Source organism: Fistularia commersonii, chromosome 25, assembly GCF_037954325.1.
Source record: "Fistularia commersonii isolate RoL2024-O1a breed Wild chromosome 25, RoL_Fcom_v1.0, whole genome shotgun sequence".
Classification (NCBI taxonomy): domain Eukaryota; kingdom Metazoa; phylum Chordata; class Actinopteri; order Syngnathiformes; family Fistulariidae; genus Fistularia; species Fistularia commersonii.
This window is the reverse complement of record NC_141308.1, coordinates 9,896,823-10,004,745: the sequence shown is the minus strand read 5'-3', so window position 1 is coordinate 10,004,745 and position 107,923 is coordinate 9,896,823. Positions and strand designations below refer to the sequence as shown.

Sequence of the window (107,923 nt, the reverse complement as noted above, 5' to 3'; positions counted from 1 at the left end):
ATTTGCAAATCACGCAGGATAATTACTTCACCAATAATAGGGTTTTAACTGCGCTGGGAAAACACAACACAACAGTTTTTTTCTTTTTTTTTGGGGGGGGAGTTGTTTTTTCCTCTCTCAAAAACCACATGAAAAGGATTCCGTTATTAGTATGTTAAGCACCGTTGATCAAGAAAGCCTCTTTGAATCCCAGCGAGAAAAATAGATCCAGCTGAAAAATGCGAAAAAGAAACCCGGGGGGACTACCGAGTCACCGGTCGGTCTGCCGAACACTAAAAATACGCAGCGCGCACCCTCTTTCGCTTTTGATTATAGCCGAGGATATCTCTGAGAAAATCTTGCGCCACGGACGACTAAATGGAGCGGGTCAGGAGAGGTTCACGAACATTTTTGTAGTCGTTCGCTCAGCGACAATTGAAGAGCGCCGCATTTGGAAGCGCAGGAAATATTACGCCACTCGCGCTTCATTGTCGGGCCGAAACACAGCGGAGTGAAATCGTGTGAGAAATGAGGACGTATGTGCAATAAATCAAAAGAAGCACGCGGCCTGTGGGGTGCAACCTTAGGGTCGGTGAAGACGGGGAGGCAACAAGGCTGCCGTTTCGTTAGCGTTTCACCCCTGCGATTATAAGAAAAGACAGGATGGAGGCTACGTCAGGCTAATGCTAACACCTGCGCGCCATTCTGCTCTCAAGGACGCCCGAATTGGGCGCGGATTTGTGTCGGGAGAATCTAAGCTCCGGGGTTTCTGCCAGAAAACCTCTCTGGCAGACAGCCCTTCTCCTCCAAAGAAACCTCTAGGAAATCAGGAGATAAAGTATAAACAGTGACAAAGTCCTCTGGCAAACCGACCAGAAGCGGATGAATCGTGTCAAGAGCGTCTCAGCCATGAGGCTCTGGCTCGAATCTTGCACAAGGCTTTTAAATACAACTTTAGCCCATGTAGAATTTGCGTAACAAAACTCCTTGCTTAAGTTTAGAAAAACATTGCGGCATGAGTTAGAGCGGAGCTTTTCACAAGGTTTACCGTGCATTATTTTCCCGGTTTTTAATTCGACCCTGGCAGACAACCAAATATGCAATGATCTTCCTCGTGTGGTCCTTCTTCAGCTGGCTTTCGTTCGTCATATTCGCTGACACAATAATAGCGTGTAGGTTCGCTGAAATTTTATACATTTCCACCATTAAGTCGTGATGCTGAAGCCGAATCCTGGCCATCGCTGGACGAGAGACGGGATTCAACCCGGACCGATCGCCCTGCAATCACCGGGGCCGCTCACACCCTCTCGTTCATTTATACGGCAATTTAGAAGCTTCAGTTAACGTATCTCACGTTTTCGGTTTGGTCTGGTTGGTTTTGTCCGCACCACGGACAAAACCAACGCAAGCTCACTGCAATCCGATGTCAACTTTGCATTTTTTGACGTAGATGCAACACCTTTTTGGCCACTCCACAACTCTCTTCCACAACAGAGCAGCCTGACAAGCACTATGACCGTACCAAAACAGCATTTAGTTAAAAAAGAATGGTCAGGAAAACAAAGGGCTGAGGCTGTGGTTGCGGTGACCTGCAACTTAAAAGGTCTTCTTTGGTTGTCGGATGCAGAATCGTCGAAGTGCATCGGACTCGGGACAATTTTTCTCATTAAGCAAATTTAAATTTGATTTAGTATTCATTATATAGCATATTTAAACAGTGGTATAAACACAGGTTGTAATGTCGCAGTTGTCAGCTACTCCGAATGAAATAGCCGTATAATTTGTTTTGCAGTTTTGCTGTTCACTATCAATTCATTTAGTGTAATCATTACAGCACAAACTCCAGATGATGTTACCATCTGCCCGACGAGGACGGCCGCGTGCACAACACCAGGAGATGGAGGCACATTGTTCGGATTTCTTAAATTCTAAGGAGAAGCCAACGTTAAGGAATCTGTCCTTGAGAGTCACTAGGATCCATCATTCTGCAACCACGGGATTTTTTCACTTCTCCACCCAAGCGAGAAGAAGTACATGTTGGCAAAACCTCTTCCTGCAGCTCAAAAGTCATGGATTTGGTTATATTTTTTTTTTAACTGACTGAAAGACCAAAGTTAATTTTATTCTTAAGGACAACAACAGCATGACTAAAATCCCCCTGAAACAGTAGGACACACGCTCTAGGGTGTGGTCTTCCGCACAATTAAAATGCTGGAAACAGCAATAATAACCGTAGTCATAACAAAATCTTGCTCCAGTGGAACACCCCATCGTGAGGTCACCCTAACAAAACTCGTTTCGCAGCTTATCAAAACTAATCGAGTCTAATCTGCTTCTGAATACCGCGCCTGATCCACGGTGAAATCAATCAGCTTAGGATATCATGTGAGCGAGCCGGCTGCAAAACCCCGCTCGTGATGCACCGGCGCGCGCACATACACACCCCAGTGATTTTTACAAACATTGGTACAACCGCTCTCAAAAGGAAAATCATATTTCTCATAAGCAGCCTCATATGTGACCGTAATTTGCCATTCTGGCATAGCTGGTATGTGGAGTCTATATTATTCCAGGGGGCCATTGGGGAGAGGGGTTACAGCCTGGAATGTACACTATTTCCCCACAGGAAGCCGAGCATGGAAGTCTACCATCGCTCCACGCCCAGATCTCTCCATCGCAAGCTAACTTGGCTGGCCGCTGAATTAAAGCACAAAAGCCCCAAGACACTGTCGGTCAGTAAAGGTGTAAACAACAAGGGTAACATCACAACACGCTCTTCTTGATCTTTTATTAAAAGATGTTTTGTCTTCCTCGTATAGTTTTATTGTACAAAATTTCACATGGAATTACAAAAATACTGAAAGGCAATTTTTTTTTTTTTTTTTTTCCCCCCCAATACTGAAGCTATCCGCTTCGAGAGCTTAGGTCTTCAAAAAGTACATATTCACAAGTTGTCAACTTTACTGGGTGACGTTCGCTCAGCTGTGCTTCTTTGAGCAGCAACATTTACACAGGTCTCGACGCAAAGTCGTAGTGGGCGTTTCATCAAAAAGACACACATACACAAATATATACTGTATAATACACTGCTGTACAAAATGTGGTAGCTTACATAACTTTCCGACGCTGTGTGTAACAATGAAAAACTAGTTGCTCTATAAGTGACATATCTTTTTTTTTTTCTTTTTTATTTACTTAAAATGACTGGGTCATATGAGAAAAAACCTGGATATTCAAAGGTCCTTTGATATCGATATATATGTCACGATATCTGTTTAGGTATGAAAAAAATACGGGCTTGGCATTCACATCAATGTAAATGCTCTGTTTCTCAGGCATTTCAAACATTGAATGATCTTTTTAAAAACACAAATTCTAGTTGTGGATAATAACTCTGGTATTAAAAATTGAAATACACAAAAAGGGTACTCAGTAAGGCAAGTAAGCCCAATTGAAATAATGCTCAGTGGTTTTAAATATTCATTATAACATCATTAATAACCAGAACGCCACGCAGCAATGTTTGTGTCATGATCACCTTCACAATCCAATGTAAATAGTTTTGTTTTCCTCCTATGATATGTTGTTTGTTGTTGCCAAACAATCACCGCACAAGTTCTTGTGAGAGTTTGCTGGAGTCAGATTTAAAATGCGCCATAAATTCTATTTTTAACACCACTTTTGTTACACTGTGCTTTGGTACTGAAAAGCTACGGCGACAGGAACATCGACCGCTCAGGAGAATCCCTGTCTTGCTGAAATGTATATAAAAGCCTGTGTGAAACGCAGTATATCACAGGATTTCTCGGTGATGTGAATCATCACTGGGATTAGTAACAGTAAAGTACATTTATTGCATATGATGCTTGTTTTCCACAGTGTTCCATCTTGAGTTACGTGTGTCTGTTGGAACAGGTGTCCCTCCTCTGGCTGGAGCGAGAGGCACACATGTAGGCTATAAACACCGAAAAATATATAGACAAGACATTAACTGGCGCGCTCACAGTGAAGTATGCACACACACACACACACACTGGGGAACACACCCATCATGCACACACTCTGCACTAACACTTGTGAGCGCCTGTCTGGTACATATAACAGACAGTCGTTTCATTAAATGGCTCAGTGGGGGCTCGTCCCAGCCAGCAGAAGGAGGCCCACATCCAACTCATATGCCCTCATTTTTCTTTCCCCCTACTGTAACTCACGTGCACCTTCTAAGGAGCACGACGGTATGGACATTGTTAAAGGCTTACAAAGCTTTACAAAAGCTTCACTTCAGGTCATTCAAGTGGTGATGAACAGTACTGGGCTTAGCTAAAATAGTGCTGTAAAAAAAAAAAAAAAATAAAAAAATCACAGAATACAACAAAATACACGAGTTTGACATAAACCTACAAAAAACATCCTTCCAGATATTGAGGAATTTGTTGTTTTTTGTCTTTTTGTTCATTTTTTTTTTTTTGTATCAGTCACACAGTGAATGAGTGGCAGGAATTTTGCTCCCAGGCTGGATGCAGCTGCCATTTGTCAGTGTATGATGTCAGACTTTTCGCCTTAACAACAGGGCAGCCTTCAAGGTAGATCTCTCAGAGGAAAGAAAATGATCCCCGGAAATAAGGAGAATGATTTATCCTCTCTCTTCTTCTTCTTCTTCTTCTTCTGGAATGTCCAGTGAGAACCAAAGAGAAAGCTGGAAATTGCAAATTTCTTTTGGGAACGCAACAGAAGCGTTTCCCGTAGCCCCGTCCTTGTCCGATGAGATGTTTAAAAAGCCGTGTTTGTCTGAGTCATCCTGTTTGTCTGAGTTTATCTGATCCAGTCTTAGCCAGTGACTGAAGTAGTAATTTTAGATGGCACAGGTCAGGGTTGTGTGCAGTCCAGTTTGCAAATCCTCTCTATGCCATGATCAGGTGATTGCTCCTCTCTCGGATGTCCGCTGGAGGAACAAGTTCCTTTTTAACCGGGGTTTGCGATAAGGTGGAACGTCTGCATCTCGGCTTGAACAAGTCTGATACAAAGAAGACCTGTAGAGGAGAGAGAATAAATTCAGACCCGAGTTGGAAATTGTCAACTAAGCAACAAATAGTATTCGATTCATAAGACAATTATTGGTATATTTTGCTGAAAGCATTATGTACACTGACAGAGATCTTCAAATCGAGACGGTTGAAGCTATCTGCTCTGCTATAAGTTGGAGATATATACACTGTATCAGTCTTATGATTCTATCAATGCAACATTAGATGAAAACACTCACTGGATTAGAAAATCTGAAAAAAATGGCTACAAATACACAAAAAGATCCTAAATGGTATCCTCAGTAAATTCAAAAACAAAATACTTTGAGGTTCATTCATGTCTATAATTAAAACACAAATATAGCATCAATATCTGATCATACAGCATTAGGCAGAGAAGTATTCCAGACAAGACTTAAAGGTTGAAATTATTTTCCCGGTCTAGACATTATTCAAGTCTCATATTTTCTCCTTCCCATTTTGACTGTGAAGAATCTCTGCATGTATTAAGGAACAGGTCAGGTTACTTGCACACTCTTTTCTATTGTAACCTGGTGAATGTCCAAGAATTCGTGCAATGGAAACACACTACGATGTCTGATTTTCTCAGTCGCGCACTTCTGAAATCTGCTTTTCATTTTAAATAGAAAAAAAAAAAGAAATATCAATCATTCCCACTTGAGCACTGTGACAGAACATAATGACAAATAAAGGGTAGCTATTAATCATGTTTAATATCGCCACCTTAAGAGCTGTTAGGGGTCATTTGAATTCGTAATACTGAGTGTACTTACTATGCAATAGGCCACCAGGGCTCCCTGAATAAAACCTGCCAGGACATCAGTGGGGTGATGCTTGTGATCGGAGACGCGGGACAAGCCGGTGTAGAAAGACATCATGATGAGGGTGAACTGGGTCAAGGGGCGAAGCAGACGGGCTCCGTGCCAAGTAAAACGAGACTGCAGGTAGAACTGTGCGAAATATCGGAAGGTTGCTATAGTGAGTAATAATTCGGGACAGTATGTGCATTCATTAAAAAAAAAAAAGAAAAAAGAAAATAAAGTAGCTTACCACCAGGTATAGCATGGTGTACATGGAGAAGGAAGCATGTCCAGAGAAAAAGGACTTTCTGAATGAAAGAGGACAATTGTACCACAGGTTAGTGCATGGATGGGAAATTATTTTGGCTGGCGGGCCACATTTTTTTTTATAATTTTTATGCACGGCCAACTAGGTAGCATGTAAATTGAACAAAATGAAAATTTGAAATTTTTTGGCATTTTATTTCAATATTAAAATCATTGATGATCATGTGAATGTACCAAAATTATTTTGTATGTAATCATCCACACAAAATTAAACAAAAGGAAAAAATAAGGAGTGTCTAAATTCAATATTGATTGAAGATACTCCTTAAAATATTCAAAGAAAATAGTTTGGTGGGCCGAATAAAAAAGCAAAACGGGCCAGATGTGGCCCGCGGGCCGCAAAATGCCCAGGTCTGGGTCAGAATAAACGGACATTGACACTCATCTTTAGCACAAATGAACAAATATTACATTTTTACAGCAACATGAATTGAAGCTAAAATCAAGCGAGAGTTCATATTTTTGAAAACTTTGAATGCTCTCGGAACTGGAATGTGAGAACCAGAACATTCAAAAGCTCCGTTTGAGACATTGAGTCTTCAGTGATGAATGAACCGTTGGTTTATTAAAAATTCGACACCTCCAGAGATACTTGAACTGACAAAGAAATGGGCTCCGCTATTTTTCTTACCTTGCCTCCTGAACTTTGCTCTCTGGCCCCTGACACTGGTAGTCGGTGATGTAGCCCAAGGAGCAGTTGATAGTGGTGAAGTCCGGTTTGCAAACATCGAGGAAATGGGGGCGCATGCGCCCCACAGACACTTTGGCAATGTCAGTGAAGGATTGACTGATTGCACAGCCAAAGACGAACACGCCCACTTGCTTGTAGAAGGCTGAAATGTAAGGATTCCCCACAAAAGACTTGGATCCTTCATTTAGGAAGTAGATCCTGTAGCTCTCGCCAATGATGATCTGAAGGGACAGGATGAGTGAAAATGTTAGCAACGTGTGCGACACAGTCCCAACGTCCACCCTTTAACCTAAACACAGCGTTGTCATTCTTTCATAGAAGGCATGTGAGGACAACTTCGAAATCTAGTTATCTTGAGCCCGAGCGCTACTAACATCAGCCAATTTTATTAGCTGACTTTAACAGATAAAGTGCTATCGAGGTGTAAGCTGGGCAAAAACTTTCAAGATCAATTTGCCGATATATTAACAATCAGGTAATCCGGCATTATTGATTTTCCTAAGAGTGTCCCGACAACATTTAGAGACTACCAACATATTAATGAAGGCAGACATGACGGAATGGCTAGAAAAACACTAAAAGAGACATTTTGCATGAGCTACTGAATTTGACATTGTAAATATATTTTGATAACACTTACTAAAGATAAAAATACTATCAGCTGATGTGTCGATAATAACATTTTGTACAAATAAATAACTGTTGATTTACAAAAGAAGACGATGTGAGTACTGAAATGCTCACTCTAACTTTAGTAAAGTATGGAAAGTATGCTAATAATCTCAACATCCATATCCCTGTTTGACAGCATGAAATGCCTATTAACCTTTTATATTTTCCGTTCTGACATTAGCTTTCAACACATCGTTAAGATGTTGTAAACTGAATGTCCCTTGGTCATTTCCTGACGCAAAACTGAAGCACTCTGTGTTTCAAGATGTTCACAACGTGTTTCAAGTTCTTTTGAAGGCTTATTTGAAGTGTGCCGGGTATAAACAAAACAGTGAAGGTGGACACGTGGAACCGCGGGCTGTGGAGGACTCAGAGGCTCGCAGTGGAGCATAATAGTGATATATGTCTGAAATAACATTTTTCAGGGTCAAGATGTTATTGTGAAAACTAAAAGAAGTGGCAGTGATTTCAGCTGAAGTGGTTTTAAAAGGGCTACTTTATGGTTGTATGTGTTTACCTGAGCCGTTCTACATCTGGGAGAAAACACTGGGGCGACGTGGGAGGTGAAGCAAACTGTCTGACATGTATAGTTTTCTGTAAGTGTGTAAATAAACCGCAGTCTAAAACCGACGATGGACGTGTTACGCGCACTTCAAGGGAGGCGGATGGCTCTAACTCACACCAGCTGTTCGGACTCAGAAATGCTCTCCCAGCCCCCTCGTCTAGCGCTATCTTCCAGCAGCTCAATAATGACAGTGTAGACTTCGAGGGGGAGGTTGTTGGGAAAAGAATTGATGGAGGGCTGACCGAGAGGAACGAGCGAGAGAGCGATAAGGAGTAAAACTGACAAGAAACTCATGGAGAGGAATAGAAAGGAAAGGTGAGAGTAGAAATGAAGAGTGGAGTGGGAGAAGGGAAGCTGCGGTGAGGAGGAGGGGAGGCTCTGCTGGTTTTAATCAGCAGAAATGCTGAGCTAGGCAACGTATCTGATTTTCGTGGCCAGACTCCACCAGGCGTACGTCGGGGGCACGTTTGTTTTTCACCGTGCCGGCTGTCTCCCTGAACCGGCTCCGATTTCACTCGGGATGTCTGGCTGTTTTCATGTTAGTATCTCGGTTTCATCAGACATTCTTGCGAGGGGTGCAGATATAAGTCTCATTCTGGGAAACACTCTCTGCTGAGGGATAGCCCGAAAGGAGATTTAACAAGCTGATAAAGTGGGTTGTTTCCACCATCCAGACCTTTAGAGCCCGCTCGATACGGCCCAGCTGCTTTCATGGGAAAGAGGGACGGAAGAAAACACATCTGGTTCGCCTCGTGTGAAAGATTTAACGCTGTAAATGAATAAATGAATCGGCATAATCGGATGTGTAGCTGTTACTCAAAAACCTCAAAGATAATCACCGGGTCAAGATGCTGTCTTGTGGCTTATGTCAATGGTCTCATACTTCTGAAGCGACAGCTCTGTGTTTTTCTTTCTTCTCTAAAACATCTGCATAAATTATAAAGGATGTGGCCTCTTGTGGCCTCTTCTCTATGCAGTGGGAAATGAAGCAACAAATGACTGAGTGTTGGTGTGTTCTGGTTCACAGAACACAAAGCTTGGCCAGAGTATACTTGGTGAGAGATGGATTGTAAAGTCACGATTTCGCCAGGGGAAAATAAGATGTCTGGCAAAGTCTTCTTGTTTTGGGTATTCACCACAATTCCACCCCACGAATTGCAGTATTTAACTGAACAACCATTGCGTCAACCATAATTACACAGGCCCAGAACTCGCTCTCACCATGAAAACCCCTATGGCCTCAGTCCTGTATAGTAGTCTGCTCTCACCACTGGCTCTTCCTGCAGCCTACTACAGTGTGTGTTTGCCAGGTGACAACAGCCCACACGGTCTCGGTGCTAAAATTCCAAATGATTTATCCCAGAAAAATGACAAACGTGCCAGCTGGGGGCACTAATCTGCTTTTGGTGATTTTAAAACTGACCTTTAAGTGGGCGCTAAGGTGCAGGGATGAAAATTGTTGAATCTGAATTAACAAGACTATTAATTCAAATGAGACAATCGCCACACTGGTGATTTGGACTTTTTTCTGCTTATTTGACTGCCTATTCACTATATTATTTGTTGTTATGATACTCTTAAAACTTTTTTTTTCGTCTAACCTTATACTCTGTGTCCTCTTCTGCAACTCTTGGGCAAATGGGGGATGATTGGGAGTTATAAATAAGTTTAGACGTTCAACAAGCACATTAATGAGATAGCTTGAAGCAGGTAGAGAACTATCAATGTGCTCGTTGAGACATATCTTGAGACAAGGAAAAGACGAGACGTATCAAAAATGATTTTGGATTCCTGTTGTATAGACTCAAGTTTGGATGGACAAATTCAAATTCTAAATGGCCTCCTTTTTAATGATGTTGCAGCTTTTGCGTTCACTGCTAGAGAACTGCAAGTGCTTTCAGTGTAACTTAAGGAGACGTGAATCTCGCTCCCGACACGTAAGATCAGCTGTACTAGAAGGTCAACCACACAAAAGTCCTGCAGGCCTCCCCCTTGATGGCTTGAGTTCAAAGAATATAGTGAGCTATCAGGCCGAAGTTGGGATTATTTCTTTGGATAGCCATGAAAAGAAATAAAGGATGAAATCCCGCTCTTCATTGCAGGTATCTGAGAAAGAATCAATGACGTGAAAGGCGGTGATCTCAGATGTAATTGTGGAAGTCAATGCCTCTGACAAGACTGGATGTTGTATTAAGCTGTAACATCTGGTGAGTGGGGAAAAAAGAAGATTTTAATTAAAAAAAGAGGGCAAAGGGTGATAACTGCTGTGTAGATTACCAGTGTTTTCTCCCAGGTGACAGAGCAAGCAACTAAACACCGTACTTGTTCAAGTGCCTTAATCGACCGAGTCATCTCAGGCCCTTAAGAGAAAACCTTAAAGCCATGTTGTTGACGGGATGTTATCTTGAATATGCTGGAGCCAAACACAAGGGCTGATTACACAGGTAGATAATATCAGTTTACACAACACCGAGGAGCCTGTCAGATAAAGTCTTCTGATGGAATCTGTACCTATCTTTCCCTCCAGTCAATCCACTTGGAATATAAGTGGTCAGTCTTGGAAGAGAAATCTGTGCATTTTATTTATTGTTAAAAGGGTCTCACTGCATACAAATGACTTTCTCGGAAATAGGCTAGAATGCAGCAGGTGGAGGTGGGTGCTGCTAGTAGCGGTGAAGGCTGCTGAAAGAAACGGCCGTGGTGACATTAGTGAGTGAGGTGACTTACAGACAGGATGGTGATAAGAATGCCAGCAGCGCTAAGCACACCATCGCTAATGGTGTCTCCATTTTTGGCTGGATACTTGATGGACTCATCGTCGCAGTAAAACCCTCTACGGTAAGGCTGAACAGCGCTGGTCTCAATGACCAAGAAAGGCAGGCCAGCTAGTGAGAAGAGGCAGTGAGTGTTACAGAGAAGGAAAGGGGGTGGGGGTGGGTGAGGGAGAGAGATGAAGGCGTGGGGTTAATGATATGCACATTACGGAGGTCACGGGTACAAGCGAGAGCCAACAAGGAAACATCTGGGACTGACTCAGTTCATTTTGTGGCCGTCAGCTGAGGACAATTATGAATTAGTGTGGCTCTCGAGCACGTCTTAGGCATACTAACAGACTAAACCTGTTGTTTTTCACGTCAGCCTATTAATTTCTAATCGTGTATGCTTTAACATGTTGCATGCCATTTTCCAAGCCTTTTGAGTGCATGTTCAGACTGTTTTTCTTGTTTTCAAGCAAACATTACTTTCCAGGGAGTGTTTCGTGTCATTTGGAGGATAAAATGGTAAATGAACAGACTACAGCGTCCTAAAAGCTGGCTTTGTTCATGTTTCACAGGGCTAAGCAGCTAGTTATTCACAAATCGTATTTGAAGAATCATAAATTTGAACTTGAGAAAGTATTTTGGTTACCTCTGGCTTCAAGATATTTTGGCACTTTCTTTGATTTTTTTTTTGGGGGGGGGGGTTATTGGTCATTGAACACTTTTGTTGATTCCTTTTTATTTTAATAATGTTGCTAGCAATATCAGTCTAATTTTCAATAATATTTGAAGACTAAGCAAATTCGAATTTTCATCTGACCAAGCTTTTAGCCTTACAAAGAGTTAAGACAGAGAAGGCTTATATTTAAGAGCCTTCAAGGTCAGGAAGTCTTTGGTATTTTATTTGATATATTGCTTAGCCCATCTGGTATGGAAATTAGATAAATGGTGAGCAATGGCTGCCTACCGGGTTGGAAATCAGTCTGAACGCTTTTGATGTTGTGCTTTGGAAAATGGTTGGCAATGTTGTATATTATACATAATTTACAGTTAATGAGGTGCATCATGTGAAGGCATTGAGCATAATTCCTTCTTTTTTTTTTTTTTTTTTTTTTGCAAGATGAACCAACTTTAAGATGTACTGAGTGTCCCAGTGCTTGCTTTGCTGTTTTCTTGCTGCACCACAACAGAACTTACTGAGACCACGGGCACAGTGACTCCCACTGCTGTGAGCACAGTGGTGGACACTGTGCTGCTCTTATAGGGAAGGCTGATGCTGTTGTCATTGCAGAAGAATCCTCTCTGGTAAGGCGGGAATGGTGATTTGTGCAAAAAAACCGCAACAAGAAACACTGGATGGTTGGACAGACAGCACATTGGACAGCAGACATCAGTAACAAACCAAAACAATCGTGAAAAAAAAATGGTAAAACAGTCGTACAAAACAGATAAAAGTCTCCTGACAGATATGTCTTTGAGTTATGGATCACATGGTTTTTTATAAACTGACATTTATGCTTCCCAAAAAGAAAATGAGGAAAACCAATAAAGTAAGTTGAAATAAATGCCAAAAAATCAAAAGATGTGTTTTCTTTGTGCTTCTCATCTGTACAGCTATCTCAAACAAGCTGAGCTAAAAGGGTTGAATGTGTCATGTTCTTCAGCAAAACTATTGCTTCTAAGTGACAGGGAAAAAAACCTCGACAATATCAGAGTCTTCCTCGCTGTGCCGCAGAGGCTTTCAACTGCACTTAAAAAGGCCCACTACGATGCCTGGGGGGTGTCTGCGTCTGAACAGTTTAGTGTCTTTTGCCATTTTAAGTGGCAAAAAGATCTTATTTATCTAGTGACAACAAACACAGAGTGGGTGTTAACGCAAATGCAAGCCAAAAAGAACAGCTCATTTTCCCCTTTTACCAAATGGAGGACTTTGAAATTGGAGTGAGGACTTTGTGCCCAAGAGAGGCCTCAAATAGCCGACAGACAGAATTTGGCAAACACTTTCAAAATCACTTCAAAGCAGTATTTAACTGATGCTAAGGCTTTCAAGTCACTCTTTGAATAATTCAGCTATCTGTCGATACGTAGAATAACAAAAATCAGCGGGCTCTCGCTCACACGCTCCCTTCCTCTCTGTCTGAGACGGCGGGGTGCAGAGGTCAGCGCGGAGAGCTGTTGACGGCAGCCGGGTGAGGAGGGGGCATGATTTCTCCAACCAAATGTCAACACACGCTTCAGTTTCTGAGCCCCAAACTTCCACACACAGCTGACTGGCCTTTGAAGGTCCAGCTGGGTTGAGCTCAGGTTACAGCGGGAGCTCTGCTGCATGATGGGAACTTCAGAATGTTGGCCTCCCCTCCATGCTCAGCAAGACTCACATTATTAATGTTTTTGTTCTCCTTCTTCACACAAATATCGGGGTGGAGCTACGATCGGCGCCGAAGCAGGTCTGGTGGGTTTTCAAGTTCTGTGACTGTGAAAATATACAGTATTTAAACTGCACTAAATCATGAACATCTGAATGCTCAGTTTGCTTTGCCTGGCCATGAACGCAACCGCACAGACATTACCAGACAGGGGTCTTATGGGCTGCCCAGACTATCGATAGAAATCACTTGGAATAAAAAAAGGGGGGGGGGGGGGGGGAGTGATGGATGCTTTTAACCCCGGCGTCCTGACCCCTGTAACCACGTTAAAAGGCCCAATACAAACCGCAAATCCAGAGATGGAACGGCAGAGTTTGAGAGAGTGAGACAGGGAGGTGGCAAACAACTTGATGGAATAAAGTGTAGCTGTCCAAAGCCTTTAAGGAAGCTGCGTAGGGTCAAGTGCTTCAAACATGACCGCAGTGAGACACTGTCAGGTCCAGTTTTCCAGACGTTCATCTGGGTTTTTTTTTTTCTCCCCTATGTTGGCTGCCTTCACTTAGTCCTCAAACCCGTTCCATCCGTCTAAACAGTGCAGCATCAGCATTGACTCTAAAGCAGCTTGGGATTTTCCCCTCCTGCCTTCTTCCCTTCCTGCTCTTAACAGCGTGCAGGGGTGAGTGAGAGGGGGAGAGTGTCCTCATCCAGCCAACAGCAACAACACCAGTCAGTGAGCATGGGTATGTCTTTTACATTAGCTCAACACCAATCTCAAGACCAAACAGAAACAAACCAAATATTTGAAGGATCTCAGTTGCTCATGTCAACATCAGGTGTCTTCTGGTCAAATTTGCCCCGTAGCTTAACAATCACCCGGGGACCCAAAGTGAGCTGAGCAAATATGATGCCGACTTCAGACGCCGTACCTCATCGAGATCAGTCGGAAAATTCACAATTAAGAGCTAGTGTCTGATGCGGTTCTTTTGGGCCTGTTCCATGCCCCCACAGTTAGTGGAAACTACTAGAATACACGAATAACCACCCTTGAGCTGGATTAAATCCACGCCATATTTTGTAGGTATTTGCCAAAACACCAAGTATAACTATTAAAATAAACAGACGCACATTTTTCCACTTGCAGGGATCTCTCACTGTCTGGCGAAAGAAATGTACACATGTCTGAGGGAGTTGTGGTATATACACAGATGCAGTTGTTTTTACTCACACAACTTGCTCCCTGTCTGTCTTGTACCCTGCAAAACATAGCACCACCGGGGAAGGTCTGCTTTATTTGCATCGAATCATTTTTGACTATATACACTTCTCTGGACTTTGTTTCTCCACCCAGGATGTATATGCCTTAAGAGAGAAAACTATGACGTCAACAGAGTATAAAACAGTTTTTGACAGTGATCATCATGTTTTCCATCGCCAGTCCAAAACAGAAATAGCAGAAATACAGAGGTAACCTGCTGACCTGGGTTGAGCTTTGTGAGAAAAAGAAATTTTGAGTCAAGAAACATTTCACCAGCATTTAAACAAGAAATAAGACCTAGAATGTCTGAGAATTGTTCCAATATCTAAATATTGATTTTGCTGTCACTGCACACTAATTCACATTTAAAGACATTTCTAAATTTTGTGTTGATTTATAGCCCTAGACTCTGTTCTATAATGTCTTGCCGATGTTTCTAAGATGACAAGTTGCTCATGTATTTCTTGTAGCTGAAGAAAGTAGCTGAATTTGAATGTTCAAAACAGAAATATGGTCAAATATATACACTTCCAAGAAAATGGTTCTTGTTTGAATACAGAGAGTAAAATTCAGTGGGGCAATTTCAGATATAACTAGAGAAAATGAACAGTTAGTCAATTTCGTAAAAATAGATATTACCCAGAAGTACTGCAGACTATTCATTTGCCAGCAAGTTTATACACCCCCATATGTCCTGTATATATAGAGGCAAAATCTAGCTACTTTTGAAGGTACAACTAAGAAAAAACAAAACAAAAAACAATCAGTAAGAATCTTCACATTTTAAAAAGCAAAAAGTATAATCTTTTTAAATGTCATCACAAATAACTGTAGATACATAAATATAGTTGCTAAATCATTTCAGTCAACTTGATGAGATCAAATGATGGCTGTCTAACTGGATAGTGTGTGGTTCACATGAAGGCAAAGTTAAACAGAATTAAAAAAAAAAGCAAAACAAAAAAAAAGTCAATACTATTAAGTCGCAATTACCACCACATTATCTATCATTTGTTTAAACCAACATTTTACGTCAAAAAAGAAACAAAAATTCCTTTATTTATCCCGGTTTCACAAACGTGGACAATCTAGTAGACCAATTAAGCACCCTTAACCTTTTGTGAGACACGTGCAGAACCACACAGACACATTTTACGATGAGTAACTGGAAAACATGAAAGGTTCAGCATACTATAAACTTTACCCCATCACATCACCTTAAAAGGTGCTCAAGCACAAAACTAAATAACAGCCTTCCCCTTTTTATCAGTGTTTACTGTCAGGATTCAGCTGTTATGTGCTGAAATCCTCCTCAGTTATCAGTACTGACGGCACGCAGGGACCAACAGTGACTGGAGATGCTCCACGTGCATGAAAGAGCAGCAGAGATATCCCTTTGGGTGCAGTGATACTAGAGCTGCAATCAGAGTGTGAGAATGGACGGCTGGTGATTACTGGTCCTAACCTTCCATTTCCTTCTTGCGGTTGCTCCCTTTAAACCACATCTCTCACCAGACAAAACACTGTTGGTTTGTTGACAAGCTTCTCTGTGGGAAGGTACACATAACATAGTGCAAATCATGAGGGGATTTACCTCCCTCACAGACAAAAAAAAAAATAGACTACACCCAAACACCGCCTCTCAATATCAGACTGTTTATAGTGTAGATCTTTCAAGGGATTGTTTTACCAACAGCTGAGCAGCTGGTGTCCCTGGTGCAATTGCAAGTTCTACTTCAGCTTCAGAACAGCCTGAATGGACATCTCACAGAACATAATTAACAGAATAAAAAATGCAGCTACAATCTGATGGTTTTAAAAAACAACAAAACTATATCAGCTGCACAAGCAAAAATCATTTCAAAATAAAATAAATATGTAAAATCAAAGATTATCTTGCCAATAGCAAGAAACTCCCAAGAGATCAGCATTCGATTTTAAGGAAAAATCTTTCACATTTATGGTGTGCAATAACATATTTGAAATATCATAATGTCAGATGAAATGAGAGGAATTTAAAATATGAGCTGTGTGCCCAACATAAGATATTTTCCTTTAGAGAATGAGAGTATGAATACAAAAAAAAAAGAATGAAATAAATCTAAATGTTTGGCCCTGAACCTACAACTGTTGAACATACACAAAAACAGAGATGCAGGTCTGACCTTTTCACCACTTGCCTTAATTATCCCACACCCACAAAGGTGTATACATATATATTACACCAGATGTTGGGATCAAAAGAAATTCCTTCTGCAGAGGAATTTGAGACATTCTGGAAAATATAACAAGGACTAAAAGCGGAGGTGCTGTTCAGGTGTGAGTGACCAAAGATATATATTCCCCTGGACCAGTATATTAAGTGGTTTCCCTTCTGCCAGCACATTTTTTGGCAGGAGGAAAAGATGTTCCACCAGCTACATTATTTAAAAGGTGGCTGGATGTAAGTCAAAAGTTTGAAACATCATTCACATACATATATACATATGAGTTAACAATAATGGAATATGACAAAATACCATTAGAAAACAAGCAGTGATAAATAATTACAAGATTAAATAGCTCACCTATCATGTAAACTTTTGATTGGTTTTGGCCAAATTTTCAGTTCAAATCTGAGTATTTTCTGGTTTCTTTGCTCATCTATGACAGTAAGTTTGAAAATATTTGGGTCAGGGATTTGAAGACATCACCTTGGGCTTTTTAGGACAAACTGAGGGACATATTCTAACATGTTCTGACACCATACAGACCAAATATTACATTTAAAAAGACAAAATACAAGAAATGTGAAACTTGCAGACTCAAACATGAACAGAGTACGTATTTACTATGCCCAACACACTCATATTAGCTATAGCTAATAGCTTAAATAATATAGCTTTAACGTAGCTAGCCTATGTTGAAGATATTGTCGCTATTGTTTTCATAACAAAGAAGAGCTGCTATTGAAATATACATACAAATATAGATGTATATATTTCTTCCATTTAAAGACATTTACTTGCGCTAGAATCTTTTTTAATAGGTAACATTAGATGGGTCGACTGTTAAAACAAAAAGTTTCAACGGTTGCTTTAAAGTTTTCGACAGGCGGTTTGAATGACGGTTTAAAAAAAAAATCTTACTTGTAAAATATTATGAACTGAAAATTGAAAAAAGAATACATGGCAAGGTGATGTAAATATGAATTATGTGACAGACAAAACACACCTGTAGATACGACTCCAAAGGAGTTATGGGCAATAAATTAAAAATCAATTGAATTGAACAGGTATCACAGGTAACCGGTGGTGAGCAATGTCAATTACAGAGAAACAGTCGTTGGCAGTCATGGGAATCTGTGAACGTTTCTTCGCAAGCATTGTTATTAAATCAGTTGTTAAATGAAAATGACAGAAAGCGGATTCTTACCTAAAAACAAGCAGAAAAGATCCACTCCCACCAGTAACTTCCGCCGGCTGTGGTCTTTACAGTTGTTGTTGTTCATTGAACTCCCGCCGTTCCTGGTCTCGGCTGCCATGGTCTTCTCATATATCAGACAGCGTTGCATTTAAAAACCCGTGTCGCGTTTCAAAAAATGAAAAAAATAAAATAAAATAAAAATACAAAAACTGGGGAGAAAAAGTTCAAAAACAAAACTTTGTTCAATATTCTCGTTTTATCCCCCCTACTTTCCGTTAGGGGTTTCTTTAAAAAAAAAAAAGTCCTGAGGAGGAGTAGTCATGCAAGTCCGTAGTACTTAAAACTTTTTTTTTGCTTTTTAAGAAACTGTGCAAAGTCACAAGTTCACGTCCCTTCTGACAATCACGGCTCGCTTTCTTCTGGTTTCTAATCATCTTTCGCTCCTTTTCTCTGGGGTAGAGAGGGAGAGGGAGTCCCGGCACAGGGCGCCTCCTCCGGCTCCTCCTCTTTCAATTAATACCATATGCTTGTGGCTCTCCGCTCCCCGACTCATTTTCTCCGCGGTGTTGAAGGATGCAACACAGAAGAGTAGGTTACATGAGCAGCGTGCCGGATAGCTCAAGACAGCAAATCAAGTCTGCTATATTTTTTTTTCCCGATGAGGAAAAGTGAGAACACACACACACACACCACCACCACATTTCATTTATGGCAATAATCTCAACTTGCAAACTTGTCATAGTAGAGCGTCTCCAAAAAAGGGGGGTTGTGACGCCACAAAAGGGGGCCGCTCACAGCAGGGGGGGGGGGATTTGTATAGCTTGAGACTTTTTGTGTGTATGGGGGGAGGTGATGCTACATGAGGGGATGCAGGGAAGGTGTGATACCTTGAAAAGGGAGTTTGAGGGGCGCAAGATGTCACGGGTAGGGGTTTTGTAGTTTAGTTCTTCAACGGTTCTTTTCATTCACTCATAGGTGTTGCTGCTGTAAGCATTGTCCTACGCTGCTAGTTGCCACTTTACTTCATTTCCCTTTTTTCCAAATATTTATCTTACTGCTTGTACATTATCAACTACCTCTACTGCATTATCCACTTTCTGATGTGTGTGGATTGAAAATTTCCCCACTGTGGGATGACTAAAGGAATAATGTGTTCTATATAAACCCAGTCAATCTGTCTCCCCATGTCAGAGGATAAATCCTGCTATGAAGTCACATGGAGAATACTGCCTCGTGAATGCCAACCGCCGAGATGGGGTGATGCAAAATGGGAGGGAAATTTGCATCTAATGTGATGCAAATTACAAATGCTGTGTGCGTGGGGGTGGACCGTATTGCGTGATTTTGACCTTTCCCAGCCATCCTGTGGAAAATGTTTAATTTAATAGAAATCAAATATGAATTCCAGATATGCAAAGTGAGAGGGGCATTCCAAATAAAAAGGATGTGGAATAGTTATTAGATATGGAGCCAATTTTACGTTAATCGAGTGCTTGAGAATTACAATGCAAAACTATTGAGAAAAAAAATGACTGTCAAAACATACATCAATGACAAATATTTATTGAGCACAGAAATTAAACAAAGCCTTGAACTAAACATCATAAACACATCCTGACATGTTGAACTTAATGTGTATTGCTCTGATTGTAAAAACTGCAATGATATAATTTGTGTCTCCTTTCATTTTTATACTCAACAAAACAGGTGATCCAAACATTATCTACAACCACACACCCATAAGCTTGACAAAAAGTGATTAGATGATGCTTGAATGAAGTGCTCTGTGTTTTTACTTTTTAACGATAGCTAATCTTAGTCTACCACCTCTTCGATTGAAGAGGTGGAGAGTACAATTTGAAGTTTCTTGCAAACACTTTAGCCAAAGTTGTATTCAGAAACTATCAGCATAAAGTGGCGGGGGAGCAAGAAGTTCCAGCTCTGTGAAGTCAACTTCTTGTTCACTGTTATGAAAAACAATGAGACACCGGTGAGCCCTTTTGATGAGTCACGCGCGAGAATGCATAAGGATTTTTGAAGTACTACTAAGGCTTCAGTCACAGACACCCAAAGAACAGGAAAGATGGACTGATAAGCTTTACTTGCTGATGAAAAGGTAACCAAGGCCACTTACGGATACGGAGGCTCGTCCACAGTGTCCAAGAAGTCTGGATAAACACAAGCAGATGCAAATATCACAAACATTGTGTCTCTAGATAAACGCTCTCCATATCCATAACCCCAACAACGGGCCCTGAATGTCCAAATAAATCATTTCTAGGAGGCTGCTTCCGGTGTTGAGGTTATCAGTGGAGTCATGTGAAACTTACTTGGATGTTCAGCACTTTGCACCAGACATGGAGAAAAAAAAAAAAAAAAACAAGAATTTGAGAACATTTTCTCATTCATCACAGATATGAATTTAACAACATTTCTTCACCACAAGAAAATGCCAAAATGTTTATAGAAGCATAAAGTAAGTGAATCTTTACTTAGTAGGCGTTGCCCCGTCATTATCTGGGACTTCATCAAATTCCTCTCTGTCGTGAAGGAAGACAGCTAGTTTATGCAGAGCATCATGTCTGGTCCTGCAGGGTGAATAGAGTCAAAGTTTGGAAAGGTCTGCGGGGTATGAGGAGCATTTGCACACAGAAAATCATTTAATCTACAATCAAGCACCTATGAAATAAAAACAACCACTTCGAACTGAATTACTACAGATAGGGGGTTGACACTGACCATTTAATTGTCCATGGTTGCACAATATCAATTTAAAAAATGTCAAATGTGCCTTCCCAGAAAACAAAATGGCAACAGGATACTGATGTTTAACCCTTTGAATCAATTTTTGAAAACACTTGCGTAAAACTATCATTTCACAGTAGCTCATATCTAAAGCAGTTTTTAGAGTATTAAGTCTCAGCCTTGGCTGAGACTGAGATTTTAAAAAGACTGTGAATCTTACATTTAGAGATTTCGAAAAGATTTGGAAAAGACTAACGGTAAACTAGATTCTTTTATCATTTTTTTCCCCACGATGCAATGTTTTCAGTGGGTATTTGCAGAGCTTCTACTATTTCAGTCCCGGCGCTTTTCCTTCTCCACTCATGATAGGTTGGAGAGTTGATATTGTACGAGCTGGGTTGTTCTGCCCACAGCTCCACCATATGCTTCCTGTACGGTCCACACACGTCCTTCACTGTTCTCGTTCATCCATACCACAAAGAAATACCATCACGGCCGCCAATACTGCTCTGGCGATTGTTTGTCTATAGCGTTCCTTTTTCCAGTTTTTGTTGCAGCTCATCTATTGGTTGTTGATTGTGTTTTGTCACTGACTTGCGATAATATCAAACATATTGATATTGATATTGATATTGTTTTAAGCCTAAGATTGGGAAAAAAACTGAGGTACGACTGCTTTAAGATTGTAGGATTTCTAGCTAACACTTAGCGATCAAGAAGACGAGAGCGCACTACAACTCCAGTAAGGCTCTTAGGATTTCCTTTCAACTTTCAGTTTTAAGGTTGCAACAGTGAAAATTGTAAGGTGTGAGCCCAGTATAGACTTTTGAACTAAGAGATTTACCTTTTAGAATCACGACCTGACTCCCTGCTCACCAAAATGCAAACATACTGCAAGGTGAGTAAAATGTCCCACATAGATGCAATCAATCTTTATGGGGTGTGTCAAACAACTTCAAGCAGGAAAAAATATGTCACGTCACGCTATCTGTTTTGGCAGCGGCACATTCGAGACTCACTGTGCGTGCAGTTCCTCCAGGTTGGCATCGCTCAGAGTGTGCTGGGCGCCGGCGGGGCCACGCGCTGTAAGCGCCAACATGCCAGGACCAGAGGTTGGATGGGGTGGGTTATGTAAGGACAAAAAGACAAGAGGACAGGAGGAGTGGGGAAATTACATAAGTGCACATCAAAAGCAAGTTCAAGTCTGTTATAAGTCAGTGCATAACAAAGCTCACATTTCCTCTTAAACCAGAGGGCTGTTCTCACTTTCAAAACAACCAGATACAGATTGTACTCACATGTTACAGGCACTGGGGCAGTTTGCTGGGGTAGGCTACCATTCAGAATGAAGGAAAACAATGAAAAAAAAAACAAATAAAATACAAAACAGTTTCATTGCTTATTGGTATATTATATTATAAGAAACTTGGGGCCGCAGAATTTATAATTCTCACTGGCTTTCATAGAAGGGTGAGAGTGTCTCATCGTCGCAGGCCCACTCCTCACTGTCGTCTGTGACTGCGGAGAAGCAGATTAGCTTGATGAAGCTGTGTGCAAGATGATGATAGAGTTTTGGCAGGATAGCAACAAAAGCCCCTTAGCTGACATGAAATTCCTCAACAATCAATAAAACAACAGTTGGCTGTCACAAACGCAAATGACACCTGCTCTGGATTAGTGAAGTTATTTAGGTCATACATAGCATGGCAACACTGGGTAGCTTTCCAGACTTCCACCGACTGTTTAACGTCACTCCCCAAGCCAATATATTCTAACCTTTGTCATTTATATATTTATAGTACAGCTATGATATGATACCGTGGCTGAGATAGGAATAGCTATATCACTAAGACTAGGCCCTGAAGATAAAAATAAATCACTATATTCAGACAGCAGATAAAGAAAAAAAAACAGTATTTTCTTTTATCTGTATAATTTATGAAAGGAATTATCAGAATTTTAGCTGATTTTATATGGGATTTTTTTTTTGCTTTTCATAAGGTATTAATTGTAAATTTCAAAAGGAGGCAATCCCACATTATTCATAGCACTTTCAATCGTAAAAGTAAATCTGAATCGGAAATACTTCACTGATCCTGTAGGAAATTAAGTGGCCTTAATCACAATTTCAAATGAAAAAACACAGATTATCATTTCACAGATGGATCTCGCTATATATTAGATTTTTGAGCCAAAAGTACAAGAAAACCCTCAAAATGTTATCAATTACTATCCTTGAGACACTTACAACTGCTTGTTAATACAGGATGGCTCGAGGATCTGAAAAACGAAGACAAGAGTTGACAGAAATCCTTGCCTAATTAACAGCTGTAAAAGAGAGTGAAGTCCACCTTTTAAAGATCCCCCCCAAAAGGAGGTACTTCGCACCTGCTTCCAATACTGATGGTGTCCCCCTCCATGTTGCACCCACGTCCAGCAGCTTGGGCCTTCTTCCCGAGTTCCAGCATCTCTTTAATATTGAGCTCCACATTCATCACCGAAATATAACCATCTGAAAAAGTAGAGTAGTTGTTGAAAAGACAAAGAATCATAGCATTCTGAAAACGGGGAGTGGACATTTCAATTTCTAAAATCAACTCAGTTTCAGCATAATATTTCTAAGCTTATAAAAGGCTTAAGAGTGGCATGTTGAAACGTACACTTGTGGTTGGCATCTCGGGCCAGCCATTTTCCTTTGGGGCAGTTGGTGGTGCGAATGATGCTGACAGTTTCCCCGCTTTTTACTGGGAGGTCATTCTTGCGGACTTTGCTGGTGACCATCACTTTGGCATGGTACAGGGGCTCTTCCTCACCGGTAATCTACAGTCACATTTCAGACTTGTTAGCCTTGAGGAGTAGTAACAATGCTTCATCTCAACGGGGGATGGCAATGTTCTATTATTCTACCCACATGACTCAAATCCCATCAGTGAGTGTTTCTGAAGTGCATTGTTTTCTCAAAACTTATTGAAACTTTGATAACTGCAGTCATGTCTTTGACTTTTGGCCTTCTACCTTGGATAAAGATGAAATCTGTCCATTCTAAATATACTTAATATTTGTGTTGCCAGCTTCCAAAAGCAAATTACAGGTCAGGACTGGGCAGATTTTATTAAAACCTCAAAAAGCAATTCAAAGTTTTACAGTACAGATATATAGACATGGATCAAACAAAAGTTGTAAAACAAGTCAAATAATAGTCAAGATTTTAGTCTATATAACTGCAACAAACACATCAAAACACTAAGAATAATACCTGAATACGGGTTTAGAAATCACCTGGAAAACTGTCAAAAATCATCAAGACAAGATATATGTATAAATAAAAAGTCAGCAAGTTATTAGCTTGAACCTTTGAATTTAGGTCCCCTATAATACTCTGCAAGTGGCCTTCTAGCACAATGTATCTGACATTCTAATTCAGATGGGAGCTGATTAGGATATATGTGTATATTTTAAAAAATGACAATTAAAATGATATAGTATAAATGCTTTTTCAGAAAATTGCCTCCACTCTGAGGTAGCCTAAACACCTGCCACTTGATTTGTGGCCTGCCAGGTTGTTAATATTATTTTGAAATTGACCGCATTCTGCTTTGTCCAGCTTCATAGTTTGTTCAGACTGGTTTTGGAGGCAAACCTTGACGCTGCTTTCCAAAAACCTTTGCACTGGTAATTGTTACGGATTGCAAAATGATGGCGTCTGACAGAGTGGGATAAAACTGTTTTTAAATGACCATCAATGTTGTAATATTTATCACAATGTTTGAAGTGTTGAGTCAGTATTCATTGTATTTTCCAATTACACGATCAAAGCTGTCATTAAACAAACACACAAACCAATCCATGTCAGAATAAAACTCAGTTGTAATTACAGGCAAAAATTAGACAAGTTAAGCTCCTGTAGACAGATCAAATGATCATCTAATTAAAGTGTGCTTCACTTACTTTGAACTTCTTTTTCATTTCATTTTCTTTCTTTTCTCTTTCCTTTTGCTCTTTTTTCTCCTTCTCCAGTCGATGCTTCTCCCTCTTCCTCTGTTCTTTATAATCAGCGGTGTTGGGGCTTTGGCGTTCCTTACTGAAAAATAAATTTGAGTGCTGAGTGGCGAAAGAGGCTTGTTGTTTATAAAGGTTACATAGTACAACCAAAATATAAACAGAAGCATGTACTGGGGGAAAAATGAATGAGGCAACAAAGGCAAAAAATTTTGTCCTGATGTGCAAAGTCTGTATATGTGTAATTTTTTTTTGAAAATGTGAATAAAACAGATGTCTATCAAACCTGTGGAAATGGTTATGGATCAGGTAAGTATGTTCTCCTGATATACTGCCCCTGTTTGATTACCGTGGACAGAAAAAAAAACAACCAAAAAACAAAAATCAATTGCTGCCTTCCATCTGGTAAAAATCAATGTCGATGGTGAAACGCTGCACATACCATGGATTCCGTGGCCAAATGTTAAGACAGGCCTCCTCCTTCTTAACATAAACAAAAATTTACTTTTGTAATTCACCACAGATGCACAGGAAAAAAAAATCACACAACTTGCACAACCTCTGCACAAAATGTTTCTCTGACTGTTAATGACGACTCCAAAAATGATCATATATTCAGTAGGATTAAAAACTCAAGTTACCACAGGGAGCTTGTCAGCATATGGATCTGCAACGAAAATTATTAGCAAATGAGTTAAATGAGGAGTTTCATTGCTGCAAGACATTTTATTTGGGGGCAAAAAAAAGAATACTCACTCTTCAGTCCAGCTTTATGTTTACGCAGGTTATGGCTCAAGATGAATCCGTTTAGGTTTTCCACGTCCTCGTACACATTATCGCACTCATAGTAGCTGTTCTTTGGTTGTACACTGGGAGGGATGGAATAATCGAAATTTGTCACATTCCTAGAAGAGATGGAAACATCAAAATTTGTCACAGCACACTGATGTGAACATTGTGCGAGTGGCTTTTTAACGAAACTTACCTCTGATGTGGCTGGAGCTCCTCATTAACAGCTGCGTGGAAACTATGCTCTGTTTCTTCTGGGACTGACTTGTACTCTGCAGCTGACACTTCCATTTCATCAGGGTGAGAGCAGGGATCTATGCTCACATCCTCTCCCTCCCTCCATTCCTCTGCAACAGCAGTCTCGGATACATTTATTGGTTCAGGGAAGCTGGCTGGATCAAGAGGTATTATGTTTTGATTGCCAAGGTTCACATCATGGAAGACAGAGCTGACAATGTGCTCTGCAGGCTCACTAAAGTCATGTTGGGGGTCTCCTGATTTAGATACTCCAAAATCATTCGTTGGAAGCACAGAGCTGACAAATCCTAAAGCCTCGGTTTCTAGCGCAGCAATATCAACAGCTTCAATCTCTGCTGTTTCAATCTCTGAGATTTCAAAGTCTGGAAACTCTGGGGCGTCCAGCAGCGCGTTAGAAATAGATGGTGGTTCGGCTTCTGGCTCTTCTATTGGTTGCTGGCTCAGACTTGGCATCTCCACTGCACATAAAAACTAAAATCAGTATTGAGGAGATACTCAAAATCATCACAAATAAAAGTAATACATGCTCAGATAAGACAAGCACTGTTGAGAAAAATAAGTCTGATAACATTAAGAGTGTGGGGTGTCAATATGAACTGCAGCACATCTATCCAAAAAGGGGGGAAAAAAAAAGACATGCATTGAAAAAACTAAAAAATGTATCATGAATAAAATCTGACTCCAACAGTAAATGCAATAGTGTCATAATGTCTGTAAGCTTCATGGATCTGAAAAATAAAGGGGCATAAAAATTATAAAATTCAATACTTTTGAGAAAAATTATCTTTAAGTGTATATCACAAGAATTCAAAATTGATTAAAATGTACCTAATCAGTAGTGAGTTTTTTTTTCACTATTGAATTGAACTGGGTAGACACTTTAACTGTCTGTTTAAGGATTAAAGGGGGAATGTCATTATTAACAGAAAATGAAAAAGGGAAATATACACGCAAACATACCCTTAACGATATGTGGGTGGTATCGGCTGAGATCTACTGATGGTGGTCTGGGGGGCTTTACTGGCGGCAGCCCAAGTGAACGCAAGTCGGATAGAGGCTTCTTTGGAGGAGCAACATGGGAATATCGTGCAGTGGCCTTCACAAAGGGAGATTCGGCTTTACCCCAGCTACAGGGAGTTTCCAGCAAAGTCTCTAAGGGAGCATAGTTTGCAAATAAATAAGCGATCACAACCGGTCTTTTATGCAACCAAACAATTAGCAGCTCAAGGTTGTTGCTGTGAACAGATGAATATATATATATATATATATATATATATATATATATATATGCATATGACTTACTGCGTGAGGGGTTGTTGGCTTTGAAGAACGGCCGAGCAGATATACAGGCCAGGTGTGGAAGACCGATAGGTGAGGGTACACGAGGGCCAGACGCAACACTGCCCATGCTCTTTGGTGGTGATGGGAACATCCTCTCCCTTGATGTGTGGTCAGGAGAAGGCACGCTCTTAGGTTTCGTGGAAAGCAATACCTGTCGTCTGGAGAATTTCCTCTTGGCCCTCTCCAAGGTGCTAATAATTCTGTTGTCAGGATCAAAATTTGCCTCTGTTGACGGAGGGGTGATTGACACATCCGGGCTGGAGAGGTTTGACAGGTCGCCTTGGAAAGAACACTCATCTTCGGTTGTGTTTCTTTCCCCAGATGGCAGCTCACCAGGGGCACTTGAAGGCCTGGCAGTCAAATCAGTATATGTGGTCTCTTCAACACTTTCTGTACACACCTTTGATGGTTTTGATGACTTGAAAGGGAGCAGCAGACCCTTCTTTTTTATTTTATTTTGCTGCAGGAATTCCTTCACTGCGTCTGATTCCTGTTTGTGCTCCGTTTTGGCTGGTGAATCATTGCTCTGCTCCTTTACGGGCAGGACGGGAAGCACCAGAGGCATGTGTCGGTCTCTCAGAGACTGTTTTGTTGTGCCGTCTCCATTAGTAAACTGGGAGGAGGGGAAGTTTATCTGAGGTTGTGGTGGAAAAGAATTTGGTCGCTTTCCCCCAGAAGCCCGCAGTCCTTCTCTGAAGATGACTCTGGGGACTACAGCTGTCTTGTTTTCAGGAGTAGCACTGATACTGCTCAGCACTGAGCTGCAGCGGCCTCCAGGAGGAGGAAGGTGTTTGGGTTTTTCGGCAACAGCTGGTCGATTGCTTTTTGACTGAGCCAGGAGGGCCTCCTCCTGAAACTTGGCTCTCAGAGCTTTGAAGTTGATTTGACTATCCTACAGAAAGCAATACATAAAACATCTACAGTTTACATGAAAAGCATTGTTTTCACTTCAGGAGGGGCAATACCAGAAAAAGGTAAGATGTGAGCAATGTATCTGTTCACAATAATTATCATAACACATGCTACTTGTCTTATTTTCCCCTTTTTAACTAACCTTTTTAGTAACAAGGCCAAGAAATGATTGTTTGGCCTCAATCCCAATGGAGGAGTAGAATGGTGTCCTTACTAATAATAGTAATAGTGATCAGGATGGTCCAACAACGGTCTGAAATCACTATTATTTTACCTCAAGAGAAGGAAAAAAGTGTTGTGTTTTTTTTTTTAAAACTCTAGTTAATGCACTTTAAACCAAAAGGCAAGGCAGAGTGCCACATGGACAAATTCAATAAAATCAAATTCCGCACATGAATCGAAACTTTTCTAGCCATCGCATGAAAGGCCATTTTTTTTCTGAAAAATTTCGGCGAGCTGTACAATTATACCAATAAATAAATACATCAAACATTTCAAAGCTGCGTAGGTGGGGGTGAGCTACCGTATTTAAGCCCCGGGCATGGTATTGGAGTTAACATTCAGCTCTCCCGTTAAAACATTTAAAACCAAAGTTATCCCCCAGATTGTTACCTCTTCCATTGTAGATATTTTTGTTCATCACTGTCTGAAAGTCGTCGGAGATTTAGCGTGTTTAGAAATGTCAGGTCCACCTGCACACACCCTCCCACTGACCGCTTATGCTAACAATGCTAATCGTGAGTCGGTGACGCCATTAACAACAATTTCAAAGTTCCGCAATCACGTTCGAGCGTGCTGCGCGTGGCACGATACGCGCGTGCGACGGCCATATTGGCGCTATATGGTCATGAAACAAAAATAAAAATAAAAATAAAAATAAAAATAAAAATAAAAATAAATCTAGTCATAGTGTTATACTTTTTGAAGATAGGGCTGAAACTGGTTGCATCCTTCAATATTGGGCCTCTATTCATTTCCCTATGTAATCTTCAGTTACTTGGAAAAAAAAGATATACCTCTCAAATCTCTTAACGTGACTTAAAGAACGACCAGGGAAGGTTTCAGGGCTTTTGTGAAACAGCGCAACAACATTAAAAGATGATGGGATTCATAATTTTCTCCGTGATAATGTGTTTACTGTGACGTGTGAAGTATGTCATGATAGTGGCCATATTGCATCAGTGTTGTTTTGCTTGTTATATAATAATTATTGCTTTATCTTATTTCTGTTCTGCTGCCTTAACAACAACAACTTTTACTAATACTACTACTGGTGAAAGACAACAACAATAACTCATCTATTTCTGATAGTTTGCATGGGTGACAGAGAAATTCCTATTGTTGTGTTTGTATAACGAAATTTGTACATTTGTGGGGTTGATGGTCAGACGCAGGTGTATAAATCATTAAAAAAAAATCAAACAAACAATCAAAAAAAGTTTCCCATCTTTTGTAAGAGTTTGTGTTTACATTTGATCAATGATTTACTGTGGTCGGTCAGTGGTGTGTTGCCAGATTTCCCTGTAGGATCATAGCAGCTGTTTTGGGATGAGGCATTTTAATGTCCTGAAGTAGTTTGTCATTGTCAGTATGGGAATGTCAGTCCATTTACTGCTGGGTTTATACACACTGCAACTGTTTATCAATTTTAGTACAAATGTGAATGTATCCAAGGGACCATGGACAGCAGCTGATAAGAGGTGAGTTTTTTTTTCCAGCTTTGCATTCACTTTATATCCATGATTTAATGTATCCTGAACACCAGAGGTATTGGATGTGGAGTTGAAATGGTAATATGTTTTTTTTATGGGGCCAGTGTGGCTGCTGTCAGGAGGGCTAGAGCTATAAACAGACCGATACCTGTCAACTGCAGACTGGGGAGCTGGTCATCTTGGACACCGTGTAACTCCTGCACAGACAAAAAAGTGAGGCTGTCGTTTGTTTTCGAATCAATGGCACAAAGCAGTCATTTAAAGACCTTGACTGAATATATAAGCGACGTGTCTGGAGCTAAATGCTGATGTGTTACAAACCTATCGGGCATTAATAAATTCAAAATTAAAACCTGGGTCATTCAGTCAGGGAGCTCACGTCAAAAGAGATCATTGATCGCATGCAGTCAATACGTTATAGACAGGATGATCAGTAGGTCCAAAGAGAACAATGATACTCTTTTGTCAGCTGACTCTGACTCCAATAAGGTCAAAGACAGTGTGCCTTGCTTTCACATGTTAATGAATTTAAACTAACTCTGAAATGCAAAATTAATCATATCTGACAAGCCTTAGGTTGCACAGCCATTTATGTGGACATGTTGTATGTTACTGTATGGGTGAGCACAATGATTGTTTTGATACGTAAATACAGATGATTTCCTAAACAAAGGTTTATTGAAACAGTGGTGGACTTAGACTGATAAAAGGCAAGGGATGAAAAAAAAAGGTCTCTGTTGTACGTAGCGGGGAATGAAAGTGGCATTGAATGAAATTTCATTTTGATTGTCAAAACCGTACAAGGATTCCTAAAGAGAGGGTTTGGACCTGCGCTTAAAAACACCAATAAATGAATCGTAGCTATTGGAACACAGAATAAAAACTCAGACGTTACTAAAAACAGCACATTGTTTACATTCTTTTGTGTTTTTGTAGAAAATGCCACAAGTTAAGACAGCAGAAAGAAATGATCTTAAATCAAAATTCATGGAATTTTTGTAGAAGTCAACTGCAAAAAATTGCTATGAGTTTTCAAGATCTAACTGTAAGGCAGAAAAAAAATAATTTAGAAGTAATTTGGAAAGCAGAAGTAAAGCATTTCATAATAGCTTAAAATTATCATTAAATCAGGAAGAAATTACTCAATGTTGGTAAAGGATGGTGGGATCTCCACTATACTGGAGTTGGGGATTGAGTCTTAGAATCATGTTGCTAAAGAAGGCTTTATTGCATTTGTCTAATGCAAGTGCAACCAAGATGCACAATTATGTTTGATATACCGTTCTGCTTTTTCCCAAAGAGGACACAGTTACTGTTTAGTTTTAAAAATGGCTACCGTATTCTGGTTTGCATTTCTCTCAGTTCCGTTTCCGATATCTGGAGACTCCGTCGCAGTTTGGTGGAACTGAGTGTCTAGAGACGCAGTGGGACACGCTTGCATGTCCGACAGCAACCAGCCAGTGTCTGGTGCCAGATTACTGTGGTGACAGCTTCACTTGCAGAGAAACAGGCATGTTGTGCGTGATGACAAGTTTGCATATCAAGCTACAGCACATCGAAACTGTTTGAGTGACAGCGAGCATCTCTCTGTTCACCCAGGACGCTGCATTAGCCATTTCCTAAGATGCAACGGAGAGTTAGACTGTGAAGACTTTTCTGACGAAGAGGATTGTGAAACCTTTAACCTGAGAGAAGACAAATGTGCCACCATCATGACGATTCCCGGTGCTGAGCGTGGCACTCAGGGGTACATTTCAATCTTCTTGCCCTTATTTGTTTCACACGTGCTGCATATTGTTAAAAAAAAAAAAGCAGCGAACAATATTCAACCTTTATTGTGATTTTCTGTTTAATGTTACTCTGTATTTATCTTTAAAATATCACTAATCTAATAGAGATTGTTCGAATGGAAGTATTCGAATAGAGGTGCATTTTCTGTTGATTTACTGCAGTATTAAAAGTGTGTGTTTTAGTTACTTCTTGAATGTCAGTACCTTGGTTTGGTTTATCAAAGGCCATAATTAATTGAAGAAAAATAAAAACTAACTATCGAATGTATTTCTTTCAGCTACAATGCCCTGACAGGAGAGTTTGTCGATCGTGTGCTGGACCCAAAGTATTTTGGAGGAAAATGTGATTATGTTTATAATGGGGAATGGAGAAAATTTATTTATGACTCATTTTGTGAGAACTTGCAATACAATGAGGATGAGAAAAACTACAGGAAACCTTACAACTACCATGCCTACAGATTTGTGGTACGGTCGCATTATAATTTATTTAATTGCACAGGTTATTGAACGGATGGAAGTGAAACATTAAAATGCAAGGTTTAACCCGTTACAGGCTGAGGCGGCAACAAAAGGCTCTCAGGAATATTACACCGACATTGCGTCCCTGCTGAAGGCACGGAAAACTATGCATTCTACCAATGGCGGCGTTTCGGTTGGAATCTATTATGTGCAAGTGGGACTTAGTGCAGGTGTGGAGTCGCAACTTTTGAAGAATTTAACACGGCACAAAAGCCAGGTATGAACATTTTACCAAACACTTTTTAAATGCAATACACTTTGCAGGTCAACTTGAGGCAGAATTGACAAAATTCTAGTTGGAGGCATAATCTGTGGTTTAACCGCCAAATACATGATGCTTAGATATTCCTCTCTTATCACGTTTCCTTTTTTTTGTAGGAGCTTGGGTTTGTTAGACTTTGGTCAAAAGTGAATACAGCACATTTCAAGATGAGAAGCAATAAACTAATGCTTCATGAAGATTTCTACATGACATTGATGGAGCTCCCAGAGCAGTATGACTTTGGGATGTACTCCCGCTTCCTCAACACGTTTGGCACCCACTTTGTGACGGAGGGAACTATGGGAGGAACACTGGAATACGTGGTGGTTGTCAACAAAACCTCCATGGCATCGTCAAGTAATCTTAGCATTCCATAAATGCATAAAATGAATCTTTTTAAGAATTTTATTATATTCTGTGCCCCCTCTTTCACAGACCTTGAAGGTAAACAAGTTGGTAGATGTCTTGGTGCATCACTTGGTTTCAGCTTCCCAATCAACGGCTATGGACAAGGAGAGCTCAGCGTGGGTGGGGCATTATGTAAAGACAAAGCCCCACTCACTGAAGGTGAGAGACGGTAGAAGATAGTTTATGAGTACCAAACCCCACCCCCTCATACTGGGTCAAAACAAAAAAAGATGAATAAAGAGCACTGACAGCATGATGGTGATACTTACATTGATTGATGTATTCACTCACTTTGCCATTGAGTTCATTTTCATTTCTTTTGATACAGAGCGACGTTCTGCTTCAGCTGTCATTGAGGACATTCTTACTATAGTCAGGGGGGGAAATACAGACACCAGCAGTGGGATATTGGCCATCCGGGACCCCGATACTTATCGGAGATGGGGAAAAACCCTTCAGTACAACCCAGATCTTGTCGAATATGAGGTAATCTACTGGACGCAAATGCAGTTTCATATTACCTTAAACAGCAGATGTTGGGGCTTTACTGAAATATCAACTTTCTGGGAGTTTCTGTTTGCTACAGTCCTTGCAATTAAGTGACGGTATAGATGGCTTGGAGTTCAGGTACAACTTGCAAAACTCAGCAAGGATAATATCTTACAATTATCTTACATCTTACAGCGGTGTTTCGGATCAATTTGGCCAAATAGAAAATGTGTTGACTTTTAATGAACAGAGCTCACAGCTCATTCCTTTCATTGTGCGAGGCTAGCAGTATCTAGTAATCTTACCCGTATCCGATAACTCTATTTTTGGGAATCATGGTAAACAGGCAGATTCCCAGAAGTGTTTGTTTCCCCTTCAAATTGAAATCTCACTCACTTGATGAAGATAATCTATTTAACTCTGTCCCCATGACTCAGATCAAGCCAATCTATGAGCTCGTCCGCCTCAGCACGGCCGCCGACCATGTGGGCGCCAGATTGGCCAACCTTCGGAGGGGCTGGGAAGAATACATGACGCAGTTCCACCCTTGCCGCTGCGCTCCCTGCAGGCACAATGGCATCCCTGTCCTCACTGCAACCTCCTGTAGCTGCATCTGCCGGTCAGGATACCAGGGGCACGCCTGCGAAGAGACTGCTAGAGCAGGTGAACAATATGCTGGGCTTAAAAGATTGTTTTTTGTGAAATATGCAGCTTTCTTCCGTGAAAAAAATGTAAGCAAACTCACAAGTCTCTGTTGAACATACGATGTAAAGTCAGTTTTAAAAGTCAAAAAGGCCAATGTTTGCTCCCAGACACAATTTTCTGTTATGAATCACATGATATTTCCCAGAAAAAGAATAATATGGATTTACAAAGCCCTGCCGACCACCACTTTCGTATTCCTGGTTAGCCATACACACCCCACAGCACTGCTATTTGCTCAGATTCTATCCCACTCTTATTCCAGTTGATATACCGTAGCTTTTATTAGCGAGCTTTAGATACGCCGTGAGTTGTTTTTACAACCCTATATCAAAATCGGTATGTATCATCAATCCGCCCTTTCACACTAAGCTAAGGTGATGCTAAGCTAAGCGAATTGACAGATATTTAACAATCCTTTTAAAAGTGACTGCTCTACTTAATCAGTAATAATTAAGTTGCTTTATTTGCCAATGTTTCCCCTTTTTGTTCAGATTTGGTCTTTTACCACCTTTCTAATCAAATCTTTTTTTTTTTTTATAACCATTCAATATGGTAGCTTGAAAATGATTGAAATGAAATTAATTGTGCTCTGCAGACACCAGGACAGATGGATCGTGGTCCTGTTGGGGGCCTTGGACGCCATGTTCATCGGGTACAAAACGTCGGACCAGAGAATGTAATAACCCTGCACCTGATCGAGGCGGAGCAAGTTGCTTGGGGGCATCTTCTCAGACTCAACACTGCTCTGCTTAAGACACGCTTCCTCTTTGTCAATATTGGAGTTTTAACAAATAAAATTTCTATTCGACAGTGTGTGTGTCAATGTAGAAATACTTTCTCTTCAGTCAATGGGTTAATGTCATACTCAAGTGAAGCCAGGTGTCCGTCAGGATTTCCTGACCAGGACTCAATTTTCAAAGACAGATGGGGTTCATGGGGTGATTTCCAGAAATCAAAAAAGGGGAAACGAAGGGATTTCCTCCGGGGTTCTCCGGTTTCCTTCCACAGTCCAAAAACATGAGTAAATGGATTAATGAATCAATGAAAAAAGAATTAGTTGACCTGTGCAAAATGTATTTGGTATAATGACGAAAGTCATGCATGGAGTGGCATGAAATGACCTAAAAGTAAGCTGCAAAATGACTTGTAATGAATAGCTTTAAAATCAGGAATAAATCACCAGCTATAGGCAAATGTATCAAAAACATCATGTTCTCAACAAAAAATTGTAAGACGTGACAGAAAAGCCACAAAATTTAAAAAAGGGTTGCGTGTGTGTGTGTGTGTGTGTGTGTGTATACTGTACATGCATGCAGTATTCATAAATGCTGGCTGGTACTAATGGCCTGCAGTGTTACAGCAGAATAATACAGATGAACCCTGATGGGTAAAAACAATAAAACATTTATTGGAATTGATCTGTTCTAGATTAATCTGTCACCGCTCAAATGTGAATCATTTTACATCAGCCAGATGAAACACAACACATTTCAAATCATTTCGGGGGATATTTTAATAAATTGTTCCGCCGACGTTGAAACACAAACGCTAGAAGCATTCGGACGAATCCTGCTGTATTCCTTTGCATTCCATGCCTCCGTTCCTGGGCGGGGGGTTGTTACACTGGCGAGTCCTCGTCATCGATCCTCTGCTGCAGGACGACCAAGAGCCCCAGCAGCTCCAGCTGCCATCAATGGCTATATCTGTCACGGAGGTTAATATCATCGTTTCACACCGTGAGGATTAGCGCGAGGAAACAATAGCGAGTAAAGCTGCATGCGATGTTTTGTCTTATCAACCTGTTGGTCTGTTTGTGATTTCACAGCCAAGTCCTTCGTAGCCAAGGGGGCAAACACAGTCACACCGCGTACCTGTCGAGGACAATATTAGCTTTACAATAACCACAATTATTGTCTCTGACATTAATCTTATCGATTAGCATGAAGACTTCTCGCAGAAATTTCAGAGATCTGTCTGGAGGCTATACAGATGTAACAGGCTTTATAAACCCCTCCATTTAGTAGATAAAGATTTTGTAATTTCCTTTTAGGAGGCTTTAGGGATTTTTTTTTGCAATGATCCCTAACGTTAGAGAATGAGATGGATGCTGTTTTTTCCCACCCTTAAGGAGATGATACACCGCCTTTAGCTGGTTAGATTATTATGATTTATTGTAATCTGACATATTAAGAACCCCAAAACTCTTAAGCAGTTTGTCGCACGATAGGCGGATGAAAAAAATGAAGACAAAGAGATTCCACTTGAATAGAGACAGTAAGTAAAATTATTGTTTTCTAAACCAGATCTTTAGTTGAACCTGTAAATTATCTAGTATATAGTGATTTTCATCTATATGAAGATAATGACAGACTGGCGCACAGTTTCCAAAAAGTTGGTTAACCCCACTGAGGAATATAAAAACCGGGGTTAAAAAAAACAACAAAAACAAAAACTTTCTGTGAATAATCAGATTTAAACCAAACAGATAAATATAAAATTGTGAAGAAAATATGATAATATCCCGTGGGGTACCTTTCAGAACAGCCACTCCATTGTTTTGACAGGGAGCACATCGGCACGAGCTGGCCTCTGCCAGGTACTCGTACAGAGCCCGCTTTAAGTTTCGCTTCAGGGTGGCATCGTGGGTGAAGTCTTGTGAGGTTACAAGGTCATACAGAGGCTTTGTCTGAAGATAGAGATATATGCCATGAACAAATCAGACTCCCGTTATCGCTCAAAATTCATCAGGAATTTAACTTCCGAGATACAGCCGTTTGGAAAGCCCGACGAGTGCTGAAATATAACTGTGGCCTATTTTCTATTTTTGGCGAGGATCTCAGTTTGGCATCTCTGACTGTTTGTTCTCTTAACTTGGCGTTGATAAAAAAATGAGCTGCTTTTCTAAGGTTATGCCAGCGAGGTTGCCACCCTGGATGAACTCTTTTGTCAACATTTGCTGCCTCAGTTATTGAGGTCAATTTTTCAGGCGGACTTGCAAAAATGTGATCTGGGAGTTTGATACTCTCAGTCCCACACTGGGCGAATAATTTATTTTTCTTCCAGTGACATGAGAGGGAAAATATCTGATACATTAACTAAGATCCCCACTCATGGAAAGTCTGATGGACACAGGAAACCAACTACCTTTCCAATTGTAAAAAACAAATTGAAAGTGGTGAAAAAACATCATGGTTTTCTGAATGTAGAGGTTTCTGATTGAGTGAAAATTTACTAGAAAAAAAGAGACGTGAAAGGAACAAAAAGAAACATGAGGAAATCATCTGAAACTGACGTTAAAAATGACACTATATATGAATAACGTAACCTGAAAAGGAACAGGATAGGACTTGAAAAGTAACTAAATGTTACAAAATTTACCCATGAAAATTCAACATTACTAGTTAACATTAACTACACCGACCTTTGGAATAAATTATTTTGGAGTTGAAAAAGGATATAAGAAAGTCATACAAAAGGGAATCAAAACCAAAGACAGAAAACCAGATGATAAATTTACCGTTCTGCGTATAAAGTCCGGGTTAAAACGTACGCCCTCGCCCCACAATCTCATCAACTCTGGGGTGGGAAGCTTCCTGGACGCCAAAGCGGTGATGGACTCACTGCTGCCGCCTTTAACAATAGCTACGAAATCATCCACCATCCTGCCTTTATTGGTGTCCTCTGGAGAAGAAGAGTTCAGCGAATGAGAGCGTCTGCAGAAAAAAAAAGGACGACTGCAACTGGTGCACGGGATCTCACCTCCCATCTCGTTCAGCAGGGCATTACAGGATCCACCTTGAACCCCCAATGACACGTAAACGCCGTATATGTTTGCCCCAACGCTTAGTCCTGATTGCATGCAGAACTTGTAATCTTCCAAAGAATATTCTGGAAAAACGACATCTCTTTCAGGGAGTATTCACCGAGACAGCTTTTAGAAATGCATTAAGATTTAAAAAGGGTAGCATGTTTTGGTTCGCCAGCGATTACCAGACCAAAAATGGCGCTTGGATGGACTGTACGAAAAGCCTTTTGCATGAAAACATAAATTTTTAATGTATAAATTTGTTTCGATGAATGATATGTTCATTCATTCATTCATTCATTCATTCATTCTCTATCTGTATTACTTATTTTGCACCCAGGGTCGCAAGGGGCCCAAACTTATTGCAGCTGTCATTTCTTTCTCTGTTATTGACACGGCATGAGGACCTCACAAGCGTTCATCCTCTCATCCACACATCATATGGCGAGAAACATCCATTCACTCTCTTGTTCGCACATATGGACAATTTAAGGTCTCCAATGAAACTGCAGCACGTTTTTGGACTGTGTGAGGAAATCAGAGAACCCAGAAGAACCACAGGCAGGACATGCCAACTCCACACGGAAAAGCCCACCTGTCAGAAACACACCAGGCACCATCTTACCCACATCTGCTGTTATTTCTATAACCATTTCCTGCATAAGGCACTTCTTTTATTTTTATATTTTTATATTTTGTATTCTATTATATATGTTGCACATAGTCTTTTTTAATTTGTATCTGGCATTTCTCTTATTAATTTTCATATTCTTATGTTTTTGTATTCTATTATTTATAATGCACACAGTTTATTTGTTTATTGCATCTGGAATTTATTTTATTTCTTTTTATATTTTTGTATTCAATTGTATGCACAGTCTGTTTATTTGTACCTATATCCTTTATTTGCTTACTCTTTCTATTATGACTAATTGCACACTATTCTACTCTGTAATCCTACTGTTATAACTGAGTTTCTATAAAGTCTGTCATAACTTATCTTATCTTATCTTATCTTATCTTATCTTATCTTATCTTATCTTATCTTATCATATCTTATCTTATCTTATCTTATCTTATCTTATCTTATCTTATCTTATCTTATCTTATCTTATCTTATCTTATTCTGCAGTTAGGCAGTGGTAGTAACCTCTGCGCAACTGTGCCGTCTAGAGTTATACATAAAAAAAAAAATCTGTAAAAATGTACAGAAAATGTCTTTAGATTTAACAAAATACCAAAAAATACCTCAACATAAACAGGAAATGAACCCAAAATGAATTGAAGAATCTGAATTGTCATCAAACAGAATTTTTTTAACAAGACCATCCAAAGATTATTAAGAAATCATCTTCAAATAATAATTTGATCAAAATTAGGCGACGCGGCAAGTTTATAACAAAATATCAGTACCACTGCCAAAGTGACCTTCCGGGTTGCAGCATTAAAGAAGGATGTGAGACACATGATGGAGCTCAGCGATAATTATCACCTGTGTTTTCAAGCATTTCTTTGTCCAAAATGACGGTGTATTCGTATTCTCCTCCGAGGGCCGCCTCTGTGATGTAGTGAGTGCCGTAGTCTCTGTAGATCTGCCTGTATTCGCCATAAACATACGCCTGAGGCAGGGAGTGCAGACGCTGCAGGAAGTCGGTGTGAAGCATCAGGCCGTCTGACTTCAGCATGTACTGTGCCAGCTCCAGCTCTGCTTTGGCCCTCACGAAGCTTTTCTCCTAGCGAGAGGATCAGTGGGAGGCAGGTCAAGGATACTGAGCTGGTTCATGTTTTGACCGGAGTGAGATATTTTTTAAATGACCTGTGGGGGGGGGGGGGGACGACTGGTGGGGTTTGCTCTGGTTTCTTTTCAAAGGAGTGAGGAGAGAAGTCTTACCTTGCCTGAGGCGCGGCGTATCTTCCGTTCTGACTTGGTGTATTTGGCATCGTTATAGTTATAGCCAAAGTGAAATAATCCCGGAATTCCAAAGCCGGATGAAACCATGGTTTTAGACCACCGCTCCTTGATGGTGTGATCCATGTAGTCGGAGTAGGAGTGAAAAGACTGCATGTTGAAATCATACGAGCCTTTTGTCTGCAAAGACAAGGTGGAGATTAACATCCTTTAAGCAAAATGAATTGGACATTAATAGTTAATAAAATTAAAAAAAAAAAAAAAAAATTTTTTACAAATCCTTAAATGTGTTGTGCTAACAAAACTCAATTCACTGCAATCTATTAAAAACACTACCGGGAAGAGAGACGATGAACCACATATCCATGATTTTTCTTGTTGAAGTATAGAAAAATGATGAATATTCTCTCGGTGAAGGTTTTCTGGTGAAATTCTAAACCTCTGAAGAGACTTGGTGTTGGTTTGCCGAGTTGTGAAAAATAAATTTTTAGATGAGTGAAAATGTAAGAGTTTAAACAAATTCTTGAAGTACACAAAGCACTGAATTTTTGCAGTCATGTCATAGTGAAGCAGTAGGAGTTTTTTCCTGATTATTAACCATGTAAAAGCCCTATTCGTTTTATTTTATTTTATTTTATTTTATTTTATTTTATTTTATTTTATTTTATTTTTTTTTATTTTATTTTTTGTCAATCATTTAACAAGGCTGACATATTTTTTCACCTCCCCGGGTGAACTACTTTTAGATCAGTTATAGATCATTTCTCAGCTATTAATGAGCATCTACAACAAAATGACTTGCGGTTATTGGTAAGAGGAGTCAGACCCCACCTGTAGGGTGTACTGCTGCAAGTTGTGCGGCTTTCTGAACCTGACATCCTGGATGTAGTGAGGCAAGCAGCCGCCTCCGTAGTATCTGTTATCCAGCACCACTCCCTCGAGGTTGCTGTTCAAGATGTTGATCCTAGAGAGAAAGAACAGCCAGAACGTTAATGAACCAGAGCAAGACATGTACATAACTTGGCACTCGAGAAAAATAAATTAATCCGGGGCTTTACATCGCAGGTGGGAGTTTGACTCACCCTCTGGCAAGGTTCTCTATGCCCCAGTACTCTTCGGCCTCATGCCTGCAGGGATTGTAAACCTTCTTACAAATGGCTTCATCTGACCTGTCCCCGCAGTCATCCTCCCCATTGCACTCCAGCGTTCTAGGGATACAGCGACCTGGAGGGAGGGAAAGGCAAGCTTGGCATTTAGTAACGGTTCATTCCCACAACAACATCAGATGTCACGGTCTTTATCTGGCCTCCTCGACCGTGGTCTCATGCAGCAAAGCCTCCTGGCTTTGTATTTACTTTACGGTGAAAAGAATGGCTCATTTTGGAGTGTATGAGTGTTCGGTGCCCCGCCAAGGGATGGCTGAGAAGATAGTTATCGGTTAAAATAATATGAGGTATGCTCCGGGGGTGACGGACGCTGTTTTTATTTTTCATTCATTTCTATCCCTGTAGAGTTATTTCATACAATACTTCCAAAAGACTCCTAAGATGCAAATGAATCTGCAAACTTCCTGGCCGTCACATGGAGGACAGTATCTCGAAAATGTAAAGTTGATGCGAAAGGGTTTTCAATGGTTGGAGGATGTTCCAACAAATCCCAAAGTAGGTTCAGCGGAGACTCTAAACTGCCTGAACGTGTGACTAAGAGTGAGTCAAAGCACGTCTTTAAGTGTGAGCTGGTCGTCTTAAGTCTTTGCGCTGTCGTAGCTCAGTCTTTTCTTAGTCTTATGGGTTATGATAATATCAAACTTGTTTGTAATTAACACATGTCTTAGTGTCACATCACCATAAAGTGTGAATCTCCTACCAATAGATGAGCTCCAGCAAAATCCAACAAAATTGAAACCTAGCCGTTTTCATTTTTCAGAAAAAATGAAACCTGCCGCCAGTAGCCATAGTGCTATTGGTAGCAGAGATGGTATCTGTTTGCGGGATGGATGAATGGGAACGGCCAAGGATGTCCCGGTCAGAATGGAGCGCCCAGAAAGAGCAAGTCAACTCTCCAACGTATCAACTGATAATAGTAATACATTTTACTTAAGGCGCCTTATTAGTGCTACTTCCCTTTATATACACTGCTCAAAAAAATAAAGGGAACACTTAAAAACACATCCTAGATCTAAATGAATGAAATATTTTTATGAAATACTTTGCTCTTTACACAGTTGAATGTGCTGACAACAAAATCACACAAAAATGATCAATGGAAATCAATTGTATCAACCCATGGAGGTCTGGATTAAAAATTTTGAGGTCTCAAAATTAAAGAGTAAAAACAAACTCCAGGCTGATCCAACTTTGATGTAATGTCCTTAAAACAAGTCAAAATGAATCTGTGTTGCTTCCTGAGTGGACACTATGATTTCACAGAAGTGTGATTGACTTGGAGTTACATTGTGTTGTTCAAGTGTTCCCTTTATTTTTTTGAGCAGTATATTTTATTTTTATTTTACTTGTACTTATAAATTCATACTTATTCTATATAGCCCTTCAGCCACACACCACGAAAGACCCTGGTTTGATTCTGACTAGGGGACCTTTCTGTGTGGAGCTTGCATGTTAAGCTAAGCTAAGCTAAGCGAAGCTAAGCTAAGCTAAGCTAAGCTAAGCTAAGCTAAGCTAAGCTAAGCTAATCTTTATTGATCCCCATCGGGAAAATTCCTTTGTCACAGTTATAATGTCTGCGTGGGGTTCCTCCAGGTTCTGTGGTTTCCTTCCATGGTCCGAAAAACATGCAGCAGCTTATTTGGAAAAAAAATGGGAAAATTGCCCGGAGCGAGTGAACGTTGCCTGTCTTTGAATGTGGGCCTGCGATTGACCGGCGACCCGTCCAGGGTGTATCCCGCCTGTCGCCCGATGGCAGCTGGGATCCCAGCATCCCCCCTGCGACCCTGTGCGCAGGATAAGCGGCAGAAGATGGATGGATGGATATTTATAGATGGTCCTCTGCTCTAGGTTGCTATGCAACCCTTGTGCCCTCCAGTTGCCCCTCAGGGACAAATAAAGTCTCTCTGATTCTGATTCTGATTAGGAGACTGTAATAGCAGAGGGTCTGCAAATACCCAGTGAAAACATTACATGGTGACAAAAGATGCTGAAAGTATCCAGTTGTAGTTTTCTATCAGTCTTTATCAAAGATTTTGCAAAGTCTTTAGATATGACACCCACAGTTTTTGGTCTTGACCGAGTCTCAGCATAGTAAGACTACACTAAGACAAAATTAAAATTGCGGACTCTAAAAACTAGTCTGAAATCTGTTAGTTTTACACTAGTCTTATCTAAGAATAAGACGTAGATAATGAATGAATGCAAGATGAAAAAAGAAGAATGTGACTTGACCGTATTCACTTAAATGTATTTGGTTGTATGAGGAAAGCCATGCATGAAGTTGCTTGAAATGACCTGAAGTTAGTAGCAAAACTACATGCAATGAAGAACTCTAAAATCAGGGATAAATCACCTGCCAAATCTATCACCATGCATTCAACAACAAAACTGCAACAAATGATTGAAAATAAATTGAAAGTGTGTGTGCGTGTGTATGTGTGTTTACAGGGGAGGTCAACAGGTTGTATTTATCCAGCACAAATCAAGCCATAACTTAAAATGTCTCTGTTTTGTACACAGAATAAATCAGAGATAAAAGAGAAAACAATAAAAATCCGAACCGTCTCTATGCCGAAACAACCCTAAAAACGCGATACAGATTTGTGTAGGTATTAAAGGTTTGAGGAAATCCAATAAACGCTGTAAAAGCATGGCAAAATTGCTTATCGATCTGGTCGAATTCACTATTAAAACAGCTCAAACATCCGACATGAAAAGTACGTGCCATAAAGCAGAGCACATATCTGCGTGTAAACCAGGTCTACCTGTCCGGTTGCAGAAGAAACCTTCGCACAAAGGAATGTTGTCACAGGTATATCGGGCGGGAACGTCACAGGGCTCCTCTTCCCTGTCGTGAAAATGACACGGCTCCCCTCCGAACTGTGTTGGCCGGGTGAGTTTTGCATAGCGGTACTGCGTGGTGGCGGGAGACAAACAATTAGACGTTCAGAGAAACACTCACACAACCCAATAACGCTGCCGCAAGAGCTTGGAAATGGCTCCGGGGGAACTATAACAGCTGAAATCACATCAGCGGAGTGTTTTCACTTTGTCATGTCAAGGTTATTAATTTGCCTTCCCCGCAAAGTGGATGAGATAGAGCACTGAAGTACATCAGCGGAGACCTTTGCCGGCTGCGCCTCTCAGGGAAACAGCAAAGCCTACAATATCTCGACGGGGTTAAAGCAGCGTCCTGAATTTTAATCGCATGATACAGATCACTTATTTATTCAAATTTACAAAGTTGGGGGCGCCTCAGCACATGCACGTTATGGTCCATCGAAAGTTTTGACTTTCAACTCGACTTGAGAGCGAGAGAGAGGGAGTCGCCGTGAAAACGGCACCGTGTTTCTCGGAAGACTTATATTTTGCTATGTTGTGATTTTGATCGCCTCTAAGTATTCATCGTAAGGCTCCAGAAGTGCTCGGCGACCTTGCGGTTCCCCTTCGGGTGTGAGATCCATTAACATGTCGAGCATCGAGCAGGAACTGTGAGGTGCACTTAAGCGAGTCCCACTGCGAATAAGGCTATTTCTGTTCGGAGATCAATGTGGGATTCCTCATCTGTGGGACTCAAACTGTTTCCCTTCCGAGCGGAGATCGGCGAACGTCATCGTGAACGGTCCGACACGACTTGTTTTACATCCCTATATTTTGTTATGGCTTGCCTCTCGGTATCGCTAGTTAGCGTCTCGTATTGCTCTGATCACATCTGTATACCCGCCAGGCACCGAACAAAAAGATTTATTTTAACACTTTAAAGCAGCCTTAGCTCGTTTTTCCGAGCACCTCGGGGCCTCTGCTGTTACAAAGTTGTAACACGCAGAATGCATTCAAATATATTAGTTTATCGGCTTCTTGAAAAAAGAAATAGAGAGCGCGAGCGCCTTCCCCGGTTTTTCCACTCTGCAGATATTCCAGAAAAAGGTTTTTCGATGTTGAGGTTTCAAAGTTCACGACACCAAGACCGAAAGATCCTCGTCGCCGCGCCGAGTTGTTTCTGCAAAACTTACTCTCATCTTCTGACATGTGTCACATCGTGACCATTTGCTCCACTCCGACATCACACAGTCCACGGGGTGAGCCGCCGCCCGGGCGCTCGCTGACCGCGCTTCGCGAACGGCGGGTTCGTCATCGCTCGCCGAGGCCTGACTGTGAGATGGCAAAATCATGAAATGCATTATTTCGAAAATGAAATATTCAGAAGCACCTTTACAAGCAGTCTTTGCTGTAAAGGCATCGTGGAATAAAAGCGTTACCGAGGTGACGTTAGATTTATTTGTAATATGTCGCTAACTCTCGCTATATGCCTTTTCCTGAGCTCTTGCATGATTTTATTCATAATATTTGTATTAAACAGTGTTATCAATATTCAAAAGTATATTAGAATAGTACATATATTTGATATATAATGAGATATAACACATCTTCTGTGTGTCCTCACAAGGTCAGAAATTAGCGCTGACTTGGTATTGATCGAAAATAAACTTCTCAAAAGTGTGATAGAAGGCTTATCAAAGAAGAGTTTAAAATATTAATAGTAATAACTGGTAGATTACTTAAAAAAAGAGACCGTTTATTCGTAAAAATTGCTTTTTTTGATGATCAACCCGAACAGATTGACCTCTGCAATAATGAGCGGAAAGATATTAATTACAGAATAGATTTCAGGCCCATTTTGATAAAACAGAAAAAATCAACATTTTGGACTCGTGGGTATTTTAAACTTTAGAACTTTTCAAACGGCATGCAATTAGTCTAAGTGGGGAGGCGGTGAGATAATCCCGATTGATGAATATCTTTAAAATGTGAACTTGTTGCATGAAATAAGACTCTTACCTTAGCAGTAAAAAGCTGAAAATCACGCTGAGCAGACAACAGTGCAGAGTGAGAAGCCTCCTCTGCATCGTGACAGAAAACACGCTTTATCTACGGACGAAGAGGCGACGCCACTCAGCTCTCTGTAAACACACACCGATCATTAATGGCCGCTAAATGAACTCCTGACTGTCCTGAGCTGAATTCGCAATATCGAGGCCTTCGGAGCGGCACGACACCGGCGCGGGAGCGGGTTATTTTTGTGTTTCGGTCGGCGGCGCGTTTGTATAACAGGCGCATTTACCGAAATCTTCGGTCGGACGAATCTTCTGTGCAACAGATCCGTATCGCCGGATTCTATTTGCCGGCAAAAAGGGAAGAACCTGAAAAAGCTTCAAAACACATACAAAGGATCAGATTGGAAAACATTGCTTTGTAATAACGTGGATTCCCATTCCAGACGCGTGTGGTCAAATGATTCGAGTCGTGTTTGTGTACGACTGAACTTTAAACTTTGACTACCCTCCCGGCTTTGGGATTTTACAGAATGACACAATCGCTCAGTCAGCTCGGTTTACTTCCTCGGTAAAAAAGCAACAGGATGCCGCCAGTTCTTCGCAACCAAAGCCACATTTCCAAGACCGTAACTTTCAGATCCCAGCGGAGCCGTAATATAAACATGAATGTGAAAATGACTCGACTGTACGCCGCGTATTTGTATTTGCCTGAAGAAAGAAACCTCTGTTGGCGCTCCATTTTTTTTTTTTTTTTTTTTTGTATTTAAAACTAGATTCCGAGATAGACGGCGCTTCCTCGCAGTTAAAATGAAAACCAGAGAGAAAAGCGGGAATCACATGATATTTTATTTGTGACTTAACAGTGGCATGGGCACAGTGTATGAGGGGAGTCATAGACGTACAAAAGTCCTTTTTTTTTTCTTCTTCTGTTCATTATGACATTTCTTAGCTCCATAAATAAAATTTACAAAATATTTTGGACTTTTACTTTTTTTTTTTCTTACACAAGCAGGGGTACAGTTACCATTTTCAGCACGTGGCCGATATCCGTGTGGCTTCGTGAGACCGTGTGTGCGTCGCTATGGCGAGGTTGTGGACCAGGAGATGCCTGCTTTTATTGAGAACTTCATGTTATCTGACATTTATTTTTTTTATCACGGCAGTAGAATCGGATCGTGCAAGATGTACTCACAACACTTGACGCGTGCACGGTAGAGATCGAATTGAGGACGGGTGTCCTCGGAGGGCTACTGGCGCCCAACTTACATCTCTGACCCACATTTGCACTTGAGTCATGAAACTTAACAGGCGTTTAGCTGAGATTAAATTGGATTCGGGGGCTGAAGATGCATGTAACGGTATGGAGTTTTGATGGAATAATGCCGTTTTGACAAGAGTGCATTCTATTCATATATCAACATCTTCTCTGGCGTCAAGGCTGGCCCCAATCGCAAGATGGTCTCTAGTTTATTGTAGGTTTATGGTGATATAGCGTTTTCTTTTTCTGAGTGTTTTCAATTTTCGCAGGACGGACCTACAGTAGTTTAAAATGCAGAACATCACAAAACAAAGAGATGCATTAAAACCTGCCATCTATTTACCAGAAAAAAAATCAAACAAAACATCTGTGACTTTTCAGAGGGGGATTCGTGTCACTTTTTTTAAATTTTTTTTTTTTTTATTTTCCTCCGCAGAGCACAGGACCATCTTTCACCCTCTGAAGTTCAAAACCGAGTGAGACAGCGGGCGTTCATTTCGAATGACCATGTAACACAGATTCACAGTTCATACCTCACCAACCGAACAGAAACGAAGACATTTTCAGAAGAAATTAAAAAAAAAAAAAAAATTAAGAAAGAAATGGCAGCAAAAGCGCAAACACACATCCCGATGTCAAAAAAATGCAACTGAGGTGCTGGTAGGGCGTTAACTGAGAGAAACACAGGTAGTTGGCATCCAAGAGGCAGAGCGCTATCTTATGGCACAGAGGCTAAGGACCGGGGGGGCCGGGAAGATTCTTATTTACAAAATATATGTTTGGCAAATTTGATTTCAACACTGATGCATTGAAGTCATTGTGATATCGCTCATGACTGGCTTTTCATCAATTCGGAATTCACATCTTTATAAAACGAAGAGAAACGAAATCAAAAAAAAAAAAAAAAAAAAAGAAGAAGAAGAAAAGACTTTATTCGCGTCCGAGCTAGAAGGAGGCCGCAGAACGGTTCTGCTCGCAGCGGAGTCCGCCCAATCCACACAAGTCAGTTCATGCAAATGGTCGAATCAGTTGAGCAACACTATGAGGACATTTGGCAAAATCCATCTGCTCTGCAGTTTTTTTCGTTGCTGGTGGCGGTCGAGAAAGTGGGAGTCGACCACGAAGGATTGCCGCTCCTCTTGACGCTTTTCCGAAAATAATGAAGCCGCCGTGTCGCCGACGCGACCGTGGCCTTTTCGCGTATCCTCGCAGATTTAATCAGGGATGGAAGCGTGCGATCGCTTCCTGTTTTTAGGTTTCGGGGGCAAATATGAAAGGTCACTTCCTGGTTTTGATTGGGACGATCAAGCCACGGTCTGCAGTGGTTGCCGTGCTGAGGATAACAGTGTGTGTGTGTGTGTGTATGTGTGTGTGTGTGTATGTGTGTGTGTGTGTGTGTGTGTGTGTGTGTGTGTGTGGCCTCGGCAGGAAAGCAGATCCCGGGGTAACCAGCTTATGAGAGAACTGCCAAAATATCCTTGAACGATTGAGTAAAACAGAACAGGTCTGTGTAATCCGGCTCCGACAGATGCTTCTGTTCATAATCAGGTATTCCTCTAGTTCACGTAAGCTTCCGTTTTGGCCTTGAGAGCTTCCTTTTTCCTGCAAAATAAAGCAGCGACATCTTCAAAACCCCCCCAGGCAGTCGTAGCGTAGTTATAAACCTGACCATCGGGTGGCAGCGTTGTCCCTTTCTTTTATTGACGGTGGCAGTTGTCTTTGGTGAAGTTGATGCGGGGAGGGATAATGACAATCTCAACTAGTTGACAGCAAACTATTAAGTCACACTGATAAAGGAAAGGAGCCGACAAAATGAAAATAAAAATCAAATCATGACAAACAAAGAAGACCTTGGGAAAAAGAATTAAGAACATGGGAGGAGCCAGGCATTGTGGCATGAATAAATGGTTGAGTCTCCAGTGAGGAAGATGAAAAGAGCAGGGGAGAAAAAGACTTGAAAAGCCCAATATGAAGCAAGTCGATAGCTAACGCAGGCAAATCAGAGGGGAGGCGGTGATGAAATACCCACTCGGTGTGTGTTGTTCTCTAGCTGTCTTCCTGTGGACAGGTCTGATCCGGCGAAGGATCAAGAGCTCCGCCGGGCAACGGGGAAACTGGCTCGGCAACAGCAGAACCCTGAGAAAGAGAGGGGATCCTGCTGAAGGCGACATGATGGCACGGCCGGGAAATGACTCGATCGATACTAACTGGGATTCAATGTGGATTTAAAAAAGTATTATAAAAATAAAATAAAAACAAAAATTATGAAAATGATTTTTTTTGCAACTCTAAAGTTCTAGTGAAAACTTTTGTAAATTGGAGAAACCACAGAAAACGTACTCGAATATCAACGGCCAATTGATTTCCTTCAAAACGAGCAAGCGCACGCTCAAAATAATTAAGAAATGGCGCAAAAATCATCAGGAATTGCTCAGAAAAATCCACAATGAATATCAAAATCACGCAGAGTTATCAGGAATGCAAAAAAAAACAGTAATTAATTTCCTTTCAATGGATTATTTCTATATGCCATATACAGCATATATATTTTTAACTGCCCTATTAGTGATCCCCAATACCGCAGTCACATGCTTTTCAAACATGTGACGACATGAAAACTAAGTTTAGATATTGTAATGAGTTTATCTTATGATTATCTTATGATTATCACTCATGATATAATAACTGTTATTTAAATTCAGACATTAAATTTTCTTCTTGAATACAAACACTCATCTATGGGCCATCTTTACATGCAGTCACTTTTCAAACATGTAAGAACACGACCACACTGAGTTTATATTTATAGACAAAGTAATTTCATACTTATTGATATCGAGACATCATCAATATCAGATTTTTTTTTCTTTTTTTTTTTTTTTGACTTGTAAGGCACGAAAACATTTCGGACACAATCTTCACATGTGCGCTCTTTAACCAACGTTCCTCAAGAACCGAGGCTTAACATTTCAGAAACCAACAACCTTAATCACCTGGAAAAGATTACGGTACCTACTTATTTATGATCTAATCAAGACGACTAAATCACGCTTGCCCTTTGATTCTTAATTGCCTTGACATTTTTCTGAATGGAAGCTAAAATCAATCATACTCGGCCGCCATGACCACGCCGCATTCTCACCGCGTTCGCGGGGAGATGGAGGAGAGGGCGGATCGTCCCGATGGCAGTAATAGATTTGAGCGTCACACGTGTCAGTCGGTAAATGAAATCCATGCGTCTTATCGAGCCGGGGGTGTAAGCCACCCCGGGCACGCCGCTCACCGATTGTTCCTCCGCGGCGCCGGAGCTGCCCTCCGGATCTAAAGGGGAGTGATCCGTCGGCAGGTCACTGGCTTGAGAAGGGGGGCAGTCCGAGGAGGAGCTCTGGTGGGGGGCCGGTGTGGAGGCTGCAAAAAAAAAAATGGAAGAAAATACGTTTGATAAAAAAAAAAAAAAGTCTCATTTCGCCAAGCATTAAATGTAACCTATTCAATTGTAGGGAGCATATTACTTGCTTAATCTATATAGCAACGTAATGGATTCTAATTTGGATTATGACCTTTACTACATGTCATCACTCCTTTCTCTTCCATAACCGCTGACACGGAGGACAGTGCGTACCGTCGAGCGGAGCGCACATCTTTTCATCTCGCCAAAGGTCAGCTGATTTGTTGGGAAAACACAAATTAGCGTAATTTCATGCTAATGTGCTCAGAGTGACAAAGATGATGATGATGAACGAGGGGAATTCCGGTCAAGCGCCGAGTTGTGTTCTTTTCCCGGTCATATATTGAGCACGAAACCAGCTTTATACTTTTCCCGTGTAAAATAAAATGAGATTCAAAGGGTTTTTGAAGTGGCCGGTGGGAACCTGCAAGATATGGTATTATGGTATAACTATGGTATTATTATCGTATATGGTAATACCAAGGTATGGTATAAAGATGTGGTAAACCCCCTAAAATTCACACCGCCTTCGCGTTTGACTAATCCAGATTTATCACAGACAATTTTTAATGGCACGTACGGGATTCAGTAGATGGCGAAGTGGAGGTCCCGGGGCTCAAGGTCATCCGAGAGAGGTCAAGGTCGCTACAGCTCCCTTCCTCTTCCTGCGTCGCAGCGGCCGACGGGGGCAGCAGCTGACTGCAGGCCAGTGTGTCCGGGACACTCATGAGGCCGGGCGTCCCGCACCTGCTCACAGACGCGGATGCGAGGCCGGGTCCCACACCCGCCGACGCCGCCGCCGCTCCGGCCCCTGACGCGGAGGTGCCCTCGCCCGCGTCTAAGTCTATACCCAGGCCTTCTTTACCCAGGCTGAGCTGCTTCTGCAGCAGGCCGGGGTCGGCCGTGTGCTGGGGGCTGGTGATGGCCGAAGAGGGAGCCGATAGGTCGCAGGGTTGGGGGCACACGGTGGTAATCGGGACGAGGCCCTGAAGCATGGCGGCCGGGATGGCGTGGCCCCCCACGCCGACAGTCTGCGCCGGCATATAAGCCGCCATGGCCGCCCACTGCTGCTGGGTGGCTCGGAAAATGTTGGCCTGGCTCCAGATGACGGGCTGACCTCCGGGGAGGACCTGAGCCACCTGGAGGGGCCCTTGCACGGGGAAGGCGAGGGTCTGAGCCTGGGCGGGGAACGGCTGCTGCGACCACTGGGCCGCCTGCACCGGGCCCATCGTCATGTAACCTGGAGGAGAGGGGAACGCAAGAGTGCGGAAAATAAAGACGTCAAGACTTGAACCAATAGAAAAGTGATGTGAAGACACGGGCTTGATCATCTAATATCCTGTAAATATAGCCATTTCTTGCAAAAACATGCTTATTTTAACATCATCTGAAAATGAAAACGGATTAAAAAAATCAATAGCGGTGCTCGGCTATATCGCCCGCGATCAATAAGACGGTATTAAGAGAAACATCGCTTGACTCTATCTCCATGGATTTCAGCGTAATCAGTAATAACGGCGTGCGGTCCTAGCAGGAGATACGGCTTTGCATAAACTTAAACAGGACAGAAATATACTGTCTGGAGGTACGATTTTGGGTCGCGTTGTGAAAAAAAAAGGCGCTACCTGACGGCACAGAGGTGGGGCTGAAAGGGGCGTACATCTCAGCAGGATTATGCTGCTGCTGCTGCTGCTGGCGGCTGCTCCTGCTCGGGTCCAGCGTGTTGGCAGGCGATGGGGGCATCTTGAAATGAAAAACATGCGCGCACACAACACACACACACACACACATGCAACCACGCACGCAGATGTCACCGCTATCAAAGTCAGCCCGAAAGTGACCTTGCGTCACGTTTATCTCCGAACGTTATGAATTAAATATTACCGCGATTTCCCCCCCGACTCGGATTATTCACTTCACGGCGGCGTGGAGCGACTCACCGAAGGAGGAGTGGACATGTCGCCGAATAGATCAAAGTGGTTGATGTTCTGCGGAGCAAACCGGGGGGGAAAAGAGACAGCACAAGGTACAAAGTGATACATCGTGACAATGAGAACTGCGCAGTCATGAAAACTCGACTTCATCTCCACATAGGTTACGGTGGTGACGTGGGTGGGTTCGGCATGGCGGGCGGAGGGGGGGGGGGGAATCTATTCACAAAGGCGGTTGCGCTCCGGATGGGAAGAAACAACTATCCCCTTGTCCTATTATCGGAAAATGGATCTAAAATGAATCTTTCATGGCTCGCTATAATTGAGTGGGTAAAAGGCTATGCAGTCCCATAAAACAGACTCTGATTAGATATTCTTATTTCTGCCAATCAAAAGGGCCCCGTGAGAGTCTGGGCCGCTTTATCATGCTGATTCCTCTCTGCCGGCCGACGTACACGCAGCGGAGTGTTTATTTCGTCGAATGAATGAATGAGGGAAGAAGCTCCTGGAACCACCCAGCCGAGACAATGAGGCCACCTTACCCTATGGGAAAATATGACCCCTGCTCTAGTCCCTTCTGTCCTCCACTCACACGACTTAAAAGAGAGGGGGACACGGCGATGAAAGAGACCATGGAATGGCTAAGTTGCGTGAAATGTCTCTGGGGCCATGCACAAGCAAGACAATGAATCTCCGCAAAAGCACAAAAACACACAGAACACACAGGATTTGCATGCTATAAATAAACAGATGCACATACATATAGAAGATTTAAAAAAAAAAAAAAAAAAGAAAAAGGGAGAAATCACAGCGACCAGTGTTGCTGCAAACGGGGCGTTTATGTCCTCCTTGCGCAGCACTTTCAAACAACTGAGAGGCGCAGAATGAGTCTGAATTTGAAAAAAAAAAAAAAAAGGTAAACATTGTACACAGAGGTCTCTCCCTGCAGGCGCTGACACACATCAGGGGAGCTCTAGGCTCTCGAAAAGCTCCAACTGAATGAACAGACAAGCAGTAACACTTAGAGATATGGAAGCGCTGCTACTTATATTGGCACGGGCTGGTTGAATGAGATAGCGAAAGGGCCGGGGCAGTTTATCTGTTTGATATGCCGAGCAACAAGCGCACAAACAGTGAGGGGAGAGAAGCACTTTGCTAGGGCTGTTTTCAAAAGTTGCGAGCATTTTTTTTTTTTTTTTTCTCAGGGGGTGAATATTTTGCAGATATAGGCTTGAATAAATGTTTTTTTTTTTTTTTTTTTTTTTTTTTTTTTAAAGAAGCCATCTCAAGAGATGTCATAGTGTGGGTCACTGCATGGTTGTGACAAACTCGCTAGGATGAAATGAAAGTTCCGATTTAATGAAAGGGAGGGAAATAAAAGAAAAATGCATCTGATCATTCAATTAAATAGAAACGTATCGCTATTATTTAAAGGGAGCTCGTACGAGTGTCTGGTGGCCTCGGTCGCATGTGGTCATGCCTACACTGCATGCAGCTCAACCCGGCACCCATCCCACCTACAAACCTCTCATGAGCGTCCTCTCGGCAAGATGGAACCGGCTCCATCGTATTTATTCGCGGCGGACAAAACTGATTTTGTCTCGGCCGTCTGGTCGTAGCAGAATCAGACTTTGCACAGCATTGGACTTCGGCCACAAATCCTGCCCGTCTAATGTCCTGTGAAATTGGCGACATGTCTGACTCCGGTTGACCAATCAGTTAGTTTTATCTGTCCGAGCAGGCTCGCCGTGACCAATGCTGCTTTGTTTCATCATCATCGGGGGGAAAATTAGTGCAGATGCAGGCTGACTGTCTGGGCTTCTGCTTGGCTTAAGCGACATGTGATCGAGCCCGGAGGCTGTGATGCATGACTGAAGACAATAGAGGGGCGAAAAAGGGGGTTTTTGGCGTTGCCCTCAAGAGGATTGTAAAGAGAGGTTTGCAAGTGGAAGAGGAAAGAAACAAATAATAAAAAATAAAAACAAAACACCTACAGTCATGAAATGGCGTTTTGGGACATCATAGATCCCTTCCTTCTGCTGACTGGTTGGGACCTGCATTGGATCGGAGGTCGATTCAAACGTAAGTGACAGAGCAACACCTATGCGGTCTATTTTTTTTTTTTTGTTTGTTTCTTTTTCAAGCGGTAACTTGCATGAGATGAAATGTGTCTGAGTCAAAAAAAAAAAAAAAAAAAAAGGCGCCCTATATCCATCCCGATTAAGTTCCTTTTTTTTTTTTTATTCCCGTTAGCGCAACAGTATTATGCAAATTCTACAGTCGTGTTGTTGAATCAATTCTGCTTAAATCAATATTGATTGCAAACAATGGCTGTGCTCTGATTCCGGGAGTATTATGAAAGCCTATTGTTATGCTGCAGCAGTATGCCTCATCTGTTTCATCTGACAATAAGAAAATGCCTCAGCTCTTATTTTCCCCTCACAGCTATCCAAACTATCCGCCGCCGCCATCTCTCCGCTGCTCCCCCGACTGGTTAACTTTTGGTTACGTTTTCTCCGAGCCTATTGATCTTGTTTCACTTGGAGATCAAATGGCATGGCAAGTGATTAATCTCTCTCGCTGCATCTTTCATCTTCAGAGGAAGGCAAGATATAAAGAGGCAGAAAGAGGAGGAGAAAGAAGAGGGAGAGAGCGAGAGAGAGAAAGCGATGGGGTGGGATTAAATAACACAACAGGTCCCCGGAGTCCTGTCTGGTCCTTCAAATGGTCTCAAAACAAAAAGGTCAAAAATACCGGGGTATCTAAAAAGGAGCCGATTTAACAGCTGACCTTGACTGCGCTGCAGCTCTCCGAGACGCCGCGCGAGGCGTCGTCTTCAAAATTTCGATTCTTTAAAAAATTTCAAACACGAGCGCAACCTGTCAAAGTGTAGTTTTTCTAAACCACCTGCCCTGAGCCCGACTCTACAGAAAATGTCTGTGTTTTTTTTCCGGCGATCTTCGACGGTACAAGCGGCCGCAACACCGTTAGTACGTTATCGTCTATCGCGGCGCGTGAAGAGGGTGAAGAAGAGGGGGCTTGTCTTTGTACCTGATAAACGCTCTCCTCTGACTGGGGGCCACGGAGGGGTTCGTGTCCAGCCTCAAACACTATGTACTAAAGAACAGAAGTAGTGGGCAAGGTGCAGAGGTGCAGAGAATAATGAAACGGGGAGGGGGGTGGGAGAAAGGAAAGGTCGGCGTGTGAAACACAAGGATGTGGCGGTGGTGATGGGGGGGTTGGCACATCGTGACAATGGAACGGCGTCGGGTTTTTGGAGTGGGATGGATCGGGGGAGCGAAATGGAAACCAGGGGCGGGGGAAATGGAGAGAGAAAGAAAAAGAGTGATGTGGGGAAGGGGAAAGAGCACAAGTATAATAGGTCAGGCAGTAGTTCAAGGCAAAGTGGAGGTCTTAACCTAAGGAAACTAGAGGTGGGATTCTCCACCTCCTTCAGTAAAGTCTGATCAGTAAGAATCCTTGTATAGATAAATATATACATGCTATGGATCCGCTAATTAAAGGAATAGTCCAGCATTTTGGGCCATTATGTATATTCACTTCTATGCCAGGTCTTGGATGAGAGGGCTGATACCGTCTACCTGTCGAGCAAAACCTTGTCCACATTAATGTCATTTCATTTCATTAAAAAAAAAGAAAGACGAATCTTTGCAGCCGTCACTCACGACTCTCCTGTTCATCCTCGCGGGGGATATTTTGTAGATGTAGCTGTGTTTTTTGCCCGCCATGCACAAAGCTGCACGACAGAGCGGGCGGCAAAGACGGCTTATGTAGTTCCGCGGACAACAGATTGAAATTCCCGTTTTGTCGCTTATAATAGCGATCGTTCTGCCTCTTTGTGAGGCTGCGATGGCAGTTGTACTACTACTATCGTTGCCCACCTGGACAAGAAGTGAGCAATACGAAGAGAAATTGTTGACAACACCCTTGTCTAGTGCGGTAATCTTATTATATGTGACTTTCTGTAAGTCGGTACGACAATTCCAAACTCAGTGAGGATTTTGAACTCTGTACTTCACCGAGACAATAAAAATTCAAGCCTATAAAAACAGATTTTACGTGTTTTGTAACACAACCAAAGAATCCACGAAAAAAAACAAAAAAAAAAACAGAAACAGAAAGATATGTCAGTTACTGGGCTTCTGGATGCAGGTGTGTATAACAGCCAAGCAAGCTATTGTCTTGAAACGAAGGGATACGATTCTGGGGGCCCCTGTTTTCTCCGAGATGCATTCGTCTGATTTTCGTCTGAGTCTAATTTGGTCGAAACGATTCAATAATCAGACTTTTTGGCTCTATCAACACAGTCCAATGACTAGCCCGGCTCACTCCCTGATGTCGAGTCCGGTTTTGATTCCTCTCGCGGCGACATATTTAACACGATCGAGAACGTCAGTATCAATCTCCTCATCTAACTCCGGGCATGAAAGTGAAGAAACATACTATTCCTTTAAGACACTGGCTGCAAGTCTGGAGTTTTGTCAACCAACATCAACTGAAAGCTGCGAATGAAATGACTTTATGCAAACACACCTTTAAGAGCAAAGAACAGGGGTGATTTGGGAGGTGAATGGACGTATATGCATTCAGAGTAAGAGTTAGTGTTGTCTGTATTCAGTGTGAGCAAAGACAAAAAGGAAACATGTTCAGCCAAATAAATACACAGGGCAAAAAGGGAGGTTAACAACCAGTCGGGAAGGGAGGGGGGCATGTCTTGGGAAGAAATCAGAACACTGACACAGATCAACATAAAAAATATGGTGTTACAACACTGCACTGGCAGATGGAAGTTGAATGGTTGAACAAAACTGTCCGCTATGATGGTCTACTGTGTATAACTGGGATGGTGCAGTATTATGAATCATTAATTCAAGCAGATCAGTGGCTGGAGAAAATATTTAGATTACAAATCGATGCATCGCTGATTCCAAGAGATAAAAGTGAAAACAGCGCCAGTGAAGCTAGAAAAGCATAAAGGTAGGCAGTGTTTGTTCCCGGCGTCGTGCGCCTCGGGACCTACCTGGTAGACCGGGTCGTCCACTTCGTCCTCCAAGATGGTCTGTGCATTGACGGGACAGAGGGCAGACGACTTATTTGGTTTTCGTCGGCAAAACAGAAATCAAAACAAGGGAAAGAGGGACGGATAGCAGAGAGAAAAAGAAAAGTCTTGTTCTCGAAGCAAACATAACGCGGACGGCGATTTGCGATGGATGATACAATACATTTCCCGTCGGTGAAACAAAACATCTAAACCCGTTCTCGTCCGACGTGTTTCAATATTCGGATTTCAATCGGCTTGCAGCGCTCTTCAAATTTTCCATCGCGTGAATAAACCGCGGGGTTGAGTTATTATCCGTGATCTCGCCTCTGCATATAAAACGAAAAAATGCAGCCGAGGGATCAGAAATCCCCTACCTGGTAGACTGCCTGCTCACAATGTTTGTCCTTCTGGGCCTTCTTCTCCATCTCCTCGCGCTGCTTAATATCGTAGATGAGTGTGAAAAGGTCACGCAGGTCAATGATGAGAGGCTCCGCCTGCATGAGGGACGTCAGAAATGGAGGCAGAAGGATGCGAGAAAAAGGGATTAGCAAAGTAGGGCACGAGGAAGAATGGTGGGGATAGAAGTGAGACGCAAAGCGGGAAGGAAACGAGGACGGTGATGAAAAACCGGAAGTCACAGATCAAGAGGAGGATGGAGAAGATACAGTAAGTGGAGAGAAAAAGAGTATTTGGAAACTCTCTCTGATTTATTGATAAGTTGATTACACATTTAGTAGAATTAAGCTTCACTTAGGCGATAAAAAAAAAAATCACAACATCCGGCGTAGGTTAGTAAGCCTTTGATTCCATTTATAATTTTCCAGCTCACGGCCACAATCGCAATTTATAGATATCAATTCCTTCGCACAACTGTGTTTTATAGAATTTTTCATAGAATTTTTTGTGCACAGGATGCACACAAATGGCAAATTCTTTACAACATTCAGAAAGTCAGGGTCCTATTCACAGCCACTGAGTGTAAAAAAAGCCAGTGAGTGGACCTTGATTTTATTTCCTCAACCCGCTGAGCCTAACGTGACCTGGAATAAATTTGGACATAATGTAAAAAAAAGATTAAAATGAAGACATGACTGACTTTCTATTGACTGAAATAAAACATGTTATTTAGTTATTTACAGTAAGAGAGGAAAGCACTTAAGGTGTATATGTACAGTACATATAAAAGTATATATACAGTATCTTATTTGACAGCACAATTTATATCAATGAATTCATAATCTAAACTGCATATCCGACACTGGAGTTTATCGCCGCTGTCATCGGGCGAGAATCGGGGTTCCCCCTGGACCGGTTGCCAGTTGACGCACCCACATAAAGAAACATACGACCGTTCACTCGTCACAATGAGACACACGACTCACCCTCTCAGACACTCGACTGCGCAATTTAGGCTCTCCAATCAACCTGCTGCATGTATCTGGACCGCGGGAGGAGAACGTCAAGCGTACAAACGTCGCTTGCAAAAACGCTAACCGCTGCACCACCGAGCAACACGTATATACATATTTGCATAAACCACTGTGAACAAAAAAAATGTACTAACTGATTGCGAGGTCTTGATGGCCACAAACTTGTGGTGGCCCTCCTTCCCGCAGACATAGCCGAAGGCCCGGTGGTCCCTGGTATCCTTGGCGATGTAGCTGATTTCATGGACGGAGTGGTGATGCATTAGCACCTAGACGGCAAGTAGAACGAGGCAAAGACATATATAATGTCGTACTTAATTATTGAGCAAACATGTTTGTTTTATGTGGGTGCGGGGCTTGATAGACAATAACTGGCGTGCACTTCGCTGCCAGAGAAAGTAGGTCAGATGTTGAATATTCTGGTGTGCAGGGCAAACAAAACCAGTTGACAAGTTGTGAGTTTAACATTTCCTGGTTGGAGAGGAGATACAAAAGTGCTTAAATCTCAATGACAGACTGGGTTTAATACTATGCTTACTATTGAACCGACGCTGTCAAACATGATACACTGCAATCTTGTGTGTCAAGCGTGTTTTGTGCTCTTGACAAGCCGGGCAGTATTCATCTCTTAATCCGTACTTTAAAAGAACAAAAAAAAAAAATGACAACATATGATTATACAAAGACCACGATCAGATTAAAAAAAAAAAAAAAAAGTCGACGTGATGTCTTTTCTGCTGACTTGATGGGCAGCTGTGTAACAATAACAACCAAAAAAAGAAAAAAAAAACAAACAAACAGCAACACTCGGAAAATATAAACAGACTGTCGTAGAGACACCTGCTACCCCACCACCGGCAGAGATTAGCTCGTCGCGCGGCGAGGAGCTTTCCTGAGAATATTAGCTGCTATTAGACACATTTAGCAGGGGGGGGATTGCTAGTGACGCCTCAGATTAATGTAAAATACAAAACTAATATGACTTATCTACTTGATTTAGCGCAGAATCATGTCAGATTTAGTATTTCAGTCTAAAAACTTGCTGATGCTGCTGCTACTGCTGCTGCTGGAGTGATCCAAATTTTTTTTTTTTTTTTTTTTAACCATAATAACTCAAGAGAGATATTAAGTGTTGGAGTGTTATTCACTGGCAGTAATCAGTAAATAAAATGGGAGAGCATTAGGGGGCATGATTTCCAAAACAACAAATGGGCTTGTCAAAGCTGGTGAGCTGGTTAGTGGCAGAGGCTTAATGTTCTTTTTCATTACGGATGGAAGCCGCGCCGCCATCGCTCATACTGAAAACAGATACTATCCACGATGGGTGTTTTTTTTGGGGGGGGGGTTCTCGGTAGCATGGGGGGTCGGCTGCCACGGGACAAATGCCGTTGCGTAATTATCAGTTTAGCACCGACGACAGCTGAGGTGGAGCCGCAGTATAATTAGTATTAGCAGCAATGATCATTAAGGGGTGGAACTGAGTGCTAATTATCAGCTAGTGCTGATGAGCAGAGTGGGCCTATCTAGCCGGCGCTACGCTCCAGGTTCAGCAAGAGACGAGCCCCTCCATCATCCTGTTATGGAACAGCAGGACTCGGAGCCCGCCAGGGGGATGAAACCCTGGATGTGAGTAGAGAAAGAGCCCGTCTTGTGACATTGTTCGCAGTGAGTCATTATCCAGAGCCTGAGAGATTTTAATTTATTGTCCTGAGTAATCGCCCCCAGCCTTAGAGGGGTATACTGTCAACCAGGTTCATCAGCGAAATGTTTTATAATGAATGTTGATGTCCATTTGGATGAGGGATGAAGAAAAAAATGATTGGAGCTTGCTACTTTCTTACTTTTACATTTCTTTAACATTTGAAGACATACAACATCCCTATTTCAACCCCAAAATGGGGCGGGAGAAAATACTGACATTAACATCCTCCCTCTTGCAAAACGTTATTACTACGTACGTGCCAGAAACGCTGCATGTATTATCTATGTTCATATGATTATATTATATACAAGGTCGATTCCCACTTGTCGAATTCCTTTCGAAATATCAGATTCAGAATGTATTCAGAAATATATAATAATACTATAATTGTGGTGGTCAAAGAAATTAGCCGGAGTTGCGCCCCTAGTGAATGAAATTAAAGAAAGAGAATGGTGAATAGAGCTAATAACCTATATCGGTGTCAGGAGGCCTGACATATAACATATCTTCTTTCTATGAATGAAAAATAGACCACATTTTCCAAATGCTCCACGAGCCAGTCCATTCAAATAATGGACTATTACATTGTATATAACATATAACGATATAATGTCGTGCACTATCATATAACATAAGATTATCATGTGCTGTATTCACATGAACTTTGACCATTCCTTTCATATTTTTTAATTTAACCTTTACTCAACCGTGAAAAAAATGAGAATAAGAACCGCTTTTTCAAGGGAGCCCATATAGACCAAAATGCAATTTTGCCAAACATGGGAAAAAAAAGAGGAAGCTGTCATTGTAACCTTGCAAACGATCTTCCTCCGGTTCGGATGTGACCGTTATGACGGTAACATGCCGACCTCAGAAGCCAGGCTCGCAAGATGGCTGCCTTGTACTAAAAAGCGCAAACGGCGGCCTCCTGGATGTCCTACATTGTAAGTTCACCACCCAGCAGCTGGCAGAGGCCTCATGGCGCAGCTCTTTCCCAGGCTCACTCGCTGACATGATACTCACCCCTGATCTTTCGCAGTAAATCTTGATCCCGCCGAAAGAGACGGTTAAGAAGACTCTCTGCTTGTGCTCCCCTTTGGAACGTGCCGAGGAAGCCATTCCCTGCAGGAGAAGAAATAAAACGACATAGAGAGATGAAAGGATATCAACCCAGCGTGGGAGACAGCGTGGCTTCCTCTTCTCCGACTCAGGTGAGTAGGAGACGGGGTTGCGTTGGGGTGGTGATTGGGAAAAGGGTGACAGGAGTTACATAAGACACGACAGGACAGAGTATTCTTTCATGTGCCTTTCCTTAAAGCTTTCAGTCTCAAAGGAATTCACATCAACTTGTGCAGCGAGTAGTATTATAATTGCCGTCTTTTCTTTCTTGTTTCTTTTTTTTTCCCTCCATTCCCTTTATTTGAAGTATATCCACTCAATATGACACACACAAGTGCTAGCCAACAACAATAAGGCGAGATTTGCTGACAAAATGGATTGTGGCGCTGACCGACCCGCTCGCACCGCCAATCACCACAGAATGCTGACTGAACAACCAACCCGGCCCTTTGAAGTGCATTTTCCCATGGATCTCAACATCTAGGTTTTTTTTTTTTTTTTTTCCCCTATATTATCAACTCCAATAAAGAAAACAATTAGCATGTCCACCGTGTTCCATTTGATGTGACCTGTGTGCTTGACATGTCTTTCACAGGACAAAGCCTCGCGGAGGAGAGAGGGAGGAGAAAGAGAAAAGAAGAGGACAGGACTTGTATGCTCTTGACAAAACTGCGGGCCCAGTTACACACCGACAAGCAATCGACCTCTTTGTACATTGGACGCCATTCCCAGGATTTTTTTTTTATTTTTTTCGTCCTTTAAAAGGCTGAGCTAATGTTTAAAACCCCGGCCATTATGAGTTGCATTAATCACCGACTTCATGAGATATTCAAGACGCAGTACGTATCAGTCCATCTTTATGCAGAGCAGTAGCAGGGGAGAGCGGAGAAGGGCAAAGCAACAGGGATACGAAAGAGATGGAGTGAGAAAAAGGCAAGGCGGGCGGGAGAGTCGATTGTTGTTGTCAATCAGCCATCGGCTTCTCCATTTGGCGGATTAGGCCTCACGGCAGTAAGAGGCAGCTCAATAGAGACCCTGTCCCCTCCTTCATCCCCTGTCCAGATAATAGCAGGCCTGTATTGACTGTAACCGGCTGCTGGCTGGTGACTACTGGAGTCACATGGAGGGCAACGCTAAAACGTCAGATTGAAGCTGCGAAAAAAAAACCCTGTTTTATTGTGCATTTCACTTACAATGGATCTGGGCAATGAGAGAGGCTTTGCTTCTGGCAAATACTGCCAGGGGCATTTCACAGATTTAAGCTCCAAGTCAGAAAGATGATACTCGAAAAGCTGTATGCGCGCATCCCCTTCCAGGGCAGGAATTGTTCCATAACTACCGCATATACGCTCAAGCGGATTGGTAAATATTCCCCCGAATTCGCTTTGATTGCCGTAAATACAGCAGAAGAAGAGGTAATCTATGGAGACCTGCGTTTTATTGTTTTCTATTTTAATTAAAATATTTTTTTACTAACCCCGAACAGCAGTTGTCCAATTATGGATTTAACACCTACAACTAGGCACTAAAGAGGCATCGGGCTCGAATTAATTGAATTGCACATTGTTATGACTCCTACGGAGATTCTTGGAGTGGTTTGAGGTACTTGATAAATGTAGACCTGAGAGCATTGACTGTGTTAGACCAGATCTTGGTTGGACGGAGCTGGATGTGTTCCTGATGCGCACATTACAACCAATCAAATGTATTTTCAGAGCGACCGATCTACGATTACATTTGCTTTTCCAACCAGATTGGTGGTGGAAGTCAAAATGACAACTCCTGCATCAGCCAACAAGTAGCAGAAACAGCCTGTGCTACTAATATTCTCCATTTTTAACAGGCTGGAAGGAATGAGCCTTCCAGTGAATAGAAGTAAACTAATCCAAGCTAACTGGGACCAGAGTGGGTGGATTATATTCAGCCGGCGTTGACATGATATATGTTCGTAAATATTGGTACAAGAACGTTTATAGTTCGGACGAAACCATTATCATCTTCTCATAATTATAGTTTTATCATGACGGCGGAGGCTGCAATGCAAGGTTTCGACACGAGCAATTCGGCTTGCGAAGTCTGGATGGACCCTGTACGTCCACAACCGCGTCATGAAAGAATTCAATTTATCAAACGCGCAAGTCTTCAACCTCGAATCGGCGTAAAACGCCAACAACCGTGACCTCGGTAGTCATCCTGGGGTCAGAATGGATCAGCAATCTCAACTTTTGTTTTTTCCAATTATGGGCGCGGTGCTTTTAAAAGGCTCTACGATGCAAGAGAAATGTTTTGTTGCGGCTTCTTCTCATGTCTTTAACATTTTTTCGGCTGGTAGGATACACGTGCCATGTGACTGAAACATTTGACAGGCACAGACGCTCTTTGCGAACGGCTGGTTGCAGCACGTACCGCAATGAGCTGCAGAACACTCGGCCCTTTCATCTGCAGTATTCAGATTGTTTCTCCAACTTTGTCACTTAGGGATGAATCTAACCTCATTTCTTTGCAAGATTCTGTTATGAAGGGAGCAAAAAAAAAAACTGGGTCACATTATCACGGTCTGCATATGTGCCACAAGTGTAACATCATGGACTTTGTTGTAAAAATAGTAGGTTGTGACTGACACGCGAAGACAAATTGAGGGGGTTACTGTTGTTGGAGTCACTTGCTAATAAGTGAAAATAGTCTCTCCAAGCATCTCAGAGAGGAAAGCCAGTTTGCCTCCAAGGTCAAAAAAAGCTGTAAACGCAGTGCGCTTTGAGCAATACCACAAATACGGCAGCCTATTACAGGAAAATAAAATACAGAGCTGCAGCCACTGTAGTCGAGACATAAACCAAGTGTACAGTAGCTCTCTGCAAAATAACAAGGGAGGACTTTACTTTGTTCCGTCTCAACAGTTTTTACCGGAGCTTTAGTGAATCATATCCAGGAGAGGACAGCTCCCATGACTCATTCAACAGACAGTACGGACATGCCCGGCTTTACGCCTTCCCAATCTGCTCGGGATAAGTGAAGAGGTTCAGCGATGTTCCTGGCAGACGCGCGGATGCAGAGACGTACACACACACACACACACACACACACACACACACATAAGTCAGCACCTTCAGCTTCATCATGGAGTCCTGGCACAGCTTGTCCCCGCGTGCCGCCGTCACCTCATCAATCCCGATCAGCTTGGCCTTGTAGCGCACGCCATCTCCACGGAAACGCTTAATAAGCCCCGCCTCGCTGCGGTCCTGACCTGCAGCGGGGGAGAGCGAGAGAGAAACAGAACGGGGGGGGGGACAGTAATAAGAACCAGACAGTGATTAAAGCAAACAAAGAGCCAACTCATCTGAATCCTCCGCCCTGCTCAAGGTATAGGGGTTATTTGCGTGGGTGTTTGCGTTGGTGTGCGGATCGCTCCGGTCGATATAAATATTTATGAAACAAGAAACGCAGAATGAATCATAAAATGACGGCGGCGAACTAAGGCCAAAATAAACCCGGAGTCCATACGGGGAATGAAACTCGGACCGTCGAAAAGCATTAGAACTTTGAAAAGCGCTCCGCTTCCCGTCAGGGTGACGGGGACTCACGTACATTGGGTGGAAGAAGTGGGGTGACCGGGAGGGCGGGCTTCTTGCCTCAATGCCTCACCCACCGTTCCCATGGGCGCTATTGGTGGCGACAAATCTGCCTGAATGGCCGCTATTGAGAGGAATCATCTCGGTCCAGCACTCACCCACAATCTGCCAGGCCCTCCCCGGGTGATGGATGTCGGGTGGTGGCGGGACGGTGGTGTGGGATGGTGAGGTGTTTGCGAGCGTACGTCTAGCTGGCCCCGGGCTTTTTTGCTTTTATCCCCTCCCCTCTCCCGATCATCCTCGGCGCCGATTACGCCGTCTGTCAATCTTTGCAGCTACCCTGACACCACCTTGACACTGACACCTTTCTCATTTTGTCTCCGCGCTGTCTGCAGACGTCCTGTTTTGATTATGCGGCGACGTGCCTCCAGCATTGTCTCGTGCATCTACGATGTGTTTAAACCCTCCCCTCGTAACCTTTGCGGGGTTCGTCAGACGCGATGCCGACTCCCATCATATTTACACGGGGAGATAGCGAGATTTCGAATCAAGGTCACCGGCACCTTGGAGAATTTAACAGTTTTCAGGCCCCTGACTCGCTCAATTCTAGGTCACGAGCGCATCAGTTAGTGGCATGTTAAAGTGCCTGGTAAAGCTGTGTGCTTACAGAGGCTTAGGCACTATAATGCACCGGGAAGAGCTAATTCCACTATGAAACACGTTGCCACACACACACACACACACACACACATGCACACGCACTAATAGAATTTTGTCCTCCATCCCTCAATTTTCCAATTAAAAGAAAAAAAAAATCAAGAAGAAAATTTTGAAAATTTTGAAAGGGGGGACATTAAATGCCTGGTGCAAATGAAAGAGTCTCGGGTCTAATGCAAGCACTTGCCTTGGCTATGCACACCCTGTCACTAATTCATGAGGGCACAATTCTCCAAAGAGGCGGGGGAGGACTTCACCGTGCCCGAGTCATTAAAGTCTCTAAGCAAGTGAATGTCATATCTGGGTCTAATTCAGACTTGTTTCCCTGCCAAAAGATAATGAGTCTTCCATACAGCCACCGTGTACCTCTGAACGCCGTGTCGCAGCCTGGCATTCACCAAAACAATTGAACGGAGATGTGAACACGGGCACTTTGATGTCAAACTAGCAAAATAGACCTATAGACATTGCAATGTCATATAATCATTACTGCAGCGGTGCTGTTGTCCAAACCCGGCGGGGAAGATACATGGTTGGGGGAGGTGGGAGGGGCGCCGCAGAAACCGCACCTGATTATAACCCTCCTTGATAAAGAGACTGTAGTCCATTCGTACGGCATTATGCATTCCATCCCGATTTAACTGACTCATACACTCTTTAATGTAATGCAAAATGCATGCTGCTCCAGTTGCATTTTAAACCAGATTGGTCCAATTCAGTGCAGCCCTCTCAGATGAGCTTTAACCAGATGTTCTGTGCCATTTGTTTCTTTACATACAGCGTGCCATTTCCCTTAATAACACTTCAGGAGAGATTTAGAGGTTTATGCACAGGACCCCCCCCTCCCAAAACTAGGCGTTGCATACCGAATGAGAGTCTTGACACAGTGGCATAACTCGTATGCTACGTGCTCTGGGTTCAGATGGAGACAAGCGAGCGTGCAGTATTTGAAAACTAAAGAGCTTCGAGGCACGCTGCTTCATGTCGTCGCAGACTATACGAAAAGGAGGGGAGAAGGCGAGGAAGAAATTGCGTGTGCGCGTGAACACGTGTGGGTTTGTGTGTCGGGGGCGTGACAGATATTCTTCTGGATTTCTGGATTTACAATAACCCAGGGTTGAACGGTCCTCAAAATACTTCGGGCTCATGAGTCTGATGCTTCTAATTTGTCTGACAGAGGGCCGCCCGGAGTATTCTTCTTTCTTCTACTGTATCCAAACATGGCAGAGCAGAGTCCTGGTGTCCCGGGTTCGAAACGGTGCGGATTCAGATTATCGTCATGTGTTCTCGCCTGAATATTTCCCGTGGCTCTTTTTAATAATGGTCAAGTAAAGTCATTAAATATGCGATAGAAAGGAAAAACCAAAGGCCTGACATCAAAATCAGCCCTCCCACCAGACACCCAGGCCCAGTACCAGGACCATGGAGGGAACAATTAATGTTAGCCCTGCTTCATACTGTTTTCTGGGCTTGTCTCTGATCACAGTTTTGCACCACCACCACCACCACCCCACCCCCTTTTCTATCTTTGCCACACTAGAATGGGGACAGTGAAGGGACAGATGGCAACAGATGGAGAGTCAGAAGTGCCCCTCCAGATACGAGGACTTGGCAAAAGGAAAGTTTTGTTGGGGGTCCGGGCATCGAGAAAAGTTAACCTTTCAACCTGCGTTTCCACGTCTGAGCGCGTCTTCGCTCCCGGTTTTACTGTCTGCCAACCGACGGCGCACGCCATCCCTTTAGCCGCTACGGAAGCAACGGCATCCTACGCCGAACCGACGCCATCCCGTTTTTATCACGGCGCTACATTAAATATTATATTCCACGTCTCTGTGCAGGACATTTGATGTACACAAAATGGCAACACGAGGTATGTCTTATCGGCGCAGGCAGCGGATGGCTTTACACGGCAGTAAAGGATGTCTGAGGAAGGGGGGGAATCTGTCTGTGCCATCTGCCTCCCGCGTGTGCACAAAATAACTTTCATAAGCCTCGGCAAACACACAGATACACATTTGCAAACACTAACAGCGGCGCCCGGTTACCTCCGTCCAACACACACTGATGTCGAAACCCGGCGCAACCCTACTTCGCATTCATCGGTGGATTGGGGTTTGGGTCGGGGGGGGGGAGAGATGCTTCGTAAACAGTTACGGATTTAATGAGATGTATTGTGTACATCCTCGATGCAGTGAATACACAATGCGACTGCAGATGTTCATTTTTTTGTGCCAGGGGTGACTGCTCATTTGGTAAATTATCCATTATTCTTAAATCACATTGACAGTCAAGTGCTGTAATGACGGATTTCGCTATAACAATTATTTTTCCATTATTGCTCGACTAAGGTGAAATTATTTGTCTTTCTAAAGCCTTTTACAGCCGTTCCAGAGCCCCACATTTAATATGGGAGTTCACGGCGCAGATACTGAATTTGCCCTTTTGTTCTTCGCTGCTTACGTTTTTTTTGTTTTTTTTTGTTTTTTTTGTTTTTTTTTCTTGTTTTAACAGATGAGAACAGGGAGTTGCACATGTGCCATTCTATATTGTCCCTTCCTGCAAATTGTAGTCCAAATATCTTAAATAGAAAATGGTCTGGTTTTCCATAGCTAATAACATTCAGCATGTAATGCCAGCAATTTCATTAATATTCAATTCTACGATTAGCCTTTTTTTTGACTTATGCGCACAGCGCCTGTTAATTTGACCTTTCGAAAATGGATTCCTGGAACAAATACCTACAGTATTAGCAGCGGTAGCGAGCAAAATGTGCAAAGTTGCTATTCCTTGCATGCATGCAAGGCTTTCAAACCACTCGCAGCGCTCGTGCCACGGGTGCACAAGCGTCTCTTTCATGTCAAGGTGGTAGCACACAGTAAGTGAAAGCACCATTAATCAGATAGAGATTAAAATCGATGCCCGTGTTATAACTTATATGACAGTTCCGACCGGTGGCGGCGCAGCCGTCGTTTCGGTGTCTAGCCTCTTTTTTTTTTTTTTTTTTTCCCTCTGTCAGCCAGCGCTTCCAGTGTTGGCGACCCATTTCTGCAGAGCATTGAGGCTGAGAGACACTAATAGGCCCTGCTCTCCCTCACTGATCGGGTGCACCCTAATACAGGCCTGGCTGTACGGTATATTACCTCAGTTCACACAAATCTCGGAATAAGTCTCCCTTTTCACATGCTTGGTTTCTTGAACTTCCCGTTTCCCCGTGTTCTTAATTATGTTAATTGATCTCGAGGACACTCGAGAACCGAGCCGATGTAGTTTGATACTGCTGCACGGCACCGCTACACTGCTTAGAAGTACATAAAAACGATACGTTCTGAAGCAGCTTCTGACCCCTGGTAACGGTAATGTGCCGCTTAACCAGATTATAAAAAATAACCTGCTCTGCATGATGTACTTTAGAAAATGAAAGGGATATGATATTCTTTCAACCCCGCTGAAATTCTCCAATGATGGTTACAGGGCTTTTGTACTTATGAAGGGGGGATGTGGGCTGTTTAGGTGTAATATTTTCAGCCTTTAAAAAAAAAAGGGCTGGCACGTTGGCGCATCGGTTTGAGCCTCGCTGCAAGACGTTGCCCGGTTTTATTCCGACAGGGGGGGGCCTTTTCCGTCTGCGGTTTTTGCATTTTCTCCATGTGTTTGCATGGGTTTCCTGCAGGTTCGAAATCATGCGGTAGGTTCATTGGAAAGGTTCACAAATTGCCCAGACGTGTGATTGAGCGGTTGAATGGTTGTACGTCTCTATATGCGGCCCTGTGATGGACTGCCGAGCGGTCCGGAGTGAACCCCGCCTTTCACCCAATGACAGATCGGATCGCCTCCAGCGCCGCCGTGACCCCGAGTGCAGGATGAATGGTGCACTTAATGAATGAATGTATAAATGAATGAATAAATGAATGAATGAATGAGTAAATGGTAAAAAGCCACTGTGTTCAATTCACCATTTCATTGCAAGAGTTGTTTGTGATTTTTTTTCCACTTCCAGTTCATGGGTTATTATGATATTATTATTATTACTACTATATTGTCATTATATCAGATACCAGTTTTGCAAATTTTACAGTAATTTTATTTTCATTTGACCTTCTTTTAACCCAGAAAAAGCTCAATGAGATTAACAATCTCTTTTTGTGTGACCCAGCAGTATTAATAACACTTATTTTGACACGTTTTTGACCTAGCAGAGGACAACAAATAGGGGGAACCGATAACTCGGTGTCTTATTCCGAAGCAAAGGCTGTCAAAACGCTTCCGCTTGTGCAAAAGGAACAGCCAGTGTCGGAACAGCTTATTCAATAGTTTGTTTCTGTTGTGTTTACACTTGACACCTCTGTTGTGAAAACCCCCCCAAAAAATCTAAAAATTCCATGTAAATCTTCTCATTGGGAAAGCATTCCGCCAGCGCTTTTCGACTTTGTCAACAAACAGAGCTTTGTTTACACAGGAATTGAAAGGAGAAAAAGAAAAACTCCAGTCAATACGAACTGGCCCCGTTCCTTGGCTCGCTCTGGGCACGTCCAGTCGTCCAAGAAACTCAGTGGGCTCACTCATTTCCTTTGGCATTTCCAAACTTTTGGATGTCATGTGCAAAGCATGCCCGATTTGTGAGCGAGTATGTGCTCCTTCAATGTGGCCCAGGACACACCGCTAAAAGAATTTGGCTCTTACAAACTCCAAATTCTGTCCAAGCGGTCGGATTATAATACAGTCTCAGTTGTTCATGCATTCAAACGCGCACTTGAAGCTTTCCACTTGTGATTTCATTGCCGAAGTTGCATGCTAATGAAAGTTCTGCAGCGGGCTAAAGTGTCCCCTGCCCTCCACGCCTCGCCTCTCTTTTTGAAATGAATCATTTTTTTTTTTTTTTTTTCTGAGCGCAGTACAAAGTGGGAGAGCAACAGTTGCTATGGTGATACAGTAAAGTCAGGCATGCAAAGCAATTCTGTCAATGGGCAGAGAGGGCACTTTAGCTTTTCCAAAGCCACCTCTTATTTTCTGTTTTTTTTTTTACCGCAGAGAGGTGCCAGTTCATTTGACAGGAATGATGATTGGTGTTATGACATCTGTAAGACAAACACACACTGTAACCTGTCCATTATCTCCCTGTGTCTTTATTTTTCTTGTCTGTCTATCTCCCCCTCACAGCAGACCATCCTGTGCTAAATCTCTCACTTTCATTACATCAGAGGTTCAAAATGTATATTTAAAATATTTAAAATAAGTAGGATGCTTAGGCTGCTTAGGTAGCTAAATAAAAACAAAAATCTTTGCAGTGGTGAGTGGTGATGAATTGTAGGCAAATTGTAGTCCGATCAAGTCGACTTGACAACATTAATACATTTTTCTGTCATTTGTTTTTGATGAAAAGGTTTTCAGGTTATCTAAATCTAAATCTAAATAAAGGCTTCCAATGAAATGGAGTTAGAAGTGAACCGCAGTATACAGAAGCCGCAATTTAACCGGCGCGGATGAAAATGCAAAACATGAATTAAACAACACATGTCATTTTAATTAATGCCACAAATATTGCTCGGTGGATTATAATAGCAGTCACATGGTAGCCCCGCTAAAATTGGACTTAAAGGGACGAGGAGAGTGGATTGGAGTTGTGTGTGGGTGTGAGTGTGTGTGTCTGTCTGTTTGTGTGTGTGTGTGTGTGTGTGTCTCAGATTTGATCTATTTGCCTCAAGTCATTAAATCATGTGCTGGCTCTCTTGTCTGAAACCATGACACTTGTATCAGTGCACTGAAGGGAAGGGAAAATGCCTGCTACTGCCAAACATTGGTAAGTAAACACATTAAATGAGCTGCATTTTCATTCCTCGACCTGCAAGTCTTCCACAGATCTCCCGAATCTTGGGATGTAACATAAATGGACGGGCAAACCACCATTATTCCTCGGGATAAACCATTTCTGGGTTATATTATAAAGACCGTTTCTTTTTTTCCGCTGTTTACCCAGCCTTTATTAAAATTGCAAGTATTTTGTTACGGTGTAACTGAGGGGGCACGGAAAAGATTCTTCTATATAAACAGTTATAGACTCTCTACATTCCCTCATGAACAGAAAATTTACAGAATATGGTTTGCATGAATACGGACCGTCTCCGATGCCCATAAACCACATCATAGCTGTTTCCCAACCTCTATGAATATAAATCACGCTTTGAGTGAATATGTCATCAACTTGATCCTTGATAGTGTCCTTCACCTAGGCTCGGCATGACAGCCGCTGAGATCCAGCTGCTCTGGCCAACAGTCTTCTCCCATTTCCATTTATATTGATCTAAATAGCATCTTTGCTGATTGTGACAATGGTCCCTGCGGCACATGTGATTAACATGGTCAAGTCCGGGGCCGATCGCCTTTCGCTGATAGCCTCCTCTGATGAGCCGCATGGCCACGTGCGTAATAGCCCCTCGCTTCGCCCCCCCACCCCTTCCACTTAGCTCAAATCGATGGGCTCTCCTCCAGCTCCGGCCATTTATCTGAGCGAGCCGACGGAGCCGGAGAAACAGCCGCGGAGGACTCGGCCCGGCGGCCTCGTTGCAGCCCCAGACCGGGGGGGGGGGAGAGCCAGATTTACCGGACTAGCCGGTGGAGTGGCGTTTTTTTTTTTTTCACGCGGAATAAAAATGAGCGAAAAGATGGAAACTGAAGTGCGGGGAAGCAAATGAGAAGGTCTCCTCTTCTTGCTCGCCTCCTTCCCTCTTTGAACCTCTCCGATGGTTTCCTTTTTCCTCCTCTCAGCCACTTCAATCCTATTTCAATCTCCCGGTAAACTGTTCAAAGAATGCCTCGCCCTATTACATCACTTATGCCGTTCATCAAAGCGACAGGGCGTGAATTACCCTGTCCGAGACACCTAAATCATGCCACTACCAAATCCCCGGGGCTACACGGAATAGCTGTTACTACATCTGGATCCTTTGGATGAGGCGTGCAGCCTCTCGGTGGGTTTGACTAAGTGAAGCCTCCGCTCGTGTAGTCCAGCATTATTTAGCTCCATCCAAACATGGCTCAAAGGTATCCCGACAGCCTGCCAAATGTGAGAAAACCCAGCCCGCCGCTTTCCAGTTTGGTCTTGACGTTACCTCTTCGTGATTCCGGCGGTGTTTTCTTTCCTGTCTTATATTCCCCGCGTTATCATCCTTCTCCTCTCGGAGTAGATTTGTTCGATTACTTGTTAAATAACGCTTCTTTTCTCGCTGGAAATATCGCCTCCTATTCATCGGCGCTTAACTCCGTATATCATCCTTCTATAAGAGGTCGAAACAAACCCAAAGAAAAAGAGTGAGCACATTGTCTGTGACCTAAAGGAATCCAGACATTAAACGTTATTAACTTGTGACCATAACTACTATAACCGACCAAGTTATTGATAAATATTTTTGAAAAAAGAATTCTTTTGTCTCGCTTGTTACGCCGATTGGATTGAGACACGTTACGCCACTCACATTTAAAGCCTATTTGAATTGACATTACAGGACGGTCTCAGAAAATTAGAATATTGTGATAAAGTTCTTTATCTTCTGTAATGCAATTACAAAAACAAAAATGTCATACATTCAGGATTCATTACATATCAACTGAAATATTGCAAGCCTTTTATTATTTTAATATTGCTGATTATGGCTTACGTCTTAAGAAAACTCCTATCTCGAAATATTAGAATATCATGAAAAAGTAATTTTTGTTTTTTTAACTGCATTACAGAAGATAAAGAACTTTATCACGATGTTTTAATTTTTTGAGACAGTCATTTTTTTCTTTTTTTCTCTTTTCATTCCACTTTAATTTTCTGTAATTTTTTACATTTTTTTTTGATGTTTGTAATATTTGAATTTGTGTCGCACTTTCAAACCCTAGCATGACCGGCATTACTCACGTGAAAACGTTTTTTAATTGCATTACAGACGATAAAGAACTTTATCACAATATTCTAATTTTCTGAGACAGTCCTGTATATTTAAACGGTCAAAAGATGTCAAAAGTGAAACAATTTATTCTCATGTAAAAAAAAAATGGTATGAATTTAGCATTAAACAAGAGAATGGGAACATAAAAGTACATGTGAAAAGCGCCTTTTGCAGGGTTTTTTCCATCCACCCATGAAGTTGTTGGTTTGCAACTGCCGGCATTATTGATTTATTGACGACCGTATTTTGAAACAGTAGTCACTAGAGGGAATATAAACAATGCATAGCGGCTCCCGCGTACCTTTTATCCTCCTGGACTCCTTTCGCTGGCTGGTTTTGACACCCGGCTGGAGCTCGGCCTCTGCTGACATTCTCCACTGCTGGGTCCCTTGTCCTGCTCACAGCAGGTCCACCATGGGTTCGCGGCACACTAACTGATCCTCCGACTCCGAGTGTCCAACAACCCGTCAATGGTCTCTGTCACAGCGGCCTCACAGGAGAAAAACCTCTTTCAAATCCATCGTCTGTCGTACCGCCACTCCTCAATAAATGGGGAACCAGCATCGATATGAGCTCCTCTTCACTGGCCCATCGTGATGGAGCGCCGCTGAACAACACATGGAAAGCTGATGAGCTGGATGATCCTCTCGAGAGCGACTTCAGATCAGATTTGACATCTTCTGGAGTGCGCCTGAGTTCGTTCCCTAAAGGTCAAGTATCACATGGTCCACTGTTGCTCTTTTCCAAAAGTACACCTATGGCTCAGGAGTAATTCCCCCCAAGGGGAGGCAGTTACATTGATTGAATCAAATATTGTTCTTCAGATTAGGTCAGGAGGGAATATTATTCTTTGGTGGAGAATTTCAGATGTAGTCAGACAGCCCGTCACAGTCGTTCGCTCTGAGATCTGCAAAGAGACGGAGAGAGAGCGTTAACGTTCGGCCGGAGGTGGTTAAAAATTAAAATGACAAACGCGCGCCACTCGATCGCTCATTAGGAGATTTGAAAAATGGAAAAAAAATGGCGGGCGCCGACTTAACAAATCAACAAAGATATTATTATCTCCTTTGTGCCATCAATTGTTAATGAGGGCAGCGAAGGCTGGCTGCTCAAGGCCCACCCTTGCAGGAGACCTGTGGCGAAACATTTGAACCTCTTGTTGTACGCACCGCTTCCCGGGTAAATATAGAGCATTAAAACATGGCTTCTGTACACGCAAAGGAAGTTTTCAGAAGATTAGCCCTCCAGCACCAGAGGAGGCGAAGAAGAGGATAGCGATGAATGACAAACTGTTTCAAAGCAAACTGCGGTGGGAATTCTGGCACCGAACCTTTCGCGTTGTACTTTAATGCCCTTGAATCATCCGCTGCTAACATGGGGGCCATGCCAAGCTGGCACGGGATTCTGTTGGCATGGCGACCGGCCTTGTTGGAGAAAGAAGCCTTGGACCGACCCCGGCTGAAAAAGAGCCGCCGCACACCCAACGCCAGGCGTGACATTGTGTGACATTGTGATCTGATCATTTGCGGTGTATTTACACGTTTGTTCTCGTTTTTATCCTCACCTTAATCTGTGCCACCTGCACTGATTATGTTGATTCTGAATGTGCCACCTTAATAACTCGCTTGGTACTTAACATTCACACAATAGGGTTGAATTAAACGATGGGTATATACCGCGTACTGCATGGCGTGTTGAGCAGAAGTTCAGAGTTGTGACCGCTCAAAATTCTTGGTGCTAAAACTCTATCGCATTTTCCGAAAAGGTATGCGAAACAAAAGCACGAGCCGACGCACTGATGATCGGGCTGGAGTACATCTTTGTGACGTGCCCGTTGTCATTCACGAAGTTATTTGCAAGTGATCACCCGGCGATTGCGCGCTCTTAACCGGCAACCGCACCGACACGCCTCGGACCGACTAAACGGAAAGACATGAGGTTCAACATTGTCTCTTCGTGTTTAAAATCCCACATGGAGGAAGTGGCGAGGGCTGTTTTAAGACTATTTTCCATTTAAAACATGGTTTAGCAAATGAGGACTGAATTAAATGCTATTAAGTATATTCCAAGTCATTAAATACAATGATATAATAAAATTATTATACAGTTATTTATATACAATTATTATCATTTTTTATCAAAAAAAATTCTAATAATATCATTAATATTTTATTAAACTAAAATTATAATTTTGGCAATATTATCGCGGTGACTTTGGCGAGAATATAATGGCAATATATAATATATATATAAAACTATAATGTCAAGGAAAAAAACAAGGAACAGCTAAAACAGTGTCCACCAAAAGGACATTAGTCAGGAAAATGGAAATTCCAAAATATCATAATGTAGCCATAAATTCCAGGAAAAGAAACCATGTATGTCGCATCACAAAGTGTCCAAAATGTAATATGATCTCTTAGTCTCATATCACAATATCACTATAATTCTATGTAAAAAAAATCCAGTCCTAGAATTTCAGAGAAAATGTCTACACGTTACTCTGAAAATAACATTTGGGGGTTGGTTTCAAATACAAAACGGCACATTGTGGCTTGAAATCCTCTTTTTTTTTTTTAAACCCAAGTGCAGACAAATACACCCACGTTCAAAACCGAGACAGGACAGATGATCATTGTATCTGAAATAAGAGTGAAAGTGGTGCGCATTGTGATGGAAAAAACAGGTTTGTTCAGGAGCACACAATCAAGCCCTTCAGTGTGTGAGAAGTTTATATATATATATACATGTATATGTGTGTGTGTGTGTGTGTGTGTGTTTGCCCCATATATTGAGAAAACAAATGAAATAGCATTCAAAAGATGCATATCCTTACTGATTGTCTTTCCACAAACAAGTCATTCCACCTTCCTACTATTTTAAAATCAGCCGAGATTTTAAGACAAATGTAATTTCCCGCGACAACAGCCGCACCATCACTGGCGGTTCTCCTCAAGCGCGGTCGTCTAGACCATGTGTCACTCCTCATGTGCGCTCGTGGGAGGAAGATAATGTCGTCCAGGTCTAGTCAAAGGGACAATCTCGCCATAAGTAGGTCTCAGACAGTCGCACCGTCCTGGGTGATGGGAGAGGTGTTTGCCGTGTCACAAAGAACCTTATCAGAATGTAATTTTCCTCTGCAATGAAGGAGATATGCCTCATTGTATTTGACGAGAGACCGATTTAATGTGACGTACAGCTGCTTTTCAAAACCAATGCTATCTAGGTCACCCAGACTCCTTAGTGTGCTCTGTGTTTTAACAACTCCCGATGTCTCTCGTGATTTGGGTCAGAGTTAACGAGCATCACTCGTTTCTCCAGCTACTCTCAAACCGTTACCGGATGTCAAACGCCATCTTTTATTTATTAATTTGTTCACTTTAGGACTAACTCTCATGTGCACATAAAAAGGAAAGACTTTCTTCGGCGGAGGGAGTCGGTCTCGCAGTCGCTCGCGCTTTTTGTATTTTCCCCCCGTCAGGAGGTTGTCGTCTTTTCGACGCGTCTGGTTGAATATCACAAACCGGCAATGGGGTTTTTTTTTTTTTTTTTTTTGTTTCCTGCTTGTGTCAGAACCCCAACCCCCACCCCCAAATATAACCAGATTATTGAACAAAAACAGGTCTGCTGTGAAAAGAACCTGCCAACGTTGCTCTTCCCCTAACATGGAGCACATCAATCATGCAAGCCATTGATTTTTCAGGTGAGTGGTTTCGGTGTGTGCCTTCAGAGGGCGAGGCTGGACACCCCCCCCGTCCCCCCGTCGCCCCAGGCAACACGCGGGTACACGCGTCTCATCACGCAGCATCAATGCATCAGGATGGGACGGGATCCAAATCCAAGTTGAGAGGAGATATTGATTTTTCTTTTATCAGGTTCTTAGAAAAAAGTGCCTACAAGGGACTCAAAGAACAGGGATGTAAATGGATGGAATTATGGGAAGGAAAAAAAAAAAAACAATGCAAGTACACCTAGTACAATAAAGAATTTGCTCAACAAGGTTGTTTTTCTGATAAAGCAAGAATTGCCTTCTTTATTTTCTTACTCGGAGATAATAACCGTGATTTTTTTTTCTTAATTTTTTTTTTTTTTTATCTCATATTCATTTGCTCTTTTCTTACGCGAATGGAACCAGATCTTGAAGTGCGATTGGATTTTTCAATCACGTCTACTGTCTGGGAAATATAATGGGCAATCACGCGACATGCGCTAATTTTTAAATCAAATCATTTTGGAGATTCCTCCTGAGCTCCAGCATCCAAGTGAGTACCCCCTCCTTCCGCAGACTGGCATTTAATAGACTCCATAATCAACCTCACATTGTGAGACAAGTCTCAGTCTGTGCATCCCGAAACTAAGGAGAAACAAAGGTTGAACAGTCATCCATCACAGGATATGGCCAATTACACCTCCATTCACTCCGGTCCCGACGGAAGGTGTCTTTGTGTTTTCTAGCTCGCATGTAGCCGCGGAGGGGGTTCGTCCCCGTGAACGTTTCACGTCTTCCTGGCCAAGGCTGGCGTGGCCCCGGGGGCCGGTGGAACGTTTGTCCAGCAGACCGGCTTTGGCACGGTGCGCCGGTCATCTTTGTTACAAAAAGCCCCCTGGCCGACGGAGTTGGACGCGAATGTCGCAACTCGGTCCGGGGGAATCTCCTCCCGAATAGCCCGAGCGCGTTTCCGTGCCAGCCGGCGCTACATATAGCCACTCCGTACCTCGGCAGTTAAACATTTGCCATTTTTAAGAGATTTTTTTTCGTCCGTCCAGCATTGCGCTTCAGCTCCTATCACCTCACAATCAACAAAAGAGGTTGTTGCAAGTGGCTGATAGCCCTCGAGTTGAAGATAAGGTTAATTTGCCTCTTCTGGACTAATTAGATCCGTGACTCGAAAGCGGTATGCCTTTGGTGTAAAACGTCGATCGATCTCACTTCCGAGCCTGAAGTTCGGCGGGTCAATCACGTGGCTCTCAGCTACGGTAAACAAAAACGTGTAAATACAGTAGGGTGTCTAAAATCTTGCTGTTCCAGCAGCTCCATGACCCTCTTATGAACAGAAGAGCCCGGAGGTAAAAGCTACTAACATCAGCAGCTCGCTGTCGGAGCTCGCTACAGCTGAGCTTCCTTACCACTGACACGATCCATGTTCTTTTATAGATTTTCCGTCTTCTTTTTATTTATATATTATCATTTTTATTTTATTTCCTCTTTTCTTTTTTCCTTTTTTTTCCCATCTTTCTCTGCAGACAGTCCAGATCTTGGCCATTTTATTTGTTTTTATCTGAAACTTCTGATTGTGATCTGCGTTCTGGCTCCTATGTTGTTTACTTATCCTGTCAACGCTAAAGCATTTGCATAACAGCAGCCATAGCATCGAACTTATACATACTTTCATGCATGCCAACAATTCCGTGCAGATATAGACATAGATTAACTTGATGGCACGGCGACAGTTGATAGGTAGCTTAGAAGAGAATCCTCCGGCTGAGCCGAATTTTTTCGGTCTAGCACGTAACCGCTCATGAAAACATTTCTAGACCCCCGAACATTCTGACAGTGATCACACTTCATCCCGGGGGCTTATTTCTTTGCACACGGGTACCGAATTTCCTCACAATCTATCCAAATGGAGCTATTTCATTTGGGGAATAAGGAAGGTCACGCTTTTGGCGAGGCGAGAAAAAAAAAAAAAAAAAAAAAAAAGGATTCCGACAGAAGAAACCATCTGTGACGACATTTGGCAAATAACCAGCTTTTTCACTCAAGAGGCAAAAAAAAAAAAAAAAAAAATCTCATTATTATACGACGGCATGGGAAAAACCAGGAATGGCAGTTTTTATACCAGCACTGCAAACTAAACCATTCCCTTTGATTTCTGGAAGGAACTCCATGTGGCAAAACTGAAATATTGTAGCCAAAGAGAAGGACCTTTCTTTTCTTCTCCTGCCCCTCTGCCTTGCTGGCCTTCCAGGGGGAACTGATAGCCTCTGAGCTGGGGCTGTTCAGCCACGGCCCATTAGTTCACCTCATTCTGACAAGATGGAGGGCCCCTGATGACGGTACAGTCAAGTGTGTGAGTGGGGAGGTGGCGGTGGCGGTGGCGGCGGCGGCGGAGGAGGAGGAGGAGGAGGAGGAGGGGAAGAAAAACTCATCGAAAAATTCAGTTTGGGCATTTGAAGCGTTCTCATTTACTGTCCACGGGAGAGGGAGGCCTCATTGCTTCGGGTTCAGCGGCTACAGCTGGGAAACTAAATAAGTTTTGCCACGCAGTTGCTTCGCCGTGCAGATTTATGTCAGCGCAGGCCTGGGAGCAATGCGCTCGGCTAGGCGTGGCTCCAACACAGCCGGGCCTCGGCTACTCGGAGGCCAGCGAGGAGCTGCCCTCTGAAGTGATCCCGCTTTATCCTTTTTACCGGCTCAGCTGCAGGATAACTAGGTCCACTTTAGATGGGCAAAGAGTGGGGAAGGGATGAGGGCGTGCACACATGCGCATGTGTGTGTGTGTGTGTGTTGCAGATGAGGGGAAACATGTAAACGAACAATCCCACGCACACAGCAGAAATCTCAAGACACAAACCTTAATGGGGTTTATTTTTGAGAGTTTACATTTTGGAGGCAGCCTCTGCTTTTGCAAGCAGACAAATCCGCACTAATAATGTGTCACGGGCTCCCTGTGGTGAAAAAAAAAAACAAAAAACAAAAACAAAACAATGGCATGTAATGTGGATGGAATATATTTCCTCTTTAATTTGTTTAATTCCACTCGCTGCATGCAGCGGGGCCGGCCAGTGCAGGATGGTGGATCTGGCTCTCCTCTGATGCTACTCTGTCTTTAACAATGTTGATTTGATTTGTTGCATGTGTGTGTGAGTGTCTGTGTGTTGGTCTGAAGTGTGTTAAAACAAGCCATTTACCATGGTGGCAGGGAGCGGGGGGGGGCGGGGGAGCTGGGAACACTCCAGAAGGTCTGGATGAAAACACCATGTTACCTAACAGCCAATGTTTCTTCCTTCAGTTATTCACTCTCTCTCACGTTTTTACTCGCTCTGCATTCATCCCCGAAATGATTTTTTCACTTTCCGGTATCGTTCGCTTCTATCTCGCCTTTCCCCCCCCCTCTTCCTCCATCCCCCCTTTTCTTCTCTGCCCTCATTTTCCCTTTCTTCCTGACACAAAACAGAATGCTTATTTGCGGAAAAAGAGGTTGAGGCTTGTTTATTTTCCTGCCACCCCCGACCAGGGGCTTTCTTCTGTGAGCTACAAAAGCAACGCGGATACCTTGGTGGAGGCCTTACCTCATGTGGAGAGTAATTAATGAGACAATTAGCCATTTTCTTCACTCCGCGTTCACTTTGAAACAAGTAAATAGCTAAAAGATGTCGCCTTTAATTGCACACGGGTCACGGATTTAATTAAGATGGGCAAACGGGCTCTTTTGAAACACTCCAGATTGAATAATGCATCCGCTGCTCGGCGTCCTGACTATATTCGCGTCTCTGCAACGGCCGAACGACGGCGTTGGGGAAATAAATAAGTAAGTAAAAAAAAAAAGCTCCATTTGCGATTAAAGTTAGCGTGATCAAAACCGCTGTGTTTGGGAAAAAAAAAAAAAAATTACGTACTGTCTGCGAGACGGTATTGATGAAGCTGAGGGGGGAATCTCCAAACAGACAGGAAGCTTTCTGTTTTCCCACTTACTGTCGCTTTCTTTTACCGATGTTGTCAAGATATGACCCCCCGCACGCCCCCCTTCTCCACAGCACACCGCGTTCCGAGGTAGATTTTCCAAAGGAAAATGAAAAACAATGAAATAACCGGTGACGTTTTAATGTCAGACTGCAGTTCTGATCTGATGTCGGACTGTATAAAAGTGATCGCGGGAGTGCTCTTTTTTTTTTTTTTATTCAATCAGGTTCCTCATGTTTATTAATGAGGCGGCATTCATCCAGCGCCGATCGGACAATGAGCCTGTCTGGAATTTCTGAAGGAGCCTAAACGGTCTTTTTTTTTTTTTTTTTTTGTTTAGGAATTCTCTTTGCATATGTGTCTCTTGGAGGGTTGTCCCTCTATTCCATATAACAATGAATGCAAAAATCAGAATGGCCGTCTTTGGTACAAATTAGAAACCCAAAAATGATGCACGATTTATGAATTTGAACCATTTCACGCGTGAGATGTTGAGTTAAGATCTCAATGTTACTTAATACACCTGTTATTACACTGTCATATGTGAGTCATTGCTTCTAATTCCTATAGGATTTCAACATGTTGCCATTTTAAAGTTTGTATTGATGATATATTGCACAGGTGTGTTGTAATAGTTTGCATTCTTCGATGCAACACGATCCATTTCAATGCAAAGATCAGTAAGGAATTTGGGTTGATCGTGTTCAGAACTGTTTTATCTTTCTTTGTCAATAGGAGCACTCTTGAAAATATTAATATAACCTTAGAGGAGTTTGGTCTTTTAAATCATCACAAAAGGCTCTACATCAGAAACTTCTGAACAGCCCCTAAGCCCAAAACTCATTTCTGTGAGAGAGGACGGAGAGCTGATCTTCCTCTCTGCTCATTTATGAATCACGGTTGTTCACAATTCATATCTTACAAATCCCCCCCTTTTATGAAAACGTTTTTTTTCGTGCTCGACATTCGCTTTCCTTGCAGGGACTGCAGCAGCAGCAGCAGCAGCAGCAGCAGAGGCAGCCTGCAGGAAGACGCCTGAGAGAAAATATGGGAATGACTGACAGTACACATGTTCAGAGAAAATGTCTTTTTGTGATTGCTTGACTTGTTTAGTTTGCTCCCTCGGCTCGTTCATCCAAGCAGGTGTGGATTTTTTTTTTTTTTTTTTTTTTTTAAAGCGAGGTGATTTTTAAAAGCATCTGATCGATAGAGGCTTTAAAATCCACACGGCTGTAATCGTGCTGTTTGTGAGGGCTGATGGTTTGGACAACCTCACTGTAGGTCTAATTTTTCCCACATTATCTGGTGCTTTTCAGCGACGGACCAGCGAAACAGTTTCTCCCGGTGGGAGATGTGATTGATACAAAGGCTTGAAAGGGACAGATTTTCCCGTTGTTATTTGTATACGTTAGATGTGGGATGAAACGTTACGGAAAAAGAATCATGAACGCGGTACTAAGTAGATTCGGAGATGATAAATTACATTTTGAAATGGAGAAAAAAAAAAAAAGCGAAATTCTAAGAATATCACATTTCCGTATGAATCTAGAGATTTATTGATTTACATAGTCATATATTCATCACACCGATTGTCCTGCACTGGAATCAAACCAGTATCCTTAAGCGGACGCACTATTTTTACATTAAATTATTATTGTCGACGCTCTATAATATATAATAATGACAGAATATACAAATAAACAAACCCGACCAGAACTTTTTAAATCTTTTGATGATAAAACAGGAACATTGTTTTGATTCTTCTCTGCTGTAATATCCCCACCTCAAAGTAACAGGTTTCTCATAAAACAGCACTTTGAAAAATGTTTACCCTCACACACACACACACACACACACACACACACACACACTATTCCCCTGACTACAATGCAACACGAGCAGGTGTAATTAGTGAATCTCTCATCACACCTCAACGTCTCTCATTAATCTCACATGAGCGATTAGGCCGCTGTGACGTATGGAACGGCGGGAGGCGTGAAACCGGGTGTGAAACTGTTGTCATCTCATACGTTATCGCACTCGGGAGACCGAGGAGGGGCGAGGGGGGTTAGATTAGACGACGCCGGGCACAGCCCATTGGCAGCTAATCATGCCGCTAATGATAAGTGAACATTTTCGAGAGCCTCTCATTACAGAGGCACCGAGAGGTCAAGATCTCACGCAGACGCCGTTGTGTCATCGGGGGGCGGGATCCGTCTTCCCTTTGTCGGCGGCGTCGCGCAACCTCCGGGTGGAGATCGGATGCGGCTCGGAGAGAAGCCCCCGCATCCGACACTTGACGGCTGATTAGAGTAAAACATCGGGGTGGTCTCCCACTGTGACGCTCTGATGAGGAGTGATCTAAAAGGGTCTTGTCGGGAGGCGTCACGCTGGCCGGAGTCGCTGTGCCAGATGCTCGCCGCTCAGCGAAACTCCACATCAAAAAACTAGAGAAGATGTACCCCTCAGGCGCCGCTACAAAAGAAAAGTCGGTTTAATTAGAAATATACCCACCGAGAATCAGAACAGCCGAAATGACTGTCAGAGCGGTCGGGATTAACAAATGTCATCAGTCATTATAGGTTTAAACGTCCGTACGACGATTTCCTCACGCGCCGGACTCGGCGGACGCGGCGGTAATCCTCGAGTTAATCACGGCACCCTCCCGCTTTCTTTTTTGCGGAAAAAGTCATGACTTCATGAATGTTAATTAAAATGCATTAACAAAACAAATCTGGAAAAAGTGAATCCACGAAGCTTTTGACCTTCAAGGTTTGAAGTGAAAAATATAAAATAAAAAAAACGCCCCGAGACTCTTAAACTTTGAGGATGTTACTATCGTCAATGCTTCCGGACCGCTTATATCTATCTTGGGCCAAGACAAGTGGATAAGCATCCTATACGACTGTTGATATACACATTTCTTACATCAATACAAGGAAGCTAACCCGTAATCTGTTTACAGATAATTTTTAAATGCTTTACTTCCACCATCAAGGACCGAATCTCTGTCCCCCCCGTTGGAAACACGGTGTCTCCACCTCCCGTTGTTTGGCGTCGTGTCCCTCAGGTAAGGAAAAAGTAAATATTTAGAGCCAGGGAGGTCAGGGATGACTTGTAACCCAGTTCTTACCCCTGACCATAAATAAACAATGCGGCGCTATTCCCTCTCCTTGGCTGTCAATGGCCAACATACCAGAATTCTTTCTTTCTTTGTATCTCCAGCGCTTAGCTGATGATGCATTTTTCAGCAGAGAAATTGCAGTTTGATCCCAAGATGCCGGGCGAGGGTCGTGTAAATGGAAGCGTTTGAACGGCCCGTTTTCGGCTGGAGAGCTGGCGGATTTTGATATTAGCCATACTTGTGCTGTTTATATCTATGCATACATGTTCGCATTTTCTTTGCAGTCCGGCCAAATGTGAACCTCAACTGGTGAAGAATTTAAAAAATATTCTCCAGACCCGCGGCGGATGAAACCTTTCGAACGTGTCCCTTTGCGTTTTCATTTAACGTTCGATTGCTCGCAACTCGCAAAAATATGCTTTCCTTAATGAGTCAAAACATGAATCAGAAGATACGAACCCGAGCGAGTCGGATAGCTCCTCCGGCCAGAAATAAACACCTCAATTACCTTCAGGGGCTTGAAAGAAGCATGCGGTAAAGAGGCGAAGCAGGCCCAATATCTAAAATCGACTATCGGCGGAAGAAAAAAAAGGAACCCATTAAGGATATTTAATTACATATTACACAAACATATGCACGCGCAAATGCATTTCAGTTACTGTAATGCCTGCCGCTGAGAGGCCGCCACATCATCAGCCACATATGGAGCTCCTGCCCCGCTGCCTCGGGGAATAGGGTTGTGGAACGGGCCGACGGGACGCAACCGTAGGACCTCGCTACTCAGAGGTGATGAATGCTCTGCTGCTTATGGGGCCTCGTGTAGTGCATCTGTGAGAGCAGATGAATGGGGAGGAGAGCGGCTGATAAATTGGGTCACACGAACATAGCATTTCTGGGTAATGCGGTGAAAACGCTGGAGGAGTGCAGTTGGGTGGCTGCACGTGCCTACAACTGGGGCAAGGCTGCACTAACTCAACTTGATTTCCTTCTTTGGTTCCCCTTCTGCCTCTTGCATAAGCAAAATATGCATATAATCTATCCACAAAGGCTTTGCCTTATTACATTTATTGGAACTGCTCGCTCAAAAGAATGGCAAAAAAAAAATAGGTCAGTCATTTCACAGCGATGGTAAAGACGGGGAAAAAAAAAAAAGGCAAAACTGTTTCAAATTCTAAACAAAACTGTCGCGGTCTGGTGTCGGTTGAGACCTTCAGACTGGGAGGCCAACTCAACAGCCATTTTCAGCATCTTCTCTTAAAAATACCAGAGTATTTAAAAAGGGGCTTTATGTGTATAAAGTCTGTAGCGAATTGGAATGTCATCATTTTGGCAGTCCTCTTCACAGCGGTTCGCCGCTTCCGCCTCACAGCAAGACGGTTCTTGGTTCAATTCCCACAGGGGGTCGCTTGTGTGGCGTTGCGCTTGTGTAACCCCCCCCCCACCCCTGCGCTCAACAAAGGTCTTTATTCAATGCCACCGCTGGGTTCATATCATTAATATCATTCTTTGGCGAAATGTCGGTGAGGAAGAACCCCTAACTGCTCCCCTGGTGCCGCTCGTGCAACCGCCTTTTGCCTCGTGGTTCATCCATGACGGGTTAAACTCGGCGGTTGAATTTCTGTGGTGTTGCGCTGTACGTATAACCGAGTGTTGACAATAAAGTGCTTTTTTTTCTTCTTAATAACCAAATCTGTTCCGGGAGGCGCTAGAATTTCCGATAGTAGTCGTAGGTAACCTTTTGTTTTGCTTTGAGTGCAGTTGCGATACGTTCATGAAGTTCATTTCAGGGGTTAATGCTTCAACAGTAAAAGTTGGACCAGCAAATAAATTGCGATGGAATTACAAGTCTATGTAGATCATTCATTATCTATATTGCTTATCCTGCATTGATGGCCGCGGGGCCGCTGAGCCGATCTCAGCTGCGATCGGTCGAGACTGGACAGGACAGGTCGTCGGTCGATCGATCGCAGGGTCACAAATGGAGACGTACAAGCGTTCGTCCATTCACAACCGGTCGTATGTCAGTTTGCAAAATAGCATGTACATCCTGAATTGCTCAGTCAGTATAAAAGAAATGAAAATGATCTTTTTAAAGTGTTGAATCTTCCATTTTTGGCTTAATCCGCCCTTGTGAGCTAAAAGAGCTGGATTATAAAATATTAATTACCCCGAAACAGTTCTAACGGAATTGTTTTGTTTGATGCTGTCACCCGTAGTCGTCTACTCTATTACTTTCACACGAATATTACGCGAAAAAGTAATATTCGTCTGAAAGGTTTGAGGATTAAATCGATATCATGCTCGCCGTTGTTTCTGCTTGCCTGTAGACAATTGTTTGCCAAACTGAACGAAATCCGTGAACGCTAAGTTGCGATACTATAAAACAGCTTATTTTTAAGTCATTTCGGTTTCAGAGGTCAAATGTTAGTAAATATATTCTATGCTCACTTGTCAAAAATGGTACAATTACAACTAGCATATTTCTTCGATTATTTCATTGCACTATTATTACAGTATCGTCGACATATAAACACACTTAGCACGACTGAAAGTAAATGGTTGATGAGCTTACAATGCATTTTCAAAACCTTTCGAGGGGCATTTTAAGACTCTATATCTCATCTGCTCCTTTCTTTACAGCCGACCTCTGCCCTTTTCACAAAGAGAGCCACCTCTCAGATAGTCAATCGCCCCATTCATCAGCGTTCACCCCAACTTCAGCAAATTGCAGCATCCTTTTTAACCGTCCTGCCTTGATCACAATCAATCACATGCGAGCGAAGGCTTAAACCGGCGCTAAAAACAAGGCATTGACACCCTGAGCGCACCAAAGCAACAGAAGGAACCTCCCACCACTTCTTGTAGAGAATGTTTCAACACTGCTTTTAAGAGCATCTGACAAGATCCGGTAAATTGCTGATAAGGGTGTTGGACTGACAGCTGTGCATGATTCTCAGAGGCAAACTAATCCCCCTCAAAGCCACTAGGACTTAAGAATGTCAGGCATCCGAGTTCCATTCAGAGGAAAATATGATTCCTCTCAAAAGCAAGTTAACTCCGCTGAGATCGGCCCTTAACACACAGTTCTTTTAAGTCACTTGGAGCGGTTACAAATTTTTGACTCATTCTGTAGCTGAGTCACTTTAAAATTGAAGCCGCGGCACCTGACCTACATCGGCTGACCAAGACCGTCGGGCAGCTGATTTTAAAAATCCCCGTGTTTGGGTTGGTTTCTCTATGAAATCGGACTAATGAAAAAGAAAGGATTATTGCACGAAAATCTGATAAAAAAATGTAGCTTGTGTCCTGCAAGGGTAGGGAAGAAAAAATATTATCAGCTGCAGTGTTTAAAATTTCATCAAAATAATCAATCAACTTAACACATGGGAATGGTGTCGCAAGCGATACCCTGATAAATGCAGCTAAAATGAGAGCTAACATTGCAACTGTATCGTATCCTCGGCTATATTTCAATACTATCTGCCATCATTTGATTATGAAGTTATCGCTCAAATGTTATGGGATTTGTAGCGCCTAAAATATTTGAAAGAAGCTTCAAATTGTCCAATGAGTTTCACTGATTTTCCAAAGTGTTGCTTATTAATTTGTATTGATCGCAGTGCAGTGCTGGACTGCATATTGTTCCGCTATCAATCGATATCACATTTACTGAAAAATCCAAAAAAAAAAAAAAAAAAGAAAAAGAAAAAAAAAGTCATAGTGGCCGCTTTTAACATCTAGGATCGTTCATGTAGGTCAAGTTTATTTTTGAAATAAATAAAGATAATTCTCTATTTTTTTTTTCTACCAGCTTGTCATATGGGGTGTTAAAATGTCACTGGATAGCTATGTTTTTCATGGTGTCACACCGTTGTCAAAAACGCTATTGTGCCCGTTATAATCAGATCAGATATCGGCTCGGCGGTGGTTGCCCTTGTTTCTATTCTCCAATCTAATTTAATTAATTTCAGGTTGTGTGAGAGCTGAAGTTGGGGGGGATGGGTGGGGTGCTTTACCTTGGCACAGATAAGAAGACAAACTAGATTTGAGGGTGCATAGATCTTGTCGACAGCGCACGTTGCCTTTTGGCAAGCGAAGCAAAGTCAATATACGGCGAGGTCTTTCTTACCTCCTAAGATTTACAGTATCTCCTGCTCCACAGCCTTCTACTTCGGTAGATGGATGAGTATTTCATACGGTGCCAACTGGCGCAACATGAGTTGAGCTGAAGGTCATTGTGACTCATTTCCAGCCCAGAAGCCGGGCGGTCTGAGACGTCGGTGCTAAATCTCCAGACTTGCGCTAGTGGTACAAAACAGGAAGGTGTAGTTCTGTGCTCCTGCTGCTGCTGCTGCTGCTTTACGGCACCGAGGCGGCGTCAGACTGCGCAGGGGCCGGAGACGGTTGGGAGTACAGTAGGGGGGGAGTGGGTACAGATTGTTGTAGCACCTCAAGGCATATGGCAGGGCGCCCCATGCCTCCCAGCTAATTGAGGCCTAATGAATCATTGGTTTGGCATGCTACATGTCCCTTGTGATGACTGGTGTCATTGATGCATTGAAGATGCCCGGTCCTCTGGAAGCGAAGCGGACTGTGACGGCTGTTCTGGCTGAACGCGGTAGACAGTCTGACACCGTTGGCTTCGCACCGCACACTTCGCTCAGTCACCAGATGTTGCAGGGCCGAGACACGAGGATTACTAGCCACCTCGCTCCGCACAATGGAAGTCATTGTGTGACCAGTTGGCAGTTCAATGCCCAATTTGATCGCGGTAACGGTCTCTATGGCGTTGGGATCGCTGCCTCGGTGTCGAATCGACACGGTCGACGTGATAAGGGACTCGAATGTGGGAAAACACTTAAAGTAAATGGCGCTTGACTTTTGCTTTTGAACGCATATCTACGATTTCTAAATTACATCTAGGGTTACTGGGACGATTAACGAGGCTTTTAATCTTTCATCGGTCATTCGCTAAATTTTTGCTGTTTTTTTTTCTCTTTCTAACCGATACTAAAGGGCTCCGCAATTTTGATTTTCGCTGCAAATTATTTCAAAATGGATATTGGAACAGTTTAATGATTTTTCTTATGACAGCTTAAAGTTCTATTGCTGATATTTTTTTGTTTTTTTGCATTTTCTTGAAGAAAACATATTTGGGTCGAAAATGACCCATAACACCATAGATGATACTATCGTTATTAATTTTAAAATGAAAAAAAATAGATCAACAAATTAATTTTAGAGATTACCAATATTCTGGTAACACAACATCCTTTAAATTATTTATATTGTTCTGGTTAATTTTTCTTTTATTTATTGAAATCGAGAGGTATACTAGTAACAATAAAAAGGCCCAGAGAACCACAACAAAAATATTAAACCCAATATTTTCATGGATAAGGAAGCCTAACAAGGTAACCAAGAGATGAGAAAAAAAATTGGAATTTAAGTTTTTATTTTTCGTGTATTTTAAAGCTGATTTAACACACGGGTCGAAACCGACCCTTTAACACAGGGGATGCTACCAGAAAACAAACACAGGAGGAGGGTTGATTATGGAAATGCAGCTGGGTGAAAAAAAAAGTACAATCTCGCCAATTGTATTTGCATTTTTTTTTCATATTGTGGGATTATTTACATTTGTATCTACCATGCAGGACCATGCTGGGAGGAAGTGTTCATTTGAAACAGTTTTTGCATTTCCAGTTTCCATGGTAGAGCCTGACATAACCATGATTTTTTTTTTTTTTTTTTTTAATATATCACCCAGTTTGAGGCCAAATATCCTGTTTCTTCTCCGGCAGCCTCTCTTGTCATAAGGTACCGGCGATATGAGTTATTCTTCTTCAGCTGCTCCCACCGCTTTTACTTTTGCTACTATCACATTTGGTCATCGCAGCCCTCCCGTTGCACTCCTGACGTACCCTGCACCTGTCGTGTTGATTACGCTCACGCTGGAGCCTGTGCCGCATTCAGATTTCGACAATGCTATCCGAGTCATCTCCTCCTTTTTTTTTTTTTTTCCTATGACCGAGGCAACCGGCGTAACCTCTGACCCGCTTTCTGCCGGGGGCCGCGTCTTCATTAATGAATAAGGTAGATGCGATAAAGCCGTGAGCAAAATGAGAACTCAGACACAGTCTTGCAAGATCATTAAAACGACTTTTATAAAAGATTCAGGATGAGACGGTAATTGTGCATCTAGTGTCGGATTGCGGAATTATGTCGCTGTAGCCTCCGTTCGTCAGATGCATTATCTCGGAGCGCGAGGAGGGGGGATCACAGGGGAGTTCACGTCGGGGTAAAACCACGGCAGTCCGACAACAAACGTGATAATACGTCGAGCTTTCGGCAATAGAAAAGGCAACGCGGCAAATGGGTGATGCGAGCTAAGTGCAAAACGACAAGCTGCTGGAAATGTTGTCCCCGCGCTGTCGCTGATGTGCTGAGATAGCATGACAAGGAAATTTCCCAACCACTTTACCAATTTTACTATAATTGCAAAAGGGGGAAAACGAATTATGTTCTTAATCGGATAAGATATAGCTCCCGTATCCAATATCTACTTCTGCTGTTGGGAGCTAAATTAAGAGTCTCGCTTCCACTGGGAGACCCAACAAGGATGTTCTTATTCGAGAAGTAATGCTCTCCAGTGTTTTGTTCGGCTGCATCTTAAGCCTCACAACTCACACTGTGCTGCAAAGAGCTGTCTGGGGATCACAACTGAAAACTGCACCGTACGCTTGCGTGTTTGTGTGTGCGGGCGCGTGCAAGCGCACACATGTGTCCTACAATCCAGCCAGAGAGTCCAGCTTAGGATCTGTTGCAGAACATCCCGTGTAAGGAGATTACTAAAGGCAGTTTGGCAGAAGTCGTCAGTGAACTTTGGTCCCAATGTCACTGCGCTAACGCTCACCTTGGAGCGAATTGTCGCCTTTCAGCCCACGACGTATAGATGCGCCATGTATGAGCTATTTTCTATCTGCCGTTTCTTACGTGGCCTTCCCTTTTACACGAGCGCTCGACCGAAAACAGGGCATCATGATAGACATATGGTCCAGTACAGAATTGTGCACTTGAACTGGTCATTCTGGCTCACATTTACTTTTAGCCCACGGGTGGCGTTTGGTCTTTGGAAATGCATCACCCTCGGAAGAACAATAAATCAGACCGGTGTCACCCGTGACCAAGCTCACTGACGGATTTCGTTGTGTAGCGGACCTTCAAAAAGGTTGACCGATCGATCGAGCGGTTGCAAGCATTTAAATTAATCGGTGACGATTTCGGTTAGTCGATTTAATCGGATTGAGTCGTATTTTCGAGAAACACGAGTCACCGTTCTCTAATCTCATCTGCCGAATGGAAATCTGTTTTCTTTGCGTTTCTGGGACACTAGGTTAAATATCTGGATTGGGGACATCTGATGATGTCATCTTGGACACCCCCCCCCCCCAGAGAAATATTTCATATCTCATAATCATATCACCAAAAGTGATCGATTGGAGTGATCAGCAAATAAATCAAGCGAAAATCTTGGAAAAAACACCTCCCCATGCTGAGGATGTTTTCCGATTCACCGGTAAAGATGCAAGCGTTTCTCTGCGCTCGTCGACAGCGGTGCGCCCGGGCGCCCGATTTATGACATCACAAAAAAAACTGAGGCCAAAATCTGCTCGGCGGTGCGACGGGGAATTAATCCTTCCACGTCACGACCACTGAGAGGGAGGGAAATAAATATATCAATAATGCATTCTGGAACATTTCCTGTGCTGGGGGAGAGAAGGTGGTCCTCTAGTGATAAGGAAGGGGTGATTATTTTTCTGCAAGTCATGATGTCAGATGCATATATGGAATTGCATAGGATTTTTGGTGCATGTAGAGTCACACAGAGGAGGAGGAGGGCTTTGAAAATAAATATTTTACATCATTACGACGAGGGTCTTCAGGCCACATTCAGGTGATTTTGCAGAAAACAGGTTAAAAGTTGGATTCACACCCGCAACCCTCAACACCAACCTTTAGTTTGATCCATGAACTTGAATTCTAAGCAGGTGCTGCTGGAGGAGGGGGGGGGTGAAGCTCAACGAGGACCGACCGCTGCTCAGACGCAGGCGGGAGCGCGCTGCGCGCTGCGGTGCGCGCTCCCGAGTCCCAACCATCCACAGGTCCCCGGCGCTGGAGCCCGGGCTGCACAACCATAACCACGCTGCGCGTTTTTTTTTTTCGTTTTTTTTTTTTTTTGCACAAAAGTCAAGTTATCTATCAAACATATGCGTCACCGTTCACTCAGTGGGTGGGGAGAGTGGGAGTGGGGGTGGGGGGTCGTGCAGCCAACCGGGGAGGACTCTGCACGGTGCGGCAGGGAATCCTTGGATGGAAAAAAAAAAGCGTCTGCATGTGCATCCACCCCCCCCCCCCAAAAAAAAACGAACCAACACCACCTGACACGTCCACGCAGAACCATCCGATCGACACGTCCCAATCCACGCGTGACCCGTGCGCTTTCCATTGCGGGACGGCGGTCCGTCTAACGGGCGTACCGGCGGGTTTTTTTTTTCACCATCGGTGTCCAGAAGATCCCGATCCAATTTCTGATTTTATTTTTTTCCCCTTCTTCTTCTTCTTCTTCTTCATCACACCCCCCCCACCCCCACCCCCACCCACCCATCCAGTCACCCACGGACGACTTGATCCCCCCCCACCACCCTCCACCCCCTCACCCTACACCACCATCCCCGTTCCCTCCGACGCGTCCGTGAATCGCATCCACCGGCAGCATCACACTTTATTTTATTTTATTTTTTTAAAGCACACACACACTAACACACACACACACACACATTACCGGAGAAAGCCACCGCAAGTGAGATGTCACCTTACCTTTCCCCCCCGCGGATGCGTCTCCTCCGGAGTGTCCCATTTATGCCTTTTAATCCACATCCGTGTCCCCTTCATTTGAGCGCTCTGCGCGCCCCCCCACCCGCCCCCCCTCCGATGACAGAGACACGGTGTTCAAGAAAATCCATGTGTTAATTCCATTTGCCCGGACGACGCGCAAGGTGGAAATCACATTGCCTCGGCTTTTTTTTTTTTTTTTTTTTTTTTTTTCCCCCTCTTTCTTTTTTTTTTTTTTTTTACATATTCAAAAAAAAAAAAATGTTCAAAATGTTCTTCTTGAATAATGAAAGAAAAAAAAAAAGAAAATGAAAATCCCGTATAAGCTCTCTTCTTCCTCTTCTTCTTCTTTTTTTTAAAGCTCCTCTCTCTGCAGCACTGAAGTTGCCTGGTTACCCCTGTTTCTCATTCAAGGAGATACAGCGGCCAATCATAGCAGCAGCCGGAGAGATTAACTATTTCTTGGCTCCACTATTCTAGTTTCAGGCTAAAATGAGGGGAGTGGGCGGGGAAAACTGGGCCCCCGGTGACAGGGGTGGGGGTGGGAGTGAGGGTGGGTGGGGGCGAAAAATTAAAATGCACAGAGGATAATGTAGAAAGAGAGAGAGAGAGAGAGAGGGGGATCCTTTTGAGGGAGTGTGTGTGTGTGTGTGTGTGTGTGTGTGTGTGTGTGTGTGTGTGTGTGTGTGTGTGTGTGAGGGGGGGGATGGAGGGGATTAAATATTTTTCGAAAAAATAAAGGATCCGGGAGAGGAGGAGGGGACCGGTTGACACTTCTTGCGACGAGAGAGACAAAGATGTGAGGGAGTTGGATTCAGGACGGCCGGGATGTCAGGTGACCCCCCCCCCACCCCCACCCCCCCCACCCCCCGAATCCCCCTCAGCCCCCCGACGCCTTCCCATCCCTCCTTCAGGAGGGCGATCCGTCTCTACGGGGGCAGCGCGGATCCATCTCATTTTCTCAAATCCCCAAAAACCAATCCATCAAGGTAATTGATCGTCCCCCCCTTTAACCAGCCATCCGTCAAGTGAGCCCCCCCTCCCCCGCCCCCCCCTGTCCCACTCCAGTCCCCCTCATCATAGGGCCGCTATTGATTTCAATCAACCCCCCTCCCTCCCTCCCTCCAGGTCAGGGTAAAAGGTGTAAGGCGGGGGTGCTCGGCATGTGGGGGGACAAAATGACCCCCCACCTTCAAGCTCTGCAACTGATACATCCAGGTCACGACCTTCCGTTCAACAAACACACACACACACACACACACACACACACACACACACACACACACACACACACACACACACACACACACACACACACACACACACACACACACAGCTAAATTAACAGTCAGTGCAGCTACAGGCTGTCCCTGACATGAGTCTGTGCAGAGGTGCAGTAAGGGTGGGGAGGGGGTCGGGGGGGCACAGCTGGGGGTCTTGCCAGCTTGACAACAAGCTTCTACGAAAACACCCGTCCCTGAAGGGGAGGGGTTGGTGACCCGTGTTTGGTTGTGTGTGTGTATGTGTGTGTGTGTGGGTGTGTGAGAGCATGAAGAAATCTCTCAAAATTCCAACAGAGGGGAAACACGCTTCTCCATCCCTTCCGAGGATTCTGCTGTATGTTTCTGGTTTTCTCCGGTCATGCGACCTGCGTCCGGACCACGCCGGGTCCAAAATGGTATCCAAAAAAAATAACCCCCCCCCCCTCACCTTTTTTCATTTTTTCTTGCGCCACATCCAGTAAGTTTGATTGATGTATCGCTGGCTTCGCTCCATCACACAGATTACGAATGAAAACAACATAGTTGGGGTGCTCCTCCCCCCACCCCCGCCCCGTCGGAGCGGCAAAAGCTGTACGTGACAGACGCACACACTGACACAAATGCGCGCACACACACACACACACACACACATACACACTTAGTGGTTGATTGACATGCAGCTCTTGGCTTCAGCACAGTTTAATCCCGCTCCTTTCACAGATGGACTCAGTCTTTCCTCTTTTTGTCTGGTGTTACCAACAGTGGTATGTCAAACACACACACACACACACACACACACACACACACACACACGCACAAGGATGTTACTATCATCATGGGGACATGTCCCCAATCCCCGTGGCCAAACCTTAACAATCACATTTAAACGGCCTCACATAATTCCAACCCCTGCTCCCACAGAGAGTCTTAACCCTCATTCGGCATTTCGAACCGGGAATCTCGGCCCAGCAAACCACCTGACAGGTGTCGCGGGGGGGGGGGGGGGGGGGGGGGGGGGTGCGCTCTGACCCCACAAGGATAGGCGAACGCTATCTCACAAGCACTGTACATCACCACGTACTTTTGTTTACGGGAGAGGGAGGCTGCTGTGTGGGGTTCTAATCCCCTCTGTAACCCGCCCTCCCTTTAGCGGCAACCCCTGTCACCACACACACACACACACACACACACACACACACACACACACACACACACACATCTACTCTGGTCATTAAAAAACAAAGGAGGTCAGTGTCAGCGGTGGAATCGGGCAGCTGGGTCCTGTGAGGCGAGAGTTAATCCTCATTTTCAAGGCCGAGCGACAAAAAGAAGCCTTGCAGATGAAATGTTTCGCGAGGCAAGAGTTACACGGGAAACACATGCGCCACCTCGCTACTCGCATCCGTCCATCCCACCGCCATCGGTCGAGGTAGTGTTTGTTCACACTCTCGGCTACGTCTTCCTCGGCGCTGTTTATTAACGTGAATTAAGAGAGGAAAGATTAGATGTCCCCCCCCCGATCGTATTCCACTTCTGCAAAGGCTTTGATTTCCATGCAGATAAGCCTGCGCCGATAATGGCGAGGAACTGCCCTGGAGAAATAAGGCAGGGAGATAAGATAAAGCGAGCAGATCCTCATCCAGACAAAAACACAAAGAGGAAAGTCACCACCCCACATGGCGGTTAATCTCCTTTCAATCCAGAGATTACTCTGGTCAAAAATCTCGGAGCTGCACCCCAGCAAATGATTAGTCATCTCCCGGCGGAGCGATGGTTAACCGGTGGCTCCCCCTTGTCAAACGCCAGATTGAACGCGGATCAATGAGCACCTCTTGGTTACAATGGCGGCGCAGCAGCTTTGGGATCTCGACACGACTTGCACGTTAAAAAGCAGAAAACGCGATTAACACGCCGGTGCGAGATTTGTGATTTGCAACGGTGTTTCCCGCTCATCGCCGAGGCCTCTGGCTCCCCGATAAGGACGTTCAGGTGCGCGGCTGGTGCGAAGGAAGTGTCCCTGAATGCTATCAAGGAGAAAGCATCAGCCTATGCTAATTAAATGTTTTGATCGGGGCTAATCGCATCTTTGCGCTTGCGCTCGAGTGATTAGCATGCAGGAGGACGCGGCGGGGTGAAGCTTGACATCGATAAATGACACATGACCTTTGACCCCGAACCTTGAACAGTTATCAGTAGCGCCCGCGGGTGTCTTCATTTCCGGCAGCTTGGCTGAATCATAATACACACACTGCGGGTCTGGGGGCTCAGAGGGGCCCCGGGGAGGTAAGGGGTCATGGGGGGGGGAGGGGGAAAAAGTCGGAGGATGTTTGGGGTTACAGAAATGTGGTAAATGACCGAGGTTGCAGAAAAGCAAGGCACAGGTCAGGTGTGAGGTTTAAACTAGCTTTCCCGGACTCCTTTCTGTGTGGAGTCTCTATGGGTTTCCCCCGGGTTTTCCGGTTTCCAGTCCAAAAACAAGCAGGGGGTTCATTGGAGACCCTACATTGCTCAGACGAGTGAATAGTCGTGTTTTCAGTTGTGGCCCCGTGACAGACGGGTTGAACCCGCCTCTCGCCCAATGACAGCTGGGATAGACTCCAGCTCCCCCACAACCCTGAATGCAGGATAAGCGGTATAGATAATGGATGAATGAATGAATATCAATATAAAGACCAGCTCTGCAATGGACATTGCTAAAAAGAGAATCGCTAACCACTGCTGTGTTTGGTTAAAATCTTCATCACTGTAATTTCCGGACTATAAACCGCTACTTTTTTCACACGCTTTGAACACTGCAGCTTATACAATGATGCGGCTAATTGATAGGGTTTTTTTCCAACATCGGACCAATAAAATTACCGTGAAATTCTGTGGCTGTTCAATTCTGAAACTGAAGACGATGATTTTAATGGTTTTAGTACGCAGGTGGAAGACGAAGATAGTGATCAGCTGGAAAGGGGGGATAGAAAATGAATGGATGGATGAAGTTTTCCTTGTGTTATTTATTATTAATCTTTTTCATCAGCCGTGTCACAGGCACGGTTCAGAAAAAAGGCATTTCCGGCACCTATTTGTCGATGTTAATGCATTTGATTAAAAAGTAAAAAAAAATGTTTGTGCGTCATCATGTTGCAACGGGGACACCTGTGGCTTATAGACAAGTGCGGCCTATTTATGTACACATATTTATTTTTAGCCAGTGGGGCTGATAGTCAGGTGTGCACAATAGTCTGGAAATTAGAGAATCATTTGATGATTCAGTATTGATAAATCCATTAATCTCTCCAAATCTTCGGTAGATTGAATGATTAATGCCACAGTCATAAAATCCATCCATCCATCCATCCATTATCTACTGCAGGGATGGGCAAACTTTTGGGCTCAGGGGCCGTATTTACTTTTAAAATTTGACAGACGGGCTGGCTTAGCACAAGATACAATACATATTAAAAAAGATAAAAAAAAAAAAAACGCATTTGTTGACAGTACATATCGAACTCATCTGACATTTTTCTGAACATTGTCTGACGTTTGCTTTGAAAAGACAACCGGCTGGGTTTTGAAGGCTCTGACGTTTGTTTGCATTTCATGCACAAAACCGGTTTTTCCCTTGTAGCTTCACATTCAGTTCATTCATGTGTGTCAGTATGTCCACAGTAAAGGCTAAATCACAAAGCTAATCTGTGTCATTTAGCTCGGGAAAGTGTTCTCAAGCAGCTCCAAAAATGAATTAATCTCCTGTTTGAGCTCCCGCATTCATTGATCCAGTCATTCCCATCCATCAAGTATGACTTCTGCACCGATCTTTGGCGGGCCGGATTAAAAAGACCAACGGGCCGGATGTGGCCCGCGGGCCGTAGTTTGCCCACCCCTGCAGTAGATTCTATTGCTTTTCCTGCAGCCGCGGGGGATGCTGGAGCCTACCCCAGCAGTCATTGGGCAAGAGGCGGTTTTCACCCTAGACCGGCTGCTAGATAATTGCAGGGCCACATATAGAGACATACAACCATTCATTCTCTCATTCACACATCCGGGCAATTTTTCCAATTTCTTTCAATGACCTGCATGTTTTTTCTGGACTGTTGGAGGAAACCAGAGGGAGGAAAGGGAATGGAGGCAACGTGGAGACTCCTCACAATGGCCCCCTGTGGGAATCAAGCTAGGGTCCTTCGTGTTGTGAGGCGGAACTGCTAAGCATCGTGCCGCACCGTACAATCATTAAAGTTATTTCCAAAAATACATGGGGAAAATCAGAGGGAAATCATTAGAAAAAAAACCTGGAATATCCAACAAAAAAAAATGCAAAAAAAATAGGAAGCAGTTAACACAGGAAAGTTTTTGAATATTTTTGTAAGAAAAATAAGTTTCTATTTTTCAAGACATTTTTGTTATATCAAATAGTTTATGTAACCTGTCGCTCATTGGACTACAACACATAAAATACTTGTGATGCCACAATTTATGTTTTTTTTCATTTTCTGTAGTGATTAGCCTGTATTTGCAGTCACGGTGGACTTGGAGCGAGAGGCAGGGTTCACCTTGGACCGGCCAGCGGACCGAGGCGGGAAGCCCTGTCCGAATTGAACCGTGGATCTTCTAATCACTGCACCACCATAGCACCCTGAAGCTCAAATGTTCAACCGTAAAACCAGGAGGAAGAATACATTATCTAACTCCAATACTTGGATATCTGATGTGTTCAAAGTACACTGCCAGTTTTCATCATGATTTCAACATTTCGCATTATTTGCGCCGTTGTGAGCTGATGCTCCGTCTCACTGCAGGGACTGGTGCGAGCCGCTCGAGAGCCAAGACGGCATATCATTAATCGCATGAAGCCACAACAGCTGTCTTGTCAAGGTCATCCGGGTCTGGAGAAAATCTCGCTCGTAAAACTTGGGATAATAAGACGGCAGAGATCCCGATGCAGGTCTTTTCAGCCGCCTTTTCAAAGAACGGAAGTAAAATCCAAGATTATGTCCCTCTCGTTCGGCCTGAAAATTGCTTTTCCATAACATTTGCCGTTGTACCCTGCGTCTGAATAACCTTGTTTATCATCATCAGCCATAGCCTGGAAAGATAATAAATGTCAACTTTGAACCTCCCGACAAACAGGAGAGATTCACCCCGAGTGTTGCACAGAAAATACAGCACGGGGGGAGGGAGGGGGCATGCAGTTGGAGCTCAAGGTATGAGGTTTATTAGCTGCTGATATTTAATCAGAAGCACGGGAGACAGATGGACAATGACAGGTGCCAGTTTGCATTTGGGGAGAGAAAATGTATCTAAATCCATCTGCTGAATTTTTAATTAGAAGTGTTAACACGGCGTGGCTGCCTTACATCTGTGATTTTTGGATACAGGGTAGTCTGCAAATATCCTGGACCAGCTAATTGGGGTCTGAACATTTCGATTACCCGCGCTGCCAAGGAGGTTATGTTTTCGCTGCTGTCTGTCTGTTTGCAAGATTACAAAAAAAAAAAAAAAAAAAAAAGAAAGAAAAAGCTACAAGGACAATTTTCATGTAAATGAGCAAAAGTTGTGGCAATGCCAGCCGGTTCAATATCGGGGCGGACCGGGGCGTTTTTCAGTCATTTCCTAGAAATATAAATAGCACCCTTCATTCTCCAGGGTTGAACTTTTGCACCTGCACGTTAAAACAATCGGACGTCCACACACCCCGTAGTTTGAACCATTTAACCGAGAGGAAAGAGCTAATTAAATGACCTGTTTTAGACACGTGAACATCTTTCTGGAATAGTTTGGCAAAACAGCGGTGCCAACCAGTCTTCCCAGTGGAAATGCCCAGTGCCTCCTATTGGCTGGTAGCAGTTCAGAAGGAGCTGCTTTAGATGCTGTTCAGTGGGGGGGTGGATGAAGTTCTGGGCTGGATGAAGACCAGGAGGGTCTGGTTGATCTGCAGAGATGTGAACATGCAGCAGGGAGGAGGGGGTTGCTGGAGCATGGCACCAGTTTGCGCATGATATTTTGAAAACACGTACCAGGAACTAATCTTTCTGATGATGCACAAAAAAAAAAAAAAAAAAATGAATCGATACAGCCGAACAAAGGAGCCCGCGTTAACCTCGAGGAACAGTTAGTTGATCATGACGCCGGGGTTTGACACGGGCATTGTGTGTAAATGTTGAGTCGATCCAGGTTCCTCTGACAAACAATCGAAAACGATTTGTTCAGTGGAAATGTGCCATGTCAAAGATGTTTGCAGTTTTCTCCTGTGTTATTCTTTGCAAACGGATTCTGAACGTGAATAAAGAAGTCATCCATCTATCCATTATCTACCGCTTATCCTTCATTCGGGGTCACAAGGACGCTGGAGTCCATCCCAGCTGTCACTGGGCAGGAGGAAGGGCTCACCCTGGACCGGTCGCCAATTTATCGCAGTATCGAAACAACCACTCACTCATACATCTGGGCAATTTTTTCCAGTGGACCTTTAACATAACTTTGGACTGCGGGAGGAAACTCGCGACCTTTGTGCTGTTAGGCGGAAGTGCTAACCATTGCACAACTTCTTTTTCTTCTCCTTTCGGCTTTTCCCTTCAGGGGTCGCCCACAGCGAATGAACCTTCTCCATCTAATCCTATTCTCTGTATCCTCCAATATCACACCAGCTACCTTCATATCCTCCCTCACTACGTTCAAAAATCTTCTCCTTGGTCTTCCTTGAGACCTCCTGCCTGGCAGCGCCAATTCCAGCATCCGTCTAGCTATACATTCACTATCCCGCCACTGTACATGATCCAACCATCTCAGTCTGGCTTCACTGACCTTCTCTCCAAAACATCTAGCATGAGCCGTCCCTTTGATAGACTCATTCCTGATCTTATCCATCCTGGTCACTCCCAAAGAGAACCTTGGCATTTTCATCTCTGCGGCCTCTAGCTCTGCCTCCTGTCTTTTGGTCATTGTTACTGTTTCTAGTCCATACAGCGTCACTGTGTCACGATGTGCTGGGGCGGACTCGAGCAGGGAACCACACTTCGGGACAGAGATGGGTGGAAAGCGCTTTTATTCGGTTGAAGTTGCAGGCTGGACGGGATGCAGGCTGGACGGGTTGCAGACTGGACGGGTCGGGTTGCAGACGGAGCGGGCCCCAGGCAGGGTGGCAGACTAAAGAGTACGGGATGCAGACAGGACGAGTTGCAGACAGAACGGCAGAGGCTGGGCCTCAACAGTACGGGTTGCGGCAGGGGACAGAGGTCACGCCGGCCGTCTGGGCCCGGCCGTGACTCGGGAAGGGAACAGAGGTCACGCCGGCCGTCTGGGCCCGGCCGTGACTCGGGAAGGGAACAGAGGTCACGCCGGCCGTCTGGGCCCGGCCGTGACTCGGGAAGGGAACAGAGGTCACGCCGGCCGTCGGGGCCCGGCCGTGACTCGGGAAGGGAAAGGAGGTCCTACCTGGGGTCCGGTCATAGCAGGGGTGAGGTCCGGGTTGGCAGGGGTGAGGTCCGGGTCGTGGCAGGGTCCCACAGTAATCCATGAAGACCACAATCCCCCGGCACCAGGCAGAGAGTGCCGCTGCCCTTTATAGGGATCTCGATTAGCGGAATCTGCTGCAGCTGGCGCAGATTACAACGGGGATCAGCTGTGAACCCTGACACACTGGTCTCACCACTGTCTTGTACACCTTTCCTTTCATTCTGGCCGATAGTCTTCTATCTCATAGTACCCCTGACACTTTTCTCCACCCATTCCAACCTGCTTGAACACGTCTTTTCACCTCTTTTCCACGCTGGGGTTGGGGTTGCAGTACACGTAGATTGTTTATATAGCGACTACAATAATAAATGTGAATCCACTGTGTGGATCCACCTTTTCCCCTCTGAAAAGAAACTTTCCATCTGACAACTGTTTTCTACTCATTTTGCTAGCTTACATTTTTGTCACTCAAGTGACCGAGATGTAAACAAGAGATTTTGGTCATTTTTCAAAATAAAAGATTTTTCCAAATAAAGATTAATTCAGACTCAGATTATAAATCCAAAAGAAATAATTGATTATTTCTTGTGCGGCCTGGTACCAATTGATCCATGGACCAGGGATTGGGTGAGACACCACACCGCTGACTCACATCGAGCATACAAGTCCTGAACCAGTGTAACATACTTCTTTGCCAATCCAGATTTCCTCAAACAATACCAGAGCTCCTCTCTTGGAACTCTGCCATATGCTTTTTCTAGGTCTAAAAAAACACAATGCAGCTCCCTCTGGCCTTCTCTGTGCTTCTCTATTAGCATTCTCAAAGCAAATACTGCATCTGTAGTACTCTTTCTAGAGCCACCTATAAAGAAATCAAAGGCCCAGAAAACAAACAGGTGACAGGCACCTTTGGGTTATATTTGGAGTGTTTGAGTGACAGTGGATGGCTTGTGGTTAGCATTTACAGCAAGGAGGTTCCTTGTTCAATTCCGATAGGAGGCCTTTCTGTGTGGAGTACGGATGTCCCCCTGTGTCTTCATGGGTTTCCTGCCACAGTCCAAAAATTGGAATTCATTGGAAACCCGAGATTTCCCAGGCGTGCGAATGAGCAAGTGAACGGTAGTATGTCTCTATATGTGGCCCTGTTATCGACCGGTGGCCGGTCCAGGGTGACCCCCTCTCACCCAATGACAGCTGGGATCAGAGAGTAGGGGTCTCAACGGTTTGTCATTTGGTTCATGTGGAGAGAAAAGATTGCTCTGAAAAGTAACTGAATGTAAAACTACCTACATTTTGGAATATTCTTGTTTTGGTTTGTTTTCACAACACAACCACCATTCTCATAAGACGAATGCACGATGATGCAGAGACAAAGACGGGAAAGGCATGGATTGGTTTGGGTTCATATTTCTTGTTTTACGATTTTCTTTTTATTCTATGTATTTTACTATGCATTTGTGATTATGAGGTTTTTCTTGTAAAGTCATGGTGTTTCATTCTTTTGGACGGCACTCAAAAAAAAAAAAAAAGTATTTCCTGGCATTTCTTTATCAGACTTGGAGCTTGGCCTCTAATAGGCTGACAGATTTTTTTTTTCTTACACTCTCAATTGAAATCTACCATTGATACTTAAAACAAAGTTTTCCCGCAAATATTTTTCTCTTTCTTTGTACTATGTAAATGAAAACTCAGACCCCACAGGAGCCCAATCAGGTTTCTTTGAAAACATGCGACACCTCGCTCGCGTCCATTTTGTCATAGAAGGCCTGCCTGGCAGCGAGTACGCCGGATCTCTAGGAATCCCAAAACGCACTACGCGTGTGTGCACGCCCCCAAATCACGGACAAAATCGTCACAGGCCTCGGATGGCATATTTGTGACACGATGTGATTTATTGTGTCAGAAAAGAAAGACGAAGAGGGTAATTGCAGGGTGAGTGAAGGGAACAAAGTTTGCAGGTGTCAGCGTAACTTTCCACGCCGCAGCGGGATTTTGATGAATTTATTCATGGGTGGGCGACACTGCCAAGTCAAGGACAACCACCATGTAATTAGCCAATAAATTTAGGAAGTGATTAATTCTAAATTTTAGCTATTTAATTAAAATATGCGAGACACAGCCATTGTCGTGACATCAAAGTTTGAAGGATTTGTAGTCGCTTCTCAACGTTAGCTTAAAAAAAGCACACACACACACACACACTGCATTTGTCTCTCATTGCACATCGCTGATTTACTGAGCACGTTTGGGTGCAGCACTGGTGACTCAAGCAAGCTGATTCCTTCAAAGCAGAGGAAGAGTTTGAGAGCCATTACCGATATAATTGGATTTCATTTCAACCATGTGAGAGGAAAAAAAAAAAAAAAAAGACTTGTCGCCACCCTGGAGAAAAGGAAGTCAAAATTCAATCATTGTATTTACTGCGCTATGTGGAGGGAGGGGAGTTTGTTTGTGTGTGTGTGTTTCGGATGTGTGTTTTTTTTTTGAGACATGCGCCTCGACATGTGTGCATATTTCGCCGTGCAGTGTGGGTGTGTGCGTTGCGCATCTCAAGGCGTGAAATCCCAAGACACACACATGCAGTGTCAAATGAATCTAGGGGGAAAGAGAGAGAGAAATAGCTTCCCCTGGCGCTCTTGAAAAGGAAGTCATCAAAGAAGGACAAACCCAAGACAGTACACGCGGGACGGGAAGGAACCGGGGATTCGGGCTATTTTCAGAAACACGTCTCCTAAATTGTGTGTAATGTCATCTGTGGACAGCAGAAATGTCCATCTTCGCGAGACCCCCTGTCACACGAGCCCCGAAACTTGTACGCCGAGCCGGATTTTACTCCGCATCAGGGGGAAAAGCAGGAAGGACATGAGGCTGGTGAGACAGTTCATATAGTTTGTTTTATTTTCCTGTTGTTTACTGAGATAGAACAGAAACACGTGCAAATTTTAGGAAGCGATCCGGATAAGAACGCTCCAGGAAATGGGTTTTCACCCGAAATCGGAACAAAGCGACCTCGATGTTAAAACCGAATTAGCACGAAATTACAATTGCCATTGTTCAGGCACAAATGTTGGGGTCGGACCATTTAAAAGAGAAATCGAGCAAGCGTTAGAAAAGTCACATCTTTTCTATAAAGTCAGAGCAGAGGGTGCCTCACGTGCGCTGACCCTCGAGGCAGCGTGCCGGGTTCGCTCGAGCCGGGCACACCTGTGCACCTCCCTGCCGGGCTAACATCACCGATGTGAACAAGGAGTCTGAGGATTCCTGCTTTTACAATAGTGAAGCTAAAAATAATAATACATTGATGTTGTCACAAAAACCAATCCGATGCGCAAACAGCAAAAACACTGACTGGAGCAAACATAATGGTTATTCCCAGATGTTATTTCAGCTGAATGCTTGGTAACATTTGCAAACCAAGGCTAGCCGACTCATGGAAGAAAGGAGCGGTCGATTTTAGCTCTTTAAATATCTGCAGTCTTTCTTCATTCAGTATCTATAGCCCTTATTCTGCTCTCTGGAGGATATCCCTGTTGTCATTGGGCGAAAGGCGCGGTTCAACCTGGACGGGTCGCCGGTCAATCACAGGGCTGCATATGAGATGAGATGAGATGTACTTTATTGATCCAAGGATTGGGAAATTATTTGGCGGCGGCAGCATAACATACTAAGGACAGACAATGAAAAATGAAAATAAACTAAAATCTGGGGGTCTAATGAAGTAGCGTAGTATTTAAACGCGTCTATACATTTTTACCGTATATACAGCAGGAAATAAAAGCAATGTGCAAAGTGGCAATGTAAAGTCCGCTATCGAGTGCATCGTTGTGCAGGGTTACGTCATGTGGCGGGAAAGATCTCCAGTATCTGTCCGTTCGACTGCAGAACGCATACAAAATAGACACATACGACCATTAACTCTCTTATTCACTCATCTGGGCAATTTAGAATCTTCAATGAACTAACGGCATGTTTTTGGACTGCGAAACCAACACAGACACAAGGAGACCAAAACAAAACAACAATAACAAAAACAGTGCGAAACAAAACAGTGCAATGCTGTAATTTCTGAATTGTACCGCAAAATTCCGACACCGCCGAGTTCCGATTTAATTCAACGTATATGATCATGATTTATATGATTTATATGTATTTATATGCTCCTTAAAAAGGTTTTAGGTTTGTTCGTTTGACCCATTTCCAAAGAAAACTATCCCGTCTCGAGAATATTCTCGTCTCCCTCCGGGTGTCGGGACTCACGCCCCTTGCTAAATGTCAATTTGTGTGGTTTTCAAGGTGGCACCTGGATTGAGCTCATCTTTTTTGGAGCTTGTCAAAAGAAAATAGGAGAGCTCAGCAAAAAGATGGGAGGAGCAAATAGAGCAGGAGGGAGTATTTGATTTGCCTTCGATAGCTTCCAAACCCCTTCAGCCTTCTGCGTCACAGCCCTCCGACAGGCAGATCCACGTTGGCGTCTTTGCATCATCACACATCCCATGCTTGTGCCGACAAATGAGTGCAGCTGCTGCACACCTTTCCGTCTGGCTGACACATATATATTTAACCGCCCACGCACAACCCCCCCCTACACACACACACACACACACACAAACACCTCACATGACACGCACACACACGTGCAAGATGCAAATCTGCGGCACGCTGACACTGAGGCGAGGCTTTTCTGCTCACACTTGCAGACGCGCAGGGGCTGCCCCGAGATATTCATTAGAGATTTAGGAGTTAAACTGGTGCAGAGCCCAGATTAAGGCTTTGATCGTCCTCGAGGAGTCGCTTCGCCAAGATGTTGACTATGGGTTATTTAAAAGCTGGAGGCATCTTTGGACACACACTCGCAACTACAGAGGCTGCCGCGCTAACATCTGGAGTCCGGGTATGACTCTCCTCCCACCAAATCCTCACCGCAATCCTAAATGTGCCAGGCTATTGTTCAGAGAGTTCATATCTGGCAGAATGCGAAGCTCGACAATACACAAATATGATAATAAGACTCTTCTTCTGATATTTTGAGGCTCTGACCCAGTTTTGATTTGTTCCACAGGGGGCGTTACTGTGATACATTGCCTCGTAACAGAACTCTAAATCCCAATAAACAGTGAATCCACCGCATAATTACGCCATAAACTTTCAGCGCGGAAACAAACAAGTGCAGGAGGCTCGTGATGGATCGCCGGATCTCGCCTAAGCCAGGTATCACATTTGCAACCTACTTGGAGTGAAAACACGGGGATTGAAAGCGTGAGGAGGGTGGCGGTGGCGGGGAATGGGCGTTTGAGAGGGGGAGAAATGAGCGACGAAACAAGAAGCATTGGAAACGCAGATTGCAAAAATGAGCAAGATGGAGGACAGAGGGTTCCGCTAAGTGCCGTGCTTTGCCTCGTGCGAGGCGGCGTGACGCCGGGCGCTCGCCACGACCTGCCCGCCGAAGAGCGAGGCAGACGCGTAACGGCGTAAGGAGAAGAACTCAAATGTCAGCCGGTAACGGCGGCATGTTATATTAATCACAGTCAGGGGGCCTCCTTAAGACCGCAACATCCTTGGGGAAGAGTGTCATAAAAAATAACGCAGTAAAGAGAACTGTGTAGCAATGCAGCATGAAAAATGCCCTCCATCTGCAGTGACTCAGCCAGTGAAACCAAGGTAAAGAGGACTATGTTTGCCCACTCCCTTTCTCCCCTCGTCTCTCAGCTATCACTCTGTCTGTCTCTTTCTCCGTGCACGCTTGGCTTCATAGACTCATCTCCATCCTGCATACACATATGTGGATTTTACGAAAAAGGAAAAAAAAAAAAGGGGGGGGGGGGGGCGGAAAAGGAAGACACTTG

At 43.3% G+C, this 107,923-nt stretch overlaps 5 protein-coding genes across 9 annotated transcripts; 1 reads left to right on the top strand and 4 right to left on the bottom strand.

The window, feature by feature from the left end:
- Nucleotides 1-2,755: 2,755 nt before the first annotated feature.
- On the bottom strand, nucleotides 2,756-18,165 carry LOC147219218 (phospholipid phosphatase 3-like). Of its 2 annotated transcripts, none has more exons than XM_086172386.1 (6): nucleotides 17,874-18,165; nucleotides 12,036-12,190; nucleotides 6,783-7,063; nucleotides 6,075-6,132; nucleotides 5,798-5,974; nucleotides 2,756-5,009 (listed from the first exon to the last, which is right to left on the bottom strand). In XM_086172386.1, the coding sequence occupies exons 1-6, from the start codon at nucleotides 18,010-18,012 to the stop codon at nucleotides 4,881-4,883; spliced, it is 939 nt and encodes a 312-aa protein (XP_086028512.1). In that variant the 5' UTR covers nucleotides 18,013-18,165; the 3' UTR covers nucleotides 2,756-4,880. The 2 variants fall into 2 exon arrangements, with proteins under 2 accessions (XP_086028512.1, XP_086028511.1); XM_086172385.1 differs by lacking the exon at nucleotides 12,036-12,190 and adding an exon at nucleotides 10,807-10,964 and having other exon boundaries at nucleotides 3,151-5,009.
- Nucleotides 18,166-19,458: 1,293 nt separating this feature from the next.
- On the bottom strand, nucleotides 19,459-28,529 carry LOC147219217 (uncharacterized). Its single transcript, XM_086173130.1, has 19 exons — nucleotides 28,521-28,529; nucleotides 26,958-27,888; nucleotides 26,653-26,751; nucleotides 25,594-26,113; nucleotides 25,365-25,513; nucleotides 25,250-25,275; nucleotides 25,051-25,091; nucleotides 24,895-24,945; nucleotides 24,558-24,690; nucleotides 23,270-23,429; nucleotides 22,998-23,121; nucleotides 22,858-22,889; nucleotides 22,064-22,127; nucleotides 21,908-21,942; nucleotides 21,629-21,692; nucleotides 20,357-20,452; nucleotides 20,195-20,208; nucleotides 19,999-20,032; nucleotides 19,459-19,828 (listed from the first exon to the last, which is right to left on the bottom strand). Exons 1-19 carry the CDS (start codon nucleotides 28,527-28,529, stop codon nucleotides 19,759-19,761), a joined length of 2,652 nt encoding a protein of 883 aa, XP_086029256.1. The 3' UTR covers nucleotides 19,459-19,758.
- An 877-nt stretch (nucleotides 28,530-29,406) lies between these two features.
- Nucleotides 29,407-34,606, top strand: c8a (complement component 8, alpha polypeptide). Its single transcript, XM_086173288.1, has 11 exons — nucleotides 29,407-29,608; nucleotides 29,725-29,833; nucleotides 30,983-31,130; nucleotides 31,220-31,367; nucleotides 31,689-31,878; nucleotides 31,967-32,149; nucleotides 32,311-32,551; nucleotides 32,630-32,761; nucleotides 32,931-33,088; nucleotides 33,529-33,754; nucleotides 34,392-34,606. Exons 1-11 carry the CDS (start codon nucleotides 29,499-29,501, stop codon nucleotides 34,547-34,549), a joined length of 1,803 nt encoding a protein of 600 aa, XP_086029414.1. The 5' UTR covers nucleotides 29,407-29,498; the 3' UTR covers nucleotides 34,550-34,606.
- A 685-nt stretch (nucleotides 34,607-35,291) lies between these two features.
- c8b (complement component 8, beta polypeptide) lies at nucleotides 35,292-45,980 on the bottom strand. The gene is made up of 13 exons (XM_086172687.1): nucleotides 45,799-45,980; nucleotides 45,516-45,637; nucleotides 44,690-44,828; nucleotides 43,442-43,589; nucleotides 40,593-40,734; nucleotides 40,342-40,474; nucleotides 39,493-39,690; nucleotides 39,094-39,334; nucleotides 37,556-37,684; nucleotides 37,314-37,477; nucleotides 36,329-36,482; nucleotides 35,596-35,667; nucleotides 35,292-35,499 (listed from the first exon to the last, which is right to left on the bottom strand). Exons 2-13 carry the CDS (start codon nucleotides 45,581-45,583, stop codon nucleotides 35,345-35,347), a joined length of 1,743 nt encoding a protein of 580 aa, XP_086028813.1. The 5' UTR covers nucleotides 45,584-45,637; nucleotides 45,799-45,980; the 3' UTR covers nucleotides 35,292-35,344.
- A 359-nt stretch (nucleotides 45,981-46,339) lies between these two features.
- dab1b (DAB adaptor protein 1b) lies at nucleotides 46,340-93,694 on the bottom strand. 4 transcript variants are annotated; one of them, XM_086172683.1, is made up of 15 exons: nucleotides 93,364-93,694; nucleotides 73,977-74,582; nucleotides 64,563-64,702; nucleotides 61,363-61,461; nucleotides 58,775-58,906; nucleotides 57,585-57,704; nucleotides 57,190-57,258; nucleotides 55,200-55,265; nucleotides 54,143-54,202; nucleotides 52,158-52,205; nucleotides 51,843-51,960; nucleotides 50,798-51,457; nucleotides 50,053-50,177; nucleotides 48,799-48,905; nucleotides 46,340-48,371 (listed from the first exon to the last, which is right to left on the bottom strand). In XM_086172683.1, the coding sequence occupies exons 2-14, from the start codon at nucleotides 74,044-74,046 to the stop codon at nucleotides 48,816-48,818; spliced, it is 1,797 nt and encodes a 598-aa protein (XP_086028809.1). In that variant the 5' UTR covers nucleotides 74,047-74,582; nucleotides 93,364-93,694; the 3' UTR covers nucleotides 46,340-48,371; nucleotides 48,799-48,815. The 4 variants fall into 4 exon arrangements, with proteins under 4 accessions (XP_086028809.1, XP_086028810.1, XP_086028811.1 ...); XM_086172684.1 differs by having other exon boundaries at nucleotides 57,190-57,228; XM_086172685.1 differs by lacking the exons at nucleotides 54,143-54,202; nucleotides 55,200-55,265.
- Nucleotides 93,695-107,923: the final 14,229 nt, after the last annotated feature.

What these genes read in the sequence shown, in the direction of transcription:
- c8b (XM_086172687.1), bottom strand. Translation starts at nt 45,583, where the DNA reads ATGCAGAGGAGGCTTCTCACTCTGCACTGTTGTCTGCTCAGCGTGATT. An exon ending in TGGAGTGGCTGTTCTGAAAG is followed by an intron (nt 35,668 to 36,328) that starts GTACCCCACGGG and finishes TGTCCTCGACAG; the next exon opens with GTACGCGGTGTGACTGTGTT. An exon ending in AATCACAAACAGACCAACAG is followed by an intron (nt 35,500 to 35,595) that starts GTTGATAAGACA and finishes CCTCCGTGACAG; the next exon opens with ATATAGCCATTGATGGCAGC.
- LOC147219218 (XM_086172385.1), bottom strand. Translation starts at nt 18,012, where the DNA reads ATGCAACGCTGTCTGATATATGAGAAGACCATGGCAGCCGAGACCAGG. An exon ending in AGCAAAGTTCAGGAGGCAAG is followed by an intron (nt 6,133 to 6,782) that starts GTAAGAAAAATA and finishes TCTTTCATTCAG; the next exon opens with AAAGTCCTTTTTCTCTGGAC. An exon ending in CCCTGGTGGCCTATTGCATA is followed by an intron (nt 5,010 to 5,797) that starts GTAAGTACACTC and finishes TCTCCTCTACAG; the next exon opens with GTCTTCTTTGTATCAGACTT.
- LOC147219217 (XM_086173130.1), bottom strand. An exon ending in ATTTGGCCACGGAATCCATG is followed by an intron (nt 24,946 to 25,050) that starts GTATGTGCAGCG and finishes GTAATCAAACAG; the next exon opens with GGGCAGTATATCAGGAGAAC. An exon ending in CTGGAGGAACTGCACGCACA is followed by an intron (nt 20,453 to 21,628) that starts GTGAGTCTCGAA and finishes TTCACCCTGCAG; the next exon opens with GACCAGACATGATGCTCTGC.
- c8a (XM_086173288.1), top strand. Translation starts at nt 29,499, where the DNA reads ATGGGAATGTCAGTCCATTTACTGCTGGGTTTATACACACTGCAACTG. An exon ending in ACTCCTGCACAGACAAAAAA is followed by an intron (nt 29,834 to 30,982) that starts GTGAGGCTGTCG and finishes CATTTCTCTCAG; the next exon opens with TTCCGTTTCCGATATCTGGA. An exon ending in ACCATGCCTACAGATTTGTG is followed by an intron (nt 31,879 to 31,966) that starts GTACGGTCGCAT and finishes AACCCGTTACAG; the next exon opens with GCTGAGGCGGCAACAAAAGG.
- dab1b (XM_086172683.1), bottom strand. Translation starts at nt 74,046, where the DNA reads ATGTCAGCAGAGGCCGAGCTCCAGCCGGGTGTCAAAACCAGCCAGCGA. An exon ending in TGGACGACCCGGTCTACCAG is followed by an intron (nt 55,266 to 57,189) that starts GTAGGTCCCGAG and finishes TCTGTTCTTTAG; the next exon opens with TACATAGTGTTTGAGGCTGG. An exon ending in CAGAGGAGAGCGTTTATCAG is followed by an intron (nt 54,203 to 55,199) that starts GTACAAAGACAA and finishes GATCCAATGCAG; the next exon opens with GTCCCAACCAGTCAGCAGAA.